The sequence below is a fragment of the Pipistrellus kuhlii genome, unplaced genomic scaffold (assembly GCF_014108245.1).
Source record: "Pipistrellus kuhlii isolate mPipKuh1 unplaced genomic scaffold, mPipKuh1.p scaffold_m20_p_15, whole genome shotgun sequence".
Taxonomy (NCBI): domain Eukaryota; kingdom Metazoa; phylum Chordata; class Mammalia; order Chiroptera; family Vespertilionidae; genus Pipistrellus; species Pipistrellus kuhlii.
The window spans coordinates 25,731,270-25,875,448 of NW_023425460.1; the positions used below are offsets into that span (position 1 = coordinate 25,731,270).

The window sequence follows — 144,179 nt, forward strand, 5'->3', positions numbered from 1 at the left end:
CAGAGAGTGAGTTCTCCCTCCACCCTTTTGTTCTTTTCAGACCGCCAATGGGTTGGATGAGGCCCACCCACATTGGGAGGCCAATCTGCTTTACTCAGTCTATGGACCCTCACAGACACACCCAGAAAAACATCAGAGTCAAATATCCCCTGATCCAGTCACACATAAAATTAACCATCACAGGCAGGCTGCAACTGTAATGCATGAACAGGAGAAAGCAATGAGATCCCGGGTACCTGGAAATGAAGGGATTTTCCAAGAATAGGGTTAGGAAGCGGGAACCTTCACTCTCTTCACCATTATCTAGGATTTAACTTCAATGGTTGCTTTGGAGTATTCGGTGTAAGAGGAAGTATTTGGAGAACCAAGAGTGATTCCTTTCAGGGTTCAGCTGCACATTTCCAGGCCCATAAAGCTAGCGGGAAGGGAGGATGAAAGGCAATGTACACACCAGCTGGAGAGCTCAGTTTTACTTCTTACAAGCAAATGCCCTTGAGCTCTGGAAGCCTCAGTACCCTCACCCACAAAAGGGGGATAACAACCACATTTTAGGGTTGTTGCTGAGGATTATCAGAATGGCTAATGAGCAATAAACACTCAATTAATGTGAGCTGTATTAACCCTGCCATAAACACACATACTCACACATACAATGTGTGAAAGTGTGAACCTTGGCCAAGGACAACATCTAGCTAATATTAGCACATATTTCACAAAGGTTTTTTCCTTGTTTTGTTGACAAACATTTGATCAGCTGCTTGACCAGAGGGACAGAAAAATGGTGCATTCATTCTCAGCTAACCCTGCATTAGCACCAATATTAATTAATGCCAGTAGCAACTCCCTAATGGTGGGATTAGCCAGCTCTGCACATAAAGCTAAGCATCCACATGTTTTTAAATACAGTTGAAAACGACAGAAGATGATCTGCAGATTCTTTGCTTCCACAACAGGTTGGATTAAGTGCTGAGTAGCACATTGTGTGTTTCTATGATAAGATTCTATACCATCTACAATTGCTTTAGATATTACTTCACATGAATTAGCTTTCCACAATAATAGCAAAGAATCAGCTAGATAGTTCACTTTGTCAGCATGTTTGGGAACAGACCTTCTCAACATTTGGGAGCCAGGTCATGCCAGAAACTGATCACTGTTAACAACTTTCATTGCTCTGAAAGGTCAGAGCTAGTTTGCTCACTGTTTAGTTGAAACATTGTTAGCTGACGCAGTCTCCACTTCCGTTGTCATATGTAAATTTGTTATTGGAGTTTCCTGCCCAAGGGCTATGGGTGTATCCCATAGTCTCAATAAAAGGGATAGCAAGGCCAGAGCAGCGGGTAATCTCCCACTAGAGGTGGGCTCCCGCCTGGCCCGCAATATTGCCAAATTAATACTTTTCTAGTCTTTTTTCAGTTGAGTATGGCCTTCTTCAGAATCCGAACCCTGAACCGGAACCCTGAACCCCTCAGGACGTGAAAGGGGTTCCCACAAGGTCAGCTGCACCAGAATCATCTGGTAGGTTCATGGAAAGCTCTTTCCACCCTCCACTGCAACCCAGGCCAGAATGAATCAGCATCCCTGGACATCATCACTTTTAACAAGTTCCGAGATAATTCCTAGTCAGGGTCAGGTTCAAAGAACACAGGGGGTTTAAGATTAAGGTGGTATGGTTCCTGGATAGAATATCACAACCTTTCATCTTCAAACTCTGACATTTTGTCAAAACTTAGTCTCATTGCCTTAAGGACGATTTAGTTAATACAGTCATCCCAACAGTGAAGTACCTTTCAGTGCCTTTGGGTCAGCAGTCTGGATTCCATTGTAGATCATTGAAAAGCAGAGACATGGGGTAAAGCCCACTGGTTTAAAAGCTCTGCTCCATGACTTGGGGTTCAGAACTATGCGGCACCATTACTGTTCCACGTGTACCAGTAGCTCTCAGAGACAAGCTGTTCCTTCCAGTCCTCATCCTCCTAGTACCCGCCCCACACCCTGCTCCTCACAGCATGGGCCTTGCACACTTAGTGCCCTGCACATGTAATGATTATGTCAAAGTCCTTTCTCAGTGGGGAACTGCAAGGTTATCCCTAATTAAGTCACAGTGCTCTTTCGCTAGACAATGATCACTCTTCTCTCCTTTTTCTACACGTTCGTGGTCAGAATGTGGTCAATTCCATGTACTGAAATGCAATTTTGAACCGAATAAGAAAAACAAAAACAAAAACTGGGCTTATATTTGTATAGTTTACACTTTTCCTGTAATTCGTTTGTTTTATTATATTTTTCAAATACATAGCTATGGGACAGACTTTTAAAAATTCTTCGCCAAAGGTAGTTTGCAAAGGGCTGCTTGCTACCATTCTCCTATAAACAAATTCAAGCAGAACATGGTTCTAATTTAGTCTCTTTTTCACCTGCTAAATAAAGGGGGTTGTATTACTAGGTCACCTATGAGATGCTCTAGCTCTGTACTTCTCCACGGATACAGTTATAACTCACTTTTTTACAGGTGGATTGTTTGCTTTGTAAATTATCCAGGACAAGATTTTATATTTATAGCTGACTTTCTGCTGCCTCTCACTGTTGCTCTGTATCATCTCTCCCACTGTGAGACTGTGTGAGCTTGAAGAATAAAGAGCATTTTAATAATAGCCTAATCAAGATGTAATTAAGGAAAGTAATTTGGCACCAAAATATTACATAACACACATCAAAGATTATACTCTTGATATTTCTTGCCATGTGCTATTTTGGATTATCACTCTTTCCTCCACTGCTATTTAAATATTTATGTTCATATCAGTATACTGAAGTATGCATTTCTTTATGAATCTCCTTGTGCCTGCCTTAGCATAATGCACATGGTATTTTATTATAATAATTTGTGCAATATTCAGATTCCTTGCTAAACTTTTAGCTTCATGAGAATGGAAAGCATTCCTGTCTTAACGCTGGATTCTAGTGTTTTACAGTCTCTGGTATATTAATAGATATCTGTTTGAACGCACGGAGAATCAAAGGAATTCTTAGAGGAAGAATCATGTCACCTGATCACTCCAGTCTCAAGGCTTTCATTTCTTTACAGTGTTTTAAACATTTCTTGCTCCATGATCTCTGAGCATAAATTCTATAGTTTGAACAGAATCTAAGATTTCATGTGTCTCTGTCCCGGGAGCCCTAGTTACAAAATATCTCTTTTGTTAACCTTTATTGTTGAAAATATTACATAGGTCCCCTTTTCCCACTCATTGACCCCTTCTAGCCTGCCCCCACTTCCCATGCCAGGCCTTTGCCACCCTATTGTCTGTGTCCATGGGTTATGCACATATGCACAGAAGTTCTTTGGTTGATCTCACTCACCCACCCCTGCCTTCCCTCTGAGATTTAACATCTGTTCCATGTTTCTGTATCTCTGGAACAATTTTCTTCAACAGTTTATTTTGTTCATTATATTCTACATATGAGTGAGATCATATGATACTTGCCACAAGATGTCTTAATTCCTGCAACTCGGCTTCTTCTAAAAATGCCAAATAGCCAACATAACTTTTACCTGCAAGTCTGTTTCTGATCATTCTCAGCCTCTCTCGTCTTCTGCCTCCCTGAGGCAGTAAATATCGCTTTACATTTTTACCGATGATCACATCATAGCTCTGCTGCTTGCTCTGCCTAAGCAGGGCTCTTTTTTGATTTTCATTTAGCCAGCAGGAGCTTGAGACACAAAGGACTTAAGTTAAGAAATTACTTTTCCTTCTCCAGAGAAAGTGCAGACAAGCAAGTTTCAAGATCCAATTAAAGAAGCCTCTGTCTCGGGAACTAGATCCCCCGAGTTGGCGCCCAAGGTCTGCATGCTTCACACATGTTCCCTAGCAAGGTCTCCCTTTCTGGATTACAGCGTTTGCCATAAGAAAGGGATGACATCACAGTCTGCATCACTCCCGGGGCTTTCAAAATGCGCTGACCCTCTGAACGTTTCCAAATGGCTTCTGTGTGTGTGCTGCTAGGGACCATCTGGCTAGCTCTAGATAAACAAGTTTCAACATATGGGCCATAACGCATACATGGCTCTGCTCCACTAGTGCAGGAAATTACGAAGGGGCTACTCTCTTGATATGAGAAACTCGTGCAAAAGCAGCAGCACCGTGGAGGGGAAGGCCTGCCCCATGTGCACACAGGAGAGCGTAAGCCCAGCTCCTCTCTCCCGCTCACTGCGCAGGTCTCCGGATCACTCCAGGCTCAAGTTCCTCACCTGAAATTTTAAAAAGAGTGCTAAGTCATGCCGAAGCCGGTTTGGCTCAGCAGTAGAGCATCTGTCTGTGGACTGAAGGGTCCCAGGTTCGATTCTGGTCAGGGGCATGTACATTAGTTGCGGGCACATCCCCGGTAGGGGGTGTGCAAGAGGCAGCTGGTGCAAGAGGCAGCTGGTCGATGTTTCTCTCTCATCGACGTTTCTAGCTCTCTATCTCTCTCCCTTCCTCTCTGTAAATATATATATATATATATATATATATATATATATTTTTAAAGGGTTCCAAGTCAACTCTGACTTCCCTCCTTCCCTGTCCTTCCTTCCTCCCCTTCCTTTTTTTCTTCCTCCCTTTCTGTTAAAAAGTAGTTATTATATGCCTTCTATACATGTCCCAAGCATGGTGCTAGGTGCTGGGCATATTGGTGAGGAGACAGACATGGTCCCTGCCCCTGAAGAATTACTAACCGGTGATGAAGACAAGCATTACATACATAACTGAGAATAGGAAGGGAAAGCATGTGTGAAGGTCCTGAGATGGGAAGGGGGGCGTGGACTGTTTAAAATGTGGGACTTGTAAACTCACTTGACAATCAAAATCCCCACCATCTACAGATGGCAGTTCAGACAATTATTATGCTAGCATAAACGATTTGAAAATCTGCCTGCATTGCCTATTCTGATGGTTGATCTCGTGCCTGCAGACAATGAAGCTTAATAAAATTGCATGAAAATATCAAAAACATATACAGGCATCTCAAGCACGTGACACCGTGGAAAATGCTTTAAGGATTACAAGAGTTTCAGGAAGCCTAGGAACTCTGTGAGCTCTTCCTGTTTAATGTTTACAAAACAAAACAGATAGTAAGGCCACCGTCAGGAAGTTATCTCTCACAGGTCCCAAGCATGGTTTCCCAATACTCCCTTTCCAGAAGATGGCAGCTGATACCCTAGAGTGAGACCGACATTTGTCACAACAGTCATTCTTGCTGAACAGTCGTAACATATATGTAACATGTTTATTTCAATGATTCCCCCCACCCTCCAATGTTTAGTGAAAACAAAAGCAGGACCTTTAGCAAAACCTAGGCCTTGGGTGAAATAGTATAAACCGTTCGATATTTTTCTCATTCTCTCTTTCTTCCTTTCCTGTGGCGGCCACCCACAGAAAGCAGAGCGGACAGTGCCAGCCCCCGTCACCAGAACGAGGCAGAGAGTTCCATCATCAGGTGTTCAAGTCAGGCGGGATAAAGAGCCCTGTTTCATAACTAATTAAACACATCAAGCAAAAGCACTTGAAAACCTAAATCAACCCAATTAACCGTAATGCTGTCTCATGGACAGGAAAAACACGTCAGTCTCTGCAGCCTGCTACAGAGCTTACCATACGACATGTGACAACCTGAGAAATGCCTGCCTCTTCTCTCTTTCACGCATCTCTCTGCTCTCCCTGCCCACAGTGCAGAGGGTAGCAAAAGCCCAATAAACGCTCATTAATCAAATCTACAAATGAACAATCTCACACACACACACACACACACACACACACAAAAAAAAAAAAAAAAAAAAAAAAACACAACTTACCACCTGGATGAATCCTCACAGTGAAATGCAATTAACTACAGAACTGCCTTCATTACCTGAGAGGATTTAGCAAGTATCAGAAGCTTGCCCTTCTGCTGTTTGATACAGAGCGGCATTTATGACATCAGACCTTCCATTAAAAATCATTACTTACATGGCTTTATTACAGCTACAAATAAACTTTATTGGATGTAACGTAATAAAACATCTTCAAAGGTAACATTTACCTGACCGGAATTAATCGTTTAAATTACGAATATAAGTATATACAGTCACGTGAGCGAATGTGCAGTTCGGGGATTTGTACAGCTGGGTCCACAAGGGAAGGCAGGCCCTCCCTGTGCCTGGCAAGAAGCAATGTCAATGACAGTTGGAAGAAATCCATAATCCACGCTGGAATTCCCCATTATTCTGGAAGGAAACAGCTACATTTATGGTAGGAAAATAATATTCTCTTGCAGTTCTCTTTTTACCAAACAAAGGTCTATATTTATCTCTTCTCCTTCGAGGAATGCTTCTGACCTACCATCTTCCTATCTCCTCCGCTCCCAACATGACAGTCCCGTTACAAAAACACGCTACCCGCACACGGATCTTTTCTGTTCCGCGGTCTGCCCATCATGCTTAGCACGGTAGGGAGGGGAACAGAACCGGCCAGGCACACATTCGATTTACGATACAGAGAACACAAAACAAACAGGAGCGTGTTCCCATAGGAGTGTCCCAGGTGACCCCTGACTCACACAGTTCAGTCTTAACACAAGGCCGCTCGACGAGAATGAACATGTGGACAGTCCATTTCCAGATGCATCCCAACTTTTCATGGAAACCCCATTCTTCCCTCACTTCCGCCCCAAAAGCACAGCTATGGGCCCGCCTTGAGCCCATGGCACCAGCGTGTTAATGCGAGTTCAAAGTCCAGGTTGAGTACCCACACCCACGTTAACATCCAGTGCGGATAGGTAACAAGTCCTCACGGAAGGAGTCCCCTCGCCCCTCAGGACCCCTTGGAGGAAGGGTGAGCACAAGAAGAAGCTTTATTCGGGTTTGCCGACGCCCTCCATCCTGAGATCGGTTCCTGAGTTATACCATAACAGTAAGCCAGTTAACAAAGAAAGTGCATTGTGGGCAAGTCACGGGGACCCTGCAGAAAAGCCAAACGATTTGACAGAAGCTTAAAACAGACACTGCTGCTCTGGGAAATCATTTGTATGAGCTGATGACGGGATTCTGTTGTCTAACATGGGACATGCAACATAGTCAACATTATGCTTACTGCAGTTAGCTTGGAAAAACACCCATCTGTCCTACAACAAAATTAACTCTCTCTCTCTCTCTCTCGTGAACGGATTCCTGAATATCCTCCGCAGTGCCTAGGCTCGGACTTGCATGGACTTGGACATTAGTAAAGCACCAGAAACGTGTTTCCTTTCTGGAGCTCAGCTCAGCTCAGGAGCTTATGGCTGAGCTGGTCCGGCCGTCTTAAACGGAGAACTATTTTCATGTGCACACAGCAGCACTGATCCACAGGGAAAAAACAAGGAGAGGTCACCAGCTCCCTCATAATACACATGTACAACAGATCGCCCTGCTGGTCACGGGTGAACCATCCCGAGAAAAACCGGAAGCAGCATTTCAGAGTCTCAGCACAGGATTTCGTTCTGTTTCCACCTCTGTCTGGCCTTGTTTTGTTCGTCTCCATGATTTTGCTTTTGATCATGCGTCATGGCTTTTTTTTCTACAGTAGTCAGACTTTTGTCTATAAGGGAAGATAGAGAGAGAGAGAGAGAGAGAAGACAAGAAAATGATTTAGCACAACCATAAATGTTTTCCTCTTGCGGTGGGTGGATTTAATTTTCACAGCACTCAGTAATTGGAAGCATTTGTGGCTTCTAAGGGGTGCTGAGCGTCTCGAAAGGGAAGATGTGTTGTGGCTCTTTTAATAAATTTCATTACTGTTATAAGTTGAAGGGGCTTAATATAGTTGCAAAACAGCCCCAGATAACCCATTTAGAAATCCACTTTATAGTACAGCCGTAGCCAAAAATGGCTCTACTCGAAAAAGTCCTTGCAAAATATGACTGCAGTTGCCCAACTTGAAAGGAATAACGATGACTACTAAGAAGTACTCACGACAGGAGGGTGCGGTATAGTAAGCCATACCTGCAGAGACCAGGGAACCTCACCTCGCCTCCCTCATTGCCTTCCCCCAGATTCACAGATGTGGATTGAGTTGAGGCCAAGGAAAAGTCCATGGCCAAGGCCAAGTCTCCTCCTTGGTGTAGTGCCACCTTCCCTCGAGATGCACACCCACCTCAGTCTGCACCTTCACAGGACTCGCTTTACCAAGCTATGTCCTTGTACTTGAGAGCCGGGTCTATGAGATTGCAGGCCGCAGTGTGCTCCCAGCTTCTGCCTCCCTATCCCATTGAAAGTGCCCCCTCCCTTGGCTCCCAGAACTCCAAATGGATTTTCCCGGGGACAGGATCCATTTCTCTACCAGACACCATTCCTCGCTTTGCCCCTCACTTCACACAACAGTGCCTAAGGACAAGAGTGAGGCCACACTTCCGCTCAGACCCTGGCTCTGGGCTCCTGAGTACCTTGGAGCAGGCACTGGGCACAGGCCGTGTCCCTGCTGGTCCTCCACAGGTATGGGCACTGCCTCTTCTTAGCAGGAAGGGAGACTGCACTTCCTCTGCAGCTCTCAGCCCCTCAGGAACTGTCCCTCAGGGCCTCCAGCCGCAGGACCACCTCGGAATCCCCTCTCCCACCCACCTGTCAACGTCCAACTGTCCACACATCCTTGGCCTCTTTCCTAGTCTCAAGACCACCTTCTCTTCACCCTTTGTCCTGACAAAGGCCTCCTTCTCCCACTGTGAACTGTTTACACCACAGTCCTGCTCTCACTCCTACCAAAAACCTCCATTCACCCTCCCATCCTGCCCACCTGGCCCTCCATGCTGACCCAATCTACCCAGCTTCCAGGTACCGCTGAACACATGCCCCACCCACATCTGTGCACCTCAGCCCATGATCTCCCCTCTGTTTCCAACAGCCCCGACCCACCTCTACCTCCACCTCCACCCCTGCCGTCACTTCTTGTTAAAATCTTACTCTCTATTCAAAACCCACCTTTATAATTCCCACCATGGGTATTTTCATCTAAGACATTCCCACCTTCCCCAAGGCTTATTTCTTTTCTATACCCACAGCCTGATTTTACTTTGTGCTGTGGATATTTACTATCTATTAAAAAGTCATTATAGAAAAAGCAAGAGAGGTCAATTGCCTGCCTTTCCTACTTCAAAGAGTTAAAATGTAGGCAACTGCAAAGCGTGAGGCAAAGAAGCTATTATTACTACTAACTGATGATACCATAAAAATAAAGTGCTGAATTAAAACTAGTTAATGGCGAGGAAAACACTCTTATGGGGGCGGGGGGGGGGGGGGGGTTCAGAAAATAGCAACCTTTTTTATTTGGTTTGTCCTTAAAGCAGTGTCCCACTACAGATATCCAGGGTGTCTGGGGCCTTGGAGCTTCTTCCCAGTTTCCACTGGGCCCCATTTCACTTTCCATTTCTAATCATGGGTGGGGTCACCCTGAGCTCAAAAGCTTAAGCACAACCCCTGGCGCAGTGCAGTGAACTCACTGCAGGATCCCAGGGTCATTCCACTATGATCAGCCACTGCCATTGACAGGGACTAGAAGGGTCTCTGGAGAGAAAGGCAATAAATATATCACCAAGCAGAAGAAGGGAGACAGAAAGGAAGAGCTACTTCAAAAACAACCTCATTAAATTCTTTTCTATGGAAGTACTTTAGAAACTGCTTTTCAGTATCACTCACAATAACAGTGTCAAAGAACGAAGGCCATCAAAAGGTGATATTTATAGGAATTCAAAAAAATCCAGTCAACAAATTAAAGCGGGGGTGGGGGGGTGGGAATTCTTTCCTTATATCACATTTGATTCTATAGTACCAGGATTTGAATACCTGTGAAAAGGGCACAAAGATGATAGAAGAGCAAATGAAAATGACCAGGGAAGTGTTTATGCCTTTTCCTTCTCTTCCCTCCCTACCCCAAAGAAGATTCCCAAGTGTCTCATGGACTCCTGAGCCTCTTCTTATGCTGATTGAGAAAATGTGGAAGAATGGGTAAACGTTTGAAAGTAACAATACACAGGCTAGTGGACTGTTTACAAAGGAAAAGAAAATTATTGTGTAGGAGGAAAAATAGAGCCAAGAAGGAAAAATTAGGGGAAAAAGTAAAAGAGCCTTAGAACCCAATGAGCCAGAGAGGGAAAAAGGCTGAGAGACCAGCAGGAGGAACTCTGAGTCTCCAGGCTGGCCTGAGAAGTGTGAGTGCCAATGAGATTGGTAGGGAAAAAAGGGTCCTAACAAAGGTTTGCTGTGAGCTATGAATTGGACACCTCTTTGTCCTTCCACAGACTCAAGTAGAGTTAGTTACTAGTTATCTGCCTGGCATTTACTTGAATGCAATGGTGCAGACCATGGATTGCGTGGGGTATTCTGGTCACCAGTCTTTTAATCTACCACCACATCACATCCCACTCACTGAACCATGGCATTCTAGAGGCAAGAACTGTCACTTATTCATCTTTCTATCCCCTGCCATGCCTGGCACCGGGCCTTGTACATGGTAGGCCCTCAGATATTTCTAGAGAAAACAAGCCATTGTAAAGACTCTTTCCTGCCAGCTTCTACCCTCTGATTCATCCCATATGGTGTCACCGAATTGGTCTTCACTGCTTTGATGATTCCAGTCTCCTGCGTGCCGAGATCCCGTCAATGGATGACTACTGTCCACACTAGGACTTCTCAACTTCAGCACTGCAGACATTTGGGGCTGAGTAAGTCTTTGTAGGAGGGCTGCCTTCGTATTACAGGATGGTGAGCAGCATCCTTAGCATCTTCCCACTAGACAGATGTCAGTAGGTACTCCCCTTATCTCCGGAAATTTTCAAACATCCCCTGGGAGCAAAATTACCCCTGGTTGAGAATCACTTGTCTATAATAAAATCCAAAGTTCTTGAGACCAGAATGGAAGACACTTCAGGATTTAATTTTATTCTAAGCTTTCCATTGTGATCTCCACATCTTTCTCCACATCTTTCCCCACACTAATACTTAACTTCAGCCAGACCATCCTTTGCATAAGGTCCCATACTGGTGCCTCTAGATGAAATGTCCCCTTTACCTGGAAAGCCATTTCTACTCTCCTTGAGTTATTAATGCTTTGACCACTTCACAGACATACTCCAGGCCATAGCCTTCATCAAGTCTTCCCAGATAAGGGTTGGGTCAACTCTGAGTTATTATCTTCTTCTTTGAATCCTATAGCTTTTCCTGTCTCCATCATTCCTTTGTTCTTATTACAAAAACATGTGTGTGTTTATGTACAGTCTGTCCAAGAGAAATATATGTACTAAGACAGGAACAACAGCATGGATTTCCCATGTCCTCCTCAGCACATGGCACGATTATAAATAAGAATTTAAAAAGGAGCATGCTCCCATGGGGACAGATGAAAAAGCTGCCTGCTATGGAATTTTTAACATACTTTTTTAAAAATGTTTTTATTTATTTTAGATGAAGCAGAAGGAAGAGGAAGAGAGACATAAAAACATTTATAAGAGAAATTGACATGGTTTTGTCATCTGCAGAACAGAGATGAAGAAAACCAACCTCATAAAGTTTTAAGGATTAAGTTTTATAATTCACATAGTCTTAGCATCATGCCTGAGAGTGAGTTTTCAATAAATGTGGGTTACTGTTATTTTAAACTGGAAAACCTATTGTGTGACATTTGAAAAATTAGCATTTTGTGGGCTGAGTTATGTGGGAATCATTAGCTAAAATCATCGCTATTCCCAAGTTCTTTGGCTGTGTAGGAGGCATACAAACACAGTGGTGTTTTCTAGTTTAGGACTGCCTTTATTTTTTTCCCTAGTTTCTACACCAGCTGCTTACCTGGACCCTCTACCACCAGCCTTTCGCACTGCTGCCATAGACTTTCCTCAAACACACGTCTCAGCATTTACTCCTGAGAACGGAAATCAACAACCTTCCCTATACCTGCGATAAACAACCTTGGGGGGAGCAAAACACCCAGCTACTTGTCCCAGAAAGGAGTTGCTTCCAAAAGATAAGGCTTCCTATTAATCTATACAGCTTACTAATCAAAACTAACAGTTTGCTCATTAGTACTGGCTTCAAGGCCTTGGCTTAGCTGCACCCACCAATCCAAAGCTATTATGTCATAAGCTCTGTCCAGTCCTCACCAGTTCCTCACTTTAACCTCCCCTAGCCCAAGCCCTAAGACTCTATCCTATCCTTACTTTCTCCATCTGAGAAACTACAAAGACTCTGTAAAGAAAGTATCCTTCCAACTTGGCTTACTTTTATTAACAGGTTTTCCCAATGGTCTTCTTAGAGAGGTGATGGCTACAATCCCCAGCTCAAAAATACTCAGCAGCTCTTCACTGACTGCAGACTGAAATCATTTGTCAAATAGTGTTGCATAATAGCTAACAGCACATGCACTGGAGTGATTCAGACCATATCTACCATTTAGGAGGTATGTGACCTTTGGTGAGAGTTACTTTGTGTCTTTGAGCCTCAGTTATTCTTCTAAAAATTGGGGGTGCTAGAAGCACCTACTTTACAGGTAGAGTGGTGCTTAACTTCAGCCAGACTATCCTTTGCATAAGGTCCCATACTGGTGCCTCTAGACAAAATGTTCAATGATAGATGTTCAGTAATTGTTAGCCATTATTACTTTTATTGATTATGTATTATGTGTCAGGTACTATACTAGATCTGACTATGGCATAACTTCTTCCCTGAAGGAATTTGGAATCTGGTGAGCAGACATTTGTGGTCAATTTGGCAAGAATCTTAGAGTCCTAGAGAGATTCCTGGGGATATAGGTTTCTCATATTCTAGAAAATTGCTTTCTTTAAATAAAAAAAAAGTGTTTAATTATTTTTTATTGTGAACAATTTCACATGTACAAAGAAATATATATAATAGTTGTGAAAATAAATACCTGTGAAGCTATACCCAGGTTCAAGAATTAGCATATTTGTAGGCTTATACCTTTGAGTTCCTAGGACAAAAAATTATGATATCTGGTTTCCCTCATCTCTATTAGGGGATTTTCTGTCTGCTGCATTGTAGTGAAGATAACAGGATGACTTCCTAGATAGAAGTTTTCAGTCATCTGGGAGAGCATCTCAGGTTTGGAGTCTCTGGTTTCTATTGTAACCGGTGAGGGCACCTTGAGCAGGCTGCTCCCCTCAGATAACCACCTTTATTGCACATAAAAGAGTCTAATACATGAAAAGTAGATAGAAGTAAGATTCAGATGATGTGGGTTACACCTAGTGGAGCTACAAGCTCATTGTGGGGCATCCGTCACCTGTTCTATCATAAACAAGATGACTGAGAAGGTCCCTCTTAGCTCCAGTGGCCCATAATTCTCTGGTCTATTCCTTCTTCCCAGTTAGTGAGGAACAACACGTCCTCCTCTCACAGGATAAACGAATCCCCTTTCTCTGTCACCAACATCTTCCGTCTCCTCACTCCAGTGTCTTCCCCCTCAACTCTCCAACATGAATATGTCTCCTCTACCTCTAATTTAAAGCAAAATCTTCATTGGGCCTGCTGACAACTGTCATTACAACACTGCCTCCTACCTTCTTTACAGTGACAAATTCATTAACATGTGGGTTACATGGGAAAGGTCCATTTGCTTATCACCACTGGCCCTTTGCAATCCTTTTCAGATCCCAACTCCCTATGCAATTGCTTCCTGCAAAGTCACTAACGCCTCCTTGACCAGCCGTCACCAACTTGAGGTCCATGAGGTCCGAAAGGTTGGTGAGCGCTGGTTTAAGAAAATTTTTGGAGTGTGGCTGCCAATCGGTGATCCACAGATCATTGGTGTTCCGTGAGGTCTGAAAGGTTGGCGACCGCTGCCCTAGACAAACTCAACCACCCTCTGTCAGTTCACAATTCTTAAGATAGGCCACGGTTCCTAAAAACAAGCTTTTAGCCTGTGTGACTCTGCTTTCTTTATTCATCAGTGAAGGATGAGGTCATCAAAAAAGTTGTACTGGATGTAAGAGTAAGAGCAAGGAAAATGATAATGTTATAATTCCTGAAGATATAAGGACATAATATGGATGGTATTAATGGAGACAGAAAGAGAAACAGCACCGTCCTCATCATCAAGCATATCAATTTCAGTTCACCAGCAAATTGGTCTCATCTTCCAAACCAACTAAGTACCTATCTTTGACTTTCAGAATTCTGTTGGTAGAGCACTGGAATTCATAGAATTCTGAATTCCAATCTGATATGCTTAGCTTAGAAAATAAGTTAGCTACTGATTCAGGAAGCCTTCTGAGCTATGCTTCCAGAAGCTTTAGCATGGATGGATCTGGAAAATATCAGGCTAAGTGAAATAAGCCAAGCAGAGCAAGGCCAATATCATATGATCTCACTCATCTGTGGAATCTAATGAACAAAATGAATTGACCGACATAATAAGACCCGGAGCATGGAGGCATGGAACAGATTGACATACCTCGATGTGGGGTTGAGGAGAGGAGAAGAGATAAACCAAAGAACTTATATACTCACATGTTTAGCAATAGGGTAGCAAAAATCTGGGTGTGGTAAATGGGTGTGGGGGAAAAGGGGAAAAAAGTGGGAGATATCTGTCATACTACCAACTATCTATATATAAAGAAGCTCCATCAAAGGGCTGGGGAGACAAAGGAAAGCAGTGATAAATGACCTTACAGCACAAACTCGGCTCTGTCGGGCCTCTCGGCGAGCTTCAGGGCCTCGTGCATGCCCGCGGCCGAGAGCTTGCGGTTGATGTTGCGGTACTGGCACTGGAGCAGGCTGCGGTAGGTGGTCCGCAGGTCCCGGTTGAAGAAGGCATATATAAAAGGGTTAATGAGGGAGTTCGCGTAGCCCAGCCACAGGAATGTCCTCTCCACCCACAGCGGGATGCAGCTGCAGGAGGTGCCACAGATGAAGGGCCTGGCGGTGGAGAGGAGGAAGAAGGGCAGCCAGCACACGGTGAAGGCCCCGACGATGATGCCCAGGGTGGTGGCCGCCTTCTGCTCCCTCTTGAAGATGGAGATGTTTTTCCTCTCATGCTTCAGGAGTCTCGAGAGGTTGGCGCACTCCTCCACCTCCTTCTGCAGCTTCACCATGCCGTTGAGGGAGATGATGCTGTCGGGCTCCGGGTGGCGTGGGAAGCCGGGGAACTTGTGTTTGGCGGCGCTCTTGCGGGCGGCCTTGTAGATCTGGTAGTACATGAAGAGCATGACGGACATGGGGATGTAGAACGCCACCGCGGTGGAATAGATGGTGTAGCCGAAGTCCTGGCTGATGAGGCACACCTTGTCGTCGTTGACGTTCTGGGCCCAGCCGAAGAGGGGGGGCAACGTGATGGAGGCGGAGAGGAGCCACACGGAGAGGATCATCTTGGCCATGCACTTCCCATTCTGCCGCACGGGGTACGTGAGCGGCCTGGTGATCCCCAGGTACCTAGGAACGAAGCGGAGAGAGACCAGGTGACCACAGGGACCACGTGTCCTGGACGAGGAAGCACCACGAGCTGGATGCCAGGCTGTAGACCCTAAGCAGCTCCGTTCCTCACGACAGCCCTCCTAGCTGAGCATCATTGTTCCCATTCTGCAGAAAGGTAAACTAAGGCTCTGAGATGTCAGAGATGGTACCTAGTTTATTCCAGGCCACGCAAATTAGCATCAGGCATGGACAGTCTAAGATCCCTCTGCCTGTCATTGCTACCCCATGCTCCTTTCATCCATCGTAGCTTCTTGTCCTCCCTGTAGTCAATGAACCGAATGTTAAACATCCTCCCTTCCCCCATGACCACTTCCACCAAAATCTGCCAGAAACAAAATGTCAAGCCTGATGTAGGATGTTGTGACACATCCCGGCGAATTAAGCAAGGTCTACCACACTTTGACGTTTCACACCCACTGCTCGGCTGTCTTATTTCAGGCGAGCTTTTAACTCATTTTAACTGCTCCTTTGCACCGTGGCGAAAGAAATTCTTTAAGATGACAGAGATGTTTGAGATCTTTGTAAAATCCTAAGGTTTCAGAATGCAAAGTAGCAGGTGATCACTCTTCTACGCCCAGAAAATTCTCACCTAAGAGTCATGTCGGAGGAACAATCTATAAAATAAAAACAGCCTGCTTTGTCTCTCCCCTCTTGAGAAGGCTCGTGAGAAAGAGCACAATTCTGAAAAAATATGAGGTAAACCCAACATTTTTTCTGGGCTTATGTCTACACAGAGAATAAATATATTTCTCTGTCTCTGATATCAAGGATTTATTGGCAAACAGGAAACATATACATAGTGAGACATTTGGCAAATGCTTAGTCATGTTCATTTTTCTGAATCTGTTTCCTCCACTGTATTTAGCACTCTCTGCTTCTATTTTGGGAAAGATGCAAAGAGCACTTAAGAAGTCAAGACAGGTGAAAGCTGGTCATTTTGCCCGTTTGTCTTTTCGCTTCATCTATGTATGTAAAAGATCCACTCTTGAAACACGAGAACAAAAGGTACAGAGAGTCCAAAGCTTCCCAACAGGTTATTTTTGGGATGTCTGTCAGTTGATAGGTTGAAATTTAAAAAATAATTATATTTGTGCTAGAAATATCCTCCATGTTACATAAGTTTAACTCTCCTACAAAAGTCAAAAATCATCCTCTCACAATGGAACTGAGCATCCCTGCAACACTTACAGGGCAAAATGGAAATATATAGTAAAAAGAAATGAAACCAGACTGTCTTATCCATTCCTTCAATAAGTATTCATAGAGCTCCTTCTCTATGCCAGGTGCTGTTTTAAAGGCAGGGGGATACAGCAGTGAACAACACACACACACACAAAATCTGGAAAGCAGGCCCATGGCACCTGGGAAACCCATGGAGGGTTGAACAGAGGACCGAGTCTGGTGGTGATGTGGAAGAAACCCTCATCCCTTCTGAAGATCCAGGTGTTAGGAGCACCTGTTCTTCATTTCACACCCTCTGCCTTCTGGTTTCCTTGGTAAAGCTGACCCACACGCATCATCCCCAGGTTTATCATCTGTAATTAAGATTATGTTTTGGCTCTCAAATGGAATGATGGGAAAGGGAGAGGTTTTCCTGAAGTGCGAGAATAGGAGCTGAAAAGGAAGGGGAAAAGAGAAAGGGGGTAGCAGGGAGGTGGGGGAGGGAAAAGAGAGAGAAAGAGAAGGAAGATGTGAAGTAGACTGTGCCTCCTGTGGAATTATCTGATATTACCTGAGTTTTAAACAATGGAGATATTTTTAAGAAAACAGTAATTTTTTAAAAAAGAGTAAATGAGGAAAGCCCTAAAGAAAGGTGTTAGAAATAACTGGAAATCCACAATTAAGCTGATCTCTGCCCAAAGACTGAATGCAGATAATCCATTAAAGGAGAGAAGGAAAAAATAAAAGGTTCCCTTTCTTTGCTTTGGTTCTGGAGCTCTCTCTCTCTCCAGTGGGAAATCCTTTGCAGATGTCTCTCTTTGGACCTGGTCCTCGCTGCCTATCAGCTGCTGGGAACACAGTCTTTCTGGCTCCTTCCTTATTTCCCAGCTTCTGCAGGTAGCCTTTGCCAGGACTTAGACTCGTGTTATCTTCTCGCTTTGCCTGTTGCTTCAGGCATAAACTGCTTGTTCCCAAACCTGGACCTGGCTTCCTGGATACCAATCCCCACTGGAGGTTCACCAGATTAATTTATACAGTTCCCCAGGTAGCCACAAGATGGCATTGTCCGACCAGACCGTCTACAGGGGATTAGGATGGTGGTAAATTAGAGCACCAATAGGCACATTTTAGAAAGAGGAAGTATGATTAAGCACAAGGAGAAAATAAGTTAGATTTCATTTGTGAGGTTATAAAAATAAAAATAAAAATGAGCAAGCCCAGAAATCACAACCTGGTAACTAGTTTTCCTTTCCATCCTCCACTTACTCAAAATAGGAACCAGTATCTACAGATTTAATTAAATCCAGCCTTTCTGCAGTCACATAAATTATACAGAATTCACAGAGATTAATTCTGAGAGATTATTTGAGTACCAAAGACATCTAAGAATACTAAATAACCTAACAAGGACAGCAAACTTATTCATTCCAATATGTTTAGTCTGACATATTATTTCAATGATGTAAATTGGCCCATGTTTGGTCTTTCCTAAATGTACAAATTATATTCTATAAACTCTCCTATTTTATGCCCACTCTCTAGTGGTCTCAGGTCATGCCCTACAGGAAGGAAGTTATATTTACTTCATTTGCTTCCTGGGTACCACTTGAGGAGAGTTTTGAAAGCTAAAATCAACCAAAAGTAAGGGGGGAAGGGGGGTCTTTCTCAGCCCAGCCTGCACTCTTTTGCAAGAGTGGGCCTAAGCCAGCAAGTGGACATCCCCCAAGGGGTCCTTAGTGCTGCCACCCCAACCCAACTTCTGGCTGAGGGATACTCCCCCTGTGGAAACTCACTGACCACCAGGAGGCAGCTCCTGAGTTGATTGTCTGCCCCTGGTGGTCAGTGTGCAAAACAGCAACCAGTCATTCTGCCATTTGGTCAATTTGCATATTAGCCTTTTATTATATAGGATGAGTCATTGAATTAGTAGTAAAAGACTGTATATTCATGAAATCTCACAACTCTATGTATACACACACACACATATATATGCACATACAGACATATATATGTATATTTATACATACATAACTTGGCTATTGCAAGCAATGCTTAGATGAACATAGGAGAGCATATGTCTTTTCAAATTATTTTTTTGTGTGTGTATATTTTTTCAGATGATTACCCAGAAGTGAAATTCTTGCTTCATATGGTAGTTTTTTATTTTTTATTTTTTGAAGAATCACCATACTGTTTCCTGTAGTGGCTACACTAGTTTATAATCCCACCAAAAGTGCATGAGGGTTCATTTTTCTTTACTTCCTTGCCAATGCTTATTATTTATTGTGTTTTTGATAATAGCCATTTTGACTATTGTGAGATAATATCTCCTTGTGGTTTGGATTTGCATTTTTCTGATGATTACTAATGTTGAGCATCTTTTCATTTGTCTGTTGGCCATCTGTATGTCTTCTTTGGAGAAATGTCTATTCAGCTCTTCTGCCTATTTGTTAATGGTTTTTTTTTTTAATTTTTATTGAATTCAGAAAGGAAGGGAAAGAGAAGAGAAACATCAGTGATGAGAGAGAATCATTGACTACGACTGCCTCCTGCACAGCCCACATTGGGGATTGAGTCTGCAACCCACGCACGTGGCCTGACTGGGAATCAAACCCAGGACTCTTCATTCCACAGGCTGAGTTCTATTCACTGAGCTAAACCAGGGAGGGCAATGGGATTACTTTTTGATGTTGAGTTGTATGAGTTCTTTATTATTTTTTATATGAGTTCTTTATATCTTATAGATATTAACCCCTGATTAGATATCATTTGCAAATATCTTCTGCCTTCATACTGTTGCCTTTTTGTCTTATTAATGGTTTCCTTTAGTGTGCAAAATCTTTTTAGTTTGATGTAGTCCCATTTGTTTATTTTTTATTTTGTTGCCTTTGCTTAAGGAGATATAGCCAAAAAATATTGCTAAGACTAATATCAAAGAGTTTACTGCCTATGTTTTCTTTTAGGGGTTTTATGGTTTGGGGTCTTATATTTAAGTCTTTAATCCATTTTGAGTTTATTTTTGTATCTGTTGAAAGAAAGTAGTCTAGATTTTTTTTGTTTTTGCATGTATCTGTCCAGTTTTCCCAACACCATTTACTGAAGAGACTGTCTTTTCCCCATTGTATATTTTTGCCTTCTTTGTCATGATGAATTGACCATATAAGTGTGTGCTTATTTCTGGGCTCACTATTGTGTTTCTGTGTGTCTGTTTCTGTGCCAGTACCATATTGTTTTGATTACTGCCACTTTGTAGTATAGTTTGAAATCAGAGAGCATGATTCCTCCAACTTGATTCCTCTTTTTAAGATTGCTGTGGCTATTTGGGGTCTTTGTAGTTTCATTCAATTTTGGAATTATCTGCCCTAGTTCTGTGAAAAATGCCGTTAATATTTTAATAGGGATTGCATTAAATCTATAGATTGCTTTGGGTAGTATAGACATTTTAACAATCTTAAATCTTCCAATCCGCTTATTCATCTCTTCTTTAATTTCTTTAATCAATGTCTTATAGTTTTTAGAGTGCAAGTATTTTATTTCCTTGGTTAAATTTAGTTATAGGTATTTTATTCCTTTTGATGAAATTTTAAATGGGATTGTTTTCTTAATCTATCTGATAGTTTGGGATTTATATTTGAATAAGGAGAAAAATAAGCCAGTTTTATTTTTACCTCAATTGCTACCCAGTTGTGAGATTTCATAAATATATGGCATGTAATCTATGGCCTACATATCTACTTACTGATGTGAAAACAACAAAAAAGTGGATAGGAAACAATGTCTAGCACAAGAATACAAATAATAGTTTCATATATTCATCTTTTTATGCAATTGTTTGAGGGGGGACAGTATCATGAGATGGCTAGAAAAATATCTAGCAAAATATTAATAGCTGCCAAAACCGGTTTGGTTCAGTGGATAGAGCATCAGCCTGTGGACTGAAAGGTCCCAGGTTCGATTCCGGTCAAGGGCATGTACCTTGGTTGTGGGCACATCCCCGGTAGGGGGTATACAAGAGGCAGCTGATCTATGATTCTCTTCATCAATGTTTGTAACTCTTTACCCCTATCTCTTTCTCTCTGTAAAAAAAAAAAATCAATAAAAATATATTTTTAAAAATATATATATTAATAGCAATTTTATCTGAGTTGTAGAGATTTGAATACTTCTAAATTTTTTCTTTTTACTTTATTTAATAGTTTATTTTCTTTACAATGAGCATGTAAAGTGTAAAAATAATAATAGTAACACCACTTTCATTCTAAAAGCAAAACAAAAGATTTAAGAGGATTCTGTGATTCCTAAGTCACTTAAGGGTTTTTAGCAACGGAGATGATCTGGTTCATAAAATCTATAAAAAGCTGATAATTAAAAAGTAGATTGTTGCCAGGACTGGTTTGGCTCAATGGATAGAGCGTCGGCTTGGGGATTGAAGGGTCCCAGGTTCGATTCCAGTCAAGGGCATGTACCTTGGTTGCAGGCATATCCCCAGTAGGGGGTGTGCAAGAGGCAGCTGATCGATGACTAAGGGAGCATCGATGTTTCTAACTCTCTATCTCTCTCCCATCCTCTCTGTATAAAAATAAATAAAATATATATATATATTTTTTAAAGTAGATTGTTTTATTTGATTAGCTTTCTGAAAGTGTTTTATTACATACATAAATTCACACAAAGGAAACAGAACTCACTGGCATTTAAAATCCCATAATTACTACTCTAGTATAAAGTAATACTGGTATTCAGGGAAATGATGTCCAAATTATACATTCATTCTCCCAAGTCTTGTACAGCATAAATCTTACCTTTAAGGGAGAGGTAGGGGAAGTAACCTACATTGATTATGAATATCCCCTGTTATGCATGGTTAATATTTGTCACATTAACATTTTATGTTCCCTGTTAATTAAAAAGTGGGGTGTCTATCAAGCCTTAAGCGTTTAACTTTAAAAAATGCATACAAATGCTAAATTACAGTAAATCTCACAGACAAAGGTATTATATACTAAAGTATTACATAATTGAGGAATGTATGTAACTCACAATAGGAATTCCATTAAAGTAGGGGTTTAGAAGGGGAAAAAAAGAATACTAGGGAGTTATAATCTATAGAGAGAGGGATTAGAGAGCAAATTACTCTGCTGCCTGTCTTCCTTTCTAACTGAATAGAAATGACAGGAAGTGGTTCTTAATTAAATGACTTCTCTTGAATTTTGTTGCTATGTAATAATCATTTAGGGGGTAAAAAAAAAGAGGGGGGGTAGAATTGTTCTGAAATACAATGGTGTTTAAAGTGCTAGGTTTCAAAAATGTTTGCACATTAAAATATCTCCCCCAGGAGATCTCCTCCCTCACAGTAGGTGAATCTCCAGCCTCTACCGGTGCCTCCCTGAGCTGTCAGATTATAGGAATTACGGAGAAGCTAGGGAAACGTACAGAGTCCTGGGCCACCACCCATGATTTTCTTTTGAGGAGGTTTGGAGACCTACGGCTTTGGATTTAGGATGGATTGTTTAGTTCTGTATCCCACAGACTGCCGTCAGAGCAGCCCTCCTCATCCAGTTACAAAGACTTTACACTTTTTGTACAAGGACTTGACTTATACTTGATATATTTCATCTTCATAATGTGCTTCCAGTTTTGCCTAAATAAAATCATCATGGCTGAGATCGGTTTGGCTCAATGGATAAAGCGTTGGCTTGGGGACTGAAGGGTCCCGGGTTCGATTCCAGTCAAGGGCATGTACCTTGGTCACAGGCACATCCCCAGTAGGGGGTGTGCAAGAGACAGCTGATTGATGACTCTCTCTCATCGATGTTTCTAACTCTCTCTCTTCCTTCCTCTCTGTACAAAACCAATAAAATATATTTTAAAATCATCATGATTCATGTTTACATTATCTCAGATATCAGTTCTGTCTCCCAGGACTGTGTTAAATACAAATGAAATGAGCATGGTTTTCATGTCTTAATCAAGCTGAAGATTTTTTTTTTTTAGATGCATAAAACACAACAGGGCTTTACAAACCTTTCTGACAATAAGAATAAATATTTCTCATAATAAAAAATATATTTCCATAGTCACTCAGTACAAATAGTTGTATGCATGTATATAAAGAAATGAAGGCATACATATATGTGTGTACATATATGTAGGTATAAGAATATAGATATGCATATATTTATATATATGAGATTGAAACAAAAGTTCCACAATACCATCCTATCTGAGCTGTCAGATTATAGGAATTATAATTAATAAAAGAGCAATATGCAGATTGACCATCACTCCAACACACAATATGGCTGCCCCCATGTGGTCAAAGATCCTGCCCCTATGTAGACACAAGATGGCCAGCAGGAAAGGGCAGTTGGGAGGGACCAGGCCTGCAAGGGAGGGCAGTTTGAGAGGGACCAGACCTGCAAGGGAGGGCAGTTGGGGGAGATCAAGCCTTCAGGAGAGGGCAGTTAGGGGTGACCAGGCCGGCAGGTAAGGGAAGTTGGAGGCAAACAGGCTGTCAGGGGATCAGTTAGATATCAATCAGGCTGGCATGGGAATGGTTAGGGGGTGATCAGGCTAGCAGGCAGAAGCGATTAGGGGCAATCAGGAAGGCAGGCAGGCGAGCAGTTGGGAGCCAGCAGTCCTGGATTGTGAGAGGGATATCAGACTGCCCATGTAGGCCTGATCCCGGTGGGCAGTCAGATATCCCTTAAGGGGTCCCAGATTGGAGAGGGTGCAGGCTGGGCTGAGAGACACGCACACTCCTATGCCCCCGTGCACAAATTTTGTGCACCGGGCTTCTAGTACCATTATAACTTGCAATTTACACTCTTCTATTGTATGCTGTTATACTTCAGATTTTTAAAAATATTTTATTAATTTTAGAGAGAGAGAAAGGGAAAGGGAGAGAAACATCAATGTGAGAGTGAAGCATCTATACACTGCCTCCTGCACGCCCCATATCATGGATTGAACTGGCAATCTGGCAACCTGGAAACTCGGGCATGTGCCCTGATCTGGAATTGAACCAGCAACCTCTTGGTTCATTGACCAATGCCCAGTCAACTGAGCCACACCAGCTAGGGCCTACTTCAGATTTTTTAAAATGCTGGTCTTAATATACTAAATTGATTTCATGACCCAATAATAGATCATAACCCAAAGTTTGAAAACAAGCCAGATAATTATAAGTGCAATGAAGAAAAAGAAAGCAGGGGAGGGGGGCAGCGAGCAGAGACTGGGGTTGGGAGCAAGTTGCAGTACAGATCTGCATTGTGATCACAACTTCAAATCCCTTTCAGCTCTACCTTCCAGAACAGGTGTTTGGACCTCAGCTTCTCTGAAAAAGACTACCCAGCCTTTTTTGAATCGTTCTTATCTCTAAACGTCTGTGGCATGGTCTCCCATGTTTCTTTATCTCAGGCTGCATAGAGAAGTACCACCTCCACACAGTGGCTTAGACGATATTCAACATCAAGATAAAATGAAAACAACTTCGTCTCTGCATCAGGCAGGTGAGATCTGAATTCCAGCTCCATCCTTTTTACCAGCGAAAGTACTCTGATAAACACAGCCTCCCTGAGTTTTCGCTGCCTTGCTTACATGAAAGGAAGGGGGAAAGAATGCCTGCCTCATGAGAACTTGTATGTAGGCTTTCATTCAATCCACGACCTAACAGATACTCAAAAAAACAGAGCTGACTTCCTGCCTTCAGAACCCCATTTTACAGAAGGAAATGGCAAATAAGGCTGCGACTTGAGTTGATCCAATAGGAGAGGAATAGGGCTGTGACACAAAGCATCTGAAAAAGGCAGTAAGAAGCGAGGGCAGCAAGGTCTCATGCCCTACACATAGAAGAGCAGCACAGAGTAGGTGTTGGTGGAATTTACTGGCATGAGAGCTGTCTGGACCTGAATTAATGAAGTGACAGTATGAATGGAGAAAAGACGACAGGAGCAAAAGATACTGTTGAGACAGAATGGACATAACTTGGAAATGGTGTAGCAAGGATGAGGGAAAGGGACAAAGACAAAGGAGGAGATGAAGAAGCTCATCAGTTTTCAAACCAATGACTGAGAAGACAACGGGGCATTCTCTGAAATAAGTGGTCCTCCATCCACAGGGGCAAGCCACTGTCCACCGCATGAGGCTGAGACAGATTTGCTGGGGTCACTGATGACCGCTCTAGATTCAGCAGACATTTCTCCATCTTCATACTTGATAGCTCCCCACTCAACGCCTCCTTTTTGAAGCTTTTTCCTCGGTTCAGTATCACCGCACTCTCTCAGGTTTTCTACCTCTCTGCCCTCTGTTGCCCAGTCTTCTTTGCTACCTTATCCTCCACTATGTGGCCTTTATGTTTTGGAATTCCTCAAGGCTGGGTTCCAAACCCACTTTTCTCCTAACTCTACATTCCCTATTGTTTTCACCCATTACCAGTGCTTCAAAAACTTATGTTGGCTGATAGTCCCAAAATTTGAATTCCCAACCAATATGTCTCCATGAGGCTCCAGACCCAAAAATCCACCTGCCTTCTTCACATCTCCACTCTGATATTGCTAAAGCATTGTATTCACTTGTTCATTCAACAGACTTTCATTAAACATTCTCGACGGGTCTGGCACCATCTCAACAAGTCCAAACAGATCATCATTTCCACAAACCAAGCCTACCCCTCTTTCCCCAACCCAGTAAAGTCATCTACAGGTGTGGCCCAGAAACCTGGAGTCATCTTTTGACTCTTCCTTCTCATTCGTCAGTCCCCTCCCAGTTATCAACCCATTCCTCTCTATTTCACCTCCTCAATGTCTCTAAAACCTACCCACTTGTCTCCATGACCACCACTCCAGAATCATTCTCTCTTTATGGATTTCGGCAGTAGCCTCTAAATTGGCCCTCCACATCTACTCTTCTCCTTCCTAATCCATTCTCTTCATGCATCCAGGTGGATCATTTATCTTTTTAAATTTTGTAATGTGAATTTAATTCATTGAATAAGCAATATTTTCACATACTTCAAATTTTAAAATATAATAAGGTATATATTGACAAGTCTTACCTCAAATCATGTTTTCATCCTCCTTACCCCCACTACTTATATGTACCACTTTTATTAGAATTGTGGGTACTCTTCCAGCTTTTCTTCATACAAATGCAAGCAAATGGGAATAAATGTTCTTATCTCCCACTTCTTGCACAAAACACAACAGACTATATATACTATTTTGTACATTGTGTTTTTCACTTAACAATATATCCTCAAAATACATGGGAAAATAGGATTATACTAGAACATGTCTATGGATATGCTTTGTAAGTGAGGAAGTTAGAAAAGTGTATATTGGTTAAGAGGAGGCCCTGGAGTCAGGAAAAATCCATGTTTGAAACCCAGTTTTGATATTGGAAGAGTAAGTTAACCTCTCTGATCCTTAACTTTCTCATTTGTAAAATAGTGATAATACCTACCATATAGGTTGTAAAGACTGAATCTAATGCTGCATAAAAGCCTGGCATGCTGTATGTTCAGTAAATGTTAGTTAGCATTATTCAAATGCTATGAAAACATGAGGCAGAATTATTTTTATTCTTCTTGTTCTTTTAGCATAGTCATTCTGGGATAAAAGGAAAAATATATATGCCATATTTCATTAAACTTACAGAGAGCAGATTGAGTTTCTGGGTAGATACATGTATAAAAGAAATATAGATTTTTTTTTTCCTGTACAGGTAGAAAGTAAATTTTATCAGCTCTAATTTTTAATTCAGAAAGAATTTTGCTTTAGTATAAAGATATATAAAAAGGGACTTTGGGAAGAAAAGAATAGAAATAGTCTCTGGACTCAAGTTGTGATGTTTTTCTTTAATTTTTGTTTTTATTGATTTCAGAGAGAAGAAGAGAGAGGAAGAAATAGCAATGATGAGAAAGAATCATCAATCAGCTGCCTCATACATGCCTCCTACTAGGGATCTAGCCCACAACCCAGGTATATGCTCTCCTGGCTCAGGGGTCGACACTCAATCACTGAACCACACTGACCTGGTTGTAGTGTTTTTTTAATGGCTAAAGAGGAAGGAAGAGTAGAATAATCTTCAGTTCTCATGGTTACATGTTGTGTTTTCTAGAAGAAAGGGAAGACATCTAAGTCAATTGACTCTATAACTAATGGTCTATATAGGCTACCACTACTGCATGTTATTTAAAACTAGTAGAATAGTGCCATTTTTTAAGAAAAATATTGAAAATATATGAGAATAAAGGATTAGAATGGAAGAAGAGAATAAATAACCAGCCAAATACCTGATGCCGAATTGCTTTTTTAAAGTATTAAGTAGATAAGAATAAGAATTATGGTGCCATGGTACGGGGTTTTGTTTTTATGTCCAAATTTGTTTTAGTGCTGTCCAAATTCAGGAGGTTATTTAATGAATTTATGGTAATTTTGCCATCGGTGTTCAACTGTAATGTCTTCTAAAATATTGATTTTTTAATGCATATAATGATTTCTAATACCTACTAAAAAGTTTTTTTTAAATGTTTTATATTTTAAATTACCCTGAAAGTTATCTTCTTGTGTGATTTTTTTCTTTTTATTTCTTTTCTCTTTTAATCCCTTTTGCATTTCAGTCTATAAAGGATATTTTTTATTTTATTTATTGATAATATCTTGGTCTTTGTAAATAATGCTGCAATGAACAGAGGGGTGCATATTTTCAACATGGATGAACTTACTAGTAGACAGAATTATGCTAAATGAAATAAGTCAGACAGAGAAAGACAAATACCAACCATATGATTTTACTTATATGTGGAATATAAAAAACAAAATAAACAAACAAACAAAACAGAAACAAATCCATAGATACAGAGAACAAACTGATGGTTGAGAGTTCCAAATATATACAGAGGCCTTAACTGGGTTTAATCATGTAGACAGTCTCATCACCATATTAATATCTCAAGACTATGTCCTTGGATCAGTTTCTTGGAGTGGGGAAGACGAACAAAGCACATATTTTAAAGACAAGGATTGGGGTGGGAGTCTCTGGTTACTGAGGTCCAGGTTTGAGTCAAGTGGTGGTAACATCTTCTCAGTGACCTCATCCAACACCAAGTATTTAAAAGTTCTACATATATCAAACTAGAGGCCCAGTGCACAAAGTTCGTGCATGGGGGGGGGGGGGGGGTGGAGTGTCCCTCAGCCCAGCCTGCAACCTTTCTAATCTGGGACCCCTAGAGGGATGTCTGATTGCCCGTGTAGGCCCAATCCCACTGGGCAGTCAGACATCCCTCTCACAATCCAGGACTCTGGCTCCCAACCACTTGCCTGCCTGCCTGCCTGATTGCTCCTAATGCTTCTGCCTGCCAGCCTGATCACCCCATAACCACTCCCCTGCCAGCCTGATCAACACCTAACTGCTCCCCTACTGGCCCAATTGCCCCACCTGCCCTCCCCTGCCAGCCTGGTCACCCCTAACTGTCCTCCCCTTGCCAGCCTGGTTGCCTCCAACTTCCCTCCCCTGCAGGCCTTGTCCCCCACAACTGTCCTCCCCTGCTGGCTATCTTGTGGTGGCCATCTTGTGTGCATATGGGGGTGGCCCTCGTGTGTTGGAGCGATGGTCAATTTGCATATCACCTCTTTATTATATAGGATACAAATGTACCTTTTTGTAGATTCCTTTCCACTAATCTGTGACAACTATTTACACTGACATTTATGATCATTTCACATCTTCCATTCAATTAGGTCGTTTCCACTGGAGATAACACATGCCTGAGCTCCAACAAGAGTAAGCAAAAGGCAAATGTAATATTATGTGAATAAAAAAAATTGAGGTTATGCTTCAGGAATGCTTTGATCCAGGGGCTCAAATGATGTCAGCAGAATCTAGGTTCCCTCCAACTCTCATCTCCATATTCATCAACATGGCTTCATTATCAAGTTCTGTGTATGGCAACAAGGCTGCCTACAGCTCCAGAGATATTTTGCAAAGTTCAATCTGATTCAAACATGTTTGCTCTCTCTCAACAGACCCAGAAAAAATTCTTATTGAATTTTATTGGCTCTGATTGGTTCACACACCCATCCTGAACCAATCATATAGATCAGGGGGAAAATGACCTTTCTACCCGCTACTCTAGACTAGGTAGGGTAGCATCTTCTCCACCCAAAACAAATGGCATAGGAATAGGGGTAGAGACAGATTCCCAGATGAAAATCAGGTCACCAGACAATTATGGGCAGCAAAAAAATAATAATTGCTCCAGGAATCTTCCCTGTTTTCAATAGAATCTATGAGTAATCTTATAATATGACTACGGAATTGAATTCAGGACTACAAATTTGTCTGAATCAGCACAGACTACATGAAAAGGGAAGTAGTTTTTCTACTTTTCTGTGTTACACTTATAATTCAAGTTTATATAATTACATTGATAAATCAAGGGTATTTCTTCTTTTTTGGGGTTGTTCTTCCCGTAAGCACCAAGCACTCATTTTGTGCTAATTGTATCCCTGGTCTATTCCTTTGGGAAATACCATTCTATAATAGTATCGCTTTTTATGACTTCTGTACTTTTGTCCAATGGGTTTATAATTTGGAAGCTGTTTCACCTGAATTTTGTTATAACATAGTACCAGTTACATTATCTGGGGAGGGATCAGAAAGCCCAGCTCAAAATGGCCTTAGCGATGAGAATGATTTATCGTCTCCCCAAACAGGAAGTCACAAAGTAGGACAGCTCGGAGAGAGTTCATCTGTCAGCCCAACAACATCATTGGGGACTGGTCTCCTTCCGTTTGTATTTCTCTCTGCCATCCTCAATGTTCAGACTTAGCAGCTCCATGGACATTTCAAGCATCTCACATAAACTACATCCAGCAGAGCTCTGACAAACTGTTTCTTTATCAGCATCTCTTTCTAAGCAATAAAGCCTTTCCAAGCTGGCCCTCTTGGCAGCCTCTGTTCACAGCTCACCAGCAAGAAATACATCACATACCGACTCCTAAACCACTCACGGAAATACGAGGCCTCCGTGAGGGAGTTAGTGAAACATGACCATGTGGAGCAGAGGGAGTGCCTGGATGAAGTCAGGTTCTGTTAACAAGGAAGAAGAGGGGATCGCGTGGGCAGGTAGCAGAAATCAATTAAAATCACTCCTACTCTCTCACTGCTCCGGGATATATATCTTATTAATGTTTTGGTGTTTTTCCTCCCAAATTCTTTTTTTTTTTTTCTATCTTGATTGTTTCACTTAAATATTTTCATTCATTCTTATGTTTTATAAATATTTACTGAGGACCTCCTATGTTCTACTACTTTTCTAAACAATGAAGCTATAATGGTGATGAACGCAAGGAAACAAATTATACGTGAGTTTGCAGGCAGCCGTGTAAGGTGCTGTGCAAACGAGTTTAAACGGGGACAGGGATAGAGTTAGGAGGGCGAGATGAGGCCCATCTGAAGAGAGACCAGAGAGAAGTGAGAGTGAGCCACAGGAGGGTCCAGAGAAAGCGAGTCCCTACATGCAAAGCCCTGAACGCAGCCCATGGGCACGTTCAAACCAGCCAAAGGGCCAGCATGGCTGGCCTGCGGATGAGCGAGGAGAAATGCTGGGGACAGATTTGCAAAGCGGTCAGGAACCAAACCTTGGGGCGCCTGTCAGGCTGTTGTGCAGCCTTGGGTTTTACTCCAGGTGAGAGGAGAAGCCTTGGAGGGCAGAGCAGGGAAGAGACAGGGCCTGACTTCCGTTTGGTAATTCTCTCTGGGGTAGCAGCATTCTAGGAGCAGATTTCTCAAGAATCCTTTTTCCTCTTTTACAAGAACAATGGTTTCTTTCTTTTTTTAAATATATTTTATTGATTTTTTTACAGAGAGGAAGAGAGAGAGATAGAGAGCCAGACACATCAATGAGAGAGAAACATCGATCAGCTTCCTCTTGCACACCCCCTACTGGGGATGTGCACGCAACCCAGGTACTTGCCCTTGACCGGAATCGAACCTGGGACCCTTCAGTCCGCAGGCCGACGCTCTATCCACTGAGCCAAACCGATTTCGGTTTAAATTCTTTCTTAACATTTTCAAGAGGCACACACATTTCCTCAGGGAATACATGTGGAGGCTATGCAAGAAAACAGCAGCACGCAGTGGTGAATTTAAATCCTCCCCCCACTGGTGCTCCACCAGTGTTCGCAGCCAGAATCAGGGCAGCACTCTGTGTAGAAAGCTAGGGGTGCCTCATCTCCTCTCTGCAGACAGGATGAGGCCTGCAGAGAGGTCACCAGGAACAAGGCCTTGGTCAGAGCCTGAGGCTTGAGGGAGAATGTTTCGAAGACTGGACGGATATTGGAATCAAAACTTGAGTTTGAAAATCAAGTTCAGAATTGAGTCAGGAGAGGCAGGTACAAAATGACTGCACGGACATGGGTGTTCAGGTGTGGAGCCGCATTTGGATCCTGGAGGAAACAGGAAGCCCAATGCCAGGGGCAGTGGGTGTGGACAGGTGGGAATGGCCTGGGTTAAGTGCAGAGGCCGAGGGCGAGTATCCAGGGTATGCTGCTGTGTGAGACTCCAGTTAAAGGAGCAGTGTCTGAGCAGCGAAACAGTGAGACTTTTTTTCCAGTTTATTACAGTCTCTGTTTTAGGGTTATAAAGAGCCTTAGCATGTCCAGTAGCTGCATGGGGAGAATCATTGTCATCCTTTGGGATTTATGCTTCAGCTGGTTAGAGTCAAGTTCAGGGGAAATAAAGGAGGAAAAGAGTAGGGAGTTGTACCCTTGGAAATGTCCATAAAGGAATTTTCAACCTTGACTGAAAAGCAAGAGGTGAAAAGGCATGCATGTGTAATTTGAAGTGGTGTGTGGGGAGGTGACACCAATTGCATTCTCTAGTACTGATTCTATCAGCACCTCACTTCCCATAAGACATAGGGATCCAGGAGCCAGCTCCTGTTTCTCACAATTGTGGTATAACTCCCCGTGCACAACCACTGGTTGCCTCACCAAACCCATTCTTTCATTTTTCTTTCTCAACAAGGCTCTGGGTTTGTTGAGGATGGCAAAGCTCTCAGTGGAAATGCTCGCCTCCCCGCCTCTCTCGGTCCGGTGGTGGTCAGATTACTTTGTCCTGGTGAAGGAGACTCAGGTGAGAGTTCTTTCCGGGCAGCTCCAGGAAGTCCTTAAAATGGACAGATTTGGTTGGCTTTCTCTTTTGCCTTTTGGCCTATTCTCCTGTCTTTTGGCCTGGAACATGAGTGGTGTGCCGCCTTTGGTAAGAACCATCGTGAGGCCACTGAAGGGCTGTTAAGAATGGCGATGTAGAAGGGGAGGGCTGCCTGATGGCCTTGCAGAGGCACCGTGCCTGTGGGGGAATCCTGACCTCCAGAGGAAAATGAATTTGGTTCAGTCACTTTGGTGAGGCCATTTATATTCTGCCAGAAGCATTCCTATGGGGTACACCCTCACTCACTCTATAAAATAATAATTGTTCTTATTTGGCAGGCCATAGGGAATTCTGGCCAGTCCTCAGCGAAACGGTGACCTTAAATAATTGGATTTTCTTTCCTTTATGTCTCTTACATGATGGCTGTTATTCAGATAAATAACACCGAGGCTGTGCAACTTCTGAAATCATCAAAGAAGATTCTATTATAGTCAGTAGACTTTTCTTGTGTAAATTAAAATCTACCTCGTATATTTTAGAAAGTTTTTTTTCACAATAAAAAACAAGCAATAACTTTAGAATTCAATTTCCCCAAAAAAAATCTTATCCCCTAAATATTCTGGTTAATCAGCATTTTTTTAACCATAAAATTTAACTTAATTCTGCTTATGTGTTGATTTTAAAGTTAAAACACAAAGTTATTTTCTTTGAGCCAATATAAAATGTAAGGTGTGAAGTTTATAACATTACTTATATGATTAAATAAATAAAAATCATCAATTTAAGAGAAAGAAAAAAATAGTTAAGCTTTACACCATTTCTAAGGTTAATAGAATTTATCCAGTTAATTAAAGGATATAAAGATTTTCAATTTTCTGCTATTTCAGGTACATATTTTGAACCAGAGCTGACCAGCTTATATATGTGTGTGTGTGTATTTGAATAAGAGCATTTAAAAATAAATGTTAATGTAAAGAGAAAGTAGAATGAGCAACATCTACCCAACAGATCTGAGTAATACTAAGTAATAAGTTAGCCAGACCTTTATAATTAAAACACTCATCAACTTAAGTTCCCAAAGATTTTCAAGGCATGAATTAACCAAAGGAACACATGAGAAGGAATTAAGAGCAGGTAGAAGCTATTGTACCAAGTTTTCAGGTCCAGTGTGGTAGCCAGTGGCCACAGGTGACTGCTGTGCACTTGAAATGCCGTTAGTGAGAATTGTGCTGCATGTGTAAAATATACATTAGATTTCCAGGACGTTATACAGGAAAAAGACTATAAACTATCTCATTAAAATTCTTATATTGGTTATATATGGAAATTATAATATTTGGGATATATGAGTTAATGTATTATTACAATTAAGTTCACATGTTTATGTTTACCTTTTTTAAAATTACGAACTTTAAGTTACATATGTGCTTCACATTATATTCCTTTTGGATGGTGCTGGACTAAAACAAGTAATTGAAACAGACTCAGACATCAAGGAGAAAGCTAGTGAATAGAAACCATTGTTCTTGCTGAAACCAGTTTGGCTCAGTGGATAGAGCATCGGCCTGCGGACTGAAAGGTCCCAGGTTCAATTCCGGTCAAGGGCATGTACCTGGGTATACATTTTTAAAAAGAATTTCAGCACAGGTAAGCTCTCTCCTTCCTTCCAACCTTTGGAGCAGAGTGCTAGAAGAGAGAAGAGTCAGGGAGACAGAGGAAGAGGGATCAACATCATCAGTGTAAGACCTTCTGCACCAAAAACAGGTTTTAGGCGGGAAAAGCCCTCTCTCTGCTGTTCTTTGACCATCATGTTGTTCCCGGCATAACTGTGTCTCTGCCTTTGGTGAGTGCAGGCAGCAGTCAAGCAGTAATCTGAACCTTACTCAAACACTACTCTCCCAGCCCTGCTCCTTGCTCTGGATACTATCTCCTTTGGCTTTCTCACTCCTTCTTCTTGGGTTGGATCAGGCTGTCCTCCAGGCCAGTCATAGACCTTGGCTGTGCCCTTGCTCCCCTTTGGGATGCTGATTCCTGTCATTCATGGGACATCACAAATACAGGCAAGCATGCTCCATCCCTCATCCTGGCGGGGAGGGGAGGGCTCCTGCCCTAGCTGCGTCCATAGCACCTCCAATTCCACGGCCATGAATAAGAAACAATGCACCCGATGCCCAGTCCCCGCAGGAAACCACACTGGCTGCAATGCTTCTCCAAGAGGGCACTGAGCAACTTCCAGAGCCACCAAAGTTCAAGAAGGTGACTCGCAAGTCAGGCTGACTAGGCTCACTCCCAATTGCTACTCATAGCGTGTGTAAGCCATCTAACCTCCCCAGGAATTAATTATCTCATTTGTGACAAAGGGTAAATGATAGCACATAGAACGAGAAAGTTAAAGTAAAATCTTGTTTAATAAGATTAAATAATCCATATATGTGCTTACAGCAATGCATGAAGCACAGTATGCCCTAATGGAGATGATGATGATGATGATGATGATGATGGCGGTGGTGGTGTTGTGGTGGCAATGATAAAGCTGTATCTCTCAAAAAGTCTTTTTAGCCAAGCAGGTGTGACTCAGTGGTTGGCATCGACCTATGAACCAGGAGGTCATGGCTCAATTCCTGGTCAGGGCATACGCCCGGGTTTGTGGCCTTGATCCCCAGTGGGAGGCATGCAGGAGGCAGCTGATTAATGATTCTCTCCCATCATTGATGTTTCTATTTCTCTCTCCCTCTCCCTTCCTCTCTGTAATCAATAAAAATGTTTTTAATTTTAAAGAAAGTCTTCAGAATTCCTGACTTCCTTGCACAATGAGTCCTCTAGAGCCATGCCCCATCACCTTTCCTGTGTCTCAGAGAAAGAGATATGGTCTGTATCCTTCCAAAGAAAAGGCACTCTAAAAAAGCAATGACAATGCCCTTAAAGGGCCAATTAGACTCACCCAGGGTCCCCTGGCCTCAAGCCATGTCCCTAAAGCTCCCCAAGACTTCATATGAGGCGTCTACTATCATCTAACCCCCATCCCAGAACCCTTTTAGATCCTTCCCACAAATCTGCTTGGTTATTTTTGAATATTATTGTTCCTTGCTCCTACTTTTGATTCCATCTTTTATTTCTTAAACACAGTCAACATGGGCATCTTATGTTCAGTATTTCATCATTATAGCTAAAGCCTTTAGATCTGTCGGGCTGTGTGTAGTTTTTGCTAGTAGTCCCTGGTTTCCTGAACAGTTGTATGATTCGGTGATTGTGAACCCAGGCTTACCAGAACTTTAACTGTGGATCTTCTCAAGACCATTTGCATCAGCTTCCAATGCCGGGCAGCATTGCCCATCTAGGCTCATTTGAAACCACATTGTGGTTTGGTTTGTTTTCCCTGGGTCTCAGGAGTAATATGAACCCAACCTCAGAACCCCCTGAATGCCTGCTTATGGTTAAATACTCTCAAGGGATACTTTGCACTCCCCATTGTCAGGGTTAAGAAAGCAGATTTCCCTGCTAACTCATCTGCAAGTCCCCTCACCCCTATCAAGAGTCCTAGATTTGGGTGACAGTTTCTACTTTATGCCCCAAATAGAAAACCCTTGATTTGCTTGTCCCCCACGCCCCAAACACAGCCTTAGTAGCCAGGACGCTAGGTCACCAGAAATCAGCAGCCATCCTCTAGAGAGGCCACCAGCTCCCACGTGGGTTTACCTCTCTGGCTGCTTGCTTTCTCACCGGTTTAAGTAAGCAGATTCCTCTTACTCTCTTGCCTGATAAGTCATGCAATTAAGATGATATATAGTGTTTACATTTTATACAGCATCTCTATGATTTTACATTAGATGAGTTTTTAGACTATATATTCCCCCATAATACTATGGGGAAACAGCCTGGATTTTAATTGGACGTTAACATTTCATCAGAATTTTCTCGACCCCATCATTTGCGTGGAACATGTTTTGCCTCTCCTTGTCATCTGCTGCACTAATCATGACTCTGGAGCAACCCCCCACTCACCTCATCCTGAGTTTTGTCTTATTTACCCCCTCGCTTTCCATTATGCCATGATGCTTCATCGTGAATTTTTCCAACCAGGTCCGCCCTCAGAAGACAGGTCATTGTATAATAATTGTTTTTATTCTGTAACTTCAAGGAAGATTTGAGAAAATGTAGTTCCTGACAGGTGCAATCCAATTCCACAAAGAAAGATTGAGATTAATTACATTCTCGCCAAGACAAGTCCTATTAACTAGATGATGTAAAACAGTATAGAACTTTAGACATTATCTGTCATACGAAACTATCTCATTATGTTGCCAACTATCTCAGGAAATATAAAACCATCTACCCCCTGAAATTCATTATCTTAAAATTCATCACAAAGCACTTTGAAAAGATCTATGAACAGCCCTGTGTCACATACTAAATACATTGTTTTTTCTCTCTGATGCTCAAGATCTCAGGATCTATTGGAGCCTCTGGTGCTCATTTGCATCACAAGAAAACAAACCCACCAATACAGGACCTTGTCAGTGTTTAAATCAGAGAGTTTGTAAAAAACCTTGTACAGTGTCTCTCTCTCTCTCTCTCTCTCTCTCTCTCTCTCTCTCTCTCTCTCTCTCTCTCACACACACACACACACACACACACACACACACACATTCCCTCCCCTCCATATAGTACCTGATACGTAGGCACTAAGTAAGACTGAACAACTCATTTCCCTCCCTGCTCCCCTACTTCCCATCCGTGGCCAATAGCCACTTCAGCCAAGAACTGGCATTGGTTCCAGCCATCCACTTCCAGCCTCCGTTGTGGAATAGACATATTTTAAATGACACCATGAGTCTTATTCGTATTCTTTACTTAGTCCTTAAAATTGTATTGATTTCCCTCCAATGTTTCTGACTGCTCCCCAAACTGCACCATTATGCCTGGTGTCAAAGATTGAGCACAGAACACAGCGACCCATCAAGCCCTCCAGCCCCGTGGCCCCACTCCCGGGAGAGCCCATGAGCAGTCTCAGCAGCCCAGGAATGTACCTGCCCCTGGAGTGTCCTCTCTCACCTAAACTCTTGCGACCACATAGATGGGGCCGTTCTGCAAGGTGCTTTCACACCACCTGGCTACCATCTTAACTACTGCGCATTCTAGGCCTTTCTGGGGAGCAAACTTCCCCAGCACATTATGCCCAGGTTTGTCTCTAAGCTGAATAACCTGTGTTTTCATTAAAAAAAAAAAAAAAAAAAAAAAAAAAAGTATGTAATTCAGAAGAGCAGATGGGTGAACACTTGACCTTTGCCCAGCATTTGCCCGCACATTCCACGGGTAGGATAACCAGCATGGGGGCATTAAGGATGGCTCTCCCACAACATCAGCTGGAAAGCACTTGTGGTACCTGCCTGCTCCCAGATACCTGAGCTGTTTGTCTCTGCAGGTCACATGTTCTCCTGGGGACTTTGAAGCTAATGAGGCATCTGTCTGTTCCTGACATCGGGCTACATAACACAGAAATAGGCTAAGAAATGCTTAAGCAGATGGAAAAGTGATGAGACAAGGCAAGAGTGAGAAACCCTGATAGAGTTTAACTTCTCTGATTCTTGGTCATTACCTGAACTTTATTTTTAAACTACAAAGCCTTGGAATTCATGAATAATATAGGAAATCTGTAAAATGCCACTTTTCTGGAATAAGCAGGACATTAAAATGCAAATTGCAGTTCCACACACAGCTGTACTCAGATGTGACAAATTAGGCTCTTCTTATTCCTAGTCTTGACATTTGCCTTCAAGATGTTGTTCAATGTAGACAGGAAGAGCAAGGGAGAAGCAGGCCAGAGGAGTGGCTATAACAATCCCTCCTGAGGTCCCCCATCAGGTGCCCCCAAAGGGTGAAAGGTCACCACAGGAGCTCTCCTTCCTCTCCAGCAGAACCCCCAGAAAACCATCTTCTGCATTATTGCATTTTCTCAGGAAGATCTTCTTATAAGAATGGCATTATTTCTTTTTAATTTAATTACTTTCCATCACCATTTATCTCCCCTATACCCTCTTTCACCTCCACCCACCCACCTCCTCTAAAAATGGCATTCTTTAATGAAAAATCTGTGTCTTTAGAATGAGCAGGACAGAAATCTAAAAGAAACTGATTAAATTAGAAAGCTTATGAGTCCCTGTTAGTAGCTCCACACTTTACACACTCGGCTAGATACACAAAGTCCATCCTCAAACCTACATATATGAGTCAAAATATTTATTCAGGAGGAGTGCCTACTATGCGCCTGGCACACTTAGGATCCACCAGTAAGTAATGCAGGTGAAGCACCCCACCTTCACTGCCTTCACTGGGCATCTGTGCCAGCAATTGGGAGTAGGGATACAAAGCCAATATATATACACCAGCTGCAGAGCTAAGTGCTTTGCATAATTAGCTCACATAATCCCCTCTGAGGGAGGTACTTTTATGCCTCACATTTTCCAGCACAGAGAGGTTAAGTAATGTAGCTGGTACACTGGCAGTGGACAAGCTGGGATTACCCAGTCCTCTGGCTCCAGCATCAGCATGCTCACCACTGCATTAGACTGCCTCTCTCATAAGGCCTCTTCCACTTGGTACAGCAAAGAGGGTACCCTCCTAAGGGCAGGGACTACACCCTGGTTCTCTTCCGAACCCACCACGCACACCCCTGGGGAGTTTGGTTCCTGGGCACTTCATAATATTTATTGAATAAATAATTAACCTTTTAAATATATATATATATATATATATATATATATATATATATATATATATATGTATGTATGTATGTATGTATGTATTTTTTTATTGCTTTCTGAGAGGGAGTAAGAGAGATAGAAATATCAATGATGAGAGTCATTGATTGGCTGCCTCCTGCATGCCCCCTACCAGGGCCCTAGCCCACAACCCAGGCGTGTGCCCTTGACTGGAATTGAACCTGGGACCCTTCAGTCCACAGGATGATGCTCTATCCACTGAGCCAAACCAGCTAGGGCAAATAATTCACCTTTTATTGCAAAATTACCCTGGGCTGGATCTGCAACGGCAAATGTTTCCTGAGGCCTGGCACAGGAAAGACTACCACCAGCCAGTGGTTGACAGCACACAGGCAGCCTGAGATTACAGTAATTACCTGAGTAATACAGGTGCATGTCTCTACATACGTGCTTTGTCATCATTCTAGAGACCTCTGACACTTGATCTCATAACTGAAGCTAGTCACCTAGTATATAAAGTTTGCAATATTACAAACCTCAAACAGATCAAGCTCCTAGATATTCTTAACAACAAAGCAAAATGTTTCAAGCAGAACACTTCTGGAAAGTCCACAATCATGGCCACAACAGGAAAGAGCTCACATTCGTACAGGAAAGATCTACATATATGTATCTACAAGTAACTGCACCAGTCTTATGAAAGCAGATCACCTGGACATCAAGAATTAGATTGGGTCCAGACATAAAGCCTAATGGAAAAATGATTGCTCCTCATCTCCACTTCCACATTCTATTACTAAATATTAGCTCACTGTGATATCAGCATATTAGTATGAGATAAAAATAAGAGCTCTATCTATACTTGTTTAAAGCAAAATGAACTGAATTAACTTTTTTTTAAAGACCTTATCAAAAACTAATAGAACAAATAAGAGTCGATTATTCCAGCTCGTCATTATCGGTTGCTTTTCTCCTTTGACATAACATAAAGAGAGAAGGGGTAGATGAAAAGTGCAAAGAAACTCAGTAATGGGCCAGAAAGAGTCTGCACTTCTAGTCCTTAACACCCTAACCTGGCAAACTCCCATCCATTCTTCAAGACCTTGCTCAGGTGTTGCTGCAACTGTGAAATGCTTCATCTCTGTGCCCCAGCTACCTACTCCCACTATTGAGAGCCTGTAGCACTTGCTAAGTAACTCACTCTGTGCTATAATGTCATTTTACAATTAGGCACTGACTAGTCCTGCTCCTCCAGAGACGCGGGTCTTCCTTACGAAGTTCCTCGGCATAGCTGCCGGCGAAATGGCTACTGCAACCAGAAGTAAATAATGTTCATTGAAACGAATATCATTTCCTTCATCCGAAGCTGTCCTTGGTATTGCTAAACAACAGAAAGCTCTTAAAAAGAAGATAAAGACCCAGCAATTCTTAGAGGCACTGCTTTGCCTCTTCCTTTTGTATGTATTTTTCCTACATGGCCTTCCAAAACTAGTCCTCCCAGCTATAAAATCAACAATTGTTGAAATGTAATGTAGAAAGAAAAAAAAAATAACCAAGGGCTTTGGTTTTTGATGCTATTTCCGTCTGTTCTGCTCACGGAAAAACTGTCAGGAGGGATGCCCCACGTACATCAGTACATCCGCCCGAACTGAAAAACCAACATGCGGAAAGGCTTGCTGGGAACATCAAGCCCACTTTATAAATCCAAGTGCCCAGACAGGATCTGTTTCTTTAAATGCTGTTGGCAAATGTACTGGATGTACTGCTGAAGGTCAATAGACAATTAAGAATCATTGTCGTTCCATGAAAATGATAAACCAGACAGATCAGCCTTGCATGGCTGCATAAGATCAGCTATCCTCCACAGTAAAAATAAATCACGAGAGAAAGCACCATCCTTGTAAAACGCAACTGTTGTCATAGTGTAATGGTCGCAGGGCCAAAATTCAAATTTATGCCAAGTAAAAACTGAACAACCTTAAACATGTAACTTCATCTCTTTATATCAGTTTTCTTGTCTTTAAAATGGGAATAATAACAGTACACGCTTGGGTTTGTTATGAGCACTTACAGAGCATCTGGCATATAGTAAATATTTAGTAACTATTAACAGTTACTATTCTTTCTCTTAATGTAGTCATTTTGTCCAAGAAAATATTTAGCACACACACTAGATATTGTGCTGGAAACGTTCACACACGTCGTCACCACAGTTCCCATTCAGAAAACAAAAGAGTCCGACACAATGAACATTTCTCTCTCTCTTTTTTTTTTTTAACATTTTTAATTGATTTTTTAGAGAAAGAGGAAGGGAGAGGGACAGAAAAAGAGAAGCACTGATGTGAGAGCGCAACATCAATCAGCTGTTCTCCCCACAAGGAATGGAGCCGCAACCCAGGCACGTGCCCTGACCAGGAACCGAACTGGCAACCTCTCAGTACACAGCATGACACCCAACCAACGGAGCCACACCGGCCAGGGCCACAGTGAGCATTTCTGATGTCCACAGTCCTTTATCCTATTATAGGGGAAGTCAACTGTGCTTCCAGGGCTCTGCAAACACTTGACTCCAATGTCATTGTTAAAATGTAGGAATCGCTTTTAAAACCGTAATGTAAAGCATCGCCCACACTCATTTGTATTCTCTATCAAATTTAACAGAAAGGAGACAACCTCCAAAAAAAAAATTTAAAAATTTGTGCTGCCTGCTTCACTCTGTTTCTTTCTGAAGCCCTCAAAATAAAGCTTCTTTGAGAACATGTGTGAACTTCTTGGGACTGTAACACTGATTACGAAGATTGGAGGCTTCTTTGGTCTGCTTTAAATTCAGACCTATGAGTCTACTCACATAAAATCGTTCAATCAAATACAATGCTACAACGTATGTGTGTTTTCCACTCAATTAAATGACAAGATACACTCGTGGCATATTCTGCCAAATGGTGACAAATTAAAACGGCTCAAGAACCTATTAATTGATTCTTTAAAATGAAACTTAACAAGTAATAACTGCATACACTTGTTATTTGCTGCAATGTTCATTTGAAACAGTTATTTTCTACTCTTTTCAGCAACTGTATCAGCTAAATTGGAGGGAAAGCTATTTATTGTAAAAACACTGGCATTTTGCAACTACTGATCCGTGTGAATCTAGATTTTCTTGATACCATGAAAAGACAGAGTGTGTGTGTGTGTGTGTGTGTGTGTGTGTGTGTGTGAAAGAGAGAGAAAGAGAGTGAAAGAGGCAGTAAATTAAATTAGATGCTTAGGTTGATGAGACTGGAACTATCTTCCATAAACAAAAATTTCATTAGAAGTTTATTAAATCAGCTCATTGTTCTTTTGGATGACCTTATAATAATCAAATGTCAAATTTGAGCTAATAAATTTATACTAATAAAATACCTCCTTTAATCTAGTCTACATATTTTAATTTTTTTAATATATTTTATTGATTTTTCACAGAGAGGAAGAGAGAAGGATAGAGAGTTAGAAACATCGATGAGAGAGAAACATCGACCAGCTGCCTCTTGCACACCCATTACTGGGGATGTGCCCGCAACCCAGGCACATGCCCCTGACCGGAATCAAACCTAGGACCCTTCAGTCCACAGGCCAACGTTCTATCCATTGAGCCAAACTGATTTCGGCTAGTCTACATATTTTAATCCTACATGATATTTCACTTAAAAGTGGCAAAAACTTTCTTAAAAGTCATTCTCTTTAATGAACAATTACCACAGGCCACAAGCTATTATGGTTCCAGGTGTAACACAAAGAAAAATATCACCAAGAACTTGTCCATAAAAAAAAAGGTTTAAGTCTAGAGAAGACAGACATTTGCATATCCTATCTAATAAAGAAAGAATATGCTAATTGACCCTCAGATCATCGCAAAGATGGCAGCACCCATAGCCAATAAGGAGGGAATATGCTAATTGACTGCCCTGTCCTCAAAGGTGGCAGCACCCATAGCCAATAAGAAGAGAATATGCTAATTGTTTGCCCTGCCCTCAAAGCTAGTGGCACCCACAGCCAATGAGGAGGAAATATGCTATATAATTACCCACCACACCCTCAAAGATGGCTGCTCCCACAGCCACAAGATGGTGGTGCCCAATCTCCTCAGCCCTGCCAGAACGGCAATCTCGTGGCAACAGGCTCGGCAGCTCCATGCCTGCCTCCAGAGTCCCGCAGTTCTCTCAGCCCCCCAGCCACCCAGGGCTGCCCGAGGCTCAGGTAATCAGGGCTGGATAAGGCTTGCGCTGCTGGCAGTGGCAGCAGCAGAGGTGTGATGGGGCATCACCTTCCCTTGATCGCCAGGTCACCTCCTGCCCCTGAGGGTTCCCAGACTGTCAGAGGGGGCAGGCCAGGCTAAGGGATTTACCCCTCATCCCCGTCTAGTGCATGAATTTTCATGCACCAGGCCTCTAGTTTAGAATAGTGTGTGTGTGTGTGTGTGTGTGTGTGTGTGTGTGTGTGTGAATGTGTGTGTGCGCGCATGTGAGTACTATATACATAATACCTAAGAGTGAAGAGTTAGACTAGGGGATAATGAAAATTTCAACTAGGAAGTTAAAAGTGGGCTATATAAATAATAGGTATTTAAGTCTGAGTACTCAATAGAATTCAACAGAAGCATTAAATTTAAAATGCCAAGGAGAAATTCAGAGGTAGGAGATTCAGGAAATACTCAAGAAAGATGAGTTATCTGAGTGTATGTGTATACATTTTTGTTCACATGCACTGAAGAGGGAAGAGGAAAAAGGAGTACAATGTGAGATAAGGCCAGACTAAATTAGAGTATGTCATAACCCCTAAAATTATAGAACAAAGATGTACATTTTGTATTTATTCTATGTCTAAGGAGCCCAAAGATAAAAATGTTTCAAGTTAACTGTTGATATTCCCTTCTAGGTTCTTCTTTCATTCCAGATATCATTATAATTTCCATAAGTTGAAGCTTGATAATCCTCCAGGTTCTTGAACTTCCCTAACAATTTCTCACAAACGTAAAATTTATTCTAGTATTTGACAGGAGTTTTGGTTCTTCAAATTTTTTTTATTGATTTGAGAGAGGAGAGAGAGAGGGGAGGAGAGAGAGAGAGAGAGAGAGAGAGAGAGAGAGAGAGAGAGAGAGAGAGAGATCAACTTGTTGCTTCACTTATTGATGCTTCTTGTATGTAGCCTGACCAGAGATAGAACAAGCAACCATGGTGTATCAGGATGACCCTTTAACCAACTGAGCTACCCGACCAGAATAGTTCTTCAAATTTGAAACATCTGGTCACAGCTGCTTTCTCTACTTCTTTAGTGTCTACCTGAGGAACCTCCAAATCCATTTTCAGCATAGGTTACAGATACCATGGAATTAAACTCAAACTCACTTTCTGATGCATCTATGACCCAGAAAGTCATGGATGACTCTGTTGAAAGGAAGAAATGAAACCGAATGTGAAACCATTTTTTAAATCAAAAACCACAACAAATTTTGTTCTTAAGCATCATGCTGGGTACAATGGGGGATTAATAATAAGACAACACCAAGTTCCTGGTTCTAGGACTTCAATGTCTAATGGAGGAGATAAAGAGATCAAGTCTGTAAACAGAAGGAGATATATTTTTCCTTTTTTTTGGCTATTGCCGTACCAGATGGAAATAATGATAATTATTGGTTTATAACACATTATCAACATTGCTTCATGCATAGCCCTCTATTTTATTTATCTTTAAAAATAATACAATGAATGCTATGAACATACCATCCATGCTAATAACCAGAATGCTGACAAGCATATCTAGCCATGGATGCCTTCCTCATCCTTTTCCCTGCCTTCCCTCACACAGGAAGAAAAACCCACGTCTATGATATAAGGGAAGGTTCACTGGAGTTGATCAGAGTTGAGCCAAAGATGATCAGTAGCATTTAAATAGGTGGAAAAGAATATCCAAAGGGGAATAAAAATGGAACAAAATTCAAACATAAAAAACTATAAGGCACTTGAAATATCAAGGTACCAGTTTATACAGTATATGATTGTCTAACCATTACACTGTATACCTGAAACTAACATAAAATAACAGTGCATGTAAACTATAATCTAAAAACAACAACAAAAAATAACTTAAAGGCATGTTTGGGGATGGAGCAGAGGGAATAAAAAGATCAATTCAGCTGGAATCATAATTTGTGTAAGGGCTTAGTGAAAGAAAACGGAAGAAACAACTATGGGTAGAGAACTCTAAATGCTGCCAAATGTATCTTAAGCTTATTCTGAAAACAATAAGGAGACTTTCAACAGGGAAATGAGCGATCAAGATGGTGCTTGGGGAAAATCAGCCGGATAGAAATAGGTAAAATAGATCAAAGAGAAGGAAACCAAAATGAGAAAGTTCAGTTCAAAGTAGTAATAAAAGAAAATGTCACTGAAAATGACATGTGGCCAAGATTTCAGTAGCAGCCACTCACTGCTTTCCACAAAAATACCCACCCTCCCGAATAACAAAGACAAAAATCTTATAAAGTCTCTTAGGTGAATAATCTACTTACAAGGACCCTCATATTATCTTTAAAAATATTCAACAAGATATAGCTTAAAATAGTCTGCTAAAAATCACAGAGAGTTGAAGGATAAACAGATTCATTAGGCAAACACTAATTTTTTATTAAAGTACAGATAGTCATATTAATTTCAGGTAGTGTGTATAAGTCAGCTGCCTTGAAATGTCTATGGGAAAATAAAAATTTCCAAAACTGACTCCAAAATAAATAGACAATGTAAACAGACAAATAATAAAGAAGGAAATAGAAAGGTTTGGGGGGAGGGGGGGGGAGTAGAGGGGTAGGGGAATGGGTTCCAGAACCAGATGTTCTAATATAGTAAAAACGATTCTTTGAATATCCACCATTATAATGGCACTTATCTCTACATGATAAAATTAAGAATTTTAGCCGAAACTGGTTTGGCTCAGTGGTAGAGCGTCGGCCTGCAGACTGAAAGGTCCCAGGTTCGATTCCGGTCAAGGGCATGTACCTGGGTTGCAGACACATCCCCAGTCGGGGGTGTGCAAGAGGCAGCTGGTCAATGTTTCTCTCTCATCGATGTTTCTAGCTCTCTCTCTCTCTCCTTTCCTCTCTATAAAAAAAATCAATAAAATATATTTTAAAATAAAAATTAAGAATTTTAATTTTTAATATTTTTAATACAACTCAAATTGAGTGTAGTATTCTTACAATCAAATAAAAGTTATTTCTAACTCAGTAAAATGAAGATGAATACAAAAGACAATTCATAAAAGAAGGAATACAAGACCAGTCAAAATGAAGTGGGACATCTCTAATAAAAAATACACACCAAAATGGGATGCTACTATTGTTTCTTAAATTGTCAAAGTTCAAAAAAAAAAATTTAATGCTACTATCCCATGTTGGCAAGAATGCAATAAAACAGATACTCTCACATACATTTGGTATAAGAACATAAATCCATATAAACTTCCTGAAAGTGGCAATATGTGCCATAAATATTAAAAATACACAAACTTATAATTTCCACATATAAGAAATTATCCTGAGAAAATAATCAGAGCAGCAAATAAGTATTTTCATCATATTTTTAATAACAGTCAAAAACTAGAAACAACCTGAATATCAAAATCTAGAGAAATTACTAAATAAATTATGGTAGATAATTATGCTGAAAGTCACCAAAGTCACATAATTTTGAAAAATGATTTAATGGTGTGGCAATTGCTCCCAACATAATTTTAAATGAAAAACAGAAATTCTATCTACATTGGGAATATAAAATGATACAGCTGCTGTGGAAAGGAATATGGTGGTTTCTCAAAAAACTAAAAACAGAATTAGCATATGATCCAGCAATTCCATTTCTGGATATATTCACAAAAGGATGGAAAGCAAAGTCTCAAAGAGAAATATATACATCCATGCTCACTGCAGCATCATTCACAACAGCCAAGTATCCATCGAAAAACGAGTGTATAAGCATGATGTGGTGGATCTATACAATGGAATACTTAGTCAGCCTTAAACGGAAAGGAAGTTCTGATATCTGGATGAACTTTAAGGACATTGTGATAAGTGGGCAAAGGGAAAAAAAAACTATGTATAATCTCCATTTATACAAGTTACCTAGAGTGGTCTAATTCCTAGACAGAAAAAAAATAAAATGATGGTCATCAGAGGCTGTGGGGAGAGAAGACAGGGGAATTGTTTCATGGGTATAGCGTACCAATTTTGCAAGATAAAAAGTGTTCTGGAGATTGGTCACATAACAATGTGAATATATTTAACACTACTGAACTGTACTATATAGTTATAATTGTAAATATGTGTAATTCACCACAATTTTTAAATCTGGGGAAAAAAACAATAACACTAAGTATAAACCACTTTTGAAAGACATGTATATGTAAGAGAAAAAAATGATCACCTCCTTCTACCATCTCCACTACCTCTGTCTTCTAAGGCAGTGGTCGGCAAACTCATTACTCAACAGAGACAAATATCAACAGTACAACGATTGAAATTTCTTTTGAGAGCCAAATTTTTTAAACTTAAACTTCTTCTAATGCCACTTCTTCAAAATAGACTCGCCCAGGTCGTGGTATTTTGTGGAAGAACCACAATCAAGGGGCCAAAGAGCTGCAGGTGGCTCTCGAGCCTCAGTTTGCCGATCACAGTTCTAAGGAGAACAATGATGTGAGCACAAAGGTTTAAGTTATAAAAGCCATCGATATCAGAAGAACTAGGAGGAAGACTACGAGAACTAACAAGATGGGACACCGCCAAAGGGAGAGGAAAATTAAAAAAGAAACCTCAAACTCCGTTACCAAACAAAATTTGCAATATTTTATAAGTTGCTTATAAATACTTACATGTAAATCTATTCTTCTGTTTACATATAAGCTCAGAGAAGAGGGTGAGTGGCAAGCTGAGATCTGGGTTATATAAGAAATGACTGGAAGGATATACTCCAAAATGTAAATGTTAGTTATTTCTATTAATAGATAGTGGTGATCTTTTTCCCCTTTTTATGTGTACTGTATTCACTTACATATTTTCTAAATTTTCTACCAGCATGTGACAATTTATTTGTCAGTGGTGGTTTTGGAGATGGGTGAACAAAGTAGTGGTGATGGGAATGAAAAGGAAGGTAACGAAGAGGCACTGCCTTATCAAAGACGAATCTACAGGATTTAGAAGCAAGGGCTAGTGAAGAACTTATTCTTTTGTAGTTTATTCATTCGCTGATTCACTGATGTAATACACATGTATAGAGACTAAAAGGAACCAAATGAAGAAGACCCAGTCCTTGCCCACAAGAAGCCATCAGTCTGACAGCCATATTAATAGCTCACCATGATGCCGAAACCGGTTTGACTCAGTGGACAGAGTGTTGGTCTGCGAACTGAAAGGTCCCAGGTTCGATCCCGGTCAAGGGCATATACATTGGTTGCAGGCACATCCCCAGTGAGGGTGTGGAGGAGGCAGCTGGTTGATGTTTCTCTCTCATCAAGTTTCTAGCTCTCTATTCCTATCTCTTCCTCTCTGTAAAAAATCAATTTAAAAATATAGCTCACCATGAAACCATGTGAGAAGCACAAGAAGACTGCATACTGGAGATACATTATAAGAAGAATTAGAAATCTTGTCAAAGTACTAACTTGGAACTGAGATGGGAAAAGATGTTTTGAATTAGTATAAAGAGAAAGATAGATGCAAGACTCTGTAACAGCCTGGCTAGTTTGGCTCAGTGGCTGCATGTGAATCTATGAACCAAGAGGTCAAAGTTTGATTCCTGGTCAGGACACATGCCCAGGTTGCAAGCTTGATCCCCAATAGAAGGCATACAGAAGGCAATCAATGATTCTCTCTGTCACTGATGTGTCTATCTCGCTCTCTCTCCCTCTCCCTTACTCTCTGGAATCAACAAAAATATATACTTTTTAAAAAGATACTGTCACAACTATCAGAATTATTCTGTCAAGGAAACAAAAACCCCATAAAACAAAGAATATATCAGGGAAGATGTCCACTAACCAAATTTTCCAAACAGTGCATGTGTAAGCAGCAAGCATTTTGAAAGGGGTTTTTGAATGAAATCTTTCAAAAGTAATTTACATGCTTTTTGCATTCTACAACAAAATTCAATGTTTTCTTGATGACTCAATGTTATTATCAAAAGCTTTCAGTATTGCACTGTGTATGAGCTACAAATTCTCTAGGATTACTTCCCTAACACTGGGTCCAGATTTCTAGGGTTTTCATTTTTGTTTTTTTCCTGGAGTTTTTGTCTTAAACACATCACATTTTAGAGCTGGCAGGGCCTTCAGAGATTAATCAGTTCAACCCACTCATCTCACAGAGAAGGAAACTATTTTCCCCTTCTGTGAGGCTCTGGCTCCAACATTTTGCCATGTTAATGCCCCTACCCTGAGCAACTCTTTCTTCTCCCTGTGCTAATTTTCTGCTACTAATCTGACAACTGGGAAGCTAGATAAGCAACCTCATTAGAGTTATACCCAAAATAACCATAATCTAAATGAAAGACTATTCTGAGAACACAAAGTACGAATTTTAATGTGGTTCCCTTGGGCGATAGATTGTGGGGACTTGGAGGTCTCTTTTTCATTCTTCAGGTCTGGGGGATGTGTTTACTATAGTACAATAGAATCCTAAAGCTTCCCAGGACTGTCAGTATAAAGAGCCCTAATCCTTTCAGAAGGAGGAACTCTTTCCCTATGAACTGTGCGATCCTGTGTAAACTGGGAAGGGGCTCAGAACAAGCAACCCAAGATGTGCACCTTTGGCTTGTAAATTATTTTGGGCAGAAGGGCTCATGGGAAACCTTTACCTCTCCCTTAAAGAATTGACACTAGGGGCCTTGCCCATAATAAGTGTGCTCACCAGAAATAGCTTTCCATGACCCACCTACAGGGCAGAGCAAATTTCTAAATACTGAACATCTACTCTGATCATCCTGCAAATGACCTTCCTGTTCTTTGAAGCCCTAAGATGTCTTCATCCTTAGCTCTGAAGCCTCATCCTTAGCTCACAATGTCACATATGTCTCATTTCAACTTTCTGTCTCTGAAACTCTCATGTACGTGAATTCTCTGGCTCTGTGTTATGTGGGGTTCCTATAAGTATGTGTGCAATCAAATTGGTGGTTTCCTCTTATTAATCTGTTGAACGTTGATTTGACTCTTAGACCAACTGAAAGAACCGAGAAGGATAGAGGCAATTTGCTCCACCACACAGTAGGTGCTGTGAATACACACCTCACCATTCGGTCACTGCTCACCCTTACGCTGCTGTAGTAGAAAGCTCCTGGGACCTCTAACATGAGCCAGCAAAGGTAAAAATGCTTGCCAAATCAGATTCCTGCAGAGGTCAGTGGAAGCAGAGTTGCAAGAGTCCCCTTCTTCCCCTGCCCCCCACTTTCTAAATTTAGATTAGTAGAAGAGAATATTTGTGGAAGGACCTTCTTGGGTTTAGAGTCCTTGGTGATTTTGTATGCATTTAGGTAATTCTGTTTTTCTCTACCTCCTTTCACTTTTTATATGTCCTGAGAGCTTGGCTTTGTGGCCATGAGACTATTTTCTCTCTGGCTTCCACCATCCCGGAAGGTGCACTGACTAGGTGCACCTTGGTAGCCAGTCAAATAGACTGGGAATTCTGCGCCACTGTATCCAGTAGGAGAGAAACATGGAAAGTCACTTGGGCCTTGAAACTGGGGCGGCTTCAGCTGTTGCCAGGAGGTTAGAACTACAGGATTTTACCTGGACCTGGTGACTGGCATCTTTGTCATTTTGTCCGACTGTCCCCAGCTGTCAAGGGAGCTTTTAACTTTATCTTGCGAGGGTTGCATCTTTCTTCCCTCTCCTTTGGGGATGCCTCTTGAATCCATAGCTAAGCCAAAAGAAGCCTTATTGGTTTAAGTTGCTATTAAGATCCTACTCATCAAGGCCAGATGATGGATCCTCTGAATTGGAAAAACTTCTAAATTGAAAGGAAAGAAAAAATACTTTCAGAGAGAGGAGAGAGCTCACATTACTTTGATGGCTAGCCATTAAGAGTCCGTTAATAAAATGGGAGGACAGAAATGATAATAAAGATTAAAGTCTAATTAGACTCCTTCCGATTTGTCTTCAGTTGCAGAAAATGTAAAAAAATAAAAATAAAAAAAGGATATTGGAAGTAGAACTGGTCCTAGACCTGGGCTGTAACTGTCAGGTTGGAAGCTCTACCCTATGGACAGTCAGAAATGGGGGCTATGCTCCAGCCATGGCTAGGGTCCTACCAAACTGCCACCAGCCCTTAATGAAATTATAACCTGGAACGACAATGTCTATTAGGAGGAACATTTCATTAACCAGGTCATTTAAAAATGTACTTAAAAGCAATGGCCTCTGAATCAAATTAACGGAGTGAGATACCTATTTTTAATTAGTATGCAAGAGCCTCCATTAGGTTTCAAAAACTCTAAAATAGTGTCATTGAAAAGATTTGTTGCAAAAGGCTAATGAAAGATTAAAGAGATTATTAAAAAAAAAAAAAAAGGTACCTAAAATAAGAGACATTACGACTGGCATTACCCCTTACAGGCAATCCTCTTCAGATATCGTTCCACTGCTTGGTCTAAAGCCAATCTAAGAGCCATAGGACCTTCTTAAATCCACACAGGATCTACGTTTTTGTAAATGGATAACCTCCTGAGCTCAGTGAGAGAGGGAATCCCTTCCTTCCCAAATCTAGACCAATTGGTTACTGATCCTTTTCCTCCCAAGGTTAGCTATTGCCTATCTCAAGGGCATGGCCTGGCTTTCTCTTGGTTATGAGAGGCAATGGCTGGAAGTTAACTTTTGTACCCTCTTGAATCCATGGACTTCTTTAATAATGCCAGAAATATTCACTCTTTGTCCTGGCTGAAACTTGATAAGACATTAGAAAGGATTTAATAACTATGATCAGAAATTTGGACAAGTTGGAACCTGAGATTTAAAGCCTGGTATATATTTTATTTATTTGAGAAAGAGAAAAAGAGATGGATAGATAGAAACATCCATGGGAGAGAAACATAGACCAGCTGCCTCCTTCACTCCCCCTACTGGGGATTGAGCCCACATCCAGGCATGTGCCCTGACTGAGAATCAAACTGTGACCTCTTGGTTATGGGCTGACCTGACACTCAGTGACTGAGCCACACCAATCAAGCCTGTTAGGAATTTTTTTAAAGCCTCCTCCCCTAAACTAAAATAAAATTATGTGTCCAGAGAGAAAGAAACAAATTATAAATAATGTAGTTGGATAGGTAAATCAGCCTATGATGTCACTTAAATTATAATGCAATTCTTTAGTAATTAAGGATAATTGTCCTTATCTTACCAATCTGTGAATGAAACCAGAACTGCACCTCTGGAAGCAGTTTAAAGCCCACCTATCTTTACCATCTCCAATTACTAAGTCTAAAAAACAGGAGAAGATTTTTACAAAATAAAAATGGTAATAAAAATACCCTTGCTGCCTTAAGATTAAATTATTTCTCCACAAATATTGATAAGAAAAAGCCTTAAGCATCTGAATGCATAAACTTAACTTATAACCCATCTCATGGCAGTAATTTTAAAACCTCAGAGGGAAGGCAGGTGAGGGTGGATGGGAAGAGAGTAACCAATGAACTTGTATGTATATATGTATGACCTGTGGACACAGACAATGGGGTGGTAAGGGCCTGGGGAGAGGGGTTTTAAAAGAAGATTTTTTTCAAAAGGAAGAAAACTACTTAGAAAGTTGAAACTGAAAAAAATACATATAATAATAATATTAAAATATCGATAAAACAAAGGCTAGGAGTTCTCTGTGTGCTCATGTGTGTTGTGTGGTATTTTCTGCCTTTACAAAGTACTTCTAATCTGCAAGAGCTCTACTTAATTGGCTTAAACAAGCATGTGCTTATATGAAATTTTTCAAAAATATAACAAAAGCATGTGATCTGGGAAATATTATACATTAAAGCCAGATTGAGATTAATTTGGTTAAATAAACATGTCTTCAGTTATCAGAAATTTTGCCTGGCTTTCCTGGTCCACGTTATCAAGAGAAAACAATGTAAGGTAATGGCTAACTGCTTTAATGTCTAAGAAATTTTTCAAGAGTGGTCTAAGTATGGCTTTTCTACAGAGAAACCTCTTCTTAAATGCCTGCCTGCTTGCATCATAGGACTAACTTTAGAAGCCCATTCATGTCACCGCCTGCTGAAATGCAACACAGCTGTTCAGTTGAACTGACCCATGCTCAAGACTGAAATTGGCCTGGCCGGGGTTGCTCACTGGTTGAACAGCGACGCATGAACCAAGAGGTCACTGGTTCGATTCCCGGTCTGGGCACATGCCTGGGTGGTGGGTTTGATCCCCAGTGGGGAGCATGCAGGAGGCAGCCTATCGATGATATTTCTCTCTCACTGATGCTTCTATCTCACTATCCCTCTCATTTCCTCTTTCTCTAAAGAGCAATAGAAATGCATGTTTTTTTAAAAAGAGTGAAATTGGTTTAGTCCAGTGGTCGGCAAATTCATTAGTCAACAGAGCCAAATATCAACAGTACAACGATTGAAATTTCTTTTGAGAGCCAAATTTTTTCAACTTAAACTTCTTCTAACGCCACTTCTTCAAAACAGACTTGCCCAGGCAGTGGTATTTTGTGGAAGAGCCACACTCAAGGGGCCAAAGAGCCACATGTGGCTCGCGAGCCGCAGTTTGACGACCACGGGGTTAGTCTATTAATCCAACTTCTGGAATGTGAAACTTCCCGAGAAGATAGGAAGGACTGAAAGGGTTCTGAACATGTCTCCCCAACACATGACACTTAGGCATGAGAATGATTTTGAACTGAAGGCAATGGAGACCCTGTGGGATCATGAGAAACTTTTGCCTCTCCCTTAAAGAATTTAAATCTGGGGCCTTGTCCATAACAAGAGTTACTACCAGAAATAACATTTAATGACCTATCTATAGGGCAGGGCAATCTTCTAATCGCTACACATCTGCTCCTGTCATCCTGCCAATGACTTCTTGCCCTCTGAAGCCCCAAGGTCTTCTTCCTCATCTTTAGCTCATAACACCGCATAGACTTCGTTTTTAACTTCCTGTCTGATGTATGTGGGGTCTCCAGCCTGATCACATCTGTGGCTTCCCATACATACATGTCATTAAATTTTGTTATCTCCTTGTTACTCTGTCTCACGTAGACTTAATTATTGGGACCACCCTGAAGAACACGGAAGATGGGTTGAGGAAAACTTTCTTTCTCCCCCACAATTGTAATCATTCTGAACCTCAGTTTTCTCAGGTGTAAAAAGGCAATGAAGTCTACCTTTGGGACAGCAAATGAGGGACTGAATAAGGTCACACGCTGTAAAGAGTGCTCAGAAATGGGAGCTGACAGTGCTGTTTCTCACCACTTTTCCTCCAGCAGCACCAGAGGCATGTTTGCAAAATCTAACACAGTGTCTTCATTTTATGTAGCTCCTTCAGGACTGGGTACAATCCTGCCCAAAGCAATATTGGGTTCTCAAATGCAGATGTCATTAGAATCACTGGAGGCTTTTAAAACTCTAGCTGCAGATATTCCAATTTAATTGACCTGGACTGCAGCCAAATAAACAGTAGGTACTTTTTTTAAGAGATCCTCAGGTTATTCTCATGAGAGCCCAAGTTGCGAGCTAATGTTCTAGGTCTAGACTCTAGAGTAGGGGTGTCGAACTCAATCAGAGAAGGGGCCAAAATCTAAAATCCAGCCTAAATCGCGGGCCGAATGGTTTACTGAACAGTCATAAACTGTCATTGTGATGGAAACGCAGCGCGGTGTGGGCCACATTGCAAGGCCTGGCGGGACGGATTTGGCCCGCGGGCCTTGTGTTTGACACGTGCTCTAGAGCAGTGGTCGGCAAACTCGTTAGTCAACAGAGCCAAATATCAACCGTGCAAGGATTGAGATTTCTTTTGAGAGCCAAAGGTTTTCAACTTAAACTTCTTCTAACGCCACTTCTTGAAAACAGACTCGCCCAGGCCGTGGTATTTTGTGGAAGAGCCCCACTCAAGGGGCCAAAGTGCCACATGTGGCTGGTGAGCTGCAGTTTGATGACCACGGACCTAGACAATAGCTTTCGTTCAGCCTTATTCCTCGATGCATAAACCTGAAACAAAAACCCTAAACTCCATCCCAGACCCCGGGCCAACAACCACATTCAGACGGGCACCTGCTAGCTTCCCACTAGTTCTGGGGAGGGGTGGAGTTCAGGTAGCATCCCCTAAGCTAAAAGGTATACCCCAGGGATTCTCATCCTTCTTTAAAAATGAGGACCCCTTTTAAATGTCAAAACATTTCCAAACCCACACCTAGTAGTAATTGTACTTTTAGTATCAGTTGATTGAAGAAATACAGAATGACAAAAAAGCTACTATGATGGCTTAAATAGTTCTTTTGCATTTGATTAATCATAACCACATCTATATTTATCAGGAAGGAAAATCTGCTCTTTTAGAAAAGGGGAGAGGTATTCCAGCTGCTTCTACATTCTGGGAAAGTGCAGAATGCACTTCAGGGGGAAGAAGTCATCCTTTGGCTCAGGATGACTCTGGTCTGAAAGGAAAGGCTCTAGGCCAATCTGATAAGAGAAACAGAAGGCTGAAGGGAAATAAATTGTTCTGCATAATCAGATTATAAATATCTTTTAAAATTGCTCCAGGGCATCTTAAAAGAGTAACAGCTTTTAGATTTTGTTTATCTGGTGTGGGGGAGTAGGGTAGGCAAAGTGGGGGAGGAAGGACCCTACTATATCGAAAGAGCTTTTTTGGGGGGTGGGGGGAAGAGGGGTTGATGGGAAGAGGAGCTGAATGTAAATTCAGAACACCATTACTGCTTGGAGCAAGGCCGTAGAACAAGCATGTCAAACTGAAAAGCTAACACAGGCCAAATAAATGGGGCATGCAGCCCACAGGTTGCGAGGTTGGTCACGAGTTTGACATGCTTGCCATAGAGGCTGCCAAACCCCTAACCTAGGGGTGTCGAACTCAATCAGAGAAGGGGCCAAAATCTAAAATCCAGCCTAAATCGCGGGCCGAATGGTTTACTGAACAGTCATAAACTGTCATTGTGATGGAAACGCAGCGGAGTGCAGTGATGACAGCGCGGTGCGGGCCACATTGCAAGGCCTGGCGGGACGGTGGCCCGCGGGCCTTGTGTTTGACACATGTGCCCTAACCCATAAGATGAGAATATCCCCTATAAGAAATGGGGCTCTCGGGAATTTTCTTGAGCTCTATCTTAGAATTGTAAGAAATACAAGTGAGTTTTGTAGATAGTGGGAGAAGAGCCCACACATCTGAACTAATATAGACCCCACAGGACAAGTCTGTTAATTCAAGGGACAGCTGTAACATTCTAACCCAACAGTAAAGGAGATCATCTCTACAATTTGCAGAAAAAGCACTTTTTCGTGTGTTTTTTTATTTTTTTAAATATATTTTATTGATTTTTTTTACAGAGAGGAAGAGAGAAAGATAGTTAGAAACATCGATGAGAGAGAATCATAGATCAGCTGCCTCTTGCACACCCCTCACTGGTGATGTGCCCACAACCAAGGTACATGCCCTTGGCCAGAATCGAACTGAGGACCTTTCAGTCCGGAGGCCAACGCTCTATCCACTGAGCCAAACAGGTGTCGGCTTTATTTTTTTATTTAACCACTAAAATGACCCATGAGGAATGTATTATCAACCCAACCTGACAATGCGGACACTGAGGCTCCAAGAGAGTGAAATGATGTCTCATAGGTGTTAACCTAAAAATAGAAGCCAAAGTGAGAGGCAACAAGCAATTCAGGAGGCACTGATTCAAGCAGAAACTCTAACAGCGTTCCCATAAGGAGGAGAAGGCAAGGATATTATGAGAATGGGAGAAGGATGATAACATGAACAGAGGATGGGAGGGGGGAAGGAGGGAGTTACAGGACCCAAAAGGAAGGAGTCATGTACACAGCAAGGGCCACTTTGGGAGGAGCAGTGACAAGGGGCAGAGTCGGGGCAAGATGACCCTACAGGAAATGCATCTATAGTTAACAGCAAATCCCCCAAGTTTTTTAAAAATAGTATTATATAGTCATAAAAAGATGCAAGCCAAAAGAAAGCTTTTTTGAGAAGAGTCCAAGTTTCCTTTTTCCAAATTATATTTTTCAAATGGCATTGTGTGATGATTGATTTTTATTTTATTTAGATTTTATTTTATTTTCAACGTGTAAGAGCCTTGTTTTCAAAAATAACAATTCTTCCACTGAAAGCTATTAATTTCCTCTTGTCTAAGGTGATAATTCCTCAAATTCATTTCATATGTAACCTCAGTAAAAACCCGATTAATGGTTGGCATTTTGGGAACCCAAGAAAGTCATGTGAAGGAGACTTTCAGAGTCAGACAAGAAAGATAATGCAGGTGAAAATTATTAACAACTCACCAAGAAATTTTTGATAACTAAATACCAAGCAAAGGATTAAATGTTACCTTGTATCCCGCCGGGACAGGTTTGGCTCAGTGGATAGAGCGTCGGCCTGGGAACTGAAAGGTCCTGGGTTCGATTCCGGTCAAGGGCATGTACCTTGGTTGCGGGTGTATTCCCAGTGGGGGGGTGTGCAGGAGGCAGCTGATCTATGATTCTCTCTCATCGATATTTCTAACTCTCTATCCCTCTCTCTTCCTCTCTGTGAAAAATCAATAAAATATATTTTTTTTAAAAAATAAATGTTACCTTGTATCCATTAGACTGTGAGCTACAGGCTGGCCACCTCATGAATCCCAACAGCCCCATGCAATACGTCTATTATCCCCATATGAGGAAAGGCTTAGAGAGTTTGGTCAGCAAACTTGGATGTATCTGATTCCAGAGCTGGTGTCTTAACTCTTACACTTCATGGAGAAAGGAATGGAAAATATGGTCAAGTCCTGGTAGAACATGTATCTTCTTATAGAGATGAAAATCAAATAACATATATAGACCTCAGAGGTCCACCTAGGGGCATGATATCAGCACCTTGAAATATTCTGTACAGAAATAGGGTAGGGGCTGACCTTGGTATGCAAGCACATTGGTCTATATCCATTCCTAATTGCCTAGACGTTCCAGATGATGTCAAGCATGCCAGATGTCAAGTGAGGTCAAGTTGTCCCCTCCACAAATTACCAACCAGAATCAGAGAATGTTAAAACTGGAAGGAACCTGAACTTGTTCACAGGTCTATTCTCTATCCTTCTCCACTCCGTTCTCTTTCCTGGGAAACACCCTCTGGCTTCTGCTATGTCCTTGGCCAACTGCCAGTCCAGTGAAGAATATCAAAGGGAGATCCTGCCCTTCCCAAGTTGACCAGACTCACTTATTCATTCGGGAGTGTTTTTGCATCCCTGCTAGTGAACAGAATCCTGTAGAAGATTAATCAGATATGGTCTCAAGCCTGAAGTGCTTCCTACTCTAGTAAAATATCCATTTATTCATCCACCCATTCATTCCAGAAATGGTTAGAACCTACCTACAAAGTGTGCAAGGAACTTTGTAAGTGCTAGGAAGTAGAAGTGAAAAATGAAGTCAAAGTTCTTGTCCATTCTAATGGAATTTGAGTCACATACATAAATAATTATCATTAGGTTCCAATGCAGCAAAAACAGGGCTAGAATCTAGGTTTCCTGAAGCCTCAGGAGGGTAGCCATCAGCAAAACTTAAAAGAGCTGTTTCTAGTCACTGTCTGTACTTCTTTCCTCCCTATCTCTCTTTACTTCACTCCATCTGGGCTTCCATTCCATTGCTTCTTCTCAAGAACACCAGTGACTTCAAGGTCACCAAGTTGATTGATTATTTTAATAGCCCTTTCTTACAACAGCATTTGACACAGTTGATTTTATCTTTGTCAAAACACATTTCTTTATTTCCATGATAGCATACTCTCCAGTTTTCCTCATTATTTCATTGATCATTCCTTTTTAAACTTGGTTATCTCCTCCTCTTCTCCTGACCCATAAATATTTTATCTCCAACCAGCCTGTGTGACTCAGCAGTTGAATGTTGACCCAGGAACCAAGAGGTTGCTAGTTCAATTCCTAGTCAGGGCACATGCCCAGGTTGCAGGCTCTATCCCTAGTGGGAGGCATGCAGGAGGCAGCAACTAATGGTGTTCCTCTCTCATCAATGTTTCTATCTCTCTATTCCTCTCCCTTCATCTCTCTAAATATCAATAAAACACATTTAAAGTAATAAATAAATATTTTATCTCCATAAGGCTTGATATCCAGACCCCTTTTCCTATCTCTTATCTTCCATGCTATGGCTTTAAATATCATATACAATAACACCCAAATTTGTACCTTTAATCTTTTGGGGGGTTTTTTAATCCTCACCCAAGGATATTTTTCCATTGATTTTTAGAAAGAGTGGAAGAGAGGTGGGAAAGACAGAGAGAAATATCAATGTGAAAGAAACACATCTATTGGTTACCTCCTGCACTCAGCCGACCAGGGCCTGGGCCCAGGGAGAAGACTGCAACAGAGGTACAGGAATGTGCCCTAAACCAGAACTGAATCCTTTGGTGCCAGTCCAAAGGCCAATGTGCTATCCACTGAGCCAAACCAGAGAGGACTGTATCTTTAATTTTGACTTCTTTCTGGAACTTTATTCTTCTATCAAACTTACCAGTATCAAACTTACCATTCAAAACAGAACTCTTCATTTTACTACTAATTCTACTGCTCCCCCAATTTAGTAAACAGCATCACCATCTACTAGGTTGTTTAAACCATAAGCACAAGTCATCCTTTATTCTTCTCTGTCTCTTACTCCACACATCCAACCCATAAGTTAGCCCTGCCAATGCACCTCTAAGACCTAACTCAAATCCTTCTACTTTTTTCCATCTTCACTACTCCCAAATACCTCTCACCTTGACTATTTTAGAAGCCTTTCATTGGTCTCCCAGCTTTCACTCTCATCCCTCTCCATTTCATTTCACTAAGTAATCACAAGGAACTATTAAAACCACAAATCAGATCACGTCACCCTAAACTTCAAACTCTCCAATGTTTCCACTGCACTTGGAATAAAACCCAAACTCTTTACCTGGCCTGAAGCCCAATATAATCTGTGATCAATGCTCTTCTCCCATCTCCTTCGAGGCTTTCTTTTGATACTTCCACTCCAATCACATTGGCGCAATGCCTTTACATCAGCTTATGACTTTTTCCTATAATGTTCTTCCTCCTAATTTTCACATTGCCAGCTCCATCATTTCATTTGAATCTTGATGTATATGTTATCTCCTCAGAAAGGCCTTCCATTGTCTCTCACTCTAACAGATTGTTCCATTTTAATTCTCCTTGTGGCATTTATTACTAATGAATTTGTGTATGTGTTTGTGTCTGCGTGTGTCTGCGTGTGTCTGCGTGTGTGTGTGTGTGTGTGTGTGTGTGTATGTTTTGATTTCTCTGTTTCTTGCTTGTTTATTCTTACTAGAATGTAAGATTCAAGAGAGAAAAGACCTCATTTATCTTGTTTAGGATATGAAGAGTAACTAATGAAGTCTAAATAATCAATAGATGTTGAAGAAGTGAATAGATGAATCCCTTATGACTCCCATAATAAGAAAAGCCAATGTTGATGGGTTCAGAAGTTGCTAAGAAAGAACTATCACCTTTGTGACCCAGAAAAAAAGCCAGAATGGTAGGTGCCTGCAGTATCCAGAAAACTATCAAGTATGAAATTATTTATCACAATGGAAGAATTTTTGAAGATGTTTACTGATATTATCAGAGACTTTTCAAACCAAACATACAAAATGTACATTTCCCTATAATAAAATTCTGAATATTCAAGGCAGCTGAACCAGATTGATTATAAATGGATTAGAGTATGTCATTAAGTCTGCCCATGTTTAACCACAAACACTGATAGCCCCCATTTTGAAGGAAGAGAGCTGTCCAGCTGTATCTCTGAATGAGAGAAAAATATCAGAATACCCAGACATATAAAATGCTTAGGAATTTGAGCCATGATGAAAGTGAGATTATATTTGTATATAATGGGCAAATATAAAGCTCTCCAAATAGATGCACCAGAGATGTTCTCCCAAAGGGTCTCAGCTGCTCAGCCCCCAGGGGCTGGCATCCTTGCACTTCAACACACAACATCAGAAGAGTGGGCACTTAGGTCTGACCTGGGAGCCACCATTTTGCAGCAGCCCTTAACAAGAATTCTTCAAGAAGGTTGTTAAAAAACAGACCACAGAATACCCGGGTTTTTATGATGGAAGTGCTCAAGTAATCCAACTGCGCCAAAAGCTAAATGACTCATAAATTCCTTCAAGAAAGGTCATATCACACAGGGATTGATTGCAGAGCAATTTGTAAAACCTAACTTTTTAAAGATTCAAATTTTCTGACATAGGAATAAAGTAATTTATGCTCAATAGATTAGCTCTAGAAGACAAGGCTGTCTTTATTCACCCTTTGTATTGCCACAGTACAATTTGCTAATTAAATAAATCTCATCTCTCTCTCTCTCTCTCTCTCTCTCTCTCTCTCTCTCTCTCTCTCTCTCTCTCTCTCTCTCTCTCATACACACACACACACACACACACACACACACACACAGCCATGGCCTCTCTGTTAGGGCCCGATGCTCAGATCCTATCTTAAATATGTGAAGGAAAGGATCCTGTTATTCCATAATGAGCTCACCTTAACTCTAACCCAAAAGCTAACAGATGAATTGGGGGGGTGGGGGGGGGAGAATTGGTAGGCTCCTAGGTAGGTAGGTAGGTAGATAATTTCATGGAATCAAATCTTGGGCAGAAGTTGGCCAATTCCAGCAGGTCAAATCTGGCCCTTGCCTAATTTTGTATAGCCCATCCCATCCCCAACTAAGAATGGATTTGATGTACTGGTCTGGTGGCTCACTTGGTTGAAATATCATCCCGTCCACCAGAGAGATTGCAGGTTTGATCCCTGGTCAGGGTGCTTATGGAAGGCAACCGATCAATGTTTCTCTCTCCTCTCTTTCTCCCTTCCTCTCTAAGATTAATAAAAATATATCCTCAGGTGAGGATTGGGGGGAAAAAAAAGAATGGATTTTATATTTATAAATATAAAAAAGTATGGATTTTTATATTTTAAAATATTTCAAAAAGTCAAAAATAATAATTAATGATGTGAAAATTATATGAAATTCAAATTTCAGCACTCACAAACAAATTTTTATTAGAACACAGCCATACCCATACTGTCACATGTTGTCTAGGCTGCTTCCAGCCTGCAGTGGCAAAGTTAAGTAGCTGTAACAGATACCAAGGATCACAAAAGCCTAAAACACAATCTATCCCAACCTCAATCTGATGAAGATTATACAATCCTGTGGTTCAATAAAAAATGAAGGATCTTATCCCAAGAGCAGAGGAATGTATTAACCCATTAAAAAGTGTGACTAGGCTTTGAATACAAGTTCCACGCATATAAACTGTGTCCTTGGATAAGTCACTTCCTGCTCCAGTTCCCCCCACAAAAGTGAGGATAATAATGCCCACCTCACAAGGTGAAAGGGAAGGTCAAGAGATATTTAAATGCCTGGAAAGTGGTCTGCGAACAACAAAGCACTAAACATCTATATCAGCTACTAGCATTTCTACCCTAGGTGTTTCTTCTTGTTAATGAACACAAGAAGAAAAAGAAATTTGTGGGAAACGTTACCTCACCACAGGGCAAAGCAGAAGACCTGTTTCTTGTCCTCCCTCTGGGCCTTACCATTGCAGGGTTAGAAGAGGATTCTTTCAACTCTTAAAGTGCATCGACAAGCTGGAAATTAATTTTAGAGTTGAGCAAGGATGACTTCCTCCAAAGCCAAAGGAGACCCGGAGAAGCCAGAATACCCCTGCACTGCTGATCACAGCAGAATTAAAGCCAAGAGCAGAGCTCAGGTCATCGAAGCCAATGAGTCATAGTACCTGGCCAGGAAGCAAGGCTTCGGCCAGACACCAGTCATAACTAAAGATTACATACAGCTCTTGCAAATGAGCCAGATGAGTTCCGGTAACCGTGAGGAACACAGCGATGACCCCGTCCTCACACATGAACCCGAAAATGAATGGCTGCTGAGAGCATTAAAACAGAAACAGCATCTGCTCAGATAAATCCTACCTCTGATACACATCCAAATATACTTCACAAGATGTCTTCCAATAAATACTTCTGTCCCTTTTATTATCAAACAGATACATATGCAGGAAAGTGCCTAAATATACATGGATACTTCAAAAAATGAACACTCGTGCAACTACCACTACAATCAAGAGATAAAACATTAGACCCACTCAGCACACCTCTCAGATCACAACCCTCTCCTTCCCACCCAGAAGTAATCACTGTTTCATGTTATATATTTCTTTCCTTTTCTTTGTATCAAGAGTGTCTCTAAACAATGTTGTCTGTTTTAAATTTTTGCATGAAGAAGCACATTATGTGTTCCTTTGTACTTTTTGCTTCTTCTGCTCAGCATTATGTTTGTGACCTGAAAGTATTTATGGGTGAAATGACATGATGTTTGACATTTGATTTAAAATATTGCAAAGATGGAGGAGTTGCAAAGTACACATGGAATAAATGGGCCGTAAATTAATCACAGTTAAAGCTAGGTTATGAACAGTGGGCTTTTCTTTTTTAAGAAGCGCTTTTTTTTAATTGATTTTTTACAGAGTGGGAGAGGGATAGAGAGTTAGAAACATCAATGAAAGAGAAACATTGATCAGCTGCCTCTTGCACGCCCCCTACTGGGGATATATACCTGCAACCAAGGTGCATGCCCTTTACCAGAATCAAACCTGACACCCTTCAGTCCACAGGCCAACGCTCTATCCACTGGGCCAAGCCCAAACTGATTAGATCTAAACAGTAGTCTTGTTATACTATGCTCTTGACTTTTTTCCCCCTTTTTCTTTAATCCTCACTCCAAGGACATATTTTTATTGATTTGAGAGGGAGATAGAGAGAGAACATCTTATCAGTTGCCTCCCATATGGACAGGATCAAGCCTTCAATCTATATGCCCTGACCAGGAACTGAACCTGCTACCTTTTGGTGTACAGGACATTCCAACTGTGGAGAGTGGCTACAGTGTTTGGACAGGTGCAAGCCTTGGACTAATGAGAGGGCACAGTCCTCTCATTGCCACATGCAAGTCCCAGCTTGGAGGGCAGAGCCCTCCCAGCACAATTATAGCCAACAGCTATAGTGTAAGCTTGAACCTATGGTCCAAATACATGGCCCCATGTGCCTGAGTGATGTGGGCTTGATAGAGTTCAGGTGCATGTAATTAATTGAGTAGAATTGAAACCCAGGAGAATGTTGTAAACAACTTGACCACGCCCTTAATTTGCCTCCTGGAATCTGCTATAAAATAAAGACACAGCTTGTAGTCCATGACGCTCTCACTAGCTCTCCATCAAAGAGGCTGTCCATCAGAGAGGACAGTGTCCCACCAAGACCCAGCTTTTATTCTCTTGTTTGTCTTTTCCCAATCTTTCACCGCCCCCTCTCAGGGTCACCAAACCTGGCTGAGCTGGCGAGGCACATAAGGCACCCAATCTGGGGCTGAGTATGCCATGGCTGTGCCTGCTCGCCACATCCAACCAACTGAGCTATCTGGCCAGGGCTTTACTCTTGATTTTTAAATGTGTTTCAAAGTTTTTATAATAAAAAATTATTTAAATTACTGTGTGAGATTCATTTTAGCTATAATTTGTTCATTTTTACTGCTTTATAGTAACAATTCTCTAAGTAAGGTCTCCAAACCAGAAGCGTCAGAATCATCTGGGAATTTGTTTGAAATGAAAACTATTAGGCTCCACCCGAAAGTTACTAAATTGGTAACTCTTGGGGTGGCACCCAATAATCTGTGTTTTAATAAGCTCTCTGGATAATTCTTATGCACACTCAAATTTGATAACCACTACTGAATATAATAGTTTACTATTGTGTGACTGTACCGCAATATATTTACCCATTCTACTACTGATACACAGGTGTGTTTTCAAGTTTGAAGGTTTCAAAGTTCTTGATATTATAAATACTCTTGTACAAGACTCTTGGAAACAAGATTCTCTCTGATATATATTTAGTGGTAAAATAACAGAATCACAGGATGTATCTTCAACATGACATGATAATGAAAACTGCCTTCATTGGTAAAACAGTGGTTTACCAATTCACAATTCCACTAGCAATGTATAAAAATTCCCTTTGCTCTCCACCCTTGCCAAAATTTGGTTAAATTTATTCTAGAGGGTTAAACACTTTAAGCTTTACGACTTGTTATCAAAAAAAATATTAGGGAATAGAACTCCAGACATAAAACCATAGTTTTGCAAACATCTTAGTTGGTGGGTTTGCCTAGAATGGACCTAATGTAGGAAAGCACTTGATATAATGCGAAAACTAAAAAAATAAATAAAAATAAATAAATATGATTATATTATGGAAAGCAAGATGGAATATGATACAAAATGTTGGGGAGCCAAGACTGGTTTGGCTCAGTGGATAGAGCGTCAGACTGAAAGGTCCCAGGTTCGATTCCAGTCAAGGGCATGTACCTTGGTTGCAGGCACATCCCCAGTAGGGGGTGTGCAAGAGGCAGCTGATTGATGATTCTCTCTCATAGATATTTCTAACTCTCTGTCCTTCTCTCTTCCTCTCTGTGAAAAATCAATAAAATATATATATTTTTTTAAATGTTGGGGAGTAAGGATGGAACAAATCAGGGAACCTGGAGATGTGTTAAAGAGTTTGAATTTTATTCCAAGGGAAATGAAAAGCCAATGAACAGTTTTAAGCAGGAAATTTAGGTGATTATATTTCTATATTTGGACATATTTAAAACATTTCAGGCACATAGACACTCTTAGCTTTGCTTGATGCTTCAGACCAATGCTTCTGATGGAAACAACTAGAAAATCTGGGAAAAGCGCGCGCGCACACACACACACACACACACACACACACACATATATATATATATATATATATATATACACACCTATTTAAAGGCATGATAGAGTTGTTGAGACAACCAGGAGTTGAGAGGACAAAATCCTAGAAAAGAGAGAACCACAGATGCAAGCCAAAATTCTGCAGTCACTCTTTCCCATGGGACATGTTCCAAAACTAGGTGAGGGGTTAAAGGGCTGAAGATCCAGGGAAAGAGCCTCCACAGAGTTGCTATTAAGAGGCAAAACACCAAAAGAAATTCTAGTAGTCTCTTGAGGCCAGAAAGACAAAAATTGTAGACCTAAGTGGCCAAAATCCCAGTAAGAAGCAGAAAACTAAGCGCAACACTTGGCTGGTCTTCCCTTAAATACATCGGCTGAATTCCAAAGATGTATAGGGCTGGGGGCTAAGAAGCCAAGAGAAAGCTCTCAAAAAGCGGAAGTGCAGAGGAGAGAAAAATTAGGGTTCTGAACTAACCAGGGGAAGAAGTCATCAAGAACACCCATGCTGTCTTAGCTGGTTTGGCTCAGTGGATAGAGCACATGTGTCAAACACAAGGCCCACGGGCCAAATCCGTCCCACCAGGCCTTGCAATGTGGCCCGCACCGCGCTGTCATCACTGCACTCCGCTGCGTTTCCATCACAATGACAGTTTATGACTGTTCAGTAAACCATTCGGCCCGCGATTTAGGCTGGATTTTAGATTTTGGCCCCTTCTTTGATTGAGTTCGACACCCCTAGGATAGAGCATCAATCTGATGACTAAAGGGTCCCAGGTTTGATTCCAGTCAAGAGCATGTACCTTGGTTGCAGTCTCCCGGCCCTGGTGCAGGGCATGCAGGACAATCCATCAATTTATCTCTCTCACATCAGTGTTTCTTTCTGTCTCCCTCACTTCCTTCCATTCTCTCTAAAAATTAATGTAAAAAAATATCCTCGGGTGAGGATTTAAAGAAAAAAAAAAAGAAAGAAAGAAAGAAAGAAAGAAAGAAAGAAAGAAAGAAAGAAAGAAAGAAAAAAAAAAAACCATACTCTTAGCTAAAATCCCAAGAAGACTATACCCTAAAAAGAGGTATCAGCTGGTGGCAGCCAGAGCTTTATCAAAATTAAAACATAGTAGTCGGCTCAGTTTCTAATTGTATTATAATAATCAGTCCCCCAATATGCCTGCCTAGCAGCTATTTTCTCTGTAGGAAAAACATTATCTACAACATCTACAATTTTTCATACAAAATGTTGAATATATAATAAAAATTTACTAGGTATGCCAAGACACAGACCCAAAACCCTGTCAGGGAGGGAGTTCACACACAAAGTGATTCAGATATTGGAGTTAGTAGAAAAAGAGTTTAACTAGGATTATATACCCAAAAATATGGTAAATGGTTGGAGAAATTTCATAAAAAGGCGGAGAATTTTATCAAAGAATAAGAATCAATAAATGGGATCGAATGAAAAAAAAAAAAAAAAAGGACAAATGAAATTTCTAGGACTGTGAAATTAAGAACTCAACACCGAAAAACATATTCAATATAGCAGAAGAGATCATAAATTGGAAGACAGGTAAAAAATTTTTCAAAACTGAAGGCCAGCCCTAACCAGTTTGGCTCAGTGGATAGAGCGTCGGCCTGCAGACTGAAGGGTCCCAGGTTCGATTCCGGTCAAGAGCATGTAGCTTGGTTGCGGGCATATCCCCAGTCAGGGTGTTCAGGAGGCAGCTGATCAACATTTCTCTCTTATCAATGGTTCTAACTTCCTAACCCTCTCCCTTCCTCTCTGTAAAAAAATCAATAAATATATATTTTTTAAATTAAGCCCAGAGAAAATTCTAAATGAAAAATAAGAATGTAAGAGATGTGCAATCAAATAAAAAGGTTTATATTATGTAAATTTGAGGACAGAATAAGAATTAATGGAACAGAATAAGAATGAATGGAACAGTAAAAGTATTTAAAGAGATAATAGCAAGTCATTAGCAATATCAATACACAAATACAAAAATTACTAAGAATCCCTGCAGGACTGACAGCAAAACAACAACAAAACATCAATAATGACAAACCTAGGAACATCACAGAAAAACTGATAAAAACTAAAGATGAAGAAAAAATCCTAAAAGCAGCTAGAGGAAAAAAGACACATTCTCTTCAAAGGAGTAATAATAATAATAATGTTGACTAATGGCTGACTTTGCAACAGAAATGATGGAAGCTTAAAGACAGTGGAACTTTTTAAAGTGCTAAAAAAGCATCAGTCAAAAATAACGGTAAAAATAAGACATTTTCAGATAAGTAAAAATTGAGATTTGTTACCAGGACTCACTTTTTTTAAATGCTAATGAAAGTCCCATTGGGCAGAAGAAAATAATCCAGATTAAAGCATGGTAATATAGGAAAATATAAAGAGCAATGGAAAAATCCTATATAATAAAAGGCTAATATGCAAATTGTTCCCTTGACCAGGAGGCTGGCCAATTGCCCATGCCCCTCCCCCTGGCCAGGCTGGCCAGACCCACCCATGCATGAATTCATGCACTGGGCCTCTAACACACACACACTGAGTGGCCAGATTATTATGAGTTCAGAGATCATAAAAATCTGGCCACTCAGTGTAGTTGATATGTGTGCTACTCCTTAACTGCACCTCTACCCACTCCATCAGTGATAGACCACTCTCCCAAACTTGGTGTTCACCATTCCTTTGCACTTTCACTCTTATATAAGCTCACCTAAACAATATATAGAACTGTTTTTGCATGTTTTTAAACTGTTCCTTATAAGGTAATTTGATTTCTATTTCTAAAAGCATCCTAAAAGGGGAACTGTTGAAGAGTGTCAAACTCATCTATCTGAGGAGTAAGGAAATAAAGAGAGGTTGTGGGCACAGTTTAACTGTGAAGTGGGCCAAAGAAAGAGTTGTGACAAGTGAGGCCAAAGAAAGAGTTCTTAAAAATAGTAGATCAACTTGAGAGGAAACAATGAAGACAAAGAAGAGATGAGAAATCAAGGAAAGAACAAGGTCCTTGAGAAGGTGAGAGGGGAGGGGATGTGACGTGCTGGCCATTTGTTCTTTGCTGGGACAGAATGTCTTCTTGCTTTTTAACTAGAACGAAATAAAAGGGCAACAGTTGGTTGGCTGGTGGTGGAAAGATAAGGGAGTTCCCCGTCCAATGGTTGCTACTTTTTTCAATGATCATGAGTGATTATCGGAAAAGGGTGGCTATGGGAAGTGTTGAAACCTGTGGAGAAACATGGCATGAAACTGCATTGGAAAAGCATCCCAGTACGGTAGGGAGTGGTTAAGAAAAATCAAAGATTCCAATAACCAAAGGTTAAATGCCCAACAGAAATCCAAACTCTCACCATGTAGTGTCGATACCATTGTAATTAACCTAGTTATTCATAACAGGAAAGGAGCAATGGGAAGGCCAAATACTATTGGCATGTCATCGGAGCAGCTTCACCAAGAAGCTAAAGCTTTACACTCCCCCAAGGAGCCACCGGTCAGTCTGTTGCCTGCAGGTCCCTGGGAGAAGGGACTGGACAGGAAGAAGGGTGGGTGCATGTGCAATAACAATAAGTCAGGGTGACCTTGGAAAGATACTTGTCTGTCAGTCACACCTGGGAACAGGTCATTGGTCAAAATGGACATGACCACTGTCTTAGGAGATGGTTAGCCCACTGTGTTAATTATCATTTATCAATCACAAAATGAAAAAAGATTATAAATGCAAGGGTGTGAAATTTGGGATATTTATTCCCTTACACAAAGGAACTCACTCTCTGATGCTCTTGATTCCTCATATGCTCCTGACACTCTTATTGCTCACAGCACTCTCCTGTATTTGCCCATATGGCCCACCGCCATGTGGACCACACACACAATGGATTGATAGGCTGCTGCTAGCCTGATGCTGAACTGGGCCTGGTTTCCACATGGAAAGAAAACTAGACACTGGCTTTGCTTCTAGCTCTACTGAAACCCCAGCTACACTTCTTCTCTGATTGAACTAACGGAATTGGAACTTTAGAGACAGAAATGTAATTCCACACAAATAAAAATCCCCCATCCTCCCATGTGAGTCTCGGAAAATTCTTTTTCTCAAGATATTATAAGGACCCCCAACCCCAGCACCCAGTGGGGAACAAGACACCCCAATTTCTCTGACAACAGTACGAGCCCAAAAGCAGAAATGTTATTATTCATCTCTGATTATGCTGCATAAAACACAGCATACCCCATAGTAGATACTCAAAAGAGAATGAATACATGAATGAAGATTAATTTTTTTTCTATTTTCTTAGCATATTTTAATATATCAGTCATATTCTACAATGGAACTGAAAAAAAACAAAACACAGTATTTTCAAAAATAATTCATCTTAGATGCAAATGCATTTTCCTTCTTCTCATTTTTAGTTCTGTGTGTTCTTAGAAGAAAAGCAATCTGTGTCTCCTACGTAATCAATTCTTCATATTATGTAAAGAAATGACAAGTTCATCTTCTAAAATAGTAAAAATCATCAATGGCACAATTCCTATGGGAAATGAAGAGACAGAATCTATATCCCTTTATTACCACAATTTGTGGCATCATAAGGACATAACAGATTCGAATCTCTTGACAAGGATTAACCTCTTCTCTGTATCCAAGATGTACCTGTTGCCAGTAAATCACACTGCACACTGAGTGAAGAAAACCTTAGTCAGGGTGGTCCCAGCCAAACCTAAATGTGCCCAGAACAGAAGCACTGGATGTCTTAGGAGATGGTTAGTGCACTGTGTTAATTATCATTTATCAATTACGAAATGACAAAAGATTATAAATGCATTACTTGCAGTATGAATTATCTGCTTAACTCCACTAAGTTCCTTTTCAAAGGGCTCCATTCATGCAAGAAGCACAGCTTTGGCTGGCCGAGCAGTCAGACTGTTGCGCTTATAATTCATGTTTATACTTACTATACATGTTGAGTGCGCTTTCCTAGTCCCTGTTGCCACAACCAGACAGTAAATGCATATGTTTTTTCCAGGCTGAACTACAGTCATTCAGAACTTCAGCTGTCAAGTTTGGAGCTAATATTCTCATATATGCATTTCATCTTCTACTACCAAAAATAATTATTTGCTGTCAGAAGCTCCTGACATATAAAATGGCAAGATCCATTAAAAAATAATAATATTCTGGCCGTTTAACTAAATGCAGCTACACTATATGTGTTTTTTTTTTCCTTGAAAACACCCCCTTTCCAATCATTCTCTTTAATAAGTTATTATAAACCCTGGCCAAGCAGTAAAATAGCAGAACATGTTAAATACCAACAGACCACAAATAGCAGTGTTTACCGGGAGGAAAAGGAGGAAAAATCTGTTTCAGGCTAGACCATCCTTCGAGGTACTGTCAATTTTAAGTGTGGCGGCATCAATTATTTCTCCTATGCCGAAAGGTCTACATATTTAAAGGTTCTGTAGGTCCCCAAAGAAAATAAGCAACCATTTCTCTGTATCGTTAAACACAACCGAATACCAGTTCTGTGCTGGTTTTAAAATACCAGCAGACTTCTGAGTGTGAATATTAAGGTTTAAAATTTCCATTTCAAGGGAAGCAAAGAGTTGTTCTCTGGCCAAAAAGTATTGGGATCACACGTCACATTGTTGGTTGCACAGTATTTCTAGGGCCAGAGACTAGCTCCATTGCAGAATCCTGTTAACCCTGGCATCTGAAGAAATCCTGGGATCTCCTAGTCCAATCTGATACTGTAGGCAGAAATGTTCCCCCCAGCATCCCCTGACAGATGGCTAGCCTATGTTTCAATTACTCCTCAGGTGGGTGAGTTCTCAAGAGAAGATTCCAAAGGGGTATGATGAAAAGGCTAGAACCAACCACTCAGACGGGGAGTAAGGCTCCAGTCAGTAAGCCTGGAAGATGCAGACAGCGTGGTCAAACACAGAAAGCAGACTTCCAAAAGAATAATATTCAGGATCAGCGATCATAGGGGGTGTAACGCCGAGGTGTAAACCTCCCCCCTACCCCCCAGTTCTGGGACGACCCTAGATCTTTTCATTGGCCTGGGGAGTAGCAAGGTGACTTCTCAGACTGATTTCTTAAAGTAAGCATTGACTCTTTAGGGCTCGCAGCAAGGGGTTTGCCAAGTTCAGAAAGGATCACATTCCTTCTGAAAACCAAGACAAGGGACCCCCTGGTGGAACTGCTAATGCTTGAAATACTCTTAACTTGGGTCTTAAAAATCTTCCCTAGAGTAAACCGGTGAACGTGTCCAGCTCTTAAAAAAAAAAAAAAAAAAAAAAAAAAAAAAAAAGTGAACAAAGGCTTTGCTCTCACTGATGTTGGCTGGGGTAGGGCTGATGTGTGTGAGGGGTTGATGTATTAAGCGCACCCCCTTCATCCCACCGTGACATCTGGCTTCCCACCACCCTCCCAGGAAAGGCGAGCTACCTTCAAGCACATCCCCCCAGCCAGCCGGACCCCGGGACCGGGACCGGGACCAGGACCGGGACCGGGACCGGGACGGGACGGTCCGGCCCTTACCTGTCGATGCTGATCACGCACAGGGTCATGATCGAGGCCGTGCAGCACATGACGTCCATGGCGATGAAGACGTTGCAGAAGAAGTGGCCGAAGATCCACTTGCCCCCGATGAGGTCGGTGACGCTGACGAAGGGCATGACCGCCACGGCCACCGAGAGGTCGGCCAGCGCCAGGGACACGATCAGGTAGTTGGAGGGCTGGCGGAGCTTCTTGACGAAGCACACGGAGATCACCACCAGGCAGTTGCCGGCGATCGTCAGCAGCGTGATGAGCGTCAGGATGGAGCCGATGACAACTTTCTCGGCTCTGCCGTAGTTGATCTGCTCCCCGCAGCCGGCGGAGGACGCATTGTCCGGGGGCACGTCCCAGGTGGGCACGGGGCTGGCGGTCCCCGCGGGGGCCCCGCGCAGCAGGTGCGGCGCCCAGGAGGAGCTCGCCAGCCGGCCGGCGGCGCCGTCGGGGCTCAGGTCCGGCAGCCCCACCTCGGGCAGCAGGACGGAGCGGAGGTGCCCGTACAGGTCCGGGCGGCCGCTGCTGTTAACGTCCATCATCGTGCCGCCGTGCGCCGCCGCCGCTGCCCATGGAGCCGGCGCCCCGCCGCCACGCGCTCCCGGCTCCCGGTGCAGGGGCTTCACCTCCTCGCCGGCTCCGCTCCGCCCGGCCCAGCCATGGGGGCCCCGCGCCCGCCGCTGGGGGGCGCCCGGCTCGGCCTCGCGGCCCCGCACGTCCCGGGCCCCCCAGCCGCTGCTGCGGACCAGGCGGGAGCTCGGGGGCGCGGGGACTCCCTGCGGGGAGGCGCTGGGGGCGCCCGACGGACGCCCGGGGCGCGCGGGTGCTCGTGCGGGCGGACCGCGATCGGCTGGCCGCTCCGCCCGCAGCCCGCAGCCCGCAGCCCGCAGCCCGCAGCCCGCAGCCCGCAGCCCGCAGCCCGCAGCCCGCAGCCCGCAGCCCGCAGCCCGCAGCCGCCGCGCGGCTCGGCGGAGAGCGCCGGGGAGGCAGCGGCACAAGTTGCGGAGGGCGCCCCGCCCCTCGCGCCCGCCCGCCGCCGCTCCCCTGCGGCAGCCGCGCCGCGTCCCCGCCGCCGCCGAGCTGCCCTCGCCCCTCGGACCCCGGACCGGGCTTCCCCCCGCACCGGGCAGGGGCCGCCGCGCCGCCGCCGCGCCTCCGCACTGGGCGGGGGTGGCGCCTCCCGCGCCTCCCGGGATCCCTAGCGGGCCGGCCCGCGGGTCCTGGCCGAGGGAGGCTCGGACCCCCTGGACGCACCTGCACCTGCTCTGGGCTGTAAAGGACCCGCCTGTGCAGCCCGCGGGCGTGCGGACTCCATGCAAAATTAAGAATCTGGAGAGGAATCTTCTCTCCCCCTGCCCCCGACCCTTTAATTAAAAAAGCATCTTCAAGCACTACACCAAGCAACAAATAGATACTTCCGTTTCCTATTTTTGACCACTTATGGGAGAGAGCAGTGATGCAAAAGAAGGGAGCCCCGAATGGGGTGGTGGTGGTGGAACCTCAGAAAAAGAAAGGGGGGGGGGGGGGGGAAAGGGCGAGGGAAAGATGCCTTCAGGTCACAGCACCCTCCGGGTGTCTAGAAAGCAGGCCTTTTTAGTCGGTGAAAATAGACCCTGCTATTTTTTAGCTTCAGACTTCAAAGCCTCATCTGTTGAAAGGAGGGTTAATTTTCCCAGGACATCCTGGAAATGTGGTACAGAGACGCAGAGATGGCCTGTTACAATGTTCTTCAGAAGAATCCTGGAGGAGTATGTTGATTTAGTGCCTATGGCCGAAAATCCCCTTGGGACTCAAACCCTGTCAAGAGTGGCTGATTTTTATTATTCCTGAGACTTACGTCATTTTGTTTCAAGGTTGTTTTGGAAGCCAGCAGTGATTTCTTTAGTTTAAGACTCTTTAAATAATTAAATCTTTCTTTTCTAGTTAGGCCCTAGCGGATCGTAAATGAAAAGAACAAACCTCAAAATGTATTGATCTGAATGCTGAATAATACGCTCATTCTTCAAGGTAGGTATTAGCCCTATTCATCCAGATAAGGAAACACATTTGCTATTGCCATCAAATGGTAATACATTTTTTTAAAAAAAATTTACGTAGGAAAAATCCTTAAAAGGTGGACAATGTCCACAGCTCTCTCAATATTAATGAAAATGTCAGGGGCTCTCCTCTGCCTGGGATAAGTAGATCAATATATTGAGTCAGAGGAAGAGTAGATGATAATATGTAAGCCACAAAGCAATACTATTGAATATTTAAGAAGATGGATGAGGAAATTTCTTCAACCTTGGTTATGTTAATATTAAACATCCTTTCAGACAAAAGAAAACTAGTTTGTAGTCAAAAGCCATTTAAGAAACTATTTGTTGCTGAAACCGGTTTGGCTCAGTGGATAGAAAGGTCCCAGGTTTGATTCCAGTCAAGGGCATGTACTCTTGGTTGCGGGCATATACCCAGTAGGGGGTGTGCAAGAGGCAGCTGATGGATGTTTCTCTCTCATCACTGTTTCTAACTCTCTATCCCTCTCTCTTCCTCTCTGTAAAAACTCAATAAATATATATTAAATAAATAAATAAAATAATAAAGATATTTTTTTAAAAGAAACCATTTGTTGACTGTCCAATAAAGAGAGGGAAATAGAGACCTATTGCCAGCAGAAGTTGAATGACTTGTCCAGGATTGTTCATGCCTGCATTGAAATGTCTTCATTTTTTGGTTTTGAGGTTTGGAATTGTCTCAAGGCCTCTTAAAATTCCCACGGTAATAAATTTTACAAAATACTTTTGACTTTTCTCATTTTTTCCCCCTGGAATAATCAGGTCAGCTTGTCTCTTTTAAATAATATTCCAGTCAGGCCAACGTGGCTCAGTGGTTGAGCACTGACCGATGCACCAGGAGGTCACGGTTCAATTCTGGGTCAAGGCACATGCTAGCTTGGAGCGTGCCGGAAGCAGCCAATTAATGATTCTCCATCATTGATGTTTCTCTCTCTCTTTTTCTTCCCCTTTCTCTCTGAAATCAATGAAAACATATTTAAAATAAATAAATAAATAATGTCCCACATTAATTAATTATACAAAGAACTTAAAAAGCAATAGATGCATTTTTAATTGAATCTACATTTTATATAATTTTCACCTGAACTCTTACCAGCATTTACCCAACCCACTTATATTTCAAAGCAACTTCTGATGTTGTTTTGCTTTTGTATTCTGATTGCAGGACATACAAACTTACCAAATATTCAGAAAAATTCTACTTTCACATTTACTTCTTTTTCCATTTCCATATAGCATCAGGTTCAAACTCCCCTTTTTATAGAGCAATCACCTTTATTCTATTATCCCTGGTGATGACTGGGTGTATTTCCTAAGAGTTCTAGGATTTAATTTATAAGCTGTCACAATGTATAAACATAGTTATTGAAAATCTCAGCATCTGCAGCATTACCTTGCTCATGCTGAGTTTAAATTTCATCTATCATTGTATTATTCCAAAATCCTGACAGAACAATCTGGAATTCTTTCCATTTCCCTCTAACTTTGACTAACAAATAGTCCTATCTTCATAAAAATGCTAAAATCTTGTGTATACTTTTCCACAATTTTCTCTGGAAATAAAAAGCTAAAAATAACAGCTTCACAAAAAGTACTCATAAAATACCTAAACATTCATCTGAATTCTTTATTTGTTTTGCCCTTGGCTTCCTGGTGTTTTAAAATCCATATAAAGGTGTTGCTTCCTTTACCATCACCCCCTACCTGCAGCCCCCACCCACATACCCCCTCTTTGGCACTTACCCTGGAGATAGAGACATATTGGCATCTAAATCAAACCATGTTTTTAGATTTTTCTCCCTTTTGTTCGTTTCATTTAAAAAATAGCTGATGCTTTTAAAAGTACCAAACCTTGTCTAGATTTGCGTTGCGTATAACCCACATTCTCATTAAATTGTCAATGAGGGCACCTGAGAATTACAGTTTTGTGATATAATCTCCCAACAGGCAATCCTCCTCTCAAAACTGCTCTGGGGGAGTACAGAAGAGCATAACCTACAACAGGAACTGCTTTCTATAAGCTCTTCTTTATCCCAAGTACTCCTCTAGCCCATCCAAATGCATGTGCTTAATCATGTCTATAGAAAACCATCCATTTCTATCTATAGGACATACGCATAAGAGAGTTTCTTTTCCCATACACCAGCATACTCTGACAATCTAGATTTACTTAAAAAGCACAGGTAAAATAAAGCTTTTTATTCCATAGGAATCAATAACTCACTAGTCAGTTAAGCAAACGAATGTCATGCTGGCTGGGGTTCCAATAATTTCCAATGACGATGTAGCTGACTTCCTATAGGACTAGTTTTTACTTCTCAAAAATGTTTAGATGCTCACTTTTTAACCCTCCCATTGCCTTACTCAACTAAACTAATTGTGTGGATGAGAAAAGACCCCAGAATTGGATGAGAAAAGTCTAGGAAAACTAGTGCTAAGATTATTGTGTCTAAACACCCGAACATGACCCTGTGGCTGCCAGTCGGGCTACAGAGCAGTAGCATAGAAACAGAACACACATCTTAGGACCGAGATCCGTCAACAGAAATTCTGGGGTGGCCTACTTTGGATAAAAGAGTCCAACAAACAGGAATTACCTCCTCTGTGACAATTCCTCTCACCATAGTTAATACAATCGTTTCCAGACTCTTAAAGCACAGTTTTTCAAATCTTTATTATAGCACCTAGAGCTGCATTATGCTTTCCATTTACATGACTGTCTTCCCTATTAGACTATGAACTTCCCAAAGGAGGTATGTTTTCTTATTCCTGCTACATACTAGGTGTTTTGTTAACATTTGTTGGGGGGAGGAGGGAGAGTAGTGTAGAATAATGGCCTATAACCAAGAGTCATTCATGATTTTAAACAATTACTCAGCTTAAACTCAGAATTGTGAGTTTTAATTTAGATACATGTGCCTTTTAATTATGCTACTTTTATTTACATTATTCCTAGCTATTAAAATGTGCCTTTTTTTCTTTGGTTTCTTCCATTTAGAAAAATTTCATTCCCTTTACAAAAGAAATATAATCTTTAAATGTAAGTTTTTTAAAAAGATGAACAAAGAACAGATAGATTCAAGAACATATATTTATTTTATAACTGTCTTTTATACTACCCATTCTGGAATATAAGTGGTACATGCGCGCCCCCTAGAGGGCATTACTCAATACAAATTTCACAGAGAGAACTTCCATGGAAAGCTTAGTAAAAGAGTATCGCTCGGCAGTTCAAAATTCCCTCAGCATCCACTACTGTAATATGAACCGTGTGTGAGGCATGCTTAATTACCATGGCTATTATTTATATAGTTTTTAGGTTTTGAGCTCAAAGTCATTTCTAGTTAATAGTACAATAAATTGGCCAAAGTCTTGCCACATCGTGTTTATGTTGTATAAGTCTGCCGTTAACATTGATCCCAGTAGAATTGGTCATGGTTACCAATTCTGACAAGACAACTTTAAAATTCTTAAAATTCTTCTTCATACACAAAAATAAGTTACTTCCTAATGATGTACCATTTTTAAGCAGTATTTCAAAAATCTAGTCAAGTCAAAATTCTCAACAATACAGCTTTTATATATTTACTTGCTTATCAGCTGCAATAGAAAATTCTAGAGATAATTTAGTTTTTTAAGTATAGTTTATCCTTCGAGTTCTTAGCTGTATTCTCAAGGTATGACTGAACAATAGAATTTATAGTTATTATGTTTAAAAATGCTAGCTTTTGTTTTTAGGACCTGTTCTTTCTCTTGCCTTCAATATGTATTTCTTATAAATTTCCTTCAGTGAGAAGTTTTAGTTGCCTGAGTAATTTTTCTTCACTTAATATGCAGATATAAAATGCATTTGTTGAAGAAGAAAAAAAACATACCAAAAAAAAAGCACTTAGCTCACTCGCTTTGAAAATTAAATGAAATACGTAAGGAAAGTACTTAGCAAATTGGCTGGCCTTCTGTACAATACTCAATGACTGTTTTCCAATTTCGTACCCTTTCTCTCTCTTCCCCTTCACCTAGGCCCACCCCTGCCATCTTGTGGTTGGTAATAGAAAGCCCGTGCTATGTCACAGCCAGTTCGGTTTGGGGGGAAAAAAGAAAAAAAGATCCTTTGCTTTTCTAGGGCAATCTTTTTCGAGGTTTTCAGCTCAGATTCCCCCTCTTCCCGATGTGCCTATTTTAAACAATAGCATGGTCTTTACATGTAGGAAAGAAAAAGGGTTATTTATGTCTTTTTTTTTTTTTTTAAGCATTTCCAGCTCTTAGCAAGAGTTTCTGGTTTATTGCAGGCGCTCAATAAATGCTATTTAGTTGTATTGCCTAAGAATTACTTTCTACCGTTTAATAGGAGGAATGGTAGGAGTTGTGAACACCTCTTGGGGAAAGCAAACTTTCTCATTCAGAATAACACAAAGGAGTGAAGTGAGGCTTTTGGTTTCGACACACTGATTTTTACATTTGGTACTTGAAAGCGAAGCAAATGCCTGCGAAACTTCACTGACAATCAACTAAAGGGAGGGACCAAATGCTTGAGTAAACTACAAATCCCAGCATGCCTCGGGGAGCGGGGGGCCCTGCGCCTGCGCAGATCCTGCAGGGCGGTCACGTGGCTCAAGCATGGCGGTGTTTGCAGATTTGGACCTGCGAGCGGGCTCGGACCTGAAGGCGCTGCGCGGGCTCGTGGAGAACGCCGCTCACCGTGAGTCGCCGTGGCCTCGCGGGCATCCCGCCCAGCCTCGCCGCCCCCCCAGACTGTCCGGCCACGTTCTGGGAGGACCCGGCAAGGCCCGGCCTCCGTGTCTCTCGGATGTCCCTGGAAGCCGATGCCCCCACCACGGGTGGTTTGGATCCTGCACGCGGGAAATTCGAAGGCCCTGGGGAGCTGTGTAACCCAGTCTAGCTCTTCCTTTCGTGCAAATGGAGAAAGCTGAGGCCACGAGGAGGTGGAGGATTTGTTTAGGGCCCCGTAGCTGATGGGATGTAGAAGCCAGGGCTTCCACGTGTCACCTACACCCGTGCTTTTACTGTCACGCCTCTTGTCTGCCTTGCACGACTGGGTCCGAGCAAAGGCGCGAGCAGTGCCTAGACCGAGCGTGCTGGGGGGCTCGGGAAAGCGGGGAGGAACGGGGGGCTGCGAGCGTTGGAATAATATTTATAGGAAGGGTAGGTGGGAGAGGATATATTTGGGGATGGGGGCAAGCAGCATGGCCAGAACGCTGGATTCCTATTTGACTCCAAGGAAGCGGAAGCCCTGAGAGATAAGACCCGGTTTGAATTATTGGAACTAATCCTGGCTGCGGTTTTCTTCTTAGATGTGGGGCTAGAAGGGTTTACAAATGAAGAGGTTTCTGCAGGGTTCCTCAGTTCTCAGCACTGTGAGAGCTGGTAATGATGCTTGTCAGAGGGTGGTGCTGGCTGCAGCCAGCCTTTGGCGAAGTGGATTACACCATTTCTTCTTGTAGTTTTGTAGCCGCTAATTAGCATTTTCTCTCTGAGAATACTTTCCTCACCAGTAAAAAAAGAAGGCGATGGACATGATGATCTGGGCCGTTTAATGTTACTATTTGGTGGTTCCTTTAAAATCAAGTTTTCTGGGTGTAGTTTATGTTACTAATTCAGTTAAGCTTTTCCGGATGCTTTTTCCTTAATGACTGAATCATGATATGAAGAGAGCGGCCATGTCTTTCTATTCATTCTTTTTATTTCTTGTGCTCAGCACAGTCACTCAGCAGCCCTGGCAGATAGTGATTGGCTCACTCACTGCTTATGGAATAAATTAAAAAGCTGCACACCTTTTTAAAAACACAGAAAATGATGACTTGTTTAGAAAATTGCCTCAATTTTCAAATATTCTTGAAGGAGATGAGGTCAAGTGTCTATACATTGTTACCCAATGTGTATAATTAAAATTAAATAAGAAGTCCTAACAGGACAGGAAGTCACTGCAATTTTAGGTAAAGATAAATGAGTGCTCTTGGGTGCGTGGCAATTTTCAAAGAATAAAGAAGACAGATCCCTGGTTCTTGGTTTATGATGTGATGTAAGAAACCAATAAGCTTCAGAAACAAGTTATATAAATAGAAATTACTCCAGAGACATTGGGAAAGTAATCCTAAAATGCCAAATGAGTAATCTAGGAAAAGTTTGTGGAGAAATTGAATCTAGTTGACATTTCTGAAGGACAGTAAAGACATTGTTTAGTAGCCAAAAGGTTTCCAGAGAAAACTTACAGCAGACTTTGGAGTATGGTAAAGAAGAATGGTGATGCCGAAACCGGTTTGGCTCAGTGGATAGAGCGTTGGCCTGCGGACTGAAAGGTCCCAGGTTCAATTCCAGTCAAGGGCATGTACCTTGGTTGCGGGCACGTCCCCAGTAGAGGGTGTGCAAGAGGCAGCTGATCAATGATTCTCTCTCATCCATGTTTCTAACTCTCTATCCCTCTCTCTTCCTCTCTGTAAAAAATCAGCAAAAAGAAGAAGAAGAATGGTGGTGGGGTATGTTGGTGGGGCTTGATTGATTTGAACGAGTGAAAGGTGAAGCACAAAGTACTGGAAGTTTCTTTTATCTTCTGTTTTTTCTGAGTTCTCTACACGTAGCAAACGGTCTGTTGTGGAATGGATATTCAATTTTTGAGTGAAGAAGGAAAGAAGGAAGTTGGACAAATTGATGAAGGGGGCCCACTATTTTGGCATTAACATGCATTATATTTTCATATACTATTATTACTACCACCCCCATTAGTGTTAAAATAACTTGAAAATATTATTTAGACATAATTTTGGTAGTTTAATGCCCAGAATGGTGCTCTGTGTTGAGGCTGATAGAGCAAGGCCCTGGCCTCAAAGAATTCCCAATCTTGATGGTGGAAAGCTCCAAAAGAGAAGTGGACATTGGTGTGAGGGCATCATTACTCCATTTCTCCTTGGGAAAAGGGCCTGAAGAGGAAGTAATAGGCTAAAAAGCAAAAGAAAAGAGTGAGAATAAAGGTGAGGCTGACTAGTATAAAGTTAGTGGGATGAAAATGAAAAAAGAAATATGAAAGAGAATGATAGATAGAAAGGAGACACGCAAAGTTAGGGTGTTTAGTATCATGCTACCAAGTCACAGAGGTCAAATAAAACCTTACCTAAGTGCCAGGCACCGTTCTAAAACACTCTGCATGTACTCATTTAATCCCCACGACGTGTATGTTAAGTTCTTTTATTATCACCATTTTGACAGACGAAGAATCTGAAACTTGTAAGTGGTAATGCTTAGATCTGAAAGCAGACGGTCTGACACCAGCGCCCAAACCCATACCACTCTGCGAACCTCCTCCTAGTCTTGACATCTAGAAGTGGGATGGGACTATGGGTAAAGGAAAGAGAGGTGGTTATATTTAAGAAGAATGTTCCATTTTTCTTTTCAGTTGGCTATTCAGTTGTTGCCATCAATCACGTTGTTGAATTTAAAGAAAAGAAACAGGTAAAATATAATTTCTGAAGTTAATAATAACAACGACCAGTTTTTATAATTATTTATATTGGTAATATGGAACCTACAGATAAGCATATTTTCTTGCAATTAAAAAAATGCATTCTCTGTGCACTGTTCTTATTTCATATTAGTTGAGTTGATGCATATTTGTACAAATGATAGCTTTTTTGTGACATAATAGACATGCTTTGAGGATTCTTAAAGTTACTTTGATGTTAATTAAGTCACTCAGTAGTCATTTTTTTTTTTAAGTGCATTGTTATTGACTGACTATAATCCACAGTATTTGATTTTTTAACTCTTTAGCATAACATACTGGTAAATGTATATTTCTCTTTAGGCCAACAACTGTTCCTTACAGATTATTTCAGTCTAAAAACTACTTTTCATCCTTCCTATCCATTGATATTTACAGTTGTTTCTCTGCTCTTCAGCTTCCATTAATTTTTTAAGGGGGAAAAAAAGCTAATTTAGTGTTTCGGAATACCACAAATTAGTTTTCTTATTTCTTTTTTTAAATTATCTTTTCTGCAAACCCTTAGTAAGTTTTCCATTATGCTTTGTCCCATTAACATGTATAATCTATGGTAACTTTATTATTTGTTGTAGGAAATTGAAAAACCAGTAGCTGTTTCAGAACTCTTTACAACTTTGCCAATTGTACAGGTAGGTGTTTTGTTGTTTAAGAAGCCTAATACCGCCGAGACCGGTTTGGCTCAATGGATAGAGCGTCGGCTTGGGGACTGAGGGGTCCCGGGTTCAATTCCGGTCAAGGGCATGTACCTTGGTTGCGAGCATATCCCCGGCGGGGGGTATGCAAGAGGCAGCTGTTCGATGACTCTCTCTCATTGATGTTTCTAACTCTCTATCTCTCTCCCTTCCTCTCTGTACAGAATCAATAAAATATATTAAAAAAAAAAAAAAAAAAAAAAAAGAAGAAGAAGCCTAATACCTATTCTTTCACTGCAGACACGCCCCTATGTATGGTTCTCTACCCTGCGATGCCCCTTCCTCTGCTTACCAGTCTTACTTTTCCATCGGGACCCAGCTCTTCTGTGAAACATTCTCTTACTATCAATTCCATACTTCTTCAGTGGTCTTCTTTCCAGAAGTCCTACAGCCTTTAACTTACCTCATTATGTAGTTTTACATCTTTTTTTCTCTAGCTGTAATATAAATTCCTGGAGAATGAAGCCTGAATTTTACTGATCTTTACTGCCCTATCGCTGGCATCTTTTTAATGAATGCTTCCACTGGTAAAAAGGAACATCAGTCATTTGTATTCTGGGCTTTTTTTGATGGCATGTTTTTTATTATAGGGAAAATCAAGACCAATAAAAATTTTAACTAGACTGACAATTATTGTTTCGGATCCGTCTCACTGCAATGTTTTGGTAAGTTAATTACCTTTCTTCTCTCGTTTTGGACTTTTAAGTAGATGGAGTAATGTTTTCAATTTAACCCATTCTTACGCCCCCACCCCTGTGCATGACACATGCCTGCTTTCCTCATCCTCAGAATTCACATAATAAAACAGAATCTCTTCCACTCATGGCACATGTACAGGAATACCACAATACATGAGTCCTTGGGCAACTGTTAGTCATTGAGACATACAGTGGTGCTAGGGATATTGCTATGAATAATACAGACACAGTCCTTTTAAATCTGTGAGAAATAGCAAAAAAAAAAAAAAGGTGGAGGTAGTAAATAAAGGATGCTCTGGAGGCCAGTTTGAGAAAGTTGATGTTCAAATTGGGGCCAGAAAAATCAGTAAGTGTTATATAGATGTTGAGTGGGGGAGAGAGTGTTCTCAGAGACAGGAGGGATTATGCAAAGGCTCTGAAGCCAAAGAAAATATGGTGTGTTCTGGGTGTGTTCTTAGCTGGCTAACCTGAGATAAGGTTAGGGAGATTGGTCTGGGTGAGCAGACATTATAGTGAATGGGTCAGAGAGGATCAAGGGGCTTTGAGAAGCATCTGGGTGGGTGGATGGGCGGGATTTGATGGTTAATTGGATTTAGGATGATGGTGCCTTAGTGTGGCCCGGGCAGCCAGTTAGGTAGCTGGTGGTACCATTTGCTGAGACGGGACATACAAAGAAAAGCAGCTTTGTGAGCATGATATTTGGGACTCGGTGGGTTATTGTAAAAGTTCCAATGGAGCCTATCAAATGGCAGTTGGAAAGGCATGGCCCTTCGAAGAGTGATCCTAATAACAGATAATGGCTTGGAAGTGGTCACCATATGGAGAATAATTTAATTCATGGTAGTGGATGAGACTCCCTGGTCCAAGCGTGAGGTGGGAAGAGAAGGTCTAGGACAGTCCTGAGGAATTTCAGCATTTAATGGGAAGAAGATAAGCTGTCTTATTTTTCTCTCATTCTGTCCTTGGTTTCTCAGGTGTTTTCCTGCACATCTAGCAGTTTAATTTGTATTTAACATTCTAATTGCCTCACACTTAGTCAAGTGTATTTTTTGTCTCCCAACAAAATTGTGAATTGCCTGAAGGGCAGACATATGCCTTAAGTTATCCTGTACCCCTAGTGTCCTTCACGCAGCAGGCTCTCAGTGTCTGACAAACTCCTCCACTAGTTTGTAAAAGCAAGGGCTATCTAATTTGATTTTTGTATCGCAAACACAATGTTTGATTCAAGTGTAATTGTAGGAAGGAAGAGAGAAGGTTGGTGGAATGGATGTTGATTCTCATGTGCTTAGAAAGTCTTTTCTGTCAACATACAAAGCAAAGCAAAACTGTCAGTGGCATGTTAGGTGTGCAGCCAAACCAGAGGCAGAATCCCATGGGTACTGTTTTTGTTAACATTTTTTTTATAATATAACTAGAGAGTAACTTAACATTCTTTTGTTATTATTAGAGAGCAACTTCTTCGAGGGTCCGGCTGTATGATATTGTTGCAGTTTTTCCAAAGACAGAAAAACTTTTTCATGTAAGTAACAGTTAAGTAAAAGAAAATAGTGTTTATTATTTTTTAAAAGAAGTCTTGATTATTATGCCTTTGTAGATTATCTGTTTTGCCCTGTCTGGAAACTGAATTTTTCTTTTATGGTTCTGGAATTTCACAAGAGTGTATTTAGGAAGATTTTGCCTAAGTTTATCCAGTAGATGGAGCTGTTGACAAAGAAGACTTATGTGGTAAATTTAGTTTCCCAGGCTTACAATTTTTTTTTTATTAATTCTTAACTATGTATATTACTGTAGAGGAACAGCACAATTTATCTATGAATAACTTTGTTTTTGATTACTCCTTTCATAAAATGTTCAATTATAGTAGTTTTCAATTTTGTTTCAGAAAAAGAGGTCAGTAAAGGGGAGTGATACATATTCATCAGCAATCCCTGTGGAACTTTTTAAAATCAGGGGGTTCAGCCCTCACCACTGAAGATTCTGACCCAATAGGTTAGGGATTGAGTCTGATATCTGTTTCAAGTTCCACAGGAGATTCTGATTCATTGATGGAACCATGGTAGTTTAAGGACTGTGGGTAGTTAACCAGATTTGTTAAATATATGTGTTTATTTTATTATAAATTATTTGCATACTTCATTATAACTGTGCTTTAAAAGGTAGTTTACACACAAAACAGAACAAGTTTTAAGAGAGTAATTTTAAAAAAGTAAATGGAAATAAAAGTTCTATTTGCTTCCAAAATCCATGCCTGTTTCCCTTTAAAAACTGCTGTTGTAGAGTATGCTGCCCGTACCTCCAGCTCTTGAACAGGGTATTTTTCAAGACAGTGCTTATGGCTCCGCCAGCTTCAAAATTGCTGGGGATATTTGTTAAAATGAGGATGCTTTAGCCCTACTTCTGAATTTATCACTGGGAGTGGGCCTGGTACAATCTTTTTAAAAATACATATATATTTTATTGATTTAGAGGAGGAAGGGAGATGAATAGAAACATCAATAATGATAATCATTGATCCGCTGCCTCCTGTGCATCCACTACTGCGGATCAAGCCCACAACCCAGACATTGCCCTGACTGGGAATCCAACTTTGACCTCTTGGTCATAGGTTGACGCTCAACCACTGAGCCACATCGGAGGCTCAGATCCATTCCTTAGAAAATTGCACCTCAGTGTGGGGCATGCAGGAGGCACCTCAGACTTAAAATGTCTCAAACTGAATTTTTTTGCTGTTTAGCTTTCTATTAATCCAAATCTTCAATTGATACATTTAGATAGCTATAAAAACAAAAGCATTGTTCACATTAAAGTACTTCTAAATCATTAAAGAAGATTAAAGTATTTACAAATAATATTTATGGTTTAAAATCTTAGTGATTTTGGCAGGTTGTATATGAATCCATATCAGTTCTTTTTCTTTGGCCAAGGTCTCCTATGAGGACTTAAGGAAAGTATATTCTTAAAAATGCACATATTTTATAAAACAAGGAGGACAGAAGGATAGGGGTTCACAGTCCTCCCCAAGTCCCTTTTATGAACCTCAGGTTAGTACATCTTGGATTAATAGAATGCTAAATAGCAAAAGAATTCAGTTTGAGACATTTTAAGTTTGAGGTATCAGAGGAAACCAAGTAGAGCTGGCCTTTGTTCCTGAAAGTTTATTAAAATGCATGTTCTTATACCAACAAGGGGTATTTTTTAATTAGCCAGTTATATAGGAGGAGGAGAAAATGACCAATACATAATAAGTAGCCTAATTTAGCTTTGGTCTGGAGAATAATATTTAGCAGACTTTAAAAAAAAAAAAAAAAAAGAATTCGCTTTTTTTTTTAAATGAAAAATAATTTCTGTTCATGATAATAACTTCATACAGTACAAATAGATAAGCGTTGGAAAGTATACTTTTCTCCTACCTAAAATGTCTTCTCCCTTTTCTCCTGAGGCAACCACTGCCTAACAGTTCTGTCTTCTCAGGAATATTATTTTCCTAATCCTTCCTTTATACCTCTTCCCTACTTCCTTTCTTCTTATGTAACACCATGCTTTGTTCACCGACCAGTAGATCTTGGAGTTGGTCCCTGATGTCAGTTAGAGGTATACCTCATTCCTTTTTAGGAGTCAGCATATTCCATTGTAATATGCAATTCCAATAAATTATATATTGAAGTGAAATTGATTCATGTTAATTACATCTAGTCTTTTGTGATTGGAGTTTGTAGTGACTATCGTTGTACTAATATCCCTGAGCATTTGTAGAGTATATTGCTATAGGATATATTTCTAGAACCTATACGGTACATTCCTGTAAGTGAGGTTGTTGGTGTATGCACTTAAAATTTTGATACCTATTGCTAAAGTACTTTTTAAGATTCTATACTGATATAAGGATCTTGTGAGTACCTGTTTATTTCGTCTTGTGTTAGCAGAGTATTCCTGAACATTTTTATCTTTGCCATTGTGATAATTAAAAACTGGTGGACAGAAGCTGAACTTGTATTATCTACTATTCAGAGCTTTTCTTCATTCTTATTAAATTTTCAATGACTTTTATGAGTTGGGCAGCTGTAGCAGTTGGGATGGGACAGATTCTTAATGAGCCAAGTGTTTTTGCCAAAACAGCATTACTTCCCAGGCTTACTGAGTTACTAGGGCTGTCTTAAAGCCAGGGAGTCTGGGAGGGGGTAGGAGTGACCGAAGTGGGGATTCTGAAGAACTCCCTATTATTACCCCCTCTGTACTCCTCTTCCTTACTCCGTCCTTTCCCTTGGTCTGTGCCCCTGATGTTGGTTTGTCAGCATAGCCACCTGGCAGTGTGAATTTGTTCATGGATTCCGTATATACCAACACAGTGAGTGTGTCTTATGTTTAATACAATTCAAAACAGCCAATTCTTTTTATCACTGTAAATCCAATAATGGAAAATCAAAGCCAGACATTCATCTTCTAGCAGCATCTTTGGCCAACCTTTCCTCAAATTTATTTTCCTTCTGTCCTGATTTTCTTACCTGTTTCATCTTGCAAGCAGCTTTTGTAAGCAGTTTCAAATCTCTTTTGGATATAAATGCAATGTGTTGATCTTTAAATGATAGCAAAAATTAGAAGAAAGGAAAGAGAAATTAAATCTGAAAAATGCATTCAGTATGATTTGATTTGTTACAGCTCTGTGTTGACCATTTATTTAGATTGTTTTCATTGGTATTTGAACAAAATGCCATTGGTAGTGTCATGTTCCTGTTTCTTCAGCCGTTCAGTAGTCTGGTAGGAACCACAGGCCTGGAACAATCCCTAGCACAAAAATAAATGATTTACAGGAAAAGTGGAGCATTTGGCCTTTTTTTTTTTTTTTTTTTTCTTGGATTTCAGTTAGTTTTCCCTTTCTAGAACAATCTACACTTCCACAAATGGAGCCTCTCTTAGCAGCCCATCCTTATTAGCAGACCGTGAGTCAGATGGTCTCTAGGCCCTGTCTGTTAAAGGTCAGTGGACACACCACACTGCTTCAACCAGATTACAGTTGAACCGTTCAAGCCAAACTTCCAGGAATGGCTGACCACGGGCTTTGTATTTCAACACAGAGCCATCATAACACCTTTAGCATGAGCAATGTCTATTTATGTTTCTTTATATCCGAATTGGCCTCATTCCCATTCTTAATGTGCCAGGTTTTCTTTTGCCTTTCTCTTTGGTCTCCTTCATTCTCTTAGCTAAACGTTTAGCATATTTTGCAGCCTTTTATTTATTTACTTTTTTAGTACATTGTTTCTTCAGAGCAATACATGACGTTTGTGTTGCAGGATGCTTAGAGTAGCAAGACACTGAATGTTGGGTGCTTTGATCCGAGGTTTCTTACCTTCGTTATGTAGGGGCTTTCTCACACATTTATGCAGATAGCTCCATCTTTTGAGAAATTTTGTAGTTTGTGGATTCTGCTATTCTTTTGGTCCCCAGATGACAAGGCACAGTATCAGTGAGACCAGGATATCTTTTTTTTTTTTACAATGACCTTGTTGAGAGCACTGAGATTGGCATCCACATGCAGCCCCGAACAGATTTGTGCTTTCTCTCTCCAATCCTCCTTGGTGTATAACAGTAGCAGGTGGATACAGCAATGGGTCAAGACACCCTGCTTCATGAGGAAACCTTGTTTGTCCTCAACCACTGATTCAAACCACATAACTCCTCCTTCCATTTTTCATCCTGAGCATCAGCAAAAACTTCTGTGCCATAAACGTCTCACAAAAGGTAGACGTTTGCATTTATCGTCCGCTTCAGTGAGTCCCTGGTAGCCAGTGCCTGGGAAAGAGGTGTTCAGCTTCATCCTGAAGCAGCCGCCCCCCTCCAAGGAGCCACAGAAAGAGCTCACCTGCTTTTTCTTCCTGACAGGTTGCTTGTACACATCTGGATGTGGATTTAGTCTGCATAACTGTAACAGAGAAGCTACCATTTTACTTCAGAAGACCCCCTATTAATGTGGTAAGTGTTATCCTTCCCTTTCTATGCTTGAATCTGTAGAAACTTGATTAACTGGACAAGGGGCAGAAGAAACCAGTGCTCTTAGATGAAGAAAAACAAAGGCTAGGTGATAAATAAGCATTTTTGTTGTTGTTAATCCTCACCCAAAGATATTTTGCCATTGATTTTTGGAGAGAGTGGAAGGGACGGGGAGAGACAGAGAGAAACATTGATGTGAGAGAGACACATTGATTGGTTGCTTCCCACACACGCACCCGACCAAGGCTGGGTATTGAGCCTACAACCAAGGTTCCTGCTATTGACTGCAATCGAATCTGGGACCCTTCAGTCCACAGGCCAATGCCTCTATCCACTGAGCCAAATCGATTAGGGTTAAATAAGCATTTTTTTTTTTTTAATATCTACCTAGTAAAAGAGTAACATGCTAATTGTCTGCACCTTTGTGGCACCCATCAGCCAATCAGCTGTAGGTATGCAAATTAACCTGACAAAGATGGCAAGTTAATTTGCATACACCAGTGGGAGCGGCCAAGGGCAGGACATTTGTGTTGTTGCCATGGCGATGACACAGGCATTCTGCACCACCCAGCTGCTCCAGGCCTCTGGGCAGTGTGGGAAGGCAGAATGGATGCTCCGGCCAGAGTGAAAGTGGTGCTGGCAGCCAGGGGAAGGAAGGCCCATTCTTGCACGAATCTTCATGCATTGGGTTATGTATATAACTTATTTTTACTGATTTCAGAGAGGAAGGGATGGGGGGGAGGGGGGAAAGAGAGAGAGAGAGACATCAATGTTGATAGAGAATCATTGATTGACTGCTTCCTGTATGCCCCCTACTGGAGATAGAGCCTGTAACCCGAGCATATGTCCTTGACCAGAATCAAACCTGGGACCCTTTAGTCCACAGGCTGACGCTCTATCCACTGAGCCAAACCAGCTAGGGCTAAATAGCATTTTTAAAAACAGGATTTTTATTGTTGTAAAATGACTAAAGGAGGAAAGAAAGCTTAAAATAAAGAAATTCGGTAAATTATAGAGATGTTTTTGAAAGGCCTTAAAAATCAAAATCTATGAAGGATATTTCTTGGAAGGAAAGCTAACAGTGTTGGACACTTTCTTGCCCAAATAGTGAACACTAGGGACAGAGCAGTCAAGAAAGAAGGGGAAGGGAAATAATGTTGAAGATCCCCAAGGCACCAGTGTGCTGGAGAAGGGCATAGAAAGCATAGCGGGCATGGTCCATGAGCAATGAAAAGCTGCACTGACGCATGCTGGTTTAACACAAAAGCCCAGTTACCTTTGTAATTATCTAAGGGGGGAGCCTTGCATTCTGGGGACTTTTTGTTCCTCTCTCTGCTATAGAAATTTCTTCAGTACTTTTCTACAGGGTACCTTTCTACATAATTCTCTTGTTTTCCCTACCCTTCCTCTCCCATCTGTCATGCCGTCTTGTGAGTCTTATTCCATCATAAAGGTGATATTTCACATCACTAACAACTGCTTGCGTTAGCAGCCAGATCCTAGGGAGGGGGAGGATGCTATTTTAGAAGAGTGGCTTCCAAAGCTTAGTCTCCCATTCTCAGAGAGTATTATGGAAGGAGCAAGAGAGTTTAATAAACAATCCAGATATATACCTAATCCTGTCAGAGTTGGAAAATTAAAAATTTAATCTGTTTTTTCAAGGTAGAGGACTGTCCTATTCTTTTGTTTCTATAGAATCAGAGCCTCCTCAAGTTGTTTTCCTGTCTCTGCTGCTAGGGAATTGGCTCGATCCAAGAATAGGGGGAGACAATGAGGAGAAAATTGGTCTATGTGGTGCGGAAAAATTGAATTCAGTGTGTAAAAATTTTAGTTGGCTTATGTTCTGCCCCTAAAAATATGCTTCTAAAACTGTACTTGAAAAGTACCCAAAATGTTAAAGTCGTATCAGCTTTTTTCTGATAAATATTGAGAGGAGAACTGAACATATAACAGTATTGCTTAAGCACAAATCATCATTTCCCCACATTCTTGCCAGTGCTTATAAATAAATAAGTAAATACTAAAACAAAACAGAACGCCTGACTCATCACAGTTAAGAGCTGGAGATCTGTGTTCACGGCCCACTTAGCAGACGTGGAGAAATGAAGACTGGCCAGGAGAAGCCGTTGAGCTCTTCAGTCACAGTGTCCAGACCGTCCTGTTGGTTCTCTGACATGTGAGCCCCCCGCCAGGCCCCAGCTCCTGTGATAAAAGGCACAGCCCCCTCCAGCACCCAGGGCCACAGCAGCCTCTCCCGAAGTGGCCGCAATCTCTGGCTCTAGAAGTCTGCCAGAGCCTCACGCTGCCAACCCATTGCGGTGTAAATGGCACCCCCTGGAGTTAGCCAGTGCAGCCATTAAATTTAAAGTCCTTTTACCTTTCTCCTTCACTTTAATGAGCTAGGAAGGCTATTTTCTAGATGGCTTTGCCTGGGTCAGCCCACATACAGTATTGTGTCCTTGTTGGGAGAAAATAGGAGCCCATGATGCTGAGGCCAGATCCATAGAATGGACAGCAGTGCAACACGATTCCTTATGTTCCACATAGGGTGAGCTTGCCAGTGGCTGCTTGGTGGGGGCTTTCTTACGAAAGTACCCTTTGTCCAGCCCAGACTGTGAGCTTCCAGAGAGCACCCGGTGTGTCATGGGCATCCTCTTTAAATTATCCCAATATCGTGCCCGGGTCCCCCCTGAAACTTCTCAGTTGGGTGAATATGTGTCTAGCCTAGCGTGTCAGAGTGCAGCTTGGGGAACCTTGCCAAATCCTGCTCGTTCGAGTCATTAGCCGGTAGTCAGTGTTGGCAGGTGAGGGAAGTGGGGCACTGGGCTGCCATGAGGAGGCAGCAGCAGTAGGACAACCCACCCCCCAGTTCATTTGTAAGTTCAGGAAGGCCGCTGCTGTTTGATGGTATTTTTGTCTTAATTCCCACACTTTTCAAGTTAAGAATTCTGAAAAGTGAAAATTTGACAAGTGAGAGGGATATGCAGTATTTAACACAGTGTCTGCTTTTTAAAAAATCTGGTGTGAACATTTTACATATGTTGTTTAATAAAAACTAGATGATGGGAGTGGAGAGAAGGACTGCGCGAGATTATTTCTAGTCTACCCAATGTAGAAGCAGGCTGCAGTGTGAACTGGTCAGGAAGAAGAGTCCCTGTTAATTTATTCACCTAGTTCCCATTTAAGAGAGAGGAAGCTGGAAACATATGGTGAGAGGTATCCAGCTGCTTGTTCAGGGAAACTAATAGCTGTATAGCTGTGTATGTATTGTTTGTATCTGATTATATCTAATCCAGATATGGAGCTGTGTGTGTAGGAGAGTATGTTCACCATGAAAACACAGAACACAGAGTGAATGTGGTTAACAATTCAGCCTTAAGTCTTGGTCCTTGCCTGCTCCTTTGGCCTTCAAGATGAACTTGTCTTTGGCCATGAAAAGATGATAGGCTGGCTTTCCAAGGATCCCTTTATTATGCACATGTATCTTAATTTGGATTGGGTTTGTGCTCTTTGCTTCTACGGTGGTGGTAAGTGGGAGATTTAAACAGGGAATTCATTAGTCTTTTTACCTAGAGGCTAGAAGCCACGAATTGTCAGCTTAGAAGTTTGGGATTATGAAGGGGGCTCAGGTACACAAAGGCACTTCACTTGTGTAGTAATTCATAGCTCTTGTCCCTTTTGTAATCTTTCATGCTTGGGGCACCATAGTTTCAATGCTGTAATTCCCTCTAAAGATCCTACAAACCTCTTCTGGAGTCTGGAGCAGCGGCCACCAACCTTTCAGACCTCGTGGACCACCAGTTGGCGACCACGGGTCTAGAGAGTATGGGAGTCACATGCATTTATTATGTGATAATTGTGTTTCTAAAAAATGGAAATTAGCTCCTCAGATAATCAAATGACTTCTAATAATTATAGTTTAACCACTTTTACACTTACTCTAGCCCAGCAGCTTTAGGGTCAGGTAGATTTGAATTACTCTACTAATGGAATTGAAACTTAGGTAGAGTGTGACTCACACAGATAGACTTCTCTCCCAAAGTCTTGCCTTGGCAATTGTACTCAAGCTTTTATTTTACCTCCTGTCATTTTCCACTAATGGGAAATACTATGGAAATTACTTTATAACAGAGCTCTTTAAGCACACAATAATTTCATATTTTAAAACAATCTTTGTGAATTTAGATTTTGAGAATGTTTCTTAAGCAGCACATACCTTTACTTTCCCTTTGATGTTTTTTCAATGTTATTGCCATTCAACAATGACTTCAAGTATATTACACTGAGTGGCCGGATTATTATGACCACCTGACCTTGGTAAGCAAATTAGCCGTGCACTGCATCGTATGGGATATGGAAGCCGGAGACCTGTTCGAACACTGCTGTCTGCAGTTACAAAGATAAAATGTCTCCGATTCACACAGGAACACAAGAATTGGACAGTTGACCATTGGAAAAAAGCCATATGGTCTGATGAATCATGTTTCCAGTTGCATCATGCAGATGGCAGAGTGAGAATTTCACGGAAACAGCATGAAAGCCTGAACCCCACATGCATGAGTACAACCCTTCAAGCTGGTGGGGGCAGTGTTATGGGGCCATGTTTTCCTGACATGATTTGGGCCCTTTAATTCGTGTGGAACAACATCTGAATAGCACAACACACCTAAGTATCGTTGCTGATCAAGTTCATCCTATCATGTTGATGGCGAATCCCAGAGGAAATGGCTTCTTCCAAAAAGACAGTGAGCCGTGCCATGGTGCTCGTATTGTGCAGGAGTTGTTTCAAGAACATGAGGGAGAATTTACCTTGCTTAGGTGGCCCCCACAATCACCAGATCTCAATCCAATTGAGCATTTGTGGGATGAAGTTAAAAGAGCCATCAGGCAGCTGGTTCCACAACCATCAAATCTCACAGAACTAGACAGTGCTATTCATCAGGCATGGTGTCAGATTCCTTGCATCACCTTTCAACATCTCGTGGAGTCAATGCCAAGAAGAATCACTGCAGTATTGAAGGCAAAAGATGTACCAATGAAGTACTGATGGGGTGGTCATAATAATCTGGCCACTCAGTGTATTTTTGGTGTTTTTATGTTTTATGCTCTCTTTCTGATATTTTCCCCTCAACACTTCCTTTAACCCTAATCAATTTTTATCTTCATGATCCAATTAGTCCCCACTGAGAGATGTCCTGTAAATAGCGTCTGAAGCAGTGAGGTTGTTCCAGTCCTCATGCCATATATACTTGATTGGGTGTGAGTGCTCTATAAACTTTATTTTTTATCACACATATATTGGGAACTGAAATGTGTTAAGTACTTCATTGATCTAATGCTTGGGCCAGCGCCAGCAAACTTGCCAGCATCAAAATTTTGCATAGCAAAAAAACCCCACAGAAATAAAGTTAAACGACTAATGATAGCCCTCACCATTTTGGCTCAGTGGTTAGTCAGCACATTGCCTCCTGCATGCACCCCCACCAGGGCCAGGGACCCTTTAGTCTGCAGACTGACACTATAGCCACTGAGCCAAATTGACTAGGGCACAAATTACCTGTTTTAAAGAGTGATACACCAAGGGTGTCATCCTTTGAATTCAATAAATAACTAATTTTTATGAAATTAACAGGGAATTCAGGTAATGACCCAGTAATCAACTCCCTATTTTCTTTCTTCCTTCATTCTGTTAAGTTTAGTTCTTGGAATTTTACCATCAATATATCTTTTTTGTCTTTTTATTTTTTACCATCAATATCTCTTGATTCAAGTATCACACATCTGCCCTTGGTTTGCAAAGTCGTTACCACATTATTTCTCATTAGTAAAGAAATCTCCCTCTTTTAGAACCTTTGGTCAGAGAAGTGAACAAAAGCCAATCATGCAGGCACTGTCATTCTTTATGAAAGGCTGTTATGAACAATCATTTGATGAGCTTAAGGCAATTTTCATTAAAATGGTCTTAGAAGCAAGAGACCTGGTAATGAGTCTATACTATACCTAACAATTTATAAAGTGTTATGAAAGGAATGTTCACAACCTTCAGTATCACATTATCTTTCATTTCTCTGTCTCAGTTTTGTTAGCAACTTTAAAGTAAGCTTGATTGATGTACTGAGATCAAAATCAGAACTTTGTTATTAAAAAATAATTAAGCTGATAATTATATTCCTTTTTCTCTCCTCTCCCCCCTCAAAAATAAAAGTTTAATTTTGATCTGGTCCCCATGGTGTGAGGTGGGGCGGGGAGGGGGGATTTCAGGTACAATGAAGAAAGCTTAGGCACCTGGCCATCTAGTTCTGTGTGTCATCTACATCCTTTGTTTCCCCTCTTCTCCACTCCACTGCCTTGTGTTTTAGTTCAGCAACTAGAAAGATGAGAAAAAAAAATATGGCATCCTCTGGCTAACTAGTATTTTTGTTAAGAGAAATAGCTAGGGGAATAATTGAGAATATGGCTAAAGGAAGTTTCTTTGATTTGTCTGAATTTCAATTTGCCAAGTTCATCCTGGTTTCTTTTATGATGGATTATCAGCATTATCACATGGCCTCTTTTTCATAAACTACGATTTATTTTCTTAGACTGTAAATATATTAAACACTTGTATAAAGGGCAGTTGTGAGTTACAAAGATGTACAAGCTGGGCAGGAAAAATGGGGTGGACATCTAACTGTGGCACAAAGTGTATCCTAACACATATTCCCAGAAACGCCAATGAATTAGAGGTGGGGAAAAGTTGCCAGAAAAGGAAAGAAGGGAAAATTACAGTGTGGAAAGTAGCATGTAAAATCTAACTAATATCAAATACGTAGGAAAATTCAAAATAAAATCTGGGAGTCTTAAGGCAGCAAGAAGATTAAGGACAGGGCGGATTGTGGGGTGTTAAAAAGGAAATCTGTGTTCAGGAAGGCTAAGGAGCCTGCCAGGTACAGCTGAATTAAATCCAGGTGGCTGCCAGTTCTGGAAGAAGACAGCTTTTTCCATTTCCTGCACACACTCAGGAGTAAACCTCTAGCAGTTACCTGTGGACCAGTCCCAACTCATCCTCTGGGTAATACAAGCTCATTTGCCAGACGGAGACTTGGGCCATACTACTTGGTTTGGGCCTGATTTCCTTCCTTGGTTCGTCCAAAAGACCACTGTACTTAGTGACTACCATTGCAAGTCTGATTATTGCTTTCATACTGAAGACCTTAGATACTTCTCATTATTCTTAGAAGATTAACTTGTCACCAGTTCTAAAGACCTGCACCATTGGCCTTTCCATCTCTTTAGCCTTCACCTTCACCATAAGGCTCCCCCTTAATTCTCTTCCCTGGCCTATGACCTTTATGTGCTTCCATGCTCTCTCCAGCCCAGGGCCGTTCCATGTACTCCTCCCTCCCTCTACGAATGCTCCTCCCTCTACTATTGAACTGCTTAATTCCTTCCTCACTCAACCCCAGACTTTTCGCGTGGTAGCACTTATCACAGTTAAAGTTTTGTATTTGTGTGTGATTATCTGATCACACTAAAGTGTAAGCTCCTAGAGAGAGGAACCATGTCATCTTTTTCTCAACAGTCCCATGCATAGTTGGCTTAAAACATGTCTATTGTGAATGGGTAAAGAAAAAAGCTAAATAGTATAGTGGTGAATTTCAATCTCATCTCCACCACTGCCAGGCCATTCTCTTACCTGGAGATGCCTACCTCTTCACAGCGCCTTAAATAAGAAAGGAGTTCTTTTCTCATGTGAAAGGCCAAGCGCCTGGAGAGCGAGGCAAGATCAAGGGCCCAGCCCTCTCCTTTCTTTTTTGCTGGACATCCATGAACGCAGCTTAAAATTAGGGACTCAATTAGTAAAGAAAAAGGGAAGGACGTATATCAGGGGCAATTAGCAATCCCTGCCATGATGCCTTATAGAGGTTATTATAAGGGTTAAATACATATATAAGACTCTTAGCATAGTGCCTGACATATAACACTCAACCATGGCTATCTTGCCCTCCTTCATTCAACAGATATCTAATAAGTGACTACCCAAGAGGCCTTCCACCCCTGTTCTTTGGAAATTTTTCAGCTCTTCATTTCTTTGTTTTTTCATTTTGGGTCAAATTACTTGGTTTACTGTGTTTGCAAATAGTTTACCCTCAGTATAGGGAGCACATCTTTTCTTTTGGTTGTTCATGGAATAACAGCCTTTGTGCCACCCCACTGGGACTTTGCTCACCATAGCCTCTTCGTGGTTCCTGTTTATATAAAGTCAGCCTCCCCACGGCTAAGATAAACTCTGTTGATCAGATAGAGACAAATCTGTTTTCTTCTGTGGATGGTGCTATTTGGGTGTAAATCTGCCTTTGTTTAAAGCTATACTTCAATAAGCAGGAGGTGGCAGTGGAGGGCATAGAGGGAGGTGAGAGGGAACTTGAGTGAAAATAGAGAAAAACAGTGTGTATTTATCCTTGACTGTATATTTTTATTTCCTGTGAAGGCAATTGACCGAGGTGTGGGCTTTGAACTTGTCTATAGCCCAGCTATCAAAGACTCCACAATGAGAAGGTACACCATTTCCAATGCCCTCAACTTGATGCAAGTCTGCAAAGGAAAGGTATGGCTTCCTAATTTTAGGATGGTTTTCAAATCCAGCAGTTTATTATTAATCCACTAGATTATCAAAGCAGTTTCTTTTCCTTAAAGCAGAAAGTTGTCATGGCACAGGAATAAATTCTCCTGTTTCAATGAGCTCTTGTAAGTTTTAAGGGGAAGAAAATAATGAGAAAAGATTCATTGAGAAAGGGAAAGATATGTTGAAAGTCTTTATCTTTCCATAAAAAATTTGCAAGTTAGCCACTGAAAAGAATAGTCTAGATAATAAATTTTTGTCATCAGTGAGTTGAATTTAGGTTATATGACCTTCTCAACTAGTTTTTTAAGACAAATTTATCTTTTCTAAGATCTGTTGGGAAGACTTATTATATGCTGCCTTTAATTTGACATGAGGGTTTCTTATTTTTTCACTTTAATTATTTACCTTGTCTTAAAAAAAAGTTGGTGTTCATAGAGCCTTAAATGGTAAAATATGAATACTGATTATTTATATTATAAGACTCTTCAATTTTTTTAAACCTCTAAGATTAATATTGATCACTTTCTGTTTTGTAGAATGTAATTATATCTAGTGCTGCAGAAAGGGTAAGTCTACCTCTACATATTTTATTTTTGCTTTTCAGGCTATAAAGCTTGAAACAGTTTCTAGGGGAGAAATTAAAATAGTAATATAACAAACGTTTATTGCATGTTTTCATTTTAACTGTATTTGCTCATTGTAATTGCTGAGGAGTAAAATCTATTCCCATTTCTTTTGGGCTTCAAGTTTTGTTTATATAAATAGTTTTTTCTTTAGACTATTATAGAATGCTTTTTAAGGTTCTTTTATATGTTTAGAAACTTAAAACAATAAAAATTATAACAACTTAAATTTATGCAATTGACTTCCTTATTTTTGGATACTTAATCATCCTATTAATTTACTGTAGATGAAGTCATTGAAACGTTATGGATAGCAGCACTCATGTCTGTTTTTTTGTTTGTTTTATTTTAGCCTTTAGAAATAAGAGGTCCATATGACGTGGCAAACTTGTATCCTTTCCTGAGTCAGAAGTTATTGAAATTTTCTCTTATGAAATTTGGAATTTGAAATGATGCACTTTAACAAGATATTTCTCTTAACTTTTTACTATAAGTTTACCAATTAATAATTTCGAAAACAAATTACATCAGGTTCTAGATGTTTTTATCCTTTTGTTTTCTGGACTAAGGGTGAGATAGAAAAAGGAGAACAAGAATGAGGAACTATATTTAAAAAGCTTAGTTAAAGAAGCCTCTTTTCAAATGCATGTTCCCTTTGGGCTAAAAACTGCGATAGGATTAACGTCCCTCTTGCAGTATGACCAGGTGAGCTGGCATTGCCTGTTATGTCTGTGTTAGTGGCCTGTCCTTGGCTGACTGGGTTAAAATCCTTAATGACCCCCAGGGGGCTGCTCTTTGGGCTCTCTGAGAGTGATGCCAAGGCTGCAGTTTCTACCAACTGCCGAGCGGCGCTTCTGCATGGAGGTGAGTGAGCAAGTTCTTCCAACAAAAACATCCAGTGGTCATGTGAGGCGCCAGGCATCTTTATCAGACAATTGCACCATATCCACTTGTATTATCCTTCCCTGCAGAGGTCCTTTGGGGTCATCTTTCCTAGCCTGCTTTAACCACAACCAGCAGTGCTTTCTCTTCTTTCGCTTCAGGCTTTACTTTCTGAAGTTTGTGGAATGAATAGTTTGTATTACAGAAATGAGTATTGAGTGCATCCTTTCAGGCTCTGTGTGGGTGTCCCTGGCTATATTTTGATAGGCTTCTACTCTTCCTTTCTCCTCCCTCCTCTTCATATCATCACACTTTCCCTCCTGAAAATCATTGTTTTATGTTGTCGTTTTAATAACCTCAAGAGCAGTTTTCTCCTTTTTACATATTAAAATGCTTTTAAATAACTGATAAAAATATAGTAAGACTCCTCAAGTTAATCCTTACAAATGGAAAGGTAACACTTAGCTCTTTAAAATTGACTTTACTTTTATTACTTGAAATAAATAATTTTTAACTAAATTTACGTTTATTGAGTTCTTTAGGTTTTACCTCCTTTATAGCAAATGGATCTTTTTCTAGATCCTCTCACTTCCTAAGGACTAAGTTTGAATCTCTTTACATGGTATTTTGGCTCTTCCCAAGCTGTTCTGCCAGCCTCATTTCTCCCTAATTTTTTTCACATTCTTCCTTCTCACCAGCCATGTTGTCCCCTAACCATACTAAGTTCTTCTTACCCCACACTCTCTCCGGGGCTTTGCAAAGGAATACTTTCTTCTCCATTTGCCACCTCTTTCCTTCCTAGAGTTACCTCTTTTATCTTTTTATATGTGTATTTTTACTGATTTCAGAGAGAGAGAGAAAAACAACTATGATAAAAATCATTGATCAGCTGTCTCCAGCATGCCTCCTTCTGGAGATAGAGCCTTTGACCTGAGCATGTGCCCTTGACCATAATTGAACCTGGAACGCTTCAGTCCACAGGCCAATGCTCTATCCACGGAGCCAAACCAGCTAGAGCGAGTCACCTCTTTTATGATACCTTCCTTGATTTATCCAGGCAGGGTTAATTCTTGTGGGTACCTCCATTCCTATTATATTTGCCCCTTGTGCATTTATCTCAGTGTGTTGTAGGAAGAAGCACTATCAGGTGTTTTTATATCCTCTATAGATGACACAGTGCCTGGCCCCCTAGTAGATTTTTAGCACAAGTTGGCTAAATTTAAGTTGAACTCTGCTGCCAATCTGACCTAAACATCTAATAATCATATTTTTCTTTGTCTATCATCACCAGTCTGTGAGATCGATAAACTTGTGAGTTTAATTTTCTTCATTAACTCAAGTATTTATTGAACACCTATTACATAACCAGGCCATAAATATGATGGAATCTTCAGAGGTACATTGATGATCTAGCAGAGATGACAGCTGTGCTACATGCTGTCAAATGAAGTGAGCACACTGGAGGAAGTACAGTTGTGATGGTTGTACTTGCGCTGGTGATTCATCCATCTTTCTCCCACATGTAAAGCATCTGCTGCACTAGGGTCTGTGACTTGTGTTCTGGCTGTATAAAATGCCATGGACAAACCATTAGAGATAACCTGCTCGCAGTTTTACCCTTGAAGTAATCCATAGGAATGAATTAGATGTTGGTGATATATTGATGTTAGTATATAGGACAGGTGAGGGAACAGGGGAGGGGTAATAACACTAAATGCCATCAGCAGTCACTACTTTGTGATGGTTTAATCATTTACTAGTGCTTTCAGTCAAAGCAATATGGTGCCGAAACCGTTTTGGCTCAGTGGATAGAGCATCAGCCTGCAGACTGAAAGGTCCCAGGTTCGATTCCGGTCAATCCAACCTGTACATTGGTTGCAGGCACATCCCCAGTAGGGGGCGTGCAAGAGGCAGCTGATCTATGACTTTCTATCATCGATGTTTCTAGCTATCTCTCTCCCTTCCTTGATGTAAAAAAAATCAATAAAATATATATTTTTTAAAAAAACAGCATGGTGATACTTGTTCAACTATATACATATACCTCTTTAAATCATGTCTGAACTTCAAGCACTGATTTTCTTCTTTGTTTTGTAGAAACCAGGAAAACTGCTTTTGGAATTATTTCCACAGTGAAGAAACCACGGCCATCAGAAGGAAATGATGATTCTCTTCCAGCTTCCAAAAAAGCCAAGTGTGAGGACTGAAAACTCCTAGGCTCTGGCGACACTCCCGTCTTCCCTTTCACAGTCCACCAGCCATAACAGAAATCAAACCTCTGCACGATTTGCCGTTTTCACGTGGAGCTAGTAATCGGTAGTCTCTAAAAACAATTTTATATTCAGGCCTTTAAACTAATAAAAGAAACCTGGTGAAGCACTTAAGAAAAGACTGAGCTAAATGGATTTTGAGATAGTGTAAGAGAAAACAGAGTCTAGCTTAAATTCTTTGTGTAACTGATAAAATGGCAGGTATAATTAAATTAGATGTTTCGATATTTCAAGAGACTCTTGTTCATTTAAAAACTCATGCTTTGCTGCTTTACTTGATATACATTAATTTTTATCCTTACTACTCAAAACGTGATTAGTTTTGAGGACTATTAAAATTTATATTAAGGGATTGGCTTTTCGTTGACCTCTCTTTTATTGCATTCATCAGATCGAAGTTCTTCCTAAAGGACTAGTTACCACAGAATTGGTGGAAGGAGAGGGAAGTGCACCTGAGATCGCACTTGGCCTCCTCCTCTGCTGCCTCTCACCTCCGGGATGTCCTTGGAGAGAGGGTTCACTCCTCTGACGTGGAAGCCCCTGGAAACCTGATATTGGTTTTTCCTAATAGTTATAATAAGAATATCAAAGCAATTAAGAGCAGGATTATTATACAGTGGAACCTCAATTCTAGAACTTAATTCGTTCTAAAAGGTTATTTGAAAACCAAATCTTTTTTTTTCCCCATTAAAAATAATGTAAATTGAATTAATCCATTCTAGATCCCCAAATGATTCCCTGTTTTAACCTTTCTTATATACAGTTCATGTCTAGTGTACTATTTAACCTATAAATAAACACTTTAAAAACAAATATGATATAAATGTAAATTTAACAAAAAAATGAAATGGAGGGTAAGAAAACGAAAATTTAATAATGAGCAGCAACAGAAGCAAAAAACTCAATAATATTCACAGCACAATTTTCTGAGATATTGACAATGTGAAGGTTAGCAGTAAACTGATTCATACAAGCATGTGCTTATCACCAGAGAGACACCTGAATGCTTATACAAGTCATCAAATAGCATCTGATAGTATGAAAGGATTGTCTGGGATTAAGAAGAGAATTGTTCAAGATGAGAGATGTTTAAGAACCAAGATTTGACTGCATTTGGTGAAGGTAGCCTTTTTGCAAATATCTGCACTTTTGCCATATTGATATAAATATTTCTATAAGTCTGATAAAAGATTATTTCAGAAAGAAAGCTTTATATCAACCTCATTTATGAATATAGATACTTATAAAATATTGGTAAAGGGAAACCATCAAAATAGAGTATACCATGATAAGATGAGATTCTAGGAACCTAAGAATATTTCAGTTCTTTTACATTTACTGTACTACATAATATCAACAGGTCAAATGAGAAAAGTCAGGATCATCTTAATAGATGCTAGCAAGACATTTGCTAAAATTTTAACTCCAGATTTTAAAATTAAGTAACAATAAAAAACCTTGGGCAAATAGAAGTAAACGACTATTTTGTGCACACATATGTATATATATGTTGATATGTATTTATATATTGTATATATTAAACGTGATGGTTCTAAAATAAAGCATTTTGACTGACTTCCGCTTGTGCAGTTTGATGGATTAGCCTGCTCCACAAAGCTGGTGGCCACTGCTACTGAATGCCCTCACCAGGAGTCTACCACCCGAGTGACAGCTTGCTTCTGCCCACACCCCTCATGGATTCACCAAAAGTTAGGTGTGTGTTTATTCACGAGTCCTTGTGTCATTGTCGTTAGCATTGTAAAATTATATAACTTGGTTAAAAATTATAATGAACTATGAGGGGGGAAAAAAAAAAATTCCAGGAACATGAAAGTTGATGCTTTTGAAAGGTTTGAAGAAGAGAAGTGCTGTCAAAAAAAGGTGTGAGCGGGATAGCTAAGATTTGGGGGAGATCCAGTAAAAAATCTGCACTTGGCCTGCTTTACTGGAGTCTTAAGTTCTCCTTCTTCTTTAAAGAGACTGAAACTGAAAGGGCAGCTGTGGATCTCTCATCAGTGCATCTACTCCCAAGAACAGGCTTTGACCTTTCTTTAAAAGATTGGCACACGTGAGTGTAGATCTCTACAATTTACACTGAAGTGAAATGTTTAATGGGATGTATAGTCAACTTTTTTGTGTGTGCCATGCTTAATCTGCTTTTCAGCTCACGTGTGTGTGTGTGTGTGTGTGTGTGTGTGTGTGTGTCAATTGATACAGTATTGAGGACTTTAATGGGTAAAGTTATTGCAGATATGACTGCCTTTGAAAAACGAGAGAAGCAACTGGGAGAAGATTAGAAATACACGTCCTTTTTAGTTTACAAATCTGTTATATGTTTACAGTTGTGCCACTTTCTATTTAGGAATATGTGCTTATCTCATTCAAATTACTAGGGCATGATGGTTGGTCACCAGTGATAGCAGCCAGTGGGTTTCTTCTGATGTGTGCTTTTGTTAGAACATGAACCACTACTGATTCAGTTGAAACAGAATGACCCATACTACCTTTAATAAAAGTTCAGCAAAGAAGTCAGTTATAAAATAAATACACAGAAGCTAATAGTTTTAATTAACAATAATCTTATATAATAAAAGCCTAATATGCTAAGTTTCTGGTTGACTGGTTGGCTGTTCAATCAAAGCATAATATGCTAATGATATGCTAAGGCCACTCAACTGCTCCCTATGATGTGCACTGACCACCAGGGGGCAGACACTCCAACTGGTAGGTTAGCTTGCTGCTGGGGTCCAGCCAATTGGGACTGAGTGAGATGGGCTGGATATGCCCTGGAGGCCTCCTGTGGTCCCTCCCTGGCTGGCCAACTTCCCATGCCCCTCCCTGGCCCCGATGGTGCACCAGTGGAATCTCTCAGCCTGATCTGCACCCTCTCGCAATCTAGGACCCCTTAAGGGATGTCAGAGAGCCGTTTTTGGCCGTATTTTGCAGGCCAGGCCAAAGTACCCCACTGGTGCATGAATTCATGCACTGGGCATCTAGTGCTTTATAAAATACTATTTTAAAAGATGATCCTATTCATAAAGACATAAATTACTAAGAAATGTGTAGGATGTCTATGAAGAAAACTGCTAAATGAAAATAAGAGAAATTAAAGAAGACTGGAATACATGGAGGGAGACATTCTTTTTTTTCTTGGATAAGGAGATAGTATGCATCAAATTCTCCCCTAAACTTAATGAATTTAACAAAATCCAAACAAAGTGTCTTATGTGTTTTTGTTTGCTTGTGTATGTGCTTGGTTTTTAGACTTGGTGTTTTGAAAAAATAAATATGAGAATAGCGTGTACCCTGGGTTGCAGATTCAATACCCTGTCCCTGTCAGGATGTGTGAAAGAGGCAAACAATCGATGTTTCTCACATTGATGTTTCTCTCTCTCCCTACCCCTTAATCCCTCCCTTCCACTAGCTAAAAAAAAATCGATGGGAATAATTTGATTCTGTGATTATTTCTTAGTATTTATCGAATTTTCTCATCACAGGTCTTAGCACCTGGTCCAACACCTTGCAACAAAACCCTTGTATGCAGGAAGTTATTCAACAGGTGTGTGTTTTTTTGTTGGAGGCCTTTGACACTGCCAGAGCTGTCCACAATAATGGTTAAACCTCAGTCCATTCCTGATGGAACTTCTTAAGGAGCATTGTTTAGCATGCAGTAAACATTCTGCCCACCAGGGGTCTCTTTCCCCCATCATTGGGGCCAAAAGAACTGTGTGTGTGTGTGTGTGTGTGTGTGTGTGTGTGTGTGTGTGTGTCTATTCACTTAAGAGAGGGAGAGAGAGATAGAAACATCCATGATGAGAGAATCATTGATCAGTGCCTCCTGCACAGTCCACACCAGGGATCAAGCCTGCAACCGGGCGTAAGCCCTGATCAGGAATCCAGGTTTATCAATGTTCAACCACTGAGCACCACGGCCAGGCAAGAACTTACGCCTTTGTATCAGTGGTTTTCAAGCCTTGCAGGCCAAGGTGTGGTTGTGGCATACCACCACCTCTAGAACCTCAGGTCCAGTCTGAGCCTGACAGAATCAGAATCTGCATTCTAAGATCCTCGTGGGATCCACATACATGTTAACTACTGAGGAATACTGTTCTACAGGGCAGTCCTACTCTGATGAACTTGGAGGAACAACAACACCCCATCTAAATGGCCTTTCACGTACAGAAGTATTTAGAAAGAGGTTTAGAATGTGTTTGCTTTTATTATGAATATAAAATATACATACAACGTATGATACATTTACACATTTACAGTTTGCCTTTGCTTTCATCTTTTTGAGCAAATCCCATTCTGCATTGCCCCACTGTCCACTCCTTCCACTGCACTCCGCTCTCCCTCTCAACATCCGCTTCCCCTTAGCACAGTGCGCGACTTGGTCAGGAATACCGGGCCCAGCCAGGAAATGGCTGGCTTTCCTGTCCTCTTCCATGGTACTGTTTCCTTCACTCTATGCTTTTCCATCGCCTCAGATTTCATCAGTAAAAATTCAGGAGAAAAGAGGGCGTCAATAATCACCTTTGTCTCTTAAAAACACCTTGAAATACCCTACGTGAGTGAGGTGACACATAGGCAGCCACCGAGCCCTGCTCATTGGCATGGTTTACGGGCTATCTACGGGAAGGCTCCGGAGCATTGTGTACGAATCAAGCTCTGCCCACCAAGCAGATGAGCGTAAAGAATCTGAGTGTCGGTGATAGTGGAGTTCACTTAAGAATAAATAAGTACACAGGGATAGGTACAAATAAATAAAGTGGGTCGCTTCTATGTCCCCATGCTTTCTCAAAACTTCCTAAGGTGCAGCCTGATCGTAGGTTGATGAGAAGCAGGGTTTTATAACAGTTGCTCTTCTCTGGGGCCGTGCCTTCCCAACGCCACCGGTGAGGAGCAGCTGAAGAAAGCCCGCAGTCATGTCTCTTAGAAGGCAGCGATGCGAGAGGTCTTGTAGGAGTTCTCTTTGAGGCTGTCAAATATCGCTTTGGTTCCATTCTGCCAGCGTAACACCAGGTCCATCGGGGTCTTCCCAGCCTAATCAAAACAGATGAGGCAATTTGACTTCCAGATGGGAGGCATCTATACATTCACATCCTCTCTCAAGGAATGTTTAATGAGGTAATGGATGGGTGTGTGCTACTGGAGTGTGTTATGCTTTCTTCTGTGAGTGATTTGCCATTTTTATTCAAACCAGTCTTTCACTGTTTCTCATGGGAATGCCTTTGGCATTTCAGATTAGCATTTTCCGGTTCCCTCCTCCCCCCGAGGGACCATTTCAGGTATTAATAAAAATCTCCAGTTCCTATCAATTTGTAAAATAACTCCTTGATTGATAAGAACTGGTGGGAACCCAGCTGCTTCAACGCCTTGGCTTAAATACTCAGGAAATGCTCAGAACTATTACGGCTCCAGGGGGTAGATTTTTCACAACCAGTGACACTAAGCTCTCTCCCAGCAAAGTTTTCTTTTCTGGAGGTGACATCAGTGACATGCACGAATAAATAATTTTTGATGCCAAAATTCTTTTTCTTTTGAATGACTCAAGATATCACAGAAAATTAAAATTATGTCATCTCTCAATTCTTGTCTTTAACTATGAGACGTTCGAAAACTTTCTGCCTCTATACATTCAGAAGTCTCTCTTTAATACAGAGATTGCGAATTGGAAGCTTTGAGATACAAATCCATCTAGAGACCTGTTTTGTGTTGGCCCAAACAGCTTAGGTTGTGTGTGTGTGTGTGTGTGTGTGTGTGTGTGTGTGTGTGTGTGTGTTTTGTACATTGGAATTAATTGTCAACAGTTGGAAAATAAGAGATTATTCCCAACTGAATTTTTGATCTCTGAGAAAAAAAAATCAGAAGAGCTGGCAGCATGAGGCTGGTTCTGCAGAGCCACAAAGGGCTGGATTTGGGAAGAGCCTCCACCTTGCAAAGCATTGTGCACAGATTCCTGCAGCCACCGCTTATGTTATTTATATGATCCGCCTGCCCCTGTGCAGATTGAGTTAGTGGCCCTGTAGCCTTCACTCTGGAACCTCTCACACATCTCTCTTGAGAAACACTTATCAGCAGACATGAAGACAGTTTGGACAACAGTACAATAACATGTGTGTTGTTTCCAATCCCTTCCAAGATGGTTTCCAATAGTTTATTGGTCTTTTGTGGGTCAATGACATGAATAGTTTGAGAACCCGCATGCCTGGGTCTCACTGATATACAGAACTCTGAGCCCTATTTGTATTTTTTGGGCTATTCCATAAATTCTTGGCACTCCTCTCTATTGAAATCTATCTCCTGATTTTCTGCCTAGTTACACAGTCTCCCCAATCTGTATGCTATTTATCTCTGCGGGTAGTGTCTCACTGTCTGGGAGGGGGGTGGGTGGGATGTACAATATTTTCTGCAGCTTTGGAGATTTGTTTGAATCAACTCTTTTTCTGAAATTTTAAATTATTAGATAAAACCAATCCCAAAATCAGGGGTGAGGGAATTCTTTCTTTTAAGTTTTCCCACCCCAAACAGCAGTCTCTATTTCTTGCATTTATTCTTTGTTCCAATCATCAAGCCAATTGTTTTCATGATAATATATTCCTCTCAGTCTCATAGTAATACAATAAGGAGAAGAAATAATTCACATTATATGATCACTGGGATTTTCTTTTCCTTTTTTTTTTTTTTTAAGCAATTCTCCAAAAGCTTTCAAGTTATTTTTTTCAGTAATTTACACCCCTTCTTCTGGGTGGTATTTTTAAAGCTTATATTAGATGATGTTTGCCTGGGAATTGGGACCGTGAGAAGTTGGTTTCAATCCCTGTTTACAGATGAAGCTAAATTAATATATACTTGTCAAGGGGACTTATACAAGCATTTTCGAGGCCTAAATATAGGAAATTATTTTTGAGGGATGTGCAGATAAGCCAAAGCAGAAAATAGATGGAGATTATCTCAAAAATATAGGCAGCAGTACAGCAGCTCCTGGAAGAAAGTGGTAGCATGCAATGCTGTTGTCAGGAGGGAGGAATTCCTGGGATTGGATATTGATTGATTTGAGCTCATCGGCTCTGGCTGCGTTGACCACTGAAACCATTAAGATGACCCCATTTTCCAAGATAGTTCTGTACATGGGAAATCCTGCAGGCAGGGTCCCTTGCTTGGAGCACTTACACAGTTCTTGACGTTGAGATCGGCGCCGTACATAATCAGGAGTCGGATCATCTTGTAACGGTTCAGCCTCACGGCGTCGTGCAGCGGGGTATCTCCTTCCTAGAGAAGCAGAGTGAGCACGCTGAAGGGGGGCCCCGAGGACAGAAGTGGGTGCCGTGGGTATCGGCTTGGGGAGTAATCCCAAATCAGCAAGGAGTAAATTCTGACTACTCACTCGGTCTTTGGCGTTGAGGTCCGCCTCGCAGGCGATGAGGTGCTCGGCGCATTCGTAGTGGCCGGTCCTCACGGCCACGTGCAGCGCTGTGCTGAGCAGCTGGGAGAGTGAAGAACGAGAGTGATTTGCTGGGCGAGAGGACCAGGCTGTCCCAGACCCCGAGGCGTGTGGGGAGGCGGAGGAGTGGCCACTATCGTACCCCACACCCTGCATGGGCTCCCAGCAGATGGCAAAGGTGGGAGGAAGGGGGAAATGAGGAATGGAAGGGAGAGGGGGAGAGGGAGAAGGATGGGGGGGGGGGGGGGATAGGACAGGGGGACACAGGGCTGCAAGAGGAGAAATACCTTATCCCGGGCACTGATTTTCGCTCCTTTATTCAGCAACAATTTTAAGACATCCACATTTCCTCCACGGCTTGCCCAGTGGATGGCTGTAGATTCCAGCTATACCCGGGAGGTAAAAGGACATGACTTAGGGAAAAGAAGGGTCTGGTCAGAGGAATCAGTGTGGACTTGGTGGCTAAGGCCCAGGCACACCTGCTTTTACGTCTGGTAGCAGTGGTTGTCCCTGTCTAGATCCCCAATTCCAACTGTTGCAGTTGAAGGCCCTTTGCCAAATGTTTTACCTAAACTCCATGTGTGGGAACGGGAGCATAGGCATGCCTATGTGTGCGTCTGTCGTGTGCATCGTTAGGAGGCTCTTAGTCTAGTAAATATGTATTAAGAAGAATAAGAACTACAGTTTGTTGAGAATTTCCTCGTGCCAGCCACCCTCTCCTTGGTCATCCTCTTGGCAACATTATGAATGAGGTAGGTGGCACCGTGACGAGAAAATCAAGGCTCCACAGTAGTCATGTTTGTTCCCCAAGAACACACAACCAGTGAATGGCAGGATAGATACGCAAACCCACTTTTAATCACTTTTGCCAAATACAAGTGCCCAAAAGTTCTAGAAAAAAGTGTACCTCAAAATTCTGGCAGAATAAAAGGGGTCCCTTCCAAAAGATTTTAACTTGAATCTGACACCTCTTCCTGAGCCCCTGTTGTTTCTTATCTCCCTCCCGGGGTGGTCTCTCCTTTGTGCGAGCGGAGTCTCTGCACCTCACCGTCATCCCTTGTGGTCCCTGCATGCTGCATGCTCAGACAGGGCCCCTCCACGGCTCTGTGTGGTTTGTCTGTGGCCTGTCACATCCCACACTCACGGATTTTAGTGTCTTAACATGCTAACTTCATCTTCTGTTTCTTTAATTGTTTTCCTTTGTGTCTTTTGGGTTCAATTTTGGCCAAATCCTTTGTACTCTTCATGTACCTTTCCCACTTTGCTCTCAAGTCAAATTGAGCTGCATTTAAATAAATAAAGTATTTTCCAGCTCAATTTCGGTTCATAAAATCCGCTGTATACTGGTCTTTGTAGAAATCACAGTGTTGAATTATTGAGGTCTGAAAAGCAGCTGCTTTCCATAGATGCAATTCATTTAGTATGCAGCCTAGCCCCAAATCACGTCTACGGCAGTCGGCATCTATCATATAAGGCATGCAGCGAGAGAATTCTGATTCATTGCCTGCAGCCCGGGGGCCGCACGCAGACTGCCGTGTATAATGGGAGGGCGGGGATGTTGAAAGGCGAGTGTCGACTGTATTACTTCTCAGTAATGCTACTGACTTGATAATGACCCAGCTCTCTGATGAGGATATTGAATTCTGCCCAACAGCCTTCACTTCCTCCTTTCCTCTGGAACACTTCTCTCCTTTTCAGTATGTATAGAAAATACTTTCCACATGACCTAGTCCCATCTCTTGTGTGGAGAAATAAGCTTTTGGCCCTAGTTCTCTCAGATCAATTTCCAATCCAGTCAGCCCCGTGTTTCATTTTAACTTTTCTCAAGCTTCCTATAGTCTATACATTTTGGCTTATTTCCAAGCGAAGAAATATATTCACCATATCACGGAATTCGATCTGTGCTCCTGCTTCCAGTAACTTCTCCACAATTGCCAGGTGTCCTTCCAAGCATGCTCTGTGCAGAGCTGTCCGTTTATACTGTCAGGATAGAGATTCAAAGGGAGAAATGCATATAAAAATGTGCATAAATCCTTTCTAGTGGGTATGAATCTCGGGACTCCGATGACCTAATTGATAGAAACTGGAGTGCTTCTTTATGAATTAGAAATGTTAAATTCACTAAAATTGCAGAACTAGAGCAATTATCCTGCAACTGAGATTTGTGCTTCCTACAAAGTACATTTCTAAATGCCTAGAGGTCTACATACTGGGATGTGAACTTGAAGGTTCAAGTTGACCTAAATGGTGATTTTTCCCTCTGTTGTGATTTGCACCTTCATTGTTTGTGTGCTATTTATCATGCAGAAGAGACAGTTTTCTTTCATCTGGGACTGTTGATAAATTAAATATCAAACAGTATTCAATTCATTTTAAGAAAATGGGAGCACTCATTTTTAGTTCAACTTCAGAAATGATTCCCCACTTACATTTCTCAATACAAAAAGGATTAGTGATTTTCTGGTAAACTGGCTTCATTTTCTGGTAAACTGGTGAATTAGACTTATTAAAGCTGCAACAACTTTAGGCATTATTTTACTCCAGTACCCTCTTTACAGATAAGGAAACGGAGATTGAGGAAATGCAAAGTAGCTGCCAAAAAATCAAGTAGCGAAGTAGAGATAGAACTGGCACGTGAACACTAGTCTCTGAACGTCCCACCTAGAGCTGATGTGTTTGGGTCCAGTCAGAGATGATGCTAAGTATATATAGGATATCCTCCCAAATGCATAGACACTTTGAATAATTATTAACTCCAGTGGGTTAAATCTGAAAAGAAAGAAACATCCATGGAGCTATCAGAAAAAAGGGTATATACATTTTTGGAAGGACACTCTATTTCTGCAAAGGTAGTTTGTTGGCCTGGCCTTATTAAAAGCCTACCTCAAGGATCTAAGAAGTTAAAGGCTAGTTTGTGAAAAATCAGCCAGAAATATATGCGTGCAAAAATGTATTCAGTCAGTAGCACTAATCCAGGTTTGTGTGTATGTGTGTGGTGTGTGTGTGGGGGGGGGGGGGGGGGGGGGGGGGGGGGGTAGGTTGGACCACTGTACTCTTCTGTTATGCAGCTGACATATGTGGCAACAGCTGGGGAAGCTGTTTCAGGTGGATTGATTTTTGGCACCATATTAGCAAGGCTGCAGTACAGCAGAAGACACACAAAATTAATGAGCTGGGTTTTGCAGTGCTTTGTGCACACCTTACCTCATCACAAGCATCTGGATTGTTCTTGTCTGACAAGAATTTTTCTACTACTGGCAGTTTGTTCTCCAGGGCAGCCTTCAGAAACCGGGGCGCATCCACAGGTTCTGTCTAAAGCCAAAATAGGGTGAGAGTTACCCAGGAGCGGCCCAGCATTCAATCAAACCCTCCACGGGTTGATTCCCCTGGAGCACACATGCCAGGCATGTAAGACTACAAAGCCTAAAAGCCCTTACAATGATTTCAGGTTCAGGTTCCTTTACAACCGGAACTTTAGTTTTCCTGTATTTCTTCTTTTTCTTCAGTTGAATGATAACTTCAAGGTCTTCTAAATTTTCAAGCTTTGATCTTTGTTCTAGTTTTTTCTTCTTGAGCTAAAAAAGAAATCTGTGTTTCAAAATATGTTGAGTTCTACTGACAAGCATTCTGATGGTGTCTAAACAAAACCTGCAAGTTCTGAGATAAGTATGCGTATAGCTTGAGCAAAAGAATAGAAAAAATAAATAAATCTTTGATTTCAGTTTAGTCATTTCTTATTCGAGGATGTGGGGGCCTGATTTTTTAATTAATTGCCTTCAGCTTCACTTATCTTGCATGTAGGATCAGCTTTTGACTAATTGGAGATAGGATCTAGTCTCGAAGTGATGATTTTGTAATTACTGCCATAAACAAGCCGCAGATTTCTGTCGAATGTTTTCATTATACTCAAGAATTTTTTTTTTTACCCAAAATAATCTAATAATGAGTGCTAAGCTTTGAAATATCAATGCCAATCTCTTTCAGGTAGCCCAGTAAGCAGGGACCATGAAACAGACTGTCCAAGGGCTACAGCTAACTAATGCATGTTTTATCTGTGGTTAGTAAGTAATGAAAATTCACCCAGGAACACAGATCTTAGCAACACAGATAAGAGACACAGTCAAACAATGATTCTTATACCACAAACCACGTTATTGAGAGAAAGAAGGATTAATTAGATGCATGTGAGATCAGAAATTCACTGGACACCTTTCTCTTTCCGAGTCTTTCAATCAGAAGATGGTCAAAGAACCTTCCATCACTGATTCAGAATCTGGAAGACATAGTCTCACCAAATAATTCTTTCCCACAACATATCCCATAGAAGTTGTCTCTATGGGGACTCAGATTTGATCTGAAACATCTTTGGGATGGTGGCATTTATTTTGTTTCTCTCCTTGCGTCTTCCTCCTTGGCACCTCCTTTTCCCTACGCTATCTCCAACCTCCCACTAATGGATCCCATGGAAAGTTCTTACCTCTGCCTCTCGCTGTTTCTCAATTTTCCACTGCTGCTCTGCAAGGCTCACTGAGTGGGCCGGAAGCGTTTTCAGGTCTTCGTGCTTCTCCAGAGTAACAGCAGCTTCATACTCTCCATCTGTGAAGTCCTCGGGGAGGAACTCCCCAGCGTCCCCACTGCCATTCTTCTTCCCGGTGACCTAGGAGAGAAGAGGATGGCCGGTCAGAGCAGCAGGGCGTGTCCTGGCGTCGTCCTCTGCGGAGGATGCTGCAGGAGGCCCTGGTCCTCCCTGGCAACAGCCGTCCCCGTGCACCTGTCAGATCTCAGGGGTGACCCATTGCTGCGATGTTCCAGGACTACCTCCAGGTTCTTGTCCTGCTGTCATAGTTAAATCAAGGGTTAGGTTAGATTGATAGGCTGAATTCCACTTCATCCACTGAGTCACATGTCTCCTGGGAAAAATCAAAACCACCCCCTCTGAATACTTAAAAAAAATTCTTTCATCTTATTACTTTTGATAACTCTTGGCCTTCAGTTGAAAAGTTTTCTGACACGTGTTCTTGCCCTAGCGCTTCTTCCCTAAGGCATATTGATAATGACTTGGGAGTGTACATTTTAGTAATAAAACCAAAAAGGAAAAGGTAATAAATAAGTAACGTGTAGAAAATTCATTGCTCCCAGCTCCATTTTCCCAGTGTCACTCATTTTATCACATAACCCAACCGTTTTCCATATATGACATTTTCACTGTGCATCATATACCTGTGCATTATGCCTGAAAGAAAAAAGGACATTTTCATTTTCAAAATTAAAACCAGTTTTCACTGCATCAAAATAACATCTCTTACGTACCAGCTCTTCCACTTTCAGCATCATCATGCTGGCCTGAAGTGTGTCTGTATGTTTTTCTCCTGCGGAATGAATCCCTTCCGTCGGCCCTGCTGGGCTCCTCCGCACGGCCCGCTTATATAGCCAGGGCCCGGTGAGATAATCTTCCAACCTGGGAGCCCAAGTAACACCCCGCCCCCACCCGCGGCCAGCTCAGAGGCAGGTGAATTTTCGTTCCAGACTCAGTGTCTGGGAAGCAGAAGAGGGAGGAGATGACAGGCAACCCCGCCGAATATGTGAATCAAGAGGAAATGTGAGAGGGCCATTCCTTTGGCAGTGACCACACCGCTCAGCAATGCCAGTCATCCTATCTATCGGGAAGCCAGGGGACAGCTGCCTGCTGATATTGCACCACAACACTGCTCTTTCGCCTTCTTTGTCAGCTTTCATATGACTAACTCTATCAGGAAAATGTAAAAACCCTGCACATCACACTCCCGGTAATATCTTCCTGATAAGCGGACTTATCGGCACTTCACTGGGGGAAGTGTTACTTCAGGACGCCCTAGTCCCGTGGGTAAACAGCCTGAGAGGAAAGGTTCCGAGTCCTCATGGCCCCTGTCTATATCTGTTGGAATTCTCTGGAGTGATGTCTGGGGCTAAAAAGGCCCCATGACATGCCTTCTTGCCATCATTATAAGAAATTGAAAGCATTCAGTAATGCACTTTTGTTTCGCGGCGTCATTGGCCATAATTAGCATATGACAGACACACTTACTGTCTTCTGAAACAGCGTACTTACTGGAGCAATTTTTATTCAAAAAGGATCCAATGGCCCAGGGATAAATTCTATGAGACCAGTTATTTGCCACGGTATGACCTTGATTAGGTCACAGAGCCAAAGTTCTCAGAGGCTGTGGGTAAAAGACACCTAAGGGAGCTTGTAAAAAATGCAGACCCCTGGGCTCCTCTTCAGAGCATCTGAGCCCATTTATGGTGACCCTAGGAATCTGTATTTTCAAAGCACTCAGATCATTGGGCTGCATCAGAGTTTGAGATACATTGCCAGAGAAGTAAAGAGCTATGCTTTAAGCAGGCATGTTTCAGGTTTCTTTTCTCTGAGGTGCCACGTTATGTGAAAAATTTTAGGTCTCATCTTGACTGGCATGACTCAGTGATTGGAGAGTCAGTCCTCACACTGAAGGATCTCGGGTTTGATTCCGGGTCAAGGGCATGTATCTGGGTTGCAGACTCCATCCCTAGCCCTAGTTGGGGCATGGGCAGGAGGTAGCCAGTCATTTTTTGAAAGATGTGTCTCTCTCACATTGATGTTTCTCTCTCTCTCTCTCTCTCTCTCTCTCTCTCTCTCTCTCTCTCTCTCTCTCTCTCTCTCTCTCTCTCTCTCTCTCTCTCTCTCTCTCTCTCTCTCTCTCTCTTTCCCTTCTTCCCTTCCACTCTCTCTCTCCACCCTCTTCCCTTCCACTCTCTCTCTCTCTGAAAATCTATAGAAAAAATATCCTTGGGAGAGGATTAAAAATATATATAGGCCTCTTAATAGTTAAAGGAGAAATGGGTTACTATTTCAAAGACATTTAAAACCTTTTTTTTTTTTTTTTTTTTTTTTTTTTTTTTAGCAAAAGAAACAAAGGAAGAGGAAAGAGTATTAATGAGGGGAGTGCTAATTAGGATGTTATAGTGACCTTTCTGTGTCTATACGCCTTCAGACTTACCCAGTCAACAAACCTGGCTGCCACTCTCTCCTGCCCCTTCTACTAATTAGCCCACAGATGGTTTCTCTGGAACTTTCTGATTGAGACATTGACTCCCCAAACTACACTGGCAGAGAAGGACCCTCCCCATAACCCCTATGTTTGCTTTGATCTCCTAATGTTCCCTCCTAAAGGAGTTTTATCTAAAGAAAATTTCCTGGAGTTTTCTTTGAGGTGGCAATAGCTGTTACCATGTTCATTGGTCTCTTTATGTAAGAAGAGGCCATTTAAACTTTTCCTACCATTTCTTATGCCTTTTTGTCCTAGGTCACACTCAACCTGAGGGGTGTGTTAGGAGTTATCTTGGGGGAAGAGTCATGGATTATTTAAGAGTTATTATTATTATTATTTATTTATTTATTTTACAGAGAGGCAAAGAGAAAGAGATTTTTTTGTTCCACTTATTTCTACATTCATTAGTTGATTCTTATATGTTCTGGGACTGGGGATCGAACCCACAACCTTGGTGTATTAGGACAACACTCTAACCAACTGAGCTACCTGGCCAGGGCCTGTTTATGAGTCTTGAAAATGGAATCCCAGAGCTATTGGTGCCCTCAAAGTTCAAGTATGACCAATGCATTAGTTTTACAGAAAGGAAGCCAAGGAACAGGCACATTAAGTAACTTGCTGTAGATACACAGCTCATTGGTAGATGCAGGCTTAAGAGTTTTCTAGGCCATTTCATACCTAGACCCACTCGGGGCCCAACCAAAGACTCTTCAGTGTTCAGATCACCTGAGAGAATGCAAGTAAAAGTGGATAGGATGGCTCATCAGGCCCATTCCCTCCTCTAGTCACTTAATCATCTCCTCAGTCCTGGCTGGTTCTGTACAGATGGTTCCAGGAAGTCCTAAAGAAAACTTTCAGAGGATGGCACTTGAGGAAGGGTTGATGGAACAGGCTGAAGTTAAAAAAGAGAGCAAGCTGGGCAGATTCTCAGATACCCTCAGGGCTGGCAAAATCACCACCTGGCCTCTTCTTCCCCCATGTTGGCACCATTTGTCACAAAATTCGAGAGGATTTAGGTACAGTTAGACATTTAGCTCCCAAGCAACACATAAGACAAAAGTATTTTCAAATTATTATTCATAGAAATTGCAAACAAACCTTCTCAGTGAACTAAGACAGTTCACTGTCACTTGTTTTTAAGGAGCTTCTATCCGTAAAAATTCCCCTAGGGGGTAAATCCCAAAATGTGTAGATTTGGCTTTATGCTAGCCTCAGAGTAGACATAACCTTTTCTTATCAAGATGAACTGAGACAACAAAGCCCCACGTTGGTTCTACAATCATTGAGCAGCCGGCGCTAACAATCTGTGACCAGAATGAGCAGGGGAGTGATCCCTGAGCTTTGCCAGTTCCCTCTTGAGCCTTTCCCCACTGCCTGCAGGATTTGTGCATTTCAGTGGGACCAGAATATAACCTGTTTACAGCTTATAAAGGAGAAACTGAGAGGCAGAGAAGCAGGGCCTAAAGCACTTCTTGCTGCCACCCGGGGTTTGAAAGACATGCCCAGATTCCTCCCGTGCTCATGGGCAATGGCTCGGCTCCAAGGATGATTTCATCTTTCCAAATTTTAAGATACCTCTACTCAGACATTTTCTTTTTTTTTATATATTTCCTTAACTGTGTAAGGAAATATGTAAGTATAGATAGATATAGATATAGATATTTGTTTTTGTTAAAAATTAAAACATGGCTCAATGGTAAAATATGTACACATATACTACCTTAATGAAAAATGAAAACAAAACAGTGCTCGCTTCAGCAGTACATATACTAAAAAATGGAAACAAAACAAAACATGGCTCAGTTGGAGCATCATACTGTACACTGAAAGGTTGCAGGTTCGATTCCCTGTCAGGACATATACCTAGGTTTCGGGTTCAATATCTAGTCAGGGTGTGTATGGGAGGAGTGTATCGATATTTCTCTCTCATCTCTCTCTCTCTCTCTCTCTCTCTCTCTCTCTCTCTCTGTCTCTCTCTTTCTCTCTCTGTTTCTCTCTATCTATCTATCTATCTATCTATTTCTATCTCTATCTCTCTCCCTTTCTCCAAAGTCAATGAACATATCCTTGGGTGAGGATTACAAACAAAACTTTTAAATATCAGAAGGTTGCTTAATTACAACCTTACTGAGTGTTGATTTGGTACCCCTCAATGATATGTTTTAGAGATTGTCTTTCTATCTCATTATTTTAAACAACCTCATGGGTTTACTTCCATGTATGGATATACCATTGCCTATTTAGCCACTCTCATATTTAGGGCATATAAGCTATTTTCCCCAAAAGGTCACTTTCCTGTGCTACAATCAAAGGCACCTGATAGCTCATAAAATGTTATTGTTATTAAGACTCCTTGTCCTTAGAACACTTGCCTAGACACTGAAAGGAAGGCCTCTGAGGCCCGGAGCCAGACTCTCACTTAGGAGACACCTTGTTCCGCTGTTGTACTTCAAATTGCTCATTTTGCCATCCCTCTGGATAGCCTTCCCAGGCCCAGCTGCTACTCACCTTCCTTGGTTCGGAGAAGTAGCTGACTTAGCCTGACTAGGAATGCAAGTATCCTACAGCCAAGCCCTGGTTCGGTTACACGGTCCAAAGTGCCAAAGGGAGGAGGTCACAGAGTGAAGCAAACAAGGTTCAAGGTTGTTTCCCCTCCCCCGCCAACCGGAATGGAATCACCTGTACTAGCGGAAAGGCCAAAAGTCTGAGCCATCTGAGCAGGACTGAGGTGCCTGCTTTCATCCCTTCTTAAGTTACAGAGTCAAGATGGAAGTCCTCTTCTCGGGGCTCTGAGAAGATGCACGCACACAGGTGTGAGCTACGCGGGACAAGTTCTTTCCCCGGTTATCAGCAGCCTCCCACATGAGAGATCGGCAAAGGCTGTGTAAGGCTTGCCCCCCAGACCTTTCAGCAGGTGCCTTGTTCCAAGAACTAATGTGTTTCCACTCCGACTCTGTCACACATGCAAACCCCTGTCAGCCAACACGCCCACGTGGCTGTTCCGTAAACTCAGCTGAGACAGCCTCTATTTATGTAGGCCCTCGGGCAGTGTTTGGGATACAAGGTTCACTTCAAGATAAAGGAAACCACATTCTAGCAGCAGATTTCAGCCTTTTTCTAGTCTATTATGTGTCAGGCATTTTCTAACACCAAGAGACAAACTCCCCTGCTAGAGAAGGTGGCAGTTGTCTACGTATGAAGTTGTGAAGAATCAAGGGCAGGGGATTTGAATCCTGGCTCTGCCCTGTGTCTAGTTGAGCAAATCTCTTTACCTCTTAGAGTCCCAGATCCTCATGTTACCAAGGACAGCTCTGAACAAAATGATTTCTGGGGCCCTACAGTTTTATCTCAAAAACCACTGAATCAAAAGATAGAAATAGATAGTAATGGCTGCAGCAGACAGCAGAGTGGATTCTCCAAAGCCTCTAAAATAGCAAGTGATCCAGAAAGCCATCACCAGACCAGTGTATTTCAACCATTTTTTAAGGCATGGCCCCATTCGATAACTGAAAAATCTCAGTTCTGGCCAGTGTGGCTAAGTGGGTCGGGTGCTGTCCTGTGCACTGAAAGGTTACCAGACAGGGTACATGCTGAGGTTGCAGGCTCCATCCTGGTAGGGGGCAAGCAGGAGGCAGCCAGTCGATGTTTTGCTCTCACTCTGGTGTTTCTCTCCCTCTTCCTCTCTCTCTCTCTTTCTCAAAAAATAAATAAAAATAAAAAAATCCCACACCTTCTGTTAACATGCATAGAAATGTCAAGTTCAACTTGAGGTCCAAACCAAATCAAAGCAATGGCAATTTTGAATACGTTTTTCTAAACTTCCCTGGGCCTTAGAGATTTTGATAAGGCTTCTCTCCTCCTTCCCCTGAGAATCTCTGCCCAAATTCTAAACTTCCCTGGGCCTTAGCTGGAGTCTGTGTCAGAAAAGTAGTAATAAAAGGTCAGGAAGGGCTGTCAGTGACTTTATATTAAAATTCTTACTTCTCCAAACAATGGATTCTTTCTGAGGCCCTTACGTTAATTCTTATAGTCTTAGTAAGGCAGAGCCTTTACCAATCAACTTTCTGAGACCGTGATGAGGATGAGTGGACTGTCTGTTACAACTTGAAGAAGAATGAGTGTGTTGGAGAATGAGCTAATGTGAATGCATAATGATCCCCCCTCCTGCCCCCAAACTTTCTGAAAAGCTGAACTTCCTTCATGAGATGAAATTTCACTGAATGGACAGTAGGATGATAGAGAGTTTGCACGGAGGCATTTTTTAAAAAGGAAGTCTGATTGTCATAGTAACGCTCTGAAAAGGCTTTGATGCAACCTTGGAATTACTTCACATCCAATTACACAGGACATCCACTTGGGGTGAGAGATAAGTGCTTCTGTGGCTGCAAACACAGAAAGAAAATTCCATTTACCCTTTTTAGCCAGTTTATTAAAGCAGGGGAGAATTATTTTTAAAATGCAATTTCTGACTTCAAATAAGGAGGAGTGTTAGAAAAAGATTTCTTGGTGTAGTTTAGAGCTTCCTACTAAAAGAGAAAACACTGCAAGGAATTGCAAGTATGGGTCCTTTGGGAAGCAGGGAGATTTAGGGCTGGTAAAAGCACTGAGTGGTCATGGAGTCCGGTCCTTGGTCATCAGGAAGGGCCAGGCTCAGGCAGGCAGGACCTCTTACCATAAGGACTAAAACCTCCCTCTGTAAACATCCTGATGCTGGAAGTCTCACTGCCACAGTTTCTTACGTTCTTTTGAAAGCTTAGCACCTTAGTCTGTTTGTCTCATTCTAGCCTCAGGAAAGACCATCACCGTCAGAGACATTTGCTGAGCACTTTTGTACAATGAGTCTTGCTAGGTCAACGGAGAAAAGCTGGAAGATGAAGTGCCTGCCATTGAAATCTTACAGGAACTGCCTCGTGCCATCAGCTCAAAACCATTCTTATAACTAGGTATTTTAGACTCTTCAGAACATCACATTTTGGAACATAGAAAGAGCTTCAATATGTCTTGCCCATCCCCTAATAAACACAGGGGAACAAGGTAAGTGGTTTGCCTCAAATCACATGCGGAGTCAGGATACAAATCTAGGTCTCTCTACATCGAGGCCAGATGAAAAGCATCTCAGCATTTTTCTTTGCAAAGATATGCTAGCTGATATCTACTGCTCACCTCCCTTCTATGTCAATACCCATACAGTATATGTATTTTTTTTCATGTTTTCTGTCTCCCTCCTTCCTATACAGAGATTTATAGCTGTCACTTTAAAAAGTATGTATAGGCTCCAATTCCTTGGAGAAATAGCTGATTCCAGGTCTAGAGCAGGGAAGGTACAAGATGAACTTAGAACTGTCTCTGCTGGAAAGCAGGCAGATACTTATGGCCTGGTGGGGGCTTGCCAAAAGGAGCAGCTGTAAGGGGCTCGTGCTATCTAAATCTGGGGTATGTTGAGTGTTGAAAAGAATAATGATGGTAATTTATGAATGCAGCAAGTAACCTATTGAATCCATAGTGATACTCAATAAATACATGATGTAAATATATATATAATTTTTTAAAAGTAAATAGGCAGAGAAAGGGGAAAGGAAAAGCTCTTCTTTACAGAAGAATGCCAGATAATCAATAGAGAGAAAAGGACATTAAAAAGTTCACTATTTTACCACCCCCAGTGAAATAGCTAACTTGGGCCAGGATCATCAAGGAACACTAAAACCATTTTGTGAAATGTCATTGGGTGTCAGGACATTCTCATGGTGTTAAAGGATCACACAGATTACTTATTAAATACGAAGGGGCAAAGGCACCTTTACAATGGGGAGACCCAGCTGGCACCCCCTTCACAACTGAGCGAACTTATGATCAGGAGAAGTGCCAGAGCCCAGGTATCAGTATTTTTTAAATCTTTCCAGCTGGTTCTTATTTCCAGCCAGAATTGAGAATACCATCCTAGTGCTTCGATTTACACGAATATATTTGTAAGCTTATATACATATTTCCTTAAAGTTGTAGGAAACAAGCCACCCTTAAGCACAGTCTCAGCATTGAGATGGTTAAAGGCTCTGCCTTGCTAAGACTATGGGGGGGAAAATACATGCATCATAAATATAACTGATTCCTTCAACAAATGTGTATCTAGCTGGTCCTGTGGGACAACTTGACATTATGCGTCTCTTGAAGTGTTGCAGTAAGAAGCCCACACTGTTACTGATGTACCATGCTAACCAAACGTGCTGAGCCTGAATCCAGTCATGGACAGCACTCAGACAAATCCACAATGTTGGCTATTCAACAAGACAACTAGTTGGACTCTTCAAAGAGGTCAATGACTTGAACAAAAGAGAAGTAGGTGATTGTTCTAGAAACTAATGAGATATAACAATCAAACAAAATGCATGAACATTGCTTAGATCTTGTAAAAAAAAATTTATGCCATAAAATACATTTTTGGGACAATTACATTTGAATATAGACTTACTTTAGACACTTATTAATAGTCAGTTTTCTTGTGTATAATAATGGGTTGAGGGTAATATGGGAGAGCGTCCTGATTCTAAGGAGATATAGTCTAAAGTATTTAGGGATGAGGTGTCATGATAACTGATTTCAAATGGTTAAGCAAGAAAAGTAAGTGTGTGTGTGTGTGTGTGTGTAGAAGGTGGTTCTGCTTGGCGTGGAAGAGGATGGAAGCCAGGGAGCCAGGTGTCTGCGGGCACACGACCCTGCCAGGCAGTGTCCAGAGCTCCAGGAATGCCAGGGGTGAGGCTCCTGTGGGCAGTGCTCTCAGCTGCATCCGCTTCCCGCGCTGCCAGCTGGGCAGAAGGCTGGGGAAAGAACAACGGCTTGCCCGTGACCTGCTTTCTCGCCACCCACCACGATCTAACTGGAAATGGCGAGATGTTTCTTTGAGGGTACAAAAACGCAGGCGTCCATCAGCACACACCGGATCGGGCACCCGAAGGATCCAGGGGCAGACTCGAACGTGGGTTACGCCTTCGCAGTCTGGAGACCCCACGCCATGGTGACCCTGGGAGCCACACAGCGAGGCAACAGCAGACCTTTCTTCATTGTACCTCCTTTAATGCCGCCAAAGCAATACATTATTACCAAAAGTGTTCTAAGGTGCTACCAGTTGATGACTTATTACTCCATTTCCAAATTCTGGGGTTGAAGAAACATATATGAAAAAAGGGCTGGCGGCCAAAACCGGTTTGGCTCAGTGGATAGAGCGTCGGCCTGTGGACTGAAAGGTCCCGGGTTCAATTACGGTCAAGGGCATGTACCTTGGTTCCGGGCACATCCCCAGTAGGGGGTGTGCAAGAGGCAGCTGATCGATGATTCTCTCATCGATGTTTCTAACTCTCTATTCCTCTCTCTTCCTCTCTGTAAAAAATCAATAAAATATATTAAAAAGAAAGGAAGGGAGGGAGGGAGGGAGGGAGGGAGGGAGGGAGAGAGAGAGAGAGAGAGAGAGAGAGAGAGAGAGAGAGAGAGAGAGAGAGAGAGAGAAAGGAAGGAAGGAAGGAAGGAAGGAAGGAAGGAAGGAAGGAAGGAAGGAAGGAAGGAAGGAAGGAAGGAAGAAAGAAAGGAAGAAAGAGAAAGAAAGAAAAAGCTGGCATATAAATAATTATAATTAAAAAATCCCCAGGAGCCTAAAGGAGGAGGAGAGTACCAGGGCAGAGGTGGGGGATTCTGGGGTGAGTGACAGACCCTGGGGGCTCGGCTGAAGGCCAACCAGATAAAGGTGTTCTTTCCCCCTCTTTCTCTTTCTGCTCTTTCTTTTTCTTTTGAATATATTTTTATTGATTTCAGAGAGGAAGGGAAGAGGGATAGAGAGATAGAAACATCAATGTTGAGAAAGCATCATTGATCGGCTGCCTCCTGCACACCCCCTACTAGGGATGGAGCCCACAACCTGGGCATGTTCCCTGATCTGGCATCAAACCGCGACCTCCTGGTTCATAGGTCAGCACTCAACTACTGAGCAACATCATCCGGACTCATTTGCCATCTCTTTTCTTCCCTTAATCCTTCCTCTCTCTCTCTCTCTCTCTCTCTCTCTCCCTCCCTCCACCCACCTCCACCTCCCCCCAACCAGTAAATGAAACTACAATGAAGCTCAGATTGTCCTCAGCCTCCTCCCCCGGCCACCTGGTGTGTGGAGCCATGCCATCATCATAGTGGCTGAGAAGGAGGCTCAGACCCTTTTCACTAGAAGAGCCCCCGAGGCATGTCACCTCTTTCCTGCGTAAACCTGCAAGGGAGGTAAGTGGTCTTACCTCTCCCGCTTGGAAGGAGCCTGGCAGTGCTTTCTGAACTGAGTTCACAAGCAAGGGAAGAGCCTGTGTGGAAAGACACACTCCTCGGCTGCCAACACAAGCAGATCTTGTAGGGTGGAGGGAAACTGTAACCCCTCCAGGATCTTTGCTCTCCTTGGGAGCCCAAGCTCTCGGGTTTCACAAAGGAATTTACAGAGCAGACTGACGCCTCTGGGGTTGGAATCAGCTCAGGACCAAGTGGGGAGCTTGAGGAGGGACAGGCATCCTTCTGCGCTTTGAGCGGGCTGGGGATTGTTTACCGGGGGATGAAAATGTCCTCTCACTGAAAAGGAATGTTTGGCAAGGAAACGACCTCTGGAGGCACAGCCCAGTCGCTCCCTCGGGGACTCAGACAGGGTTGGTAACAGATCAGAACCACCGACCTGGACAGAGCGTACTGGGCAGGGCCTGGGAGGAGGCTAGGATCTCGGGAGCTTTGTGCTGTTTAAAGGAAACCCTGCCTTCAGAGGACAGCTGTCCTCTTTTCCAGGTAAATTAGGCACAACAAAAGAAGGAAAAGGAAAATCATCCTATATAATAAAGAGGTAAAACGCAAATGGACTGTCACACCCTCACACAAGATGGCCATCCCCGTGTAATTACAAGATGGCCGGCAGGGGAGAGCAGTTGGGGGTGACTGGGCCTGCATGGGAGGGAGGACAGTTGGGGGGGGAGGGACACCAGGCCTGAAGGGGAGTGCAGTTAGCGGCAACTAAGCTGGCAGGAGAGGGCAGTTAGGGGCGACCAGGCCAACAGGTGAGGGCAGTTGTGGGGGACCAGGCCTGCAAGGAAGGGCAGTTGGGGGTGACCAGGCCAGTAGGAGCGGGCAGTGGGGGTGACTGGGCTGGCAGAGAAGGACTGGTGGGAGCGATTGGGCTGGCAGGGGAGCAGTTAGGCATCAATCAGGCTGGCAGGGGAGTGGTTAGGGGGTGATCAGGCTGGCAGGCGAAAGTGGTTAGGGGCAATCAGGCAGGCAGATGAGAGGTTGGGAGCCAGCAGTCCCAGATTGTGAGAGGTATGTCTGACTGCCAGTCAGATATCCCCTGAGGGGTCAAATATTGGAGAGGGTGCAGGCTGCCTGAGTGACTCCACCACCACCAGTGCACAAATTTTGTGCACTGGGCCTTTTGTATAAAAAAAATAAAAGGAATGCTTAATCTGTTAATGTAAGCATTTTCTACTGTACCACTTGACTCAGAGCTTGTCCCAGGTCCTTTTAAAACCATGGTTAGGCCCAGCTGGTATGACTCAATGGTTGAGTGTCAACCTATGAACCAGGAAATCACAATCCGATTCCCAGTCAGAGCACATGCCTGGGTTGTAGGCTTGATCCCCAGCGTGGGGCATGCAACATGCAGTCAATGATGACTCTCCCTCATCATTGATGTTTCTACCTCTCTCTCCCTCTCCCTTTCTCTCTGAATCAATAATTAAACAAAACAAAACATGGTTACGAGATACTGTGATGGTGTGGTGTGAGTTCCCCTGGTTGCTGACATATATACTTGGATGAAGGGGAGAGAGATGATGTCCTTCCTTATTTGGTGGCTCTGGAAGCCACATTCCCTCCTCATCTCTCTTCTCATAAGAGCCTGACCCCAGTTAGCAGAATCCCAAACCATTCAGCAGCCCCCACCCTTGACACTTCCTTATCTCGGAGTCTTCACTGTGGAATTCCAAGGCCCAGCCGTGCTCCGGATGTGCTTTGACCCATAGCTGCCACTTGGCTCCTCTTGTCATGACAAGCAGATAACATAGCTCACATGCCTTCTCCTTTTCCTGCATAGCAACCAGACCCCAGCTCTGAAAAGGAAACGCACTGCAAACGTGAGAGGCGGGTTTTATTTTTAAATAGACAACGTTAGGACTGAAATAAGCCTAGAATTGTGGAGAATGCTTTCCCATATTGCTTCAGTTAATTCTCTCAATCACCCCGGGATTTCAACAGGTGAGAAAATTAGCAGGTGCAAAGATTAATTAAATATCCGCAGTTATGTAGCGTGTATGTGTGTGTGTGTGTGTGTGTGTGTGTGTGTGTTTGTGTGTGTTGGGGGGAAGGGAGTACGAATTCAAACCCTAACCATTACTGTCAATAAATCCCATCACAGCTAAGCATGAACCTGATGGCAATCATTGTCAAGAAGATCTACCAAGTTCAAACATCATTAACTACAAGGCATGGTATCAAAAGGTACACTTTCATGATTCATCACCATAGTTACAACCACAGCTCAAATGCAATGTACAGAAACTATATATATCTGAGAAGCAACAAGAAAGTAGAGGAAATCTTTGCGGAGCATAGTAGTAGAGCAAATGAATTGGTAGAAATATGAAACAACTTGGCAGGAATATGCATATCAATAAATATGAATAAGTTAAATGGCTCCTTTAAAAGACCAACGGATACCCTTATATGGGCTAAAACAATGCAATCTCCGCCGTATGCTGTGTAAGAGACACACTTATACCAGAATGACATTGAGAGGTTGAAAATAAGGGATGGCCAAAGAGATACCATGTGAATGTTATCAAAATATTCAGAAGGAGTAATATTATTACCAGATAAAATAAATCAAAGAAAGAAAAGCATTAAATGGGACAGAGAAGGATTAAAAACCCAATCCAACAAAAATACCAGTAATTAATGCATTCAACAGCAAATAATGAGAGGCCACGTCTGAGTTCTCAGGCATGCCAAGAATGGCACGCATGACCAAAAGGACTATTTGGGCCCAATAGGAACTTGCTGTCTCTTCCGGTGGAGACTTTGTCTGCAGTGTATTTAAAGCAGGAAGCATCGGCTCAGACTTCCAGAATTGGAAGTTCCAAAGTATTTCAGGGAGAGGTTATTTATGCCGCATGAGGGTTTTGCGTCAGGGAAGCATTATAACAAGTAGACCATGAAAATCACACCACATCCGAAGGAAAAACAAAAAGCCACAGAAGGCTCTTGGAGTGTCTCTTCAGGAAATCCTCAAGCATTCAACGCTCCTGCCAGTTAGCCTAATGTGTTCATAAATTTCCCCCCAACAAACTCATTCCAGCACCAGAAAATGGCACATCCATCAAACTTCAGAGAATTGATAGCTAAACTCTTCCAGGACTATGGGCATGATGCCAGGAAGGGGATGTATGCCAGAAAAGTAAGCCCCTTCTTGCCAGAAATGGAAATAAGGACAGAGGGTGGGGGAGGGGACACAAGAGGTTTTTTTTCAACTCCTATGTACCATGTTTTAGGCAAAAGAGTGACGATACACTTCAGAGCTCCTCACCGAGGAGATGAACTTTCTCACAAAATGAAGGAACACATGTCATCTTCTCCAGCCGACCTTGGACCTGTGGAGGAAAAGGGCCAAGAAGCTAACAAGGGGGGAAGTTGTCTCTACACTGGGCACCTCGGTTTCTAAATGACATCCTTCGAGGGGACACAATCTGAGTTTACATTAAAGAAAAACTTAAAACTGGTAAATGCTTATTTAAAGTTTATTCTGATGAGTATGAGTTAGACCATGAATTGGTTAGAACAGCTGAATGAATAGGTTTTTAGGAGAAGAGTGCTTTTCCCCCCTGATCCTTTGTTGGGTTACACGAATTGAGTTGAGCTCACTAGTACATTATGTTCTACATCCAAACCAAATAAATGCCTCCAAACTCAGTGGGAACATGGAAAGTAGACCCCTGTAGGTCATTGACCAGCAAGAGTTAAACATGCCCACACATATATACATATATATTTATATAGATGATGATAGATGATGATAGATAGATAGATAGATATTAATTTTGGGTCTCCTATCTCTCCCTTCCTACTCTTTGTGTTCTCTTTTCCCTTTCTCTTCTCTCTGGTAGGTCTGACTCTGCCTCTGTTTCATTCCCGTGTCTGCCAGTGGGTAGGTCTTGTCTCTGTTGTCTTTCCCTGGAGCTCAGCATACTTCTCCCAGTCACTGGCTCTCTGCCCTTCTCTCTTTGTCTCCCTCTTTTTCTTACTCCTGCCTTTTGCTCTGGCTGGGGCTGCTGCAGCTATGATGCATTTTCTATTGATGGAGCGAGCATTGAGGATGCCCAAATAAGGAATTGGGTTTCAGTCAGGGGTGAGATCATGGTAGCCAGGCAATGCTTGCACTCTACACCATGCTCAGGACTGTCACAAACACTGCCCACCTTATGCTCAGACACTTATGATGGGGAGGAGACAGAGTGAGGCAGCCAGACCAGTGTATAAAAGGCAGCCCAGGCTCTCTGTTGGCAGCTGCCACTTATTACAATTCAGTCCATTTTCCATCTCACAGCGATATGCATTCATGTCTGTTAGGATCACTTAGCTGTGCTCTTACTGGAGGGAAACCATCTTCCTTAGAACTATTTAGATAATTAGAGTAAATCACTGGATAAGGGAAGCTCTGGTACAACAATGAAACTATTGTGTGTGAGGGTTTTTTTTTTGTGTGGTTTTTTTTTTTTTAACCCAACCTCCATTTAAAAGAATATTCAAAGAGATTGCCACATTGGAGTTCTGAAATGTTAAGAATTCCTCTCATTTCTTTCTGTGGCTAAAGCCAGGAACTTTTGAGAATACTGCAATTGCTTGTCACTTACAGTGAAGGATAAAGGATACTTTTGTTTGCCTGAGATTTAACCCACCTGAGCAGTTTCCCAAGGTGTTCCTTGAGCAAAAGGCTGGCTAAAAAGCTTCCAACCAACTAATGGGGGGATAACTTTCCTAATTAAACAGCTTTGCTTAATCAAGCATTCTTTCACGGCATCTTAAAAAATTCATTTTTACTGAGTCCTTCTGGAACTTACAGAAAACCTTCAAAATGGAAAGCATCAATTTCAGGCACAGTGAGGGGCAGGGAGACAGGCTATAATGCAGGTCAAGGGTATAGCTCCATTTTACTAAGGGTGTGTATGTGTGTGTGTGTGTGTGTGTGTGTGCGTGCGTGTGTGTGTGTGTGTGTGTGTGTGTGTGTGTGTAGGGAGAGTTGAAGTCAGAAAGGCAGGGAAGCTTATATTTTTAAATTCATGGCTCATGAAATTGATTTTAGAAGGTTTTTAAAGCCTTTTGGAAGAGCTATCTAAGGTGTGAAATTTTCCACCTAGGACAAATTCTAAACTGGAATGAGACTTTCCCCTCAACCCCAACCTGCTTATGACCATTCATTGAGCATTCACCATAGGCCACCCCCCTGGGATAAATGTTTAATCAGCTCACTGAAATTTCATAGAAACCCTCCAATACAGATACAGTTGTTTTCACAATGTTGCAAATGTAAAAACTGAACTGGGTGGGTTAAAGCAGTTTGTTCACACAGGTAGGAAGGAAGCGATCTGGGGTTCAAACCCAGGACTATTGACCTTACAGTCTGTGCTTTCAAATAAATATCTCTCTTATGGGCATACTTGCCACCCAAGAGTCCAGCTACAGAAAGAAAATGGGCTCTAGCCTCAGTGGCAACAAATGTCCCAGATTAGGGGCCTGCTTACCTTCTGTGGGCTCATCCAATCAATCTCAGAATGCTGTGGAGGCCATCATAGTAAGAACTATTTTGGTTTGTCAAGCCCAATACCATTTGCAAAGCCTGACGTCTGTTATCTTGGATGATCTTTTCTTATTCCACTTTTGACAGAAAAAGAGACAAAGATCCAATGAGCTTAAGTGATTTGCTCAAAGTTATATACCCAATATCTGACCATCAAGAGTTGGGCCAAGACTCTTTGTCCAGTGCCCTTTGAGCTACTTCTCCTGGGACAACTACAGTGAATTAATCATGACTCATCTGAAGTGTTGTTTTGAAAAATAGTCTCAGGGTAGATCAAGACATAGCAAGGAAAAAATATCCTAATTGTGTGGCAGCATGCTCACACAATTATATCACCTCTGACATCAATTTAGTGTGAAAACTCATAATTTCACAAAAGAGGAAATTGAGGCCTACCTCAGAAATTCTGAGACTTCTCAAAATTTGAATTATGCTGATTTCAAATGAACTGAAACTGAATTGAATGAATTGAAGTGAAGCAAAATGAGGTGAATTGATTTGAACTGAATCAAATAAATGCACCTGGGCCAAATTAAGTAATGTTAGGCATAATGACCAGTATATTACACAGTGGAATATTGAAACAAAATAGGAATAGAGCTAGAATAGTGTGAGAAGAAAGATAAAGAGCATTTCCCTATCCCACATTCTTAATATCCAGGAATTGCTCATAAGTCACTAACAGTAAATATTATTACCGGTAATTTATCCCTTTTACAAGATGTTGAGTGGTACTTTTCTTCCTGCCCAAGATTTGTTGTCTAGGGCCTATGGTTAAAAAACAAGGAGGACAGCCACACACAATAAGAATAGGGCCAAAACCTTGACACAGGGAAGAGTTGGTAGAACTAGCCCTGCGGGAGCCCCCTTACCATCACTCTCATCCTACGTCCTCAGTCTGTGTGGATGACTATCAACTCCATCCCACTGCATGCTTCTTTTTAACTACAAATATTGTTCAATGCTAATTTGTCGTCATAAAATATATTTGATACATACTATAACATATATGCATATAATCCCCCCCAACCCATGGTCGGCAAACTGCGGCTCTCGAGCCACATACAACTCTTTTGCCCCTTGAGTGTGGCTCTTCCATAAAATACCACGGCCTGGGTGAGTCTATTTTGAAGAAATGGCATTAGAAGAAGTTTAAGTTTAAAAAATTTGGCTTTCAAAAGAAATTTTAATCATTGTATTGTGATATTCGGCTCTGTTGACTAATGAGTTTGCCGACCACTGCCCCAAACCAATATAATTCCCTAACTTGATAGAAATAATATAAAAGGGTATAATTTATAACTAAAATAACGTGTGTTTTAGTAGGTGTTTTTTAGGGCACAACAACATTAGAAGATATAATGAAGTCTATGATTATTTGGGCCTGTTTAAAATGAATAAGCTTGGATTCTCTTTTATTTATTATTTATTTTTTATTAAATTATTATCTGTGTATATATTTTAACATTCCCCCACCATACATACCCTCATTCCCCAGAGTTTTGTGATGGTTGTGATGTGTCAATTTAACTGGCCTCGGAGTGCCCAGATATTTGGTTAAACACCATTCTGGATGTGTCTTTGAGGATGTTTCTGGATGAGATTAAGATTTGAATCATTACACTGAATAAAGCAGATTACCCTCCCCAATGTGGGTGGGCCTCATCCTATCTGTTAAAGGCCTGAATAGAATAAAAGACTCATTGAGAGAGAATTTGATCTCTCTATCTGATTGTCTGTGAGCTGGGACATGTATCTTCTCCTGCCTGGAACTGGCTTTCTTGGTTCTTAGGCTTTCAGACATGGACTGGAACTATCACTTTGGCTCTCCTTGGTTTCCTGCTTTCCAAATGCAGATCTTGGGACTTCTCTGTCATAATCATGAATCAATTATTTATAATGAATCTATAGATAGATATAATATGCTATTGGTTCTGTTTCTTGGAGAACTCTAATACACCACCCAACACAGTGAAGGAGCCAGAGCCCAGACAAGTGGAGAGGAAAGATACAGAGCTTTGAACCTCATAGGATTGAAGTTTTATACTGTAGTAGACAAAATTTTAACAATTGAAAGTGAAAAGGATGTTATGGAATATACCTAAGATGCTGTTTCAAAGCATAAAGAAAGAACTGATTGAGTATAATTGGGACTTGGGAGTAGCATTTTAAATAAATCAAAACATTTCATGTTTATACTCCAAGTTGAAGCACCTCAATAACCTAGTTACACACCTGACTTTGTCTCATGAAAAACTTAAAGTGATTTATAAGAAGCCATTTAATACAATAAAAAATAAAAATGAGGATGAGAAAAAATATAAAGTGAATAGAGTGATAACCAAGAAAAAGGAAGAGTTAGGTCCAAGACCCACAGGACTTCTAGTCCTTCATTCTCACGAGGGTTAAGCCACAAATTTGGCTCTGATCTTCCTAGCAGTCAAAGCAGAAAGGGAAACATGATTCATTAAAGGGTAACAGAGATAAAATACGCTAACAATTTCCAAAATAAAAATTCTCCAGGATATGCACACTGTGATGAAGGAATGAACACCAACAGCTATCATTGTCCAATGCCCTGTCCTCTATCACTTAAATGGTTTAAGCATGCCTTCCAATTAGTGATTTGCTATAGATTAATGATACTGATGACTAAAATTGAAAGAACCACTATGCTCTGGCAGTGACAGTATTTCTAGTTGTCTCATTATAGATGGGGACCCTGAGGCTCATAGAGATGAGGTAACTAGACATTGACTCAGCAAGTGGCAGAGCCAGAGTCTGAAGTCAGGTCTGCTGTTCCTGAGCCCACACTCTTCCCTAAACCAAGTCTGTCATGCTGTTTTTGAGAAATGAGAAAATGCTGACCAAGTGCCGTTGTAGCCCCAGTGCTCAAGGATGGGAGTGCCCTGGTTAACTGAGGAGTGGACACACTGCTGATATCTCTTAGTTTAGAAAAGGCAAGAGTGTGATAAAGGTTGACAATGTTTGAAAACTCCATCTCATAAGGGGTATGCTTCATGCTTTTGGGTCTTTTATGCCATAAGTGAGAATCCATACCCTCTCACCATATTTAGGGCAGAATTTTGAGAAATTATATAGAAAAGAAAGTAGAATGTTGGTTTTACAACTTAAGGCAAAATCTGATTGCCCTAATTCTGTGGTCCAGTTGGCTTTGAATTTTGAGATGCCCTTGTTTTGTATTGGGGTTGGGGGTAGGGTAGCTGAAGTATTGTAGAAAGTGGTTCGAGTTTGGAATCTGAAGACTTGGGTTCAAGTTCTGTCCACTTAAATTGTTTATCTTGAGAGATCTTGAGTTCCCATTTTCTCATCTCTAAAACCGAGATATAAATCCTACCCTTCAGGACAAAGATGAAGATATATGTGTATAAACCCTAAATTGAATTATGCAGTATGACATTTCTGAGATAAAAGAAGGAAAGGAGCCAGCTGGCTGGCTGAAAGAGCACTTGGTTAAGAATAAAGAGATGTAAGTTGACATTCCATTTCATGTTTCACTGTGATTACTTCTTTACATTTAAAAAGTCATTTTAAGTGTTTTTGCTTAATTATAAAGTAGTACATTTACACTGCAAGAAAATTCAAATAGTACAAAGGGGTTATGCATTTAAAAAGTGAGAAAAGAAAAAAAAAGAACAAAGAGCTATAGTACTTACACAATCTGCGACCCAGTAAGTGACCTCGCACTCTGATTTCCTGGAGTTAGATAAATCAGACATTTCTTAAACTTGGTTTTCCTCAACTATTAAGTGAAGTTAGACTAGATGTTATCAAGTGCCCCTTTTATCCCTAAATATTTTATTTTTGACTGTAGGTTTGCTTCAATTTGTTTTCATATTTGTATAGAAATATAAATTAGGATCGAGAACAGTATTGCTTGGATTTCTATTTTTTAAAAAGTGTGAAATGTGAACATTTCCAACCCTTGGTATTTGTAACTAACACATGTAAAATCATTCAACGTGACTTTTGGAATACTTTTATCTGTCAACAGATTTAAATAGAGGCATCTGGGTGGTGAACTTCACATCTTCAATGAGTTGTAATTTCTTCTTGGTTTCCAGTTGCATTTTCAGATCTTGAGAAAAGTGCCTTTTACTTATGATTACTGTATTAGTTACCTAGGGCTTCCACGACAAAGTCAAACAGGCAGGGTGTCTTAAACAACAGACATTTATTTTCTCCCAGTTCTGGAGGCTAGAATCCCAAGACCAGGATGCCAATGGGTTGTTTCCTCCTGAGGGCTTTGAGGGAGTCTGTCCCATGCCTCTCTCCTAGCTTCTGGTGGTTTACTGGCTGTTGTGGGTTGAATTATGTTCCCCCAAAATTCATATGTTGAAATCTTAACCCCAGTATCTCAGAATGAGATAGGATCCAACTTATGGAGAGATACAATTCAACCCATAAGTGTACTTATCATGGTAGATTGAAAATCACAGCCCCGATACTTTGCAGCTTCTCCCATCAAGAGATGAAGTCTATTCTCTCATCCCTTGAGCTTTGACGGGACTTGTGGCTTACTCTGACTAAGGAAACATAACACTGTTGATGCAGTGTGGCCCAGAGTGTAGGCCTCGAGAGTCCTTGCAGTTTCTGCTTTCCCTTCACTTGGAATGCTACCCTAAACTGCCATAAATGGAAGGTGGTCCAGCCTCCTAGAGCAGTGCCCAGCAAACTGTGGCTCATGAATTTGCCGCTCTATTGACTAATGCGTTTGCTGACCACTGTCCTAGAGAATTGGAGAGAGGAACCAAGATGCCTAAGACTGCCAGACATATGGGTGAGACCATCCTGGACTATGTACAGCAAGCATGTCAAACTCAAAGGCTAACACTGGCCAAATAAACAAGGTTGAAGTTAATGTGGACTGCAAAAAACCCAAAATTTTCATAGAAACATAGGTTTATTTTGATAGAGACATGCTGAATATAAAGGGGTGAAATAAAGGAGTAATTGTTAACCTAAAATAATGGAACATTTTAATAAAAATTAATCTTTTTTTTATACATTAACTTACCAGACACTGAATAACTGTACAAATTAATAAGCGTAACACAAATAAACCTATTTTTCTTGTTCTCTGAAAGCGAAATATTTTCTGTTACACACACTAAACAAGGCAGTAGAAGACTAATGCCATGGCTATCGGCTGCTAAAATACTCGCTGCTATAATATTATTAATGGAGAGAAATGGTGCGCCTGCGTGTAAGGCACATAAGGGAAAATTCATGAATGCAACACGATTATAGTCATCAGTCATTAACTAACTTTGTAGTTTGTTATTAATAATTATGTGTAACAGGATATTGTAAACATTAAGACACAAATATTTTTATTAAAATGTTTCTTACATACCGCATTATTGGCTGGGCTGCAAAAATACTCGTTGTGGGCCATAGGCAGCCCACAGGCCTCGAGTTTGACATGCTTGATGTAAAGTAAGGGTTAGCAAGCTACAGCCTGTGGGTCAAATTCAGCTGAGCTTATTTCATATATCCTCCAGGCTAGAAAAGTTTTAAATATTTTAATGGTTGGAAAAATATTTTTAAAGAGATAATATTTAGTGACTTGTGAAAATTATATGAAATTCAAATTTTAGATTTTGCAAACAAAGCTTTATTGGAATGTTGACTCGCTCACTTGTTTGCTTTTTGTCCATGGTTGCTTTTGTGCTTAATGGCAGACTTCAGTATTTGCCACAGAAGGCATAAGACCAGTGAAGCCTAAAATACTTACTATCTGGCCCTTTATAGACAAAGTCTTCTGCCCCCTGTCATGAGTCTCCAGCTGAATACAGTGGCATGAGTGAGCCCAGAGGAAGCAAGCAAGGCCCTGTCCAGCCTACTCACAGGACAGGACAGATCCTCATTTTAAAACACGGAATTTGAGGGTGGCTTTTATGCAACAGTAGGGAACCAAGATACTTATTTACCTGGCTTCTAGTTAAATGGAAAATAATTTTTAATATAAAGTCAAAACCAAACATATCTATTATCATACAAAAAATAAAACCTCTTTAAACATTGATAATTTGAACCAAATTTCTCAAACCCTTTTAAATGTGCACAGTTGTAATTTTTCAGGTAGTTATTTTTAACTAACCGTTTAGAGAGCACATAATTAGAAGAACCTAAACTCTCCACTCCACTGTGTTAAATTCCCTTGGTTTGCATTGGATTTCGTCCTCAGTGCTGATTGTCAGAATTTCTGCTCTCTGACCCAGAGGCTATAATTCTGACAAGAGCGCCTGAAAAGAGCTGACTAGCGTTCACCCTTTCCTTTGTGTTCTCAACACTGGTAACAGAATTAAACTGCTCCGACACAAACCCAGGAAGAAAGATGTTGTGTCAGTTTGCTTTCTGGGTACTGCCATGGTTAACTGACTTCCTGTGCGGTAGACGCAGTCATAGCCTAACCACAGTAACTTGCAGTTTTCGGCCTCAACAATGAAAGCTGGGACCTGCGAGAGCTGGGAAACCTGGGTCTGAATCTTCCTGCTTAACTTGGAGCTCTTGCCTGGACCATAGCAGCCAAGTTCCCACAAGACATCAAGGGGATCACTGAACTGAGTTAAAAGACTCACGTTCTCATCCTGTGCTACCTTAGACATCATCTTTTCTACAAATAAGGAGTATAATAATATCTAATGTATAACCTAAAAATAAATAATAATAATAATACCACCAACATTCATACAGTGAATATTAACAGTGTCAATTATTTTTCTTAATATATTTTATTGATTTTTTTACAGAGAGGAAGGGAGAGAGATAGGGAGCTAGAAACATCGATGAGAGAGAAACATCGACCAGCTGCCTCCTGCACGCCCCCTACTGGAGATGTGCCTGCAACCAATGTACATGTCCCTGACCGGAATCGAACCCGGGACCTGTCAGTCCGCAGACTGACGCTCTACCACTGAGCCAAACCGGTTTTGGCCAGTGTGTCAATTATTGTTCTAGGGATAGGCCAGTAAAGAAAACTAAACTTCATGGAGTTCCTCATGAAGGAACTCTACAGTGGGAGAAGCTAAACAATAACATATAAACAAGTAAATATGTAAACTGCACAGTGATAAATGCCATGAAGAAACATAAAACAAGGTTAGAAGTTGCCATGTTATAGAAGGTGATCAAGAAAGGCTATACGGATAAGCTCACAGCAGCACCAGAAGTCTGGAGAAAGAGGGAGCTGTGGGGATGTCTACACGAAGTGCTTTTCAGGCAGAAGGAACAGCATGTTAAAAGTCCCTGAGGCAGAAGTATGCTTAGTGTGTTTAAGGAATAGCAAAGAGGTAATGTGGCCGCAGCAGAGTGAGAAGGCAGAGAGGTAGTGAGGGCCATAACATGTAGAACTTCGTAGATCATAATCAGTACTTTGAATTATTCTGAATAAGATGAGAAACCACAGGTAAGCTTGAGCAGAGGAGTGACTTTTTGACAGAAGTTTTGAAAGGATTTGGCCACTATGGTGAAGATGACAAGGATTTGGCCACTATGGTGAAGATTGATTGCAAGAGGACAAGGGCGAAAGCTGGAAAACCAGTCAGAAGGCTATTATAGTAAGATAGGTGAGAACTGGTTGTAGAAGTAGAAGTGGTAAAAGGTAATCAGAGAATGGATATATCTTGAAAGTAGAATCAACCAAGATTTTCTGAGAAAAATGTGGTGAAGTGCCAGAAAAAGAGAAGAGTCAAGGATGACACTAAGGTTTATCTGAGTATTTGGGGGGATGGAGCTGCCTGGACTAAGATAGGAAGATCTAAAAGAAACATGTGTTGGGGGAGAAAGAATAAGGATTTGCTTTAAAAAAAAAAAAAGTTGAACTTGAGATGTCTGTTAGACATCTAGAAGATATGTTGAGGAAGATATTGGAGTTTGGAGTTCTGGGACATAATCCAGGCTGGAGATATACTTGAGAGTTATTAGTTTGGAGATGATATTTAAAGCCATAACATTGGCAGCATTATTGAGCTGGTCCCCACTGTAGGCAACTGGGCCTCCATCCTTCTTTAGATACTCTGAGGATGGGCCTCAGAATTGTCTGAGACAATTCTAGTATAGAGGAATAGCCACCAGCTTTCAGTTTCCATTGTCAAGGGTTACTCCTTCGAGTACTAATTCCCTCAAACTTCCAGGTGTGTGTGTGCACCTGGATGTCTGAGCAGATTCTTTTAGGCATAGCATATGGCGGTGGCTATGGTAGGTTAAATAATAGGCCACAGAGAGATCAGACTCCTAATCTCTGGAATTTGCAGATGTCACCTTATTTAGCAAAATGGAACTTTGGAGATGTAACTAGATTGAGGATCTTGAGATGTGAGTTTATTCTGCATTGTCTGGGTGGGCACAAGCATCCTTATAAGAGGGAGAGTTGACTATAAACTGAAGAAGAAGGCCATATGATGAAAGCAGTTTCAGAGAGAAAAGGTGATATGCCACTGGTTATAAAGATGGAGGAAGGGTTCGTGACCCAAAGACTGTGGCTCTAGTGTTGGAAACAGATTCTCCCCTTGAGTTTCCAGAGTGGGTGGGCCTTGCCAATATCTTGATTTAGCCCTGTAAGACTTAGTTCAGATTTCCAGCCTCCAGAATTATATATGGAAAAATTTTAGGTTGTTGCGAGCCACCAGTTTTGTGCTAATTGGTAACAGCAGTCCTAGGAAACTAATAAAGTGGAAGAAAATAGTGTTTCAGATTATATTTTCAGATTGCCATAAGATCACCCTCTGAGAGACCAGAACTCTTGGTTATTTCATCCTTGTTAGGTCATGATTCCTGCAATTACCCATTTATGCCGGGAGCACTGAGAAACACCTCCGAACAAGATGTACTTCTTCTGCCCTGACTGTCCAACAGTACCCCAGATCCTCGTAGTAATAAAAAAAAAAATGAGTTAATATGGTAACTTCTGTCTCTGTCTTTTGGCACATTGACTTAAGAAGCCAAAAGTGACTTGATGATGATAGTAGCTTCAGGTTCAGTGGAACTCTTACTGAGTCCCCTTGTGGAAACATTCTTTCCCTACCACTCATGAAAAGGGACTTGTAATCTAACACTAAGATTGCAGGAATAGAAAGCACAAACTACAATTGGGTCCTCAAGAATTATGGTGAGAAGGGTCAGTCCTGCTTTCACCTCATTGATTCCTGGCTACTGGGGACATACCATAGATCAGCTCCTGGTTCAGTGTATATACTGCGTCCAGAGGACATTGCCCTAATTCTGCAGGGTAATGTTCCTGAGATGATGCCATAGCTGAGTCTTTAATTGGCCATTCCATCATTCTAACAATGCTGGCTGGAGATTTGGTACCTAATAGGACAAATGAGTTCCATACTAGAAGTTATATACAAAATGTCACCTCCTCATTAGTGTAAAATAGCTCCATTGATCTGAGACAATGTTATTTGTGAATATTGTGTCAATAAAATGGGCATCTATAAGACTTCAGATGTGGTGCAAAAAGGGGCATCACAGGCAGGGAAGGCAAACCCATACCCAGAGGAGTAGGTACCATTTTGGTAAGGATGAGTCATTGCTCTATCCAGAGTGGAAGGGGTTCAATGTAACTCCTTCTAATAATCTGGTGATCATATAAGATCCCACACCACTATGTGGCTAGTTGGTTTCCTCATTATATAGTCTCACATCAAGTATTCAGTGGTAGTCTCAGCAGTTATCAGCATGGGCATTTGTGAATGGCAATAACTGGAAGAGTCTTGATGATAGACTTGATCTCAGACCCATTTATATCTTAGGCCATTTATGATCTTGGGCCCATTTATAGTTTTCATCCCTGCTACAGTGGTCACTCATGGACCCATTGTCCAAGTACCTGGGTGACTGAGAAGAAAAGATGGCTAACATCCATAGGACAACTTACCTACCTGCCTGATCAGTGCCTCCACTTCAAAGAGACAATCATGTTGCATGTCTCTTTCCCAAACTTCCTTTTTTCTGGCTTCCTAATCTTTCTTCTCTCAGGATCTAAACATCCAGCACTACCATTTTCCACTTCGTTGTGCATCTCCGTACCTCAAGCTATTTCTTGCTTTATAGAAATGAATGACTAAGTGCACTGTGGGAAGCCTTGCCAGCTGGGAGGACTTCCCTTCAGCACTGTCCTTCAGGGCTACCTCTGTGTAGTGGTTCTGAAATGTGATAGCACTTATCTGTGGACCAGGCTTGGGTTCTCCCACACTCTGTCAGATGGGTTCAGGAGGCTCCCCATGAAGCCATAGGTGAGACCTGAGCACACAAGGCATTGGTACAACAGAGGGAGGTGATGTGAAAGTCTGTTATCTCTTTATCTGTTTACATAAACTTGTTCTTGGATTCAATTCTGAATGTACTATTTCCATCATATGATGTATTGCCTGATCTTGTGACTTGGTGGATCTAATAACACTCACCTCTCATGATTAGTAATTTTATGCTCAGGCACTCAACCTCTAGGAGGGTTCAGAACTATACCAGATGCTACTTTGCAAATGGTAATTGCTCTCTATCATAGATGATGTGGCCTTACTCCAAAAACATGGGTTCTGTGCTGTGACATGCTTATTGGGCCTGGTGGAGACACTACTCAGCATTGATATCTACTGTAGCTATATCTTGCATTGCTGAGTCTGATGCATCACGGTGACCAAATGGCAGGACACTTGTATCGCAGCCTGAATCTGCTGAGCTTCTCTTGCTCTGAGTCCTACTCAAACTTGGCATCCTTCTGAATCACTCAATACATGTGTTGGAGAAGAGTTCCCAAGCGGAGTACATGTTACCTCCAGGACCCAAAGGAACTCTCTAAGTGCTGTGCCTGTCATTCGTGAGGAGGAAGGCAAAGCACACAACTTATTCTTTATTTAAGGGTGCGCCCCATTATGATCCAACCATTAGACCTCAAAAATGGACTCATGAGAAGAAAATAAGATATCTGAGTCTTCACAGGGTGTAGCTCCCTCTCTCTAAACTACTTGTTGCTTTGAACTCATCAAGTTCAATCAATGGAGTGGGTCCAGGTGATGGTCTGTGACATGCCAAGGTGATCATGGCCCTTTGGACTGTGTTGTGACAGGAGAGATTCCTGGGACATGATCCTGAAACAAGACAATGGATGTGCACAGCTCTCCAGCCTAAATGAATGCAAACTATTTGTTATTGATGTTGATTGAGGAAAATGATTTTTCCAGATTAATAGCAGGACCTAGGAGAAGCTATTTGATTTTATAGATGAAGAAACTGAAACTCTGCAGGGTTAAGAAACTTAAGAAAGAGTGGTTTGAAAGTTACCTAATAACATCTCCCCGACTATAAAATAGACTTAACAATAGATTCTATCTCAAAGGTATTTTTAAGGTCAAATAAGAAGATCTTTGTCAGGTGCCTCATATAGTGCTGGGAACACGAGGGACTTTAAAAATTGATGGCTCTGGTTATAAAGAGAGGTGTCTGGACCATTAGCCTTTTGCTACTTATCGCTCAGGATGCTCTATGGAGGACCCCAAGGCAGCCCAAAGCTATTCTCTCCCTATCTACAGGAAGCAATTAACTCAATTCTGACACTATCTACCATATTTCCCAAAAAATAAGACATCCTCTGAAAATAAGACCTACTTACAGGTTTCCTTCTGAGTGAAATATAAGGCATCCCTGAAAATAAGGCCCCCTAGGCTAAACGTGAGAGATTTGGTCCACTGATTCTGAAATAAATGGAGTCACAAGAAATTCACCAGAAAATTCAGGAATTGGATTGTTATGATGATGTTCCAGAAGATGATGACATGATTGTCATTGAATAAATGAGTAAATTCTTGATACTGTAGGATTCACAGTTTGTCTGGTCTGTGTTGACAACTACCGTACTACTGTACCGTATACAGGTAATAAATTTCCTTTATTTTCACTTAATAATAAATGTGTACCATATTCTTCTTCATGGAAAAATAAGACATCCCCTGAAAATAAGACCTAGTGCATCTTTGGGAGAAAAAAATTAATATAAGACACTGTCTTATTTTCGGGGAAACAGGGTACCTGAAGACAGCAATAGATCCCACAGGTTAAGGGCTCAGTCTTACAGAATGCCCTCACTTTCCCACCAAGTTGTTACCTGTGCTTCTGACTGACTGGTTGTAGATCGGAGGTTCTAAGACCCCCTTTTTAGGTTTGATTAATTTGCTAGAGTGGTTCACAGAATTCAGAGAAACCTTTTACTGATGAGATTACTGGTTCATTATTAAAGGACTAGAGGCCTGATGCACAAATTTATGTGCATTGAAAGGAAATTAATTAGATGAAATATTTTAGAGGCTGGGGAGTTACTGCAGGAGAGCTGAAGGGCGTGTCCAGCCCATCTTGCCCAGTCCTGATCTGCCAGACCCCAGCAGCAAGCTAATCTACTGGTCAGAGTATCTTCCTCCTGGTGATCAGTGCACTTCATAGCAGCTGGTCAAATGGTCAACCAGATGGTTGACTGAACAGTCATATACTTAGCATATTATGCTTTTATATATATAGATATAACAGGAAGGTGGGAGAGATGCATAAAGTAAGGTATGTGGGAAGAAGTGTAGAGTTTCCATGCTCTCTCTGAGTGCACCCCTCTTCCTGCCTCTCTACATGTTCACCATCACTGAGGCTCTTCCAACCCTGTCCTTTGGGGTTTGCTATGGAGGCTTCCTTACTTAGACACAGCTGACTAAGCGATTGGCTATTGATGGCTGATGAAACCACCAGTTCCTCTCTCCTCTTTGGAGGTCAGTGAGGGTGGGAATGAAAGTTCCAACCTTCTAACCACAAATTGGTTTTCCTGGCAACCAGCCCCCATCCTTAGGTGCTTTCCAGAAGTCACCTCATTAACATAATCTCAGGTACAGTTGAAAGGGGTTTGTTATGATTATCAAGACATCTTTGCCCATTGGTTTGGCTCTGTGGTTGAATATGGACCCATGAACCAGGACAGGAGGTCACAGTTCAAATTCTGGGCAGAGCACATGCCCAGGTTGGAGATCCAACTCCAGTAGGGGGCGTGCAGGCGCCAGCCAATCAATGATTCTCACTCACCATTGATGCTTCTATTTCTTTCCCATCCTCCCTTCCTCTCTCTGAAATAAGTAAAAATAGATATATTTTTAAAAAGATATCTTTATCACTTAAGACATTTCAAAAATTTTAGGAGCTCTGTGCCAGGAATGAGGATGAAGATCAAATATATATATTTCTTACTATAAATTACAATATCACAATGTTTTTCTCCCGTGGATGAGAATGTGGTCTGGCTGCGAGCAAGTTTAGTCCAAGAACCAGGATGATCTAATGCTTGTAAACATTTTCTTAAATATAAGCATACAGGTGTAAGTGCCAGTTTTTCCAGGTTAGAAACATGACCCTAGGTACAGAAAGGCAGTAGCAGAGCAAGCAGTGAGATTTTCAGATCTGATAAGACTTTGCTTTGTATGGATACCGTTGCCAGGAGCTCCAACCCCTCGTGTAGGACGCTGGAGGTCTGGAGCAAATCTTTCTCTATAATCTGCATCTGCTCTTAGCCTGTGGCGCTCAGCTCCCTGCTTCTGAATGTTTCTGGGCCCCTGGCTAAGTAAATCAGGCATGTAATAAAAGCATATAGCAGCTTTGAGCCTATTTTTTCTTCACCCCCACCAATCCACAGCCCACTATAACCTGCTGCAGCATATGAAATACTTAGCGCAGAGCAAAGCCCAGGAAGCTCACTCGGGAAATGGCAGCTCCTTCTGTGGACCTCAAGTAGGACTATATCAGCCAAGAACTCCTTGTGGATAACTGGGCACAAATTTATAAGTAGAGCTAGCAGCCATTGCCAACAGAGGCCTCTCAGGCACTCTGCATTCCAGGGGAAAGCCGTGGACTGACTGAGCTGCCAGCCTCCTGCACTGTGTTCCTGCCACGGAATCAACCCTTATACAGATGTTCCTGGTATTATATTTCAACCAATGAGCTGAGACCTGCCCAGTCCAATTGGAGCTGCGTAGCTATATCCTCATTTGCATTTTTACTGACCAATCAGAGCAGCTCCATAATAACCAATCAGGACACAGGATTCCAACCCATCAGGACAGTGTTATTTGGATCAATCAGACTGTAGAAATTTGGACTCTTCATTTGCATAAAAAGGGACCAATCAGGGACTGGGACAGAGCCATTATATTTTAAAATCTGGCTTCTTGGTTGTCATTGTCTCGGAAGTTCGCTTTCAGTTGCTGTGGTGGCTGCTACGCCGTTTTCCAAACTGTTCACCAGAATAAAGCCTCTCCTTTCTCCGCTGCACCCCAGATGGGGGGTTCCTG

The 144,179-nt window shown here is 41.5% G+C and overlaps 3 protein-coding genes across 6 annotated transcripts; 1 reads left to right on the forward strand and 2 right to left on the reverse strand.

Annotated features, from left to right (window-relative positions):
• Nucleotides 1-5,992: 5,992 nt before the first annotated feature.
• HTR7 (5-hydroxytryptamine receptor 7) lies at nt 5,993-72,969 on the reverse strand. 2 transcript variants are annotated; one of them, XM_036438531.2, is made up of 3 exons: nt 72,141-72,969; nt 14,666-15,424; nt 5,993-7,592 (listed from the first exon to the last, which is right to left on the reverse strand). In XM_036438531.2, the coding sequence occupies exons 1-3, from the start codon at nt 72,689-72,691 to the stop codon at nt 7,550-7,552; spliced, it is 1,353 nt and encodes a 450-aa protein (XP_036294424.1). In that variant the 5' UTR covers nt 72,692-72,969; the 3' UTR covers nt 5,993-7,549. The 2 variants fall into 2 exon arrangements, with proteins under 2 accessions (XP_036294424.1, XP_036294425.1); XM_036438532.2 differs by having other exon boundaries at nt 14,661-15,424.
• Nucleotides 72,970-78,789: 5,820 nt separating this feature from the next.
• On the forward strand, nt 78,790-102,658 carry RPP30 (ribonuclease P/MRP subunit p30). Of its 3 annotated transcripts, XM_036438536.2 has the most exons (12): nt 78,797-78,902; nt 79,674-79,770; nt 81,612-81,667; nt 82,289-82,345; nt 82,999-83,073; nt 84,554-84,625; nt 88,987-89,076; nt 97,565-97,681; nt 98,236-98,265; nt 98,675-98,712; nt 99,107-99,186; nt 101,302-102,658. In XM_036438536.2, exons 2-12 carry the CDS (start codon nt 79,758-79,760, stop codon nt 101,409-101,411), a joined length of 738 nt encoding a protein of 245 aa, XP_036294429.1. In that variant the 5' UTR covers nt 78,797-78,902; nt 79,674-79,757; the 3' UTR covers nt 101,412-102,658. The 3 variants fall into 3 exon arrangements, with proteins under 3 accessions (XP_036294427.1, XP_036294428.1, XP_036294429.1); XM_036438534.2 differs by lacking the exon at nt 79,674-79,770 and having other exon boundaries at nt 78,790-78,902; XM_036438535.2 differs by lacking the exons at nt 79,674-79,770; nt 98,236-98,265 and having other exon boundaries at nt 78,790-78,902.
• A 3,011-nt stretch (nt 102,659-105,669) lies between these two features.
• Nucleotides 105,670-114,513, reverse strand: ANKRD1 (ankyrin repeat domain 1). The gene is made up of 9 exons (XM_036438533.2): nt 114,229-114,513; nt 113,396-113,575; nt 112,356-112,493; nt 112,123-112,230; nt 110,800-110,898; nt 109,206-109,304; nt 108,862-108,960; nt 108,648-108,746; nt 105,670-106,517 (listed from the first exon to the last, which is right to left on the reverse strand). The coding sequence occupies exons 1-9, from the start codon at nt 114,253-114,255 to the stop codon at nt 106,407-106,409; spliced, it is 960 nt and encodes a 319-aa protein (XP_036294426.1). The 5' UTR covers nt 114,256-114,513; the 3' UTR covers nt 105,670-106,406.
• Between the last annotated feature and the right edge of the window lie 29,666 nt (nt 114,514-144,179).

Excerpts from the sequence above, each read along its gene's own strand:
- HTR7 (XM_036438531.2), bottom strand. The coding sequence starts at position 72,691 with ATGATGGACGTTAACAGCAGCGGCCGCCCGGACCTGTACGGGCACCTC. Across the intron at positions 15,425-72,140 it reads TGCGTGATCAGCATCGACAG|GTACCTGGGGATCACCAGGC; the intron begins GTAAGGGCCGGA and ends CTTCGTTCCTAG. Across the intron at positions 7,593-14,665 it reads GACAGAGCCGAGTTTGTGCT|ACAAAAGTCTGACTACTGTA; the intron begins GTAAGGTCATTT and ends CTTCCCTTATAG.
- RPP30 (XM_036438534.2), top strand. The coding sequence starts at position 78,821 with ATGGCGGTGTTTGCAGATTTGGACCTGCGAGCGGGCTCGGACCTGAAG. Across the intron at positions 98,266-98,674 it reads TATCTAGTGCTGCAGAAAGG|CCTTTAGAAATAAGAGGTCC; the intron begins GTAAGTCTACCT and ends GTTTTATTTTAG. Across the intron at positions 98,713-99,106 it reads CCATATGACGTGGCAAACTT|GGGGCTGCTCTTTGGGCTCT; the intron begins GTATCCTTTCCT and ends AATGACCCCCAG.
- ANKRD1 (XM_036438533.2), bottom strand. The coding sequence starts at position 114,255 with ATGATGATGCTGAAAGTGGAAGAGCTG. Across the intron at positions 112,231-112,355 it reads AACCTGAACCTGAAATCATT|ACAGAACCTGTGGATGCGCC; the intron begins GTAAGGGCTTTT and ends TTTTGGCTTTAG. Across the intron at positions 110,899-112,122 it reads ATCCAGATGCTTGTGATGAG|TATAAACGGACAGCTCTGCA; the intron begins GTAAGGTGTGCA and ends CTATCCTGACAG.